The 127728-nt window shown below is 37.3% G+C and overlaps 11 protein-coding genes across 19 annotated transcripts; 6 read left to right on the plus strand and 5 right to left on the minus strand.

Annotated features, from left to right (window-relative positions):
- Positions 1-1287: 1287 nt before the first annotated feature.
- On the minus strand, positions 1288-20023 carry LOC133841214 (protein sprouty). The gene is made up of 2 exons (XM_062273565.1): positions 18340-20023; positions 1288-5123 (listed from the first exon to the last, which is right to left on the minus strand). Exon 2 carries the CDS (start codon positions 4866-4868, stop codon positions 2910-2912), a length of 1959 nt encoding a protein of 652 aa, XP_062129549.1. The 5' UTR covers positions 4869-5123; positions 18340-20023; the 3' UTR covers positions 1288-2909.
- Positions 20024-38317: 18294 nt separating this feature from the next.
- LOC133843088 (eukaryotic translation initiation factor 5B) lies at positions 38318-76688 on the minus strand. Its single transcript, XM_062276471.1, has 9 exons — positions 76285-76688; positions 74964-76186; positions 73469-74900; positions 73263-73395; positions 61084-61160; positions 57956-58151; positions 56616-56723; positions 43478-43639; positions 38318-38759 (listed from the first exon to the last, which is right to left on the minus strand). The coding sequence occupies exons 1-9, from the start codon at positions 76353-76355 to the stop codon at positions 38652-38654; spliced, it is 3510 nt and encodes a 1169-aa protein (XP_062132455.1). The 5' UTR covers positions 76356-76688; the 3' UTR covers positions 38318-38651.
- Positions 76689-77023: 335 nt separating this feature from the next.
- On the plus strand, positions 77024-77596 carry LOC133843095 (uncharacterized). The gene is made up of 3 exons (XM_062276487.1): positions 77024-77174; positions 77242-77340; positions 77417-77596. Exons 2-3 carry the CDS (start codon positions 77248-77250, stop codon positions 77594-77596), a joined length of 273 nt encoding a protein of 90 aa, XP_062132471.1. The 5' UTR covers positions 77024-77174; positions 77242-77247.
- An 18-nt stretch (positions 77597-77614) lies between these two features.
- LOC133843089 (probable RNA helicase armi) lies at positions 77615-82189 on the plus strand. 2 transcript variants are annotated; one of them, XR_009894471.1, is made up of 6 exons: positions 77615-78022; positions 78085-78513; positions 78614-80170; positions 80237-81034; positions 81096-81887; positions 81976-82189. XR_009894471.1 is itself a non-coding variant. In XM_062276473.1 (5 exons), exons 1-5 carry the CDS (start codon positions 77615-77617, stop codon positions 81411-81413), a joined length of 3510 nt encoding a protein of 1169 aa, XP_062132457.1. In that variant the 3' UTR covers positions 81414-82189. The 2 variants fall into 2 exon arrangements, 1 of the variants encoding a protein (XP_062132457.1); XM_062276473.1 differs by having other exon boundaries at positions 81096-82189.
- Positions 82190-82234: 45 nt separating this feature from the next.
- LOC133843093 (cyclin-J) lies at positions 82235-84046 on the plus strand. The gene is made up of 3 exons (XM_062276484.1): positions 82235-82439; positions 82674-83090; positions 83147-84046. The coding sequence occupies exons 1-3, from the start codon at positions 82322-82324 to the stop codon at positions 83563-83565; spliced, it is 954 nt and encodes a 317-aa protein (XP_062132468.1). The 5' UTR covers positions 82235-82321; the 3' UTR covers positions 83566-84046.
- A 169-nt stretch (positions 84047-84215) lies between these two features.
- On the minus strand, positions 84216-88840 carry LOC133843092 (enhancer of mRNA-decapping protein 3). The gene is made up of 5 exons (XM_062276483.1): positions 87882-88840; positions 86715-87683; positions 86154-86311; positions 86003-86087; positions 84216-85942 (listed from the first exon to the last, which is right to left on the minus strand). Exons 1-5 carry the CDS (start codon positions 88430-88432, stop codon positions 85678-85680), a joined length of 2028 nt encoding a protein of 675 aa, XP_062132467.1. The 5' UTR covers positions 88433-88840; the 3' UTR covers positions 84216-85677.
- Positions 88841-89182: 342 nt separating this feature from the next.
- On the plus strand, positions 89183-103778 carry LOC133843090 (E3 ubiquitin-protein ligase Nedd-4). 8 transcript variants are annotated; one of them, XM_062276475.1, is made up of 19 exons: positions 89183-89395; positions 90735-90967; positions 97413-97495; positions 97563-97644; positions 97845-97883; positions 97943-98103; positions 98664-98811; positions 98873-98997; positions 99052-99151; positions 99890-100059; positions 100294-100507; positions 101255-101359; positions 101542-101779; positions 101838-101962; positions 102028-102169; positions 102227-102383; positions 102450-102743; positions 102804-103202; positions 103264-103778. In XM_062276475.1, the coding sequence occupies exons 2-19, from the start codon at positions 90791-90793 to the stop codon at positions 103364-103366; spliced, it is 2862 nt and encodes a 953-aa protein (XP_062132459.1). In that variant the 5' UTR covers positions 89183-89395; positions 90735-90790; the 3' UTR covers positions 103367-103778. The 8 variants fall into 8 exon arrangements, with proteins under 8 accessions (XP_062132459.1, XP_062132462.1, XP_062132458.1 ...); XM_062276474.1 differs by having other exon boundaries at positions 89184-89395; positions 97943-98112; XM_062276477.1 differs by lacking the exons at positions 89183-89395; positions 90735-90967 and adding exons at positions 92648-92789; positions 93623-93805 and having other exon boundaries at positions 97943-98112.
- An 835-nt stretch (positions 103779-104613) lies between these two features.
- LOC133843094 (serine protease 1-like) lies at positions 104614-105569 on the minus strand. The gene is made up of 2 exons (XM_062276485.1): positions 105281-105569; positions 104614-105215 (listed from the first exon to the last, which is right to left on the minus strand). Exons 1-2 carry the CDS (start codon positions 105538-105540, stop codon positions 104657-104659), a joined length of 819 nt encoding a protein of 272 aa, XP_062132469.1. The 5' UTR covers positions 105541-105569; the 3' UTR covers positions 104614-104656.
- A 1897-nt stretch (positions 105570-107466) lies between these two features.
- On the plus strand, positions 107467-108352 carry LOC133844005 (serine protease 1-like). Its single transcript, XM_062277786.1, has one exon. It carries the CDS (start codon positions 107502-107504, stop codon positions 108291-108293), a length of 792 nt encoding a protein of 263 aa, XP_062133770.1. The 5' UTR covers positions 107467-107501; the 3' UTR covers positions 108294-108352.
- Positions 108353-109180: 828 nt separating this feature from the next.
- Positions 109181-110027, plus strand: LOC133842961 (serine protease 3-like). The gene has a single exon (XM_062276275.1). The coding sequence runs from the start codon at positions 109201-109203 to the stop codon at positions 110002-110004; it is 804 nt and encodes a 267-aa protein (XP_062132259.1). The 5' UTR covers positions 109181-109200; the 3' UTR covers positions 110005-110027.
- Positions 110028-111807: 1780 nt separating this feature from the next.
- On the minus strand, positions 111808-118458 carry LOC133840191 (cyclin-T). Its single transcript, XM_062271884.1, has 4 exons — positions 116853-118458; positions 116732-116777; positions 115060-115640; positions 111808-114992 (listed from the first exon to the last, which is right to left on the minus strand). Exons 1-4 carry the CDS (start codon positions 117478-117480, stop codon positions 112660-112662), a joined length of 3588 nt encoding a protein of 1195 aa, XP_062127868.1. The 5' UTR covers positions 117481-118458; the 3' UTR covers positions 111808-112659.
- Positions 118459-127728: the final 9270 nt, after the last annotated feature.

Consider the following 127728-nt stretch of genomic DNA (forward strand, 5'->3'; position numbering starts at 1 on the left):
GAATTATGATTGAATAATGTGCCCACAAGCGAGGGTCGTAGTCGCTTGGCAGTCAATTATGCAAAACGGTTACTGCACTTTGCATTAATTAACAACAAACAGCAGCAGCAGCAGCAGTAACTACAACAACTACAGCGACTACAAGCATTTGCAAAGTGAACGAAGCAAAACTCTTCGTTGTGCTGTCACACAATTTGCACGTGTCATGCTTAGGCCCTAAGCTTAGCTTGCAGAGTGAACAGCTGTTCGTAGAGAGTGAGAGAATGAAAGAGAGAGAGCCTTCGTTGTTGGTTTTGCTTTTGTGCTTGCCTTTGCTTTTAACTTTGCCTTTTGCTTTGGCTTTGCTGCCTCCCTTCCAGTTTGAGTGAAATATTTCGCAGTTAAATTTAAATTGAATGTGTGTGTATTTGTTTTGCTTGTCTGCATGTGTGTGTTTGTGTGTGTTGTATGCTTGCAACATTTTCAGTAATTTAAAAATAAGTGCGCCGACGACCGGCGGCCCCAAATAGCATCCGCGAAATGCAGTAGCAGCGCAGTCGTTGCTGCTGTTGTTGTTGTTGTTGCTGGATAGGCCCAAGCAAGCCATGTGATGCGTATGCAGCATAAGCATAAGCGAGAGCAAACGAGAAAGAAGAAAAGACAGAGGGGTTGGGGCTGGAAAGCAGAGCAGAGCAGAAGAGAGCAGAGCAGTGGAAAGAGAGCAGGCGGGTCTCCGGTCGGTCGGTCGCTTAGTTTGGTCGCTTGGTTGGTCCGTGTGCGCGAGATAAACAAACTGCCAGTTCACTATCAATCAAATACCGGAAACAGCTGCTTTAGTTTTATTTTGCCATAGCCATTTGGCACAGCAACACACACACACACATAGAAAGAAAGAGAGGAGAAGAGAGCAGACAGACAGCAGTGACTTAGGCGACGGCTGCTGCATCGTTGTTGTCCACGTCATCGTTCGCTTCAACGTGGCAGAGAATACTAATAATAATAATAATAAGAGTTTCGTTATTTAGTATTATATGATTTTTTTATTTTGTAGTTTTTAACGGAACATACATTCTAAAAACATTACATAAAGTTCTTCATTCAATCCAATCTCCAATCTTGGATCTCTTCCATCTTCATCTTCATCTCGATCATCATCCATCGACTACTCAGTTTTATTTAATTATATTAAAATGTACAAATAAAATAAATATTCTTTATGTATAGCTTGTTTGTATGTACTTGTATGTATAGTGCCTTAAATACTAATCGTTTTTTACTTAATATTCCATTTTTTTATTGTTTGCAATTTTTCTTTTTCTCTGCTATAGTTAAGGAGTTTTTTTCTTTTAGTTGGTTTTTCATGTATGTATGTGTGTGTGTGTGTTTTTTGTTTAATAGTTAGGATTTAAGCATACGTACATTTTTGTTTTGTTTATTATTATTACTAAGCTATTAGCTTACATATTACATATACATTTATAACATATGGTAAAATGTTTCTGTTTTCCTTTCAACATCATTTATTTTTTATTTTTATTTATTTTTTTTTTTAGAAATTGGTTTCGCTTTTTGCTAATCGGGTTTTCTTTTTTGCTTTTCTCATAGATATTCTTTAGTTCTGTACTTATATAAAATTGTTTTTGCTGCATATTTTTTTTGTTTAGTTAAGTTTTGTAAGATGTAGTTTGGCTTTTCTTTATTTATAGATAGTATATGTTTGTTTTCCTTTATTTATTTTTCATGTATATTTGGAATTTTTCTTGCATTTTGTATTGGTGTTTCATTTCTTTTTAGTGTAATTTATTTACAATCCATGCTTGGGGGGAATTTATTTTTACAATAGAAAAAAAAAACGATAACAATTTGTCTCATATAAAATACATTTATAAGAAATTAATTTTCATTCTTTTACATTTTATTTGTTTTTTTAGTATTTATGTATAATAAAAGTATGTTATCAGTTGTTGTCGCTTAATTTCCTGTAGTAAAGTAAACTTTTTTTATGGCCAACTGACTTTAGATTCCCATATATATGTAAGCATATTTATTTATAAGCACATTTAGACTCATCTACTTTTGTAATTTTTGCTGTAATTTGTAGTTTCTCAAACATAATATTTACCCATTTAAATTCGTACAATAAATTGTGCAAAAATTTGTCTAATTACTTGTTCTACAACATCGAAAATGGACTGGTTTAGTTAGTTTTACTCTTTTATTTTATTTATTTTTTGTTTTGTGACTTGCAATAAGTTTTTATCGCACAAATATTTATCGAAAAATTTTGCTAGAGAAAATAAAAGTTTACTTTACGCAACAAAAATCAAAACTATTTCAAATGGAATCGTATTTATTTGCAATAAAATAAAAAAAAAAAAAACAGAAATAAATTACATGAAAAAAAAACATAAAAAAGGAAGGAAACAATACAAAAATAATGGAAAAAATCGTTCGAAAAGAAATGTTTGTTGTTCCTCTTGTTCTTGTTGTTGTTTTTGTTGTTGTTGGTGTCGCTCATTTCAGTTGCTCATTCATTAATTAGTTATGTTTTTTTTTTTGTTTTATTTAAATTAAGCGAAAATTATTATTTAAATAACATTTCTAATAATTAATAATTATCTGTTTGCAGTCTTTGGTTATTTATTTTTTCTTTTTTCAGTTTTATGTTTTTTTTTTGTTTGTTTGTTTTGTTTCTCATACATTAAACATGTGTTTTTTTTTTGTGTGTGTTGTATATTAAATCATATATTAAATATTTTGTTGTGTTTTTCTTCATATTTTGTCGGCATATACGTATCTTTAAGTCATACATTTAATATTTCTTTTCGCATATATGTTGTATGTATGTATGTTGTTATATAGACATTTTCGCTTGTGAAGCGTTTTCTTCGAGACGAAAACGCGCACAAAACGCAAACGCAAACGGAGTTTTAGTAATCCGGACTGGAGTCGAGCAAACGCTTCTCTGGCGTCAGATCTCCCTTGCGGAGAATGCGACTGGCTGCACTGCAGCCATGCTCGAAGCCCTTGCCCACCGAGAGTGGCATGCCACCGTTCTGTGCCCCATTTGCCACACCGCCAGTTAAGCTGTTGGGATTGCCACCCAGTGGGACAATGGGCAACATGCTGTTGCCACCGATCCCGTTGCCAGCAATCCCGGTGCCAACGCCTCCGCCCAGCTGACAGCGACAGCCACGCCCAGCGAACCGTGCATAGCACTTCTCGCAGAGCTTGATGCAACCCCGCATCGGCCAATAGCACCAGAGGCAGGGCAGCACAATGGACAATGCTCCCAGCCAGCCCCAGCGTTGAGTCCGTTTATAAGGGCCACAGGAGCAGGGATTGTCGACACACGGCGTCCCAGTGCCATCGTCGCAATCCATGTCGTTGTCGCGGGCACAGTGATAGAACAACGCCTTGGCGCAGCACAGACACGACGCATAGTCGATGATCGACTCGGCGCTGCACAGACACGTCTTGTTGCACACCCACGTCTGGGGCAACGGACGCGGACTCTGGCATTGCTCGCAGCGACAATGGCCGCAACGGGGACATACGATCGGATTGAGCAGCGATGGATCACCGCCGAGCACAATTGAGGCGCCCAATTGGCCGCCGCTGCCTGGGAGTTGTTGATGTTGCTGCTGGTGTTGTTGCTGTTGCTGTTGCAGCAACTCTTCGAGTGCATGCATGTGCTCCTTGCTGCTGTTGCTGTTGCTGTTGTTGCTTGGTTGCTTGGTGATCGCTTGCGTGATGGGCTGTGTGGTTGCCGTTGCCGTTGCTGCTGCTGCTGCTGTGGTTGCAGCGGCAGCAAAGCTCAGTCCGTTGCGAGGCGGCGCTGGCGGCGCTTGTGACGCAAACTTATTGGAGGCGGGTGCTTTGGTCTGACCATTTAAAAGATGTGTATGCAGATGATGATGATGTTGCTGATGTTGCTGATGATGTGGATGATGTTGCTGCTGCGCGGGAGGAATTGTGTGCAAATGCGTAGAATGTAATAAGCCATCGGTGCCATCGACCGTCGTTGTGGTTGCTGCTGCAGCCGAGCCAGCAGCTGCTGCTGTTGCCGCCAAACGATTGTTGCCTATCGAATGTGCTGTTGCTGTTGCCGTCTGCTGTTGATGCTGTTGTCGCTGCGGCAGCAACAGCAAATGATGCGTCGTCGTTTGGCCATTGTCCTGCTGGCCAGCCGGATGTTGGGCGCGTGTTGCATGCTGCAGCGGCGTATCCACATACTCATTCGTCAGCCTTTCGCATTCGGGTCGCGGTTGCGCCAGCGTGACGGGGGAGGCGGGCGGCTGACCCGTTAACGTTAACGCTAACGCCGGCTCAGCGCTTTGGAAATGACTAAGGAAGTTGCTGTTGTTGCTGATGTTCGAGTTGTAACTCGAGTTGTTGCTGTTGCTGTTGCTCGTTGCTATTGTTGTTCCGCTGGTTGCTGCCGTGCTTATGTTGAGCAACGTGGGCGTTGGCGCCGGCGGACGACGTCGCGTGAAACTCGATGTGCTGCCGTTGCTGCTGTTCGCCGTCGCTGTCGATGACGATGCGTTGCTGCTGTTGCGACTGAGGCTGCTTGGTCGCTGGGGCAGAAATGTCAGATGATGTATCTGATAGTCGTCGATGTCGGCCGTAGCGGGTATTATCGATATAATGTTGTTGTTGTTTAGGTTGTTGTTCAGGTTGTTTAGGTTGTTCAGGTTGTTGCTAGTTGTTGCACTTGCTGCTGTAATACTAGGATGTTGCTGATTGATGTTGCTGTTGCTACTGCTGCTGTTGTTGTTGTCGCTACTTAACGCTGTTGGCTCCGGCGCCCTTGGTCGATGCACACGCGGTAGTAGCTTTGGGGGCCGGGGTGGCGCCAAGGGATCGCCGCCATTTCTGCGATCCATGTATCGTTGTAACCAATCAACTTAAAACTCAACTCCGCACTCACAGGCAGCGCCTCAATAATAATAATAATAATTCTTGATCTCTTGGCTCTGACTCTGGCTGCTGCTGTTGCTGCTCTGTTGTTGTTGTTGTTGCCCTCGGTAATTGCTGTGCCCGAATTCAGCTCGATTTGCCTTCATCCTAGCACGTTCTGACAATTGCCTTGAATTCCTTTCTTAATGTTGTTGGTGTCCCAGCGCAGCTTCGATTGCTTTCTGCAAAGAAAAAATAAATACATATTTAATATTTAGTTTAATTTTTGCATTTATCTGCAGCTGCCTTCAAATGGCACGTACAATGTTTCTCCTCTTCTTCTTCTTCTTCCCTCGCTCCCCTTAAAATTATCTTGTTATTTGTTATTATTGTTATTACTCTAGTTTAAATATAAAACTTTTGCTTCATATGCGATGCAAAGCGATGCGATGCGAGTACATTTCATTGTTTGTAATTAATTTCGCGCGCTGCCATAAAAAGCAGGCAACAAAACAACAACAACGCTAAACAGCAACAGCAACAACAACAACAATTCTAAACAACAACAACATCGAGAAGAACATTAAGTTTGGTCAGCTCAACGCCCAAGAAGAAGGTCGAAATCTTTGGCGTGACTTTTGTGTAAACATAATGCAAAGCTTTTTTCATACCACGCAATCGAAAGACACTGCAAATGGGGTATATAAGTTTGCTCAACTGTATTTTTATTTAATATGGCTATTTTATTATCAATTTAATATTTTTGTTATTTTCTAATGCTTTTCTATTGTAATTATTATTTATTTATATATTATTATGTATTTGTATATTATGTATATTTATTTATTTTTAAATTTAGTTCAATCCTTGACATTTTTAAAACTTTGCTTGATAAGTTATTTTGTTTTTAAGTTTAAGAAAATTTTTTTTTTAAATTGCATATGCTATTAACTCGATTTTCAATGAAAACTCTATTGAACGGACAATCACAGTACGTGGTACTTGTTCGTCCAAGGGAGGTGTCAGCTTAAAGGGGACAAAATAGTTGAGAGAGCATCTAAGCCTCATAGAAAGTATGCTTTTATTTTATTTTGTATTTAATATATTATTTATTTTATATAGAAGTTTGAATTCTTTTGTATTTTTTTTTTAGAATTTTCAATTTCTTACTGTTTTTTTTTACTTTTTTCCATTTTGAATTGTTTTATTTCAATTTAATTTTATTATTTTAACTGTGTAGTATTATCTATTAAATAATTTTAGTTTTATTAAGAAGTTTGTCATTATTTTTTAATAATAAAATTATTTACAATTACTTAATTCTTCGTATTTACGAGGTATTTCTCTTAACGTCAGCATTCCTCATTATTTTTTCGCTTTTTTTAGTTTTATTTCAAGTTCGTTTTAATGACGCTTTCAAATGTCTCTAAACATTTGAAATTCACTCGAATTCGTGGCCCTGCGCACTTGATATGCTCCAGATTATGTCTCTAATGCGTTGCCTAATTGTAAGTTTACCAAAAGAAAAAAAGAGAGCTAAAAAACTCAACTGGGTTATGTTTATGTTAAGGGCTACGAGTATCATGTTCTCAGGGCTATGTGTCGAGTTCTCTCGAATTTAAGCTAGAAATGTGTACAAAAGTCTCGCCAAGATGAAACTACAATAAACTTCAGCGTAATACTAAACTAGCTAAGCACTTTTTCAACTAAAATAATAACTATTATTTTGATGGGCGAAATTTCTGAATAAATATTAGATTATGCTTTTGTAATTCTTTACTTTTGAAACCATTTTTCCATTCTAAATTCTAAATAAATATTAGATTATTCTTTTTATGTTGTTCTTCTTTATTTTTGAAACTATTTTTCCATTACTAAATATATCTCTTTAATGCTTAACTAGACCATTAAGCACTTCTCTATAAATTACAACAGAAATAAATGAACAAATTTATTATTATTCTTATATTATTATTTTAAAACAGTTTTTCCTTTCTAAATTTCTTTTATTATAAACTAATGAACAAAATCTCGGAAAAAATAATTATTTATTATTCTTCTGATATTATTCTATTTTCTCAATCTCAAATTGTGTCCTCAATTTCACAATAAATATTTTAGAATTTACTTTTATTTATTAAATATTTATTTTTTACTTACAACTCTTATACGAAACTAAGTTCTAAAACATTATTCTACAAAACATTGCTAGAATTTAATAATCAGAATTCCTAAATGCATTCCTAAATACGCATTCTCCTAATAATTTTGCATTTCTAAATACATTTTCCATTGCTAAATGATTAACTTTTGCTTGATTTTCTTTTAAATTACAAATTTAATGAACATCGCTAATTAGCTATTATTATTTATAATTCCTACAACTATAGTTTTATTTCTTTTTCTTCTATGCACATAATTACTGACCAGCTATTATTATTTATAATTCTTACAACTTTTACACACATTATCGCTGAATAACTATATTTTAGTTATTAGCACGTTTTCTATTATTTAATAATTTTCTTTTGCTACATTATTTGACGCTCACTTTATTCGCATTGCTTCTGGAAAACTACTGCGGATGATGTGTATGTGAATGCCTATATATCTGTGTGTGTGTGTGTGTGTAGATAAATTGAGATATGATTGTATATGTTTACACATAATTAAACCCGTGGCACGAGTCACAAATAAGGAAATACAGGAAATTAATAAGCCTCAATAAAAGAGCGAGAAACAAAATGCGATGTGCGATCGCCTCGCTTGCTCGATTATATCTACACAATATATATATATTCTACTATATCTATGTTTATATTGTCGATAAAAAAGAAAGAGAAGAAGCACAATTATTAGTATTATTATTATTACTGCTATTATTCATAAATTTGCAGCTTACAAAACAACAAAATGAGCACAACAACTGTTCTAAATGGATCTTTATAGATTCACCTTTACATAAGTAGCGTATAGCTAAATTGTATATAGATACAGATACATATATATATGTGTATATATATGTGTGTGTGTGTGTGTGTTGCGATGGTATAAAAATTAACACAAACGCCCACTTATTGACGTCATGTCCGGTACTCAAAAACAATTTTCGAGAATGACCACAATTGAGAAAAACAAAATCGAAATAAACAGCCAACAGATGAGGAATGGCTATTCAGAGAGAGGTGAGGAAGGAGGGGAGGGGAAAGGCGAGGGGCAGCTGTGGCAGATCTTTGCTGATTGCCAATAAGAAGAAAAGCAACCAAAAAAAAAAGAGAAATACATTTTTCTGTGTGTTTTTGGTGTAAACGTGATTTGAGGCTTTTCGTTTGATTTTTGCGTTTTTCTTTCATTTTGAAATTTATAATTTTACGAGCATGTTATTGTCAGGGAATTATCAAATTATTTAGTAATTTATTAACAATTTGTTTGCTCGTTCGTAATAAAAATAAACAACGCTCAGAATGCCCCCAAAAAATACACAATGAATAATTATTCAAAACGAAATTAAATATGTTAATTCTAATAGAGTTATTAAACAAATTAATTGCATTAACAAATTAGCCAAAAACAAAAAAAGGAAAGAAAAAAGGCAATAGTATAGTTTATTTATTTAATGTATTTTGATGATGCATAAACATAAACATTAAAAACGAAGCATACAAAAAATAAAACACGCAATGCCAAGATTTTCGATTTCATTCTTAAATTAATTGGCACAGCGGAACAACAACAACAACAATAGCATCACGTAATTTAAAAAGATTTTTCTTATTTTTAATTGCTGCGAGAACTCAAGTGTTGTTGTTGTTGTTTGTTGTTTCTGTTGCTTCATTTTGATTTGGCATTTTTATTTTTTCTTTTTTTCATTTTTTTAACGCTGGCAAACTTTGACCTTGGAGCAGAGTGTAGTGAAAAAGTGCTGCCAATTTTTTAAGTACATAGCGCATTTTATTTTTAACATTGTTGCTGTTGCTGTTCATTCAAAGCGTATTCGAATTTGAAACGTTTTCATTAATAAGTGAACTTGGCGTTGCGGGCGCCACAAAACAAGTCACAAGTCGCAGTCGCAGTCGCAGTCGACGTCGCTGCCTCAGTCGCAGTCGCAGTCGACGTCTGTGACGTTGGTGTCAACGTTTTGTTGTCTTCATTGAAACCGATTCAAAAAACGGATTCGACGGATTTTGCTGCCTGAATTTGTATTTGTATTTTATTTTTCTTTGTTGTTGTTGCTTGTTTGCCGTTTGTTAGCACAAACAAGTGTTTCAATTCAACAACAATAACAACAACAACAAGAAAATACAAAAATTATTTAAGGCAAACCAACAAGAACAAGAACAGAGCATTGCGCTTTAAAACTTGTAAAAATAAACGCAGGCGAAAAAAGAACAAAAAAAAAATCAAATGCAAACAGGTTTTTCTTTTTTTTTTGTTCAGTTCTCTCTTGACTCGTTTGTTGGCTAATAAGCCGGTGACTTTGAGGGCCCAGAATGTGGCTTAAAGAGGGGAGGTAGGGGGGGGAGGGAAGGCTGCTTAAGAGGGCGCGCCCCGTTGCCATTTATATATATTTAATTAATTGCCGCAAAAGAAATGTCAGCATGACCCAATTATCATAAAAACAAAACATAAAAAAAAGCGAACACGAACGAACGAATTTAATGCTCATATTTATAAGCAATAATTAATGGAACATTATGAACATTTAGCTTAATAAAACGACAAGTGGGAAGCTGCATTAACAAATATAAAAAGAGACTGTAATAAATTTGTATAAATACAAAAAGGAAATGCGTCTAGTTAACGCCATTTGCACTTGCAATCAAAAATATGTGCTGATCAATCAATAAAATAGTCAGAGAGAAAGAGATAGAGAGAGAGAGAGAGAGAGAGAGAGACTATATATAAAGCGTGCTTACTATATAAGTAAATTAATGCATTTAAATCAGAGTTGGCATATTTTTGAGTACAGTGGGGGAAAACGCAGTTGGAAGTGGCTAAAAATACAGCTGGAGCAGCGACAAATGAAAAACCTACACAGGAAACACTAATGACTGCAAAGAAGTGGCGAAAAAAAGGAGAAAAGAGAGAAAGAGAGAGAGTGAAGTGAATGAAGTGGAAGGGAAATCAATGAAAGACAACTAAGAGAGAGAGAGAGAGAGAAGCAGAGCATCATCATTGCCACAGCCGCAGCACAGATCATTAAACTATTTAAATGCTCGACAGTGACAGACGGACGGACAGACAGACGGACAGCAACTGGAAACTGAAAACTGAACTGAACTGAAAAGCAGACACAAGTAGTCTAAAAGGCCATATGTTGTGGATTTGCAGCAAAGGGCAGCTAATAGTTTTCAAAGCAAATGAGCAGCACATGTGGCAAACAAGAAGAAGACGAAGAAGAAGCAGAAGACGCAAGAAACAGAAAGAGATAAAAAGAGACGGCTAGAGAGTGAGACACACGCATGCGCAGCTGTAGGGTCTGTCTTCCAGTCTTCCAGCCTTCCACTGATAATGATGCTGCTGATGATCATGATCATGATCATGTTTGCTGCTTCTTTGTTCATTTTGTTTTGTATTCTTTACTTTTTTTTATAGTAATCATTGAAGCTAACTTGGCTTGGAGACGAAAAGAGAGAGAGAGAGAGAGAGAAAAAGATCAAATCACCATCAAATGAGGCTGAGTTGGGCAACAAAACTTGTTGTTGTTGTTTGTGTTGTTGTTTGTTGCTGCCTGAATGAGACTGCGAAGACGAAGGAAGCCCATAAACTACAGATGATCGACCTCAAGATTTTCTTGCACTGATTGTCGTCTTCGTCGTCGTCGTCTTACAATTTTCTAGCCAGATGTATCTGTATCTCTACCTTATGTAGCTGCAACTGCATTTGTATGTGTATTTATGTTTGTATCTGTGTATCTTTTAGAGTGTGTGCGTCAGCTGGTGCATTCAACACTCGACAGTAGGTAGCTAGATTTCAGGTAGAATCCCTCTCTCTCTCTCTCTCTCTCTCTCTCTCTCTATCTGTATAATGACTAAAGTGAGTTACAGTTAAGTGGCAGCCAAAAAGGAAGCTGCAACATCAGCTTGTGCGTAAGTGCTGTTTCATTGTTGTTGCTGCACACCTTTTCCCAACAACAACAACAAAACAAACCTTTTAAGTAGTTACCCTCGCTATGCAACAGATGTTTTTACAAATTTTCATTCAAAATGTTCATGTTGTCAGTCTGTTGCTCTCTGTTGCTCTGTTGTCTATGAAAAAAGGGGGAAATTTCGAAGCCAAGCAAAACAGCAGGAAACAAAATAACCAGATATATATTTATCTTTTGTAAAAAGACTAGTTTAGAGCACAGCAGATACAAAATTTAAGGTAGATTGACTTGAGTTATCATTGAGAAATTTACTAATTATGCAGGCAAGGTTTCAGAAAGATTTAACGATCTTTTTATGATCAATATAAATATACCTTATTTAAAATTTCTTTAAATGACTATCTTTGTTCTCAAATATTCATATTTATTACTATAAATAATATTTTCCTTTCTGAAATTCATTTAAATTATAATCTATGATCTTAAAGATTTATAATTGAAAAATGAAAATAACAAATTTTGTTAGAAAGAAAGGAACTTCATTCTTTTGACTGTTTATGTGGACTTTGAGATAGTAATATTTATTTAGTATAATGCTTACTATCAATTCGAAAGTGAATGAAAGATAACCAATATAAGGAAATTGTATTTTTGCTTGGAGTATTCATTAATAATACCAAGATTATACCTCTACCTCTAATATCTTCTATATTTTCTGATTTTCATTTATTTAATTTCACCTACTTCAAACAATATCCAGAAATTATATTTATCGGTTATCTAAAAATCTAAGTAATTTTAAATGGTTTATACATTTTACTATAATATAATTCTTTTCAGTATTATATTATTTACGATTTCATTCATGACTTCAAATTTTGACTGTTAATAAATAGAAATATTGTTAAGCATTTGGGATTTCTGGAGTATAATATTTCACGACATTCTTTAAATCGTATTCACAGCTTCATTCATTATCCATCTAGCTGTTAAAACTGAAATGCAAAATCTTTGTCCTTTTTGTTCCTCGAACCCTTTTTCGTAGTTGTTGTTGCTGGGCAGCTCTATTCATATTATATTCCGTACACGTTAATTCCATATTTATTTTAAACCTTCTTCTTTTCTCCGTCTTCTTCTTGCCAGCTACGCCCACAATTTGCCAGCTGCCTCCAAAACAAAAAAAAAAGAACAGATCTGAACACTAATAGAGCCATAGACAAACAGTGCGTGCAAAAGAGAGAGCGACAGAGGGAGAGAGAGAGAGAGAGAGGTAAAGGGGGCATACACATAATTTTCTATATCTAATTTTCGTGTGCTGCTCAAAAATTCCGGTCACATCCTTACACGCGCAACGCCCACGCAGCGCTGCCAGCGTCGCAGTCGACTGCGCTGGCGACAGCTGGCTGGGAAAGAGGAGAAGGGGGGGCAAAGACATCAGCATAGACAACAATGTTCATTGGCTTGCCCAAAAAAAAAAAGCGAGCGAAGAAGAAGAAGCAGAAATACGCCAGCCAAAATGAAATAAGCGAAATTCATGACATGCTGATGATGACGTCAATGACTCACACACACATACATACATACACACACGTAGACACTTACTCACACATACACGCATACACGTGCGAAAGGAAAAAGGCAAAACGCCAGCACGTCTGTCGTCTCTACATACATTAATTTTGCCCACTTTTATAGAACGCCAAATGATACCAAAATAGCAACAGCAACAACAACAAGAGGGACAACAACAACGGCTAACGTGACAATAACAACAAACAGCGGCGTGAGAGAGCGAGACAACAACAGCAACAACAGCAGGCAGACAATGACAGGATTGTGTGGGGCTCAAAGAGCGACAGCAACCACCCGAAAAATGTATAAATGTATGTGTGTATGTGTGTACATCAACCTGACCCGCCTTAACTTGCCCTCAAGTACACACACACACAAGCACACTCCTACACACGCACACACTCATGTGCAGACGCAAACAGCTGAGCGGGCAAAAGTTTATCAAAGCATAGAAACAGGCGCGTGACTTGAGGACGCACTCACACTAACACACACTCACACGCACGCTAAGTGAGAGAGAGAGAGAGCGCGAGGCCGTGTGTGTAGAGTATGGAGAGTGGAGACTCTTTGGGGGGAGATTGAAGCGAGTCAGAAAACACTTGACTGTCTGTGCTTTGCTATTTTTAGCCACACTTTTTTGGCAAGCACAACAACAACAACGTTGCCTACAACAGCAGCCACCACGCCCAGCACTTGCCCAGCGCCCACAAGCACGCCCACTCAAACTTACACTCTGCTCTCTTCCTCTCCTATTTCTATATGCTGCCTGTGTAGAGCTAAGTGTCGCTTAAAGTGTCTGCTTTGAGGCTTTGCTCAGCGTGGGCTCGTCTCAAGTCCTACTTTAAGGATCTGCTGCTTCTTCTTCTACAACTACAGCTGACCAGGATCGGGCTTTACTTAGCTCGACTACCATCAAAGCTTGCCATTCAGTCATTCAGCTTTGACAGCTTTGAGCGTCATCCATACGAATACTCACTCTCTCTCTATCTCTGTCTCCCTTTCACTCACACTCACTCGCATTCATATTTATTTCTATCCATTTCATTGACGACATTTGTTTATATACGACTCGATTATGTATATATATGTACAAATACATATACATATACATATATCTCTGCTGTGTCGTCTATATATATTATAGATTCAATGGCGCTCGATTAATGAGCATTTTGTATGCGCTTCTCGACGACAACCATTTGGGTGGTCAGCAATTGGGGAACTGCTTACGAGAACTGCTGCGAGGCATGCGAAAACTAACAAGCGGAAGGAGCAATTCCCCCCTCTCCCCTTCGCCACTATTCGTCGCTTGGGCAATGGAAATGAATTACATTTTAAAAGGCATTCCAATGGTTGGGGTCCAGAATGTGCTCAGCATAATATATTAAGTTTTGCTTTTTTTTTTTTTTGGTTTTCAAGTTTCGACTCGGGATTAGTATTCGAAATTTATTTGATTTTCGAATAGTTTATTTAGTATTTGCGTATCTATAAAAATGATTTATGATCTACATGCATATGTAATGTAATTTCTAGCTATAAAATTGAATTTAAAGGAATATAAAATATAAAATATTTGACGGATTATGTTGAAAATTAAATAAAAAGTGGTTTCATTCCGAATTTTTGAAAATAATAATATAATAACAAATTTAGTATATCAAAAACTTCAATAAAGAAAGTTAGTATAGAATACTGTTTGAAAAGATCATAATAATAAACATATCCTATCTATAAAATTGAATTCTAAGCAATATACTATAGACTTATGTCTTTAAAAAGAATATAAGAATATAAAAGATTAATTGCATTAAAAAAGATTTCCAAATTGAAACCTTTTATAATATATTCTTAAAGTATAATCAAAGACAAATAATGAAAACAAAGTTTTTCCTCAAAAAATACTTTAATAAGAAAACAGAATAGAATATATAACAAGAACTGATATTATTCTAGAAGTTATCAGCATTGTAAACAAAGTAAATGCTGACTTGACACCAACTTTATTTACAATCTCTGAGCACAATTTGTTGAAGTCAACTAAACTGAAGCGAAATGAACTTAACTAAACTGAACTGAATAGCAAAATAGTCTTTAAGCAAAGAGTGTCATTCATTTCATTTCATCATCATCCATTGCATTGCCCTACAGTAGTTGTTCTTGTTGTTCTTCTTGTTGTTGCGGTTATTTTTAAAAATTATAATTTTCAAAAATAACAATTTTGCGACGACAAAAATAATTAAAATCACATGTTTGCTTGCGGCATAAAATGTTTTCAGACTTTTTCGGTTTTTTTTTTGTGCTGCCTGCTTCTCTTTTTCTTTTTCTTTTTCGTTTTTCGTTTTTAATATGTATTTATTATTTTGTTTCTCTCTCTCAATGTGTGTGTGTGCTTTTCATTTGTTTTTGTTTTTTCTGCTCTTTCCTTGGCTTTTCACTTTGGCGTTTCGCTTTGCTGGCAGCGCAAAAAGCCGCAGAAATTCAGCGTTTTCGTCAAAGCAAATTATTCGTCTACTTACATATTGATATGTGCATATAAATAGGGGAAATATATATCTATGTATAGATCGGTATTTCAGCAAAGAGTTTAAGATTTACTATTAAGAGATTCTTTGCTTTAAAGTGGAGTCAATGAACATCTTTAGATATAGAAAATGTTTAATATGAGTTCCATTTAATTCTTCAGTTTCATTCTGAAAACTAAATTGAATATTAAGTTTTGATATTTCTGATCTTGAAGATATGATCAGTTATCATTGAATAACCAGTAAATAAGAAACATTCCTTACAAAGAATGTTTTGAAGAATTCGAATATACTTAAAGATACAAATGTATCTCAACCATTAAGTTTCTCAATTCACAGTCTTGATATTCTAATTAGTTAAAGTTACATGTATAATTGTTATTGTTATTTATCTAGATTTGTGTATTTTGCTCATATCTATTCCACTTCTACTAGTAATACATGTGTGTAATTTAATTTTGGCTTTGCCTTTGCTTTGGTTTGCTTTGCTTCTGAATTTGCGTATGTTCGCTGCCTGAGTTTGCCCCGTTGTTGCCCCCAATTGCCACGAGATGCCGCAGATGTGGCAGCAAGCAGCAAGTAGCAAGCAGCTAGCTTTGAGGCAAATCATGTATGTAGTAGCTCATTGGCTATGTTTTCGTATATTCTGCGTCATCAACGAGATTGTTAGATTTCAGAGAATGTTTGGCTAATACTTAGAATGCCAACTTGTTGTTGTTGTTGTTGTTGTTCTCTTCGTTGTTCATATTTATTTGGCTAATCAAAAAATAAATATATAATTTATTTATATTTATGTGTGTGTGTGTGTGTGCTCGACACGCTCATGAATGAATTTTTTGTGTACAAGTATTTTTGGCTATGACATAAATAAATGTATTTGCTGTATGTCAAATAAATTTCAATACAATTTAATGCCAAAGTGATAAAAAACAAAACTAATGCAAAATACTATTTTTTTTAATGTGGTCACTCGATGGAGGGAGGGAATAAAGGGTAAAGGGAGTGGAAACTGATTATCAGAAGTGTAGAGGAAAGCAAAAGCAAACAAAAAATATATCAAACATATCAGATCGAAATCAAAATTCATTTCCAAAAAAAAAAAAGCGAAGAAGAGAAAAATGCAGTCACGAGCCAAAAAGAACGCTCGACAAGTAATCGTAATCGTATGTGGAACGCAGAGGCCATCGATCAAATAAAAAATACAACAACAACGAGAGAGAAAGAAAAACAAAATAAACCAAACGAAGAAGCAACAACAAAATGTTAACATTCCCACAAACAAAACTTATCGGTTGAACAAAAAAAAAAAAGTTTTACGCCTCTTCATTTATTTTCGGACTCTCGAACTCTCGCGATACGTTTCCGTTGGCACCCCCCGCCTACCCTCCCTGCCTCCCTCTCTCCAGCTCTTCCCCACCCTCCTCCAAAGTGTGTGGTGTCGCATGTTGGCACCTCGGGCTACGTTCTTAGAGCTCCTTCTGATATTATTATAAGCGTGTGTCAGTGACAAATATAGTAGAAAGTAAAAGCCATTCGAAAGTGTAACGCTTATCGAGCGGATGCAACGAAAAAAGTACAACAACAATACATAAAGTATCGATGACGAAATCGGGCCATAAATAGAACCTCTTTAGCCTAGCCCAAAGGTGTCCACAACATGTTTGTGGAGCATGCAGCCCCGACCCCGAATACCGCACGTGATATTCTATAGTTTTTTTTTCTTTCTCTTTCTGTTTCTGTTGTTTTTTTTAGATTATTGTAGAGGCGAAACTTGCTTTGAAACACTTTACGTGTGCTCAGGTGCTCGATTGAGGTGCTGAGGTGCTGTTCAGAGTGTTCTGTTATTTCGTTGGGAAATGACAACAATGAGTGAAAACTGATTAGACAACTGGCAGTGGCAAAATTTACTGAATGGAAGTTCCATAATCGTTTCATATTCTTATCAACCGCAATATGGGCAACAATGAAACGAAACGAATGATCGAATTGCAATCGACTCTCAAATCCCATCTGATGTCTTTCTATATAGACAATAGTTTTTTTTTTTTTTGTCTTGTTCAGTTCAAACTATCAGTCTGTTCAATCAGGGCGAGACAGGCAACAAACAACAGTTAAACATTTTACAAGTTCTATAAATATTCGAGATTTCGAAATTACGTAATTATAGAACATGCGTTTATGGATTGCATTCGAACAGTAAGTATTGTATAAATTAAAATCTATTTTAGAACCCAATGAATATTATAAAATCCAAATATTTCCTTAAGCAAACTTTCACATTTATTATCTTTACAGGAAGCATTTTAAATAGGAATAAATATTCATCAAAAAATCCCAAAATATTTAAGAACATAAATAAATCAAAGCTCCCGAAACTTTCAAGAATATAGGAGACTTCCACATACAGGAAGTAATTTAAATAGGAATAAATATTCCTCAAAAAATCCTAAAATATTTAAGACCATATTTTATGAAAAATTTGGACAATATTTAAGAAGATAAATTAATCAAAGTTCCCGTAATTTTCAAGAATATTAATGAACATTCCCAAAATATTTAACATCATACATAGATTAATCATAATTCATGAAATATTTCAGAATATAAATTAACAAAAATTCTCGAATAATTAAGCACATTTCCTAAGAAATTCCATTCACAAATTTTATTATAAAATAAATCAAATTTCTACGAGTTCTAAGCTTTTTATTCAGTAAAACAATTTCAAGCGAACAAATTATGCATAAAACATAGAAATTATGGAGTTTCCGTAGTTTATTCTTCATTGGGGAAATTCCGATGTTAATGTTGAAAGCAAGCACAATTCAACATCTAAACATTTGTCTTATTGAATTAAATACAATCCTTTCCTTTTAGTGAATACTTCCTAGTAAATATGTATGCAATACTATGTGATAATTATAAACATGCATATAAACACGTAAATATGTATACTAATTAAGTGAGATTTGCATTTGTCACGACCCTGCGACAAATCGCCAAGAATGAATGTCTCAACGAGTACTCGACTCGTACTCAACGCGACTCAACGCGACTCGACTTGGCTTGGCTTGACTCGACTCGTATATGGAATACATATTGTGCATTTCCTGATAGACTCGACTTGACTTGCCCCGACTTGACTTGACTCGACTTGGCGTGAAGGTTACGCCAGCCACCCGCTTATGGGAAATGATTAAACTCAGAACATGGTATTTTGTTGGACATATATCTTTAATCTATAATACCATTCGAAGTTGTTGAGGGGAAACTTACATTGATTTTCAAAAGCAATCCGATAATGAAAAAGAAATATCCAATCCGTAAAAAGAATGTGATGATGATTTATCGAAAATCGTTTAATATATGATTATGGTATTCTATATATCCGATTAATGGCGTGTACTCGTAGAGTCGATTGGTCGTATACTCGTATAATCCAAATTGTTGCCGAGATGTGTTTTTTTCGGGGTTTTGTTGGGTGGCTTTGATTTGGTGGCTTTTAATTCTACTCGCGATCGCGACACACGCATATATATGTATGTTTATATGTGTGTGTGTATATAATGTATAATATACAAATAGACGGCCGCGTAGATTTTTGCTTCTCTCTCTTTTTTATTTTTGTGAGTGTGAGTGTGTTGTATTATTATTATTATACGACGGCTGCTGCTGCTGCTTTTCGTGTTATTTATTTAGCATTTATGTACATATTAAAAAATATTTTTTATTCGCTTTGCTGGTTTTTTTCGCATTTCATTCACAAAAGTAAATTTAATTAACACAAAACGCGACGTTGACAGCGCTGTTGGCGTTGACGTTGACGCTGGCAGAGCAGGCGACTGTTACAGGTTTGCGTGCCAAAAATATAATAATAATAATAATAATGAACGTTTGCGGCAGCGACGACGACGACGACGACGGCGATGATGGCGACGATGGCAACGATGGCAACGATGGCGATGGCAGCAACGACGACGACGACGACGACGGCGTCGTTTACGTTGACGGTGACGGTGACAGCGACTGCGGCTCACACAAACACACAAACACTAGCACAGGCGTGCACGCACACAAACAAACACACGCAGGCACATCAACGAGCACACGGACACGGACACACACACACACTGAGGCGAGGGCCACGTCGACGGCTGTAGATGTGAGTGTCGCTTTTGTACCTGTATTTGTGTGCGCTACGAGACAACACACTACAGTAAAAAAATATTTTTATGCAATTTTATATAGACAAATTTCGTGTGTCGTTGTTGTTGTTGTTGTTGCTGTTGCTGTTGTATTATTTTTTGCTTAACACGTTTTGTATTTGAATTGAATTTTTTTTGCTGTTTTTTTTTCGCTAGATATTTTTGCCGTGCTCGTTGTTTTCTTGTTGTTGTTGTTGTTGCTGCTGCTGTATTTGTTGTTGTTGCTGGTGTTGTTGATGTTGCTGTTGTTGTTGGTGTTGGTGTTGTTGCTATTGTTGTTGGACTTTTAAATAGACGTCGATTTTTCTTTGCGCAATTTACATTTTTAGGCACATGATTTCCATTGGAAGCAAATTTGTAATTCCAAAATAGATTCTCAATTGCAATTGCAATTTCTCATTTATTTTCAAAACAATCACACTTTTCTGTATTTATATATATATATTTATATATATTTAGCACAATTTCCTTTTTGTATATATATTTGTATTTGTGTTTAATTTGCGTTAAACCGAATTATTTTTGCGGTTGGTTCGTCGTTCGTGTTTTGAAAAATTGTTACAAAAATTTGTTGTTCAAATGTGAAATGTTTTTCGGTTATTGTGTGTGTTTTAATTTTTTTGTATTTTGTATTTTGAATAATAATAATGCCAGGCTAAAAAAAATTGTACTCTTCGCGGCAGCCGCTGCTGTGCTCAGCTCCGTTCCGTTCACGTTGCACTGTGTACACGCTCAAAGTTTTTGAAGCGAAATGAATGCCGAGTTCGATGCGACGTACTGGCAACCGTTTGCTTTGCTGTCCGCGGCGAATTCAATTCATTCTGAAATTGTGTGTGCGGCGAAAAGAGCACGCTGAACGCGTCGCTGTGTGAGTGCGTCGCCAACCCAGTGGGAATTGAGTGCTTGCCAACAGCGATGACCAGACGGTTCCCTTCGTTGAGTGAATTTGCTTAATACATTTCGCTTATGTTGGAGTTATAGCATATTAATTACGTTTTGTTTTATTTAAATATATGTATATTTAATTCTTAGCCGTTTTATATATATAAACTATTAAATTTGTCATTCTTTGCTACCTCTCAAAAACACGTTTCGCTTTGTCCCACTGGGTTTGTGTTGTATACTTATGTATTTGCTTGCCTGCTTGTGAGCAAGTGTGCGTGCACACCGATAGAGTTGATCATTTACGAGAGTCGAGCGAGAGAGAGAGAGTGGGAGAGCGAGAGCGCCAAGTGCTCTTTGACTCACTGAATTCGCTCGCTGCTTACGCTCTTTGAGTGAGAGTGTAGAAATGATTTTGGTGAACAACACAGCAAGCAAGCATTGTGAGGCGGCGGCGGCGACAACACATGGTCGGCCTTTCTTGGCCTCCTCCCTCCCGCCGCAATTCGCAGCGCCCTTGTTCCACATGCAACGCGACTACAAAACACACACAAACACTCACACACACACTCGCAGGCCTCAAAAGCGCACGAAGCCTATGCTAAGAGCGACAACAGCGACGACGACGACGAATTTTCGTACTAAAAAACCAACCGGACGTTGCCGCCACCGCCACCGTCACCACCCGTTGCCCGTTAGCCCCCTCGCCAGCTCAGGCCCCGGTCCCCGGCAAGCGACGCCAACATAAGCTTTGGGGCTGCGAAGCTTTGTCGGTGTGCGCTTCGCTCTCTGTATGTGTGTGTGTGTGTGCTCGCTGCTTGCTTGCGAGTGCGTTTGAGTGTGTGTGTGTGTGTGCTGTGTCTGTGTAGTGTTGGGGGCTTCGCTGCGACGTCGTCGTCGTCGTTGTTGTTGTTGCTGGTGTGTAAAAAACGGAAATTGAAAATATGCCAACTTGTAGGCGCGCTCGCTCGCCGCGGCCATGTTGTTGATGTTGCCGTTGTCGTTGTTTTTGTTGCTGTTGTTGTTGTTGTTGATGACGGCACGACGAACAGCCACTGAGGGGGGGAGATGGGACGTCACGGGACTGTGCTGGGGGGCACTTGCGACAAAATTCATGTCAGTTTTTTTCATTCATTTAAATTTAAAAGCAAACAGCAACAACCGCCCCCCTGCAGTGTCCCCCCAAAACAGCCTACGCTATCCAGCGAGTAAGTAAGAGGGAGACAGAGCATACCAACAGCAATTCCAATTCAAAATCTAAATCCCAAACATAAACTCACACACACAGAGGCATCGACGTGTTTTTCCTGCTCGATTTTTGTGTCGATCTTTTTCAATGAATCTCTTCGGTTGCATATTTTCACCAACGAATTTTTAGCGTTCGGCCATAAAAATGTATCAGCCTCAATGAGCGTTTGTTGCTCTGCCGCAGCGCTGCTTTGCTGCTTCTCTGCCGCTGCTGGCTTTGCTTTGCTCTGTCTGTTTCGCGTTGGCTGCCAATATGAATGAAAAATACGCACACAGTGAGGCGAAAGTAGCTACAAAACCACGGCGATGTTGTTGCTGTTGTTGTCGTTGTTGTTGTTGTTGTTGCCTATGCATGGATAGCTGCAGCTGCCAAGTGTGCATGTATGTGTGTTCGTAGCTATGTGTGTATCTCTGCTAGTGTGTGTGTGTGTGTGATTGTCAGTATCTGACTGAATGTGTGTGTGTGTAAGTATCTGTATCTGAATGTTGCATGAGGTAAGCATAAGTCGTTGTTGTTGTTGCTGCTGCTCTGCCAGTGTGGTGTGAGTAGAAAAGTTAACAACAGGCGAGAGCGCAGGTACAAATCATTCACCTGAGCAAACAATCACATGATGTCGATTGAGAGTTATGGGACTTTGATCAATATTTGATGGCACATTTTTAAAACAATGTAGTTTGTATAACAGCATTAAATATATAAGCAAACAAGTCGCATTATTATATTTTATAATGTTTATTTTAATACGAAAATAAATTATTCTTAGTATGATTGCAAAGTAAATAAAAAATAAATATATGAAAACATATTATTATAATATTTGTTTTAGAACGAAAATTAATTCTTTTTAAGGATTGCAAAGCAACTAAAATATATGTACATATGTACTTGACATAAGAGCATGAAATATAGCGAAAGTAAACAGGTTTTATATTTTTGAAAGAATTCTGGTTGAGTGTCTAATAATTTATCAAGGTCCAATAATACTACAATTCATGTGGAAAATTAAGATAATAAAAAAATAAATATAGAAAAAGAAAGTTTTACAAATAGGTTTATATTGATATTTCGTTTTTATTATTTAATATGGGTTCCTTTTAGATTCTGAAACTAAAAAAGTGGAATTATTTTAAGATGTGTTTCTCCATAACATTCGAAATCTTTTAAAGCATATATACTACATTTTCGCAATTTGAAAATGTTTATTTAGAAAGCTAAGTAAACATAAAACTTTAAAAATCATTAATTAAGATTAAGATTTTATAATTCATGAATTATTGAAAATGTTGTTGATTATATTTCCTTTGAAAAAGAAACAAAATAAAAAATTAAAATAAAATTGAAACCTTCTTTTTAGTCATATTTCGATTCTATTTTAAATCCGTACTTTTGCACCTTCTTGACCGAAGCGACTTTAGAATGTGAAACAAGTGAAGTGTCTGCAGTGTGAAAGATATTGAAAGGCAAACACATCAACGACTGGTTCAACGTTGTCTGGCTGGTCTCTGGTTGGGCTGCTGTTAATGTTGTTGCTGTTGCTGTTGTTGCTGTTGTTGGTGTTGTTGATGTTGATGTTCGGCAGAGTTGCCGAGTGCTCTGCGCAGTCCGTATGAAAAAGAAAAATACACGACTCTGCGGCGCGTTGGCAACTGTGCGCAACGACTTCAAACCAAAAATCTCAAAACCAGTAGCACTTTTCTTGGCTTCGACATAAAAAAAAGGCAGCGAAGTCGACGTCGACAGCGACGTGCGTTGAAAACAGCAACAACAACAACAAAAAGGAGACAACGACGAAAGAAAAAAAAAAGTTAAAGCGAGCGTGAAGTGTTGTTTGTTGTCTAATAAGCCAAGCCTCAAAAAAAAAAAGAGGAAAAAAAATACCGGGGGGAGATAGCAGAGGCAAATCGGATCGGTTGCAGATAACGACTAAACAACTGAGAAAAATAAAATCAAATCAAATATGAAAATGAAAAATAAAGTAAAATAATACATACAGACTTGTGACATAGACATAGACTCTTGGGTGCCATGCCACAGATTAGCATGAACTTTCCGAAGGAAGTCTAGTTGTAGTTATGGCATACTATCAAAATGGCTTATTAAACATACCCACTACATACATACACATAACTATATTTGTAACTATCACACACACACATACATACATATAATTGCATGTGTGTGTGTATATATAGTCGACACTCGAAACTTCCTCTCCACAATGCCACAACACTCAACTCGTTTCGTTTGAGCGAACGAAACGAAAATCACAGCGCAGCGAAGGCGAATTCGCATCCACTCGAGCGAATTGGCTTTGAGTCAAAGAGCGCGAGAGCGAGCGTGAGTGCGAGAGAGGCGCACGCGGCGAATTCGTTAGCGACATTCGCTCACTCACTTGCCAAGAGTCGTTTTTATGAATGAAACCGATTATAATGAATGGAGGCCTGCGCTGCCAGCGACGCTGCCCCGCTCTGCCGACGTCGCTGCCGCTGTCGTGTGGGCTGCTGGCAAAGACAAAATTTATTTTCTGCTTTTGTATTATTTAAAATTGTTGTTGTTGTTGTTGCTGTTGTGTTTTCCTTTGCTATTTTATTTAATGTATTAATATTTATTGTGTTTTATTTGCACGTTCATTTGTGTTGTTGTTGTATAAAAACGTTTGCGTTTAAATTGCATTTTTCATTTTATTTTTTTTTTTGCTCTTAGCATTGATATGTGAATAATGGTCGATTTTCGACAGACTTGCAGTCGCCCCCGATTCAGACAACGCGTCAACGATTAAAACTTAATTTTATGGAAATTCTTTTTTTTTGAATTACACTCACACATACGTTCACGCATTCGCTCAACAATCTTTTGGGCATAATGAAACTGCGACAGATTTTTTGTTGTGCTTTTTTTTTTTCTTTGAGTTTTTGGTAAATAAGTTGCCCACATCTTCTGATGAATGTGGGCGGAGCGGATGGCAGGCTGACAGCAGGCCGACAATCTGGTATCTGGTATCTGTTAGTTACGACACTTCCACATGCGAATCGACAGATGTACAAACATACCTACATAGATACACACTTACATACATTCATATGTTTGTACATATTTCGTATGTAAATCGACATTCGATTTAGCCGACGCGTCGGCTCATTTTAAGTTCCATTCTTACCCACTCAAAACTGTAGACAACAAGTTCTCTTATTTTTTTTTTGTTGCATATTTTGGGTTTTTCCAATTCGAGAATTCTTTTGCCAGCCTCCCCAAAAATGGTTACAAATTTCAAATTTGATGAATTGGGTCAGTCGACAACGAAATGCAAATTGTTTAACACGCAAACTTTTACTGTCAAACATTTTTCGTTTGTCGACTTCGCTTTACCAAAGAAACTAAATACTGAATTCTATACGATAATTTATTTTAAACAGTTTATCTAAATTGTGTTTTTTTATTACCAAAAAACCAACGCTACAAAATATAAAACGATAAAATATTATGTTTTAAATAGTCAACCTTAAAGCTCATTCTTTTGAAATTAAAAACCAAGGCTACAAAGTTGGTAGAAAGTTTCATTTATTAACTATACTTTATTTTGGTAATGTTTTGAATTTTTATTATAAATTAATCATTTTAAAAAGTTGGTGTAGTTTAAATAGTTTCTTTTATAATTCACAGTTCATGATTTTGGAATCTAAAAATATAATGATAAACATATCTTTAAAATATATTTCCTTATCAACTAGAATCAGATTATTGGTAATGTATTTTAAGCATGAAGCATAAGGAATATTCCTTTAAAACAAAGATAGCGAAGAAAAAAGTTATTTTTGTAATAAAACAGCAAATTTGTCATATTTATAAAAAATGCAAAAAACCCTAGTTATATGTTTTTATACTAGAAATTTTAAATAAATATTTTGCGTGCTTTTGTGATTGCCGTAAAAAGATATTTTATGTAGACTTTTCATATTTCTTTTTGAACACATTTTTGGGCTTAAATTTTGATGACCTTCTATTTGAAAATACTCTTATTTTAAGATCTGTAAAATGTTTCATATTTGTATGTATAATTAAATTTTTTAAAATATTTGATATGAAAAACTCATAATTTTAATGAATATAAGGAATTAAGCTATTGATACGAATAGATTAAAACCAAAATAAATAATATTGTAATTTTATAGATAAATCTTATTGGGTATTATATTTTTACTGTTCGTAGAGTTATGTAAATTGATGCCTCATATTTTTACTACCTGTTTCACATATCTAATTTACAATCTTCATAGTTTTTATATTAATAAACAAAAGTAATTTAAAATCCTATTAGATTCTCGATCTTATCTATGTAAAAATTCATAATTTCGATACACCAAATAAATATTGTGCATAACTTGTATTGGATTTATGTTATGCTGAAGCATAAAACTTCCAATTTAATGCGGTTTGGCCAACACAACAACAACAATAACAACAACAAGTAAGACAGACAGAGAGACCTATGGATAATAAATGCATATTTAAATTACAGACAAATTTGGACTCGTCGTAGGTTTTGTTTAAATCTTTGCCAAGTCAGCCAAAAATTGTTAAATGTGAAGCATTGGCTTTAGACTCGCCTTCGATGTGGGCTTTGTCTGATTTGCATACACACACACACACTTACACGTATGTAATCAACTTGGAAAGTGGCCGAAACGAACCGACGGCAACGTCGACTGCGACTGCGACGGCGACTGCGACGGCGACGGCGTTGGTGGCCCGCTCCACACGTCGAGCGACGCATGAAAAACTGTTTGAGTTTTCAATAATTTAGCTAAAACCATTTGCAACAATGACAGAAATGAAGTCGTTGTCAACCCACAATTAAAAAACCAAATTATTGCCTTTTCTGAATTATGATTTTTATGTATTTATATGCATTTTTTGCTTGGCATATATCATATAAATAAAAATACTTGACAGACTTTACAGCCCAAGCTATTTTTATATACAATTTATTAACCATACTTTACAATCAAAAAACGCTGTCTTTTAATGTTTTTATTACTAATTTTAAGTCCTAACACATTAAAACCTTTTAAAACCTTTAAAAATGTATTGCATATTTCTTAACTTTTGAAGCGAAAAATGTAACTAGAAATGGGCAAATTCATGGTGCAAATATAATCCTTTCTTATGAATCGATATCTTTATAATACATTATTATTGTCACACAACATTAAAAGCAGCACAAAAACTTAATATTTGTAGCAAATTTATAGTGAATAAACTATAATTTGTGAAGAATCTATAAGTCCCTCCAATTATAAATTCTTGTACGAAAGCCTTTAAAAAATAAATAGCCTAAACATATTTAACAGATTCTATTTTCATTTTGTGCTTGTATAAATTAACCTCCTCTATATTTAGTTGTTATATATATGTCTTTGATACTTACAAAATTTAAATGCTAATGTAATTTAAATAAAACTCCGCATGGTAACTAAAACATTATTTCCAATCGTTATGATACAATTGACTTTATTTCTCATAATTCGGAGAAAGAAGATTGAGGATAAATTTGACCATTGATTTTTTGGAAATGTCGAATACATTTTCTCTGAACATTTTGTGATATTTTTTAATGAAAAAATCAAGAATATTTTTAATACGAAAAGGGAGAGAAGAGAGATTGTAATTGCTCTAAAATTTATTCAAATTAAATTTAAAATATAGTCCAAGTTTACGATGTTGGTAAAAGCCGCGACCACAGTTCAACTGGAGGCAACACTGTAATTTATTGTCTCAATATTTAAAAAGACTACCTCAAAAGTCTTTATAATATAGATCGTTTTATAGACTCAATATTCCATATTGTCAACTAACAGTTAAGCTTGGAAGTCCCTGCTGATCGTGAGTCTTTACACATTTTGTAAACGAATGGAACTATTCTTCTGTTTATTGTTGTAACTAAGCAATTATTCGCTGGCACTTTTCAATAACTAAGTAAAAACTCGGACCTCTCAAACTTTGAAGCCCTGGACTTTATATTGTTAAAAAATTTGTTGGAATATAATGTTAATGAACTGCTTACCCGATCATTGATCATTTACTTCCCGTACGAAGTCTTTATTATGATCTACTCATTTGCAGTTACTAATTCAATTTGAAGAATAAGATATCCGTGATCTAAAATAACGCTTCCCCAATTTGGTAAAGTTTCCTTGTAATGATATAAATCTATTTGCACTTGCTCAAGATTTAATTTTTTATTATAAATGCTTTTCGAGCTCAGCTTTATAAGGCTATAAGTTGATCATGGAAAGATTAAGGTACCTTTGGAATCTAAAGTAGATAGAAGATTGCGCGGGTGTTGCCAGAAGTTGGTCGAGAATGAGGCATCAGGCTTCAGTCCTGTGGCATTCATTGAGGCTTATTCACGAGTATTTTGGCTGGCCATAAATGGCGCTCAGCGGGCAGCAGAAGCTGGCCAAAATAAAGACAGTTGACACACCCGCGGAATGCCGCAGATTGTTGCATGCCTCATGCCACAATGCTGAAGAAGGAGAAGCAACGATGCGAATGATCGCAAGAGGCCAAAAACTAAAGTCAGAGTTAAGACTGAAGTCGCAGATTCAGAATTGGAGTTGGAGTTGGAGTTGGAGAGTCTGGAATGCCATGCAACAGTAGCCACATCCGCTGTCAACTTGGGAAATTAACGCAGTTATTCACGCAGTTCTCCATCTCCATCTCTCTCTCTATCACTCTTTCTCTCTTTCCATATCGCTCCCTCTCGCTGTCCAGCCTTGTGGATGCTCGCAAAGAATTGAATTTGATGTGAGCTTATGGCAACGCCCAACGGCCAAAGGTCCACGAACAAAAAGCAAAACAGTGTCTGCCTGATCTTGATTTCGAGTCATTATGATACCAATTTCAGAAAAATAACTCCCTTGCCTTTCCTTCCCTTTCCTCTTCGTCTAAACAGACTCAGACTTCAACCAGTGATCTTCAGAGACCCAAAAAAAAACAAAATCATCAGGCAAATGGAACCAATTCAATTTGCTTCTCTTTATTTTTGTTGTTGTTATTCGGTATTCAGAGATTCGTTCAGCTGTTGGAATTTGTCGACTACTGTTTTGAATTTTTTCGCAATTGCCAAAAAAAAAGATAATAATATCTGGCATAAGACGAGTTCTCAATTAAGAGCCTTAATGCCAAGACCTTAGCTAATTCGCTGTCTTAAGTGTCTGGACAGCCGGGAATGTAGAAGCTTAGCTGTGATTTGAAGTCGACAACAACAACTCTGTTAATGAAGATTGAAACAAAATAATTATATTCATAATAATAATTTTCAAATTATTTATAGTAAAAACTTAAAAAAAAACCGGAAAAATTAGGAATTTACAAAAAAAATGTTTATGTTAGTCTAATTTCTACCACTGAAAATAGAAACCGTTTAGCCTCGAAGCGAAACAAATTTGGGAATCCTTGGATGGATTTTCGAAAGATCATTTGAATATTTTCTACATCCTGATACATCCAAGGAATATTCAGTTTTAATGGTTTTAAAAATATATACATAGCTTTAATAATTTTGTTTATATTTCAATAAATAGACAAGATTACTAAACTATTTTAATAGTATAAAATTTCAATTTATAGAAATAAAATTAGAAAAAACTTCTAAAACATTGAAGCATACATATTAGACAATAATTTTTAGGTCGATACTATTTAGTTTATAATTTGAAAACGTAGAATTAAACTGATATTACTTTCTTTTTGTTCTAAGCAATTCTAATTTCAATCTATTGTTTGGCTATTTGACAAGACAGTCCAGAAGATCATAAAAGATCAAATTTTTAAAACAATTGCAAATTCAAAAAAAAAATTTTTAAACTTTTTGTTGAGCTTACCAACTGTGCATGTTAAAATCGTTAAGTGTAAAAGAACTCTTAAGAACTTGGAAAAATCTTGGATTATAAATGTTTGTGTGTTATTTAAAAAGTGATAGTTTTTCTCAAAACTGAATGTTGGATTCGGAAACTCAAGATTACTAATTTGATAGTAAAAAATATTCAATAAAGAATCAGAAAACTTTTAAAGAAAAGTCATGTTGGTTCCTATCAATTAATTAAAAGAGTTGATTTGAATTCTCAACGAGTGTCTCTTATTAAGCATGGAATCTGGATACTTCAACTTAAATGATTCAATTTAAATTTGCTAAAAATAAAATCGCACTATTGCGCATTTAGTTGCATTTAATTTACAAATTATTTATTTAAGTAGATCTACAAGCTGGAGCTATTAAATTTTCATTCATTTAAAATACCATTGTGGAAGAAGAAGTTCTTAGAAAGTTGGAGATTGACTTGCTAGTAATGATTTAGAAGAAATACAGTTCAATTCGAAATTTCAATGATTTCTGAAATCAAGAATGATTCCAATAACAATTTTGAACAATGCTATTAAGAATATTGAAATGGGTTGTTAGAATTTGATTTACATATTCAAATTGAGCATTTAGCTGGAACTGGTTAAGTTGCGATCCACTTAATAACATTCCCTTGAAGTAAACAAGTGTTTTTAGAGCATAAGGATATGTAAGTAAAATTTCTTGGAATTTCTATGAATTGAATTCGATTAGAAGGTGTTTTTTTTTTTACTTATTTATTGCTTAAGAAGAAATTATTTTTTGTTTAGACTTTATGATCAGTATTAAGTAATTTATGAAGATATTAAAGATTTTTTAAATTTGTATATTTAATTTAGTATTTATTTAATAGTTAGTAATTTACGTAGAAGTTAAAGAGTTTTAGAGTATTTATATTGCTTTTAGTATTTGTTTACTATTTAGTAATTAAATAGAATATAGAGAGCTTAAGATATATTTATATCTGTATTTATTGTTGAATAAGAAGTTACTATATTTAATTTGGTATTTATTTAGTATTTAGAAATTCAAGTAGAAGCAAGAGCGATTAAAATTTGTTAATATTTCTTTATATTGTTGAATAATTAAAATTAGAATATAATTATTGATTGATTTCCGTAATTCAGGTAGAAGTAAGAAAGCTTCAAATTTGTTTATATTTTTATACAAAGTTCAAATGTTATTTACTTCACTTTGACTAGAAGTCAGAGAGAGGTTATTTATTTCATTTAGTATTTATTAAGTATTTAGTAATATACGTAGAAGTAAGAGGTCTTAAAATTTTGTTAATATTTTTTTTTATTGTTGAACAAGAAGTAACTATATTGTGCAGTTAATCATAGAATTAGAATATGATTATTTATCAAATGGTTTAATACCTTATTTTAATTTCAATCGAAACAATAATATAGTTAAATTGCCATTTTCTTGACTTCAAATAGAAGAAGAGCATATGTCATTTAGAATTTAGTAATTTGCATAGAAGTAAGAGAGCATACAATTTGTTTATATTTTTATTTTTTTGTGAATATAAAGTTACTATATTGCTTAGTTAATCTAGGAATTAGAATATGATTATTGATCAAATGGTTTAATACTCTACTCACTCTACTCAAATGAAATCGAAGCAATAACTTCAAGTTCAAGTCTAGATAGAGCTGCTTTATTTCATTTATTTTATTTTAGTAATTTACATAGAAGCTTCAAATTTGTTTATATTTTGATTAATTATTGGATTAGAAATTACTTTATTGCGCAGTTAAAACTCTATTTAATTGCAATTAATGCAATAACAAAGCTCAATTGGCATTTAGGAATTTCAAGTAGAAGTAAGAGAGAGCTTCAGGATCTAGGATTGTCATCTGGGATAATAACGACAATTAGGTGGAAGTGCCCCGAAGGATATACCGGGAATAAAGAGCAAACACTAGACGACTAATACTCACCAATTAGAGGATGCTTGAAGTTAACTCGTTAGTTGAGTTGATTCCAATAAAATGCAAAGAGTATTTCAATTGTGTGCGTCTCGAAATGTTTTGTCACAGATTCCAATGCGCAAATGTTTGTTAAGCTTACGCGTTAAATGTGTGTTTAATTAATTTGCAAATTGTCAAAATAGTTGAGATTTGTTTTTTATTATTGGCTAGTTAAATACTTGTGCGTAATAAGTACTATTTTAAGTTACACCGATTAATTGTTAATAAGTTTAAGTACACTAATAGTTATTGCACTTTAACAACTATTTCACTTAAGCACTATTAGTTTGTGTTTTATAAACAATTATTTTAAATGTTACGCATACGCAGCGTGCGACAAAGTTTAAGTGTGAAACTTCTATTTGTTGTTTGAATTGTTTTTCGTTTTTTTTTTTGAGTTCGCGTTCAAAATTCGTGTTGCTTTTAATTGCGTCTCACAAGTTTGCCCAAAAAATTTGTGCTGAAATGGATATTCAGATTGAGGCTGAGAGTGTGTGGAGAAATGTTTTTTGTATCCTGATTGAAGAGATTGCACGTTGAATGCAGTTCGACACTCGTCCAGAGACTGACACGACGCTGCATCGCCATTTGCATCCAAGCAGTCCAAGTTGCTTCCTTTGGCTGCATTCGGCCAACGGCCATCGGCTGGCAGCCGAAACGCAGCTCGGCGCAGAGCCGAAAGGATGAAAGGACACGATGTGGAGACGATGCGAAGACGATGACAACGCGACTCGCGGCACGAAGTCAGCCCGGATTGGGTTGGACGCACTGCGTGGGATTGAAGTCCAAGTCGATGTTATTGTTGATGTTGATATTGATATTGCTGTGCTGCTGTTCGTTGCGGTGGTCAAGCTGCCGATGCAGCTGCAACTTTGCTTTGAATTCGAAGGAAACTAAATTGCAATTGCAGTTTCTTCTTGGATTGCACTTCAATTGGGATTTGACCCTGAATCTGAAACTGCATCAAGTTGCAGCTTGGTTCACCCTAACCACAAAGCATTAACCCTTTCCCTTTCCCCTCTGTCTCTGCCCCTTTCCGCCCCTTCCTCCTCTTCATTCCCCCGTTGCCCCGCTACCTGCTGGCAGCCAATGAACGCGCTGCATTCAAGGTCAGCATTTTGACGGCCATTTTGAAATTATTTTGCCGTTCAATGGCCGCCGCCGAATGCAGACGAACGCTGCACGCTGCTTCCCAGCTGCACTTCCTGCCCAATGAGCTGGCCCTGAGACCGCTCCGAAGCACGCCCGCCCCCTCTCCAGCTGCTCCTCAACTGCTCTTCTCTGCGTTGCCTTGGCAACGTCCTTCGATAGGCGTAACCTCGACATTGGCTCTGAAACTGAATTCACGGCTCCGGCTCCATTGGCATTGGGGGTTGCTTCCGCAGCTGCAGCAGTGCTCAAGGTCATCCCATATGTGCATACACACACACATATATATATGCATATTCCAGCTGATTTTCAGAGTTGCCACTCGAGATGTTGTTTATCGAATTTAATACCAATTGGCGCGTCTCTTAAACTAATTAATGAATGAGCTCATCAATTAATTGGCTATAAATAAGTAGATAAATGTAGTGGCGAAATTTAATATAACATAAATTTAATTTCTACCTTTCTGATCATATAACTAATGGATTTTAAATTTAATATTCCAAAAACTAATTTTGTTTTTATGTATAATTCAGCTATATCTTAATGTAATAAAAGTTATATTGGGAAGAGAATCCATTTTTTTTTGTGAAATAGTTTTACCGAAAGAATTTTTGAGTTTTTAATTCCGTCAAGTCAACATAATGTTTCTTATGACACTTCACATCAAAACAACATTGTTTGCCTTTCATTGTTCATTGCCTAACACAATCTGTTTAAGTAGAACTGACATGTATATTCAATACTATTGTTTTATATATAACTGGGCAAATACAGTTGCGAAATAAAATAAAGCAGAAATTTCTTTCTCGTAATAAATATCTTAACAACTATTTTTATATCTACTCATTAACTTAACGTAATTTGAAAAGTTGTGTTAAACCATTTTTGTATTTTAATTTAAAAGCTATATAAAGTCTAATCAAGTTAATGATTTGTAATACAAATTTATATGGAGTAAGATTATGTTCCTCACTTTATTTCCTGTCATCGCTAAATGAATCCGTTTAAGTACAATCGGCGCGTATCTTAAATAGTATAGTTTAATTATTTCATAAGTACATAAAGTGCTTTGCGCAAAATATATGGAAGTGCTTTAAGCATTTATAAACAATATCCGGTCATATTAAGTCAATAATTCTTACAGCAACCCATATTAAGTACTGCGAAATAAAATCTTGAGATTGCCTCTATCGGTAGCTTTTCAATATACGAATATTATTTATATATTGATAAGGCATTATTAAATAATTTAATTGTATTATCAAGTTTGCAGTTTTTATTTACTTACTGCTTCATAACATTAATATATAGTCAGTATTAACTATTATTATTCAATTTCTTGCTGTTCTAAGTCTAAGGAAATTATGCAATGCAGTATAATTAAATGAATTCCAATTCATTTTACTTAGAACTTCATGCAATAAATAATGGCATTTTTATAAATATTAAAATTAAATTTTTGTTGTATTATGAATTTAATGAAACTTTGTTAAACCGTATAATTAAAATTACATTGTATTAAATTTTTTTGCTGCTTTAATAAATATTAATATATTATATTATATATTATACCGAGACTAACAGAATTTTTTAAGTAATATAATTAAATTAAATTTCATACATAAACTAATTGACGATAAATATATAATGAATAATATAAGCAAAAATGTGTTTTAATTTATATTATAATATAAGCAAAAATGTGTTTAAATTTATATTATAATAAGCTTAAATCTTTCCAACTCATACTACAAGTTCAATTGAATAATCCTGTAAAAAAACTCTTAGACAAATTAGAGATTTAGTGTAGAATTAGAGCATCTCTTGTTAATTGATATGCATGACACAATCAAAGCATTTATTTTAGGGAAGCCAAAAGCTAATGGCAAAGGACGACTTAATTAAAGGCACGTCTCTAAGCAACTTTTTGAAGAGTTCAATGAACTCGCAAAATAAATGATTTCTCTATTAGGCACTAAAGAACTTTTCAATTGTTTGGCATAGGCTAATTTCCTTAATCACTAGAGATTTTAAATATATTTTTAGTTGAAAATAAGTTTGAAAGGAAAATCTATTTATAAAAAGATAATAACATAAACAAAGGAATAATTTATTATAATATTAATTCTAATTGCTATTTCTGATAATTTAGTATTAATTGTACAGTTACTTATGGCTTAAACAGACAGATTGTAAATAAAAGAACAGAGAAAAATAATAATAATTTAATATTAAATAAACAATTAAAATCTAATATTTATAACTCAAAATCACAAATAATTCTTTTACTCAATAAACACAAATGAAGCATAAAATACATACAATTTCCTTTAGCAGAGAACGCGAAGCAGTTGAATCGATAGGAAAAGGTCAATAAGAGTGGAAAATACTTATAGTAAAATCCTTGAGTGCACATTTAAATATATCGATGTGGATGGTGGCTATAAATAAGTTTTGCGAGGGAGACGAAAATAAACGACAATTAATTGCGATGCGTACAGTTTTAAAATTCATTAAACAAAAAAAGTGCTCACTAGCTGCCTGTTAAACATTACGTATACGTAATGCGTATGTAAGCATTTATTGTACAAGTTGTATATATGTACATATAGTATACAGTATACAGTTGTAATAAAATTGGCTGAGTGGCTTTGACTTTGCTTTTTGGCGTACAAAATACGTACCATAATAAATTGTGTGTGTGCGCCGCAGTCGCCGCCTGACGTCACAAGTGTCCTAGATAATCAACAAGAACAACAAGAACATCGTCGAGGTGAAATGTATAAACATGAAATCATGGCAAACAAAATACAAATCCACAAAAGCACGTGCAATTCGACGTATTCTTTTTCTCAATTTTGGAAAAGCGGAAACTGAAGCTGAAATAGCAATGGAAACGGAAACACAAAACTGAAAAGCGATTGACGTTGATGCGATTTGATTCGTTTCGTTTGGTTTGGTTTCGTTTTATTTGCCATTTTGTTGTTTTTCCTATTTTTTTTTACAATCTTTCAATTTGACTTTTATTTCTCCTTTCATTCATTACACAAATACATGCAAACACATACACACATACACAGATTCACTCACGCACACAACGAAGCGAAGCGAAGCAGCCTAAGCATTTAAGCTGGCTCGCTTAAGTGGCCACGAATCCTTTGTAGCGGCCAAAGCTCGTTTTTCTCAATGAAAGTGCCTGCCACCCTCGCCTCGAGCCACTTGAAGCGATAGAGAGAAGGTTGCGGCATCAACGAGGCATCAACGAGGCACATTGCCGCCTGTTGCCCTAGTTCCACATTCCACACATGACGCAGCCAAACACCCAACAGCAACAGCAACAGCAACAACAACAAGAAAGCTGCAACAAAGAGCGACCTTTGTGGATGCCATTCAGCGTGCGCCTTGTGAATGAATTTCATTCTCTCTCTCTCACTGCGCTGCTTTCACCCGCTCTCTATCTCTTTCTTTCATGCTCTTTCTCTCTCTCTCTCTGTGCTTTGACTTTTTCAATGGACAGCTCTGTGCTGTGGCGTCATTCAATACGCCTTGAGTTTATCCTGTCTGGCTGGCTGACTCGCCACCCTTCCCTGCCCTATCCTACCCTACTTTGCTTTACCTTGCTCTGCTCTGCTTTGCTCTGCTCTGCTCTGCCTTGCCCTGCCCTGCCCCAACTGTCGCCACCCAACTCGAGTGGAGTGGAGTAAATTGTATTGTCATTCCTCTGACACACATCTGTATGTATGCGCATATCTTTATATGTTATGTGTCTGCATACGTGTCTCTACATGGCGTATGTGGAATATGTAAAATATTAAGTATACGTAAATATGTAATAGTTTCGATTGCAAATATTTTCTTTTAGTTTGTGGAATATTTAAAAAGAACAATTTATTTTGATCACATAGATAACAAAGTTTAATTGGAGCTATAAGCAATATATTGATAATAATATATTAAGTTAAAAAAAAACAATTTTTAATGTTTTTTTTTTAAATTTCAAGCGTTGATCAAATATGTGGCTTAGATAAGCCAAATGTATTTTACAGCGGCGAATAATTGAACTGTAGTAAAATGTAAATTTATTTGAGGGTTAAACAAGTAAGAAAGCTACAATCGAGTGTGCTCGACTGTGAGATACACGCTAACCATTTTGAATAAAAACAAAACAACAAAGCAAAACAATGCGCTATTATTATTGAAAGAATAATATACCACAAAAATCCTAAAATATACTAAACGTCATATTTAGTATATTGTTGAAGTCCTACATTTCCAATATACCACAGAGGTCGAAATATACCGAATTTTCAGCCAAAGCAGATAAAACCCGATTACAGAAGGCATAATTTGCCATTCAAAAGTATTTCTTAAATAAACTTATACAATTTATATTCGATCGCAATCAAATTGTAAGGAATTACAAAAGGCACAAAATTATAATACCCCTCAACCTTATGGGTGGCGGGTACAATTTTAACCACCTATGTATATTCTAATAGTTGTTCATAAGTAGTTTAGTAAACTAAATTAATTTAATAGTTTCGAATAATTTAAATATATTTAACATTGCAATTTCTTTTTCAAGTAAGAAAACCTAGTAAATAAATAAAAGTAAATAGTCACTAGTTAAATACAAATTTCACTTCGTATTTTTTAATCACAGTATTTACTCAAGTATATACGTTTGAGTTCGTAGTAAAATCTTTAATTTATATATTTCTACTCTTTTAAATCTAATAAATCAATATATCCAGAATTAAATGATGTTTGGTATTTCATAGCCTTAGCTAAAGAATGACATCTGTGACCACAAAATGTCAGACCAAAAAGTTATTTAATTTGCTTAAATATCTCTTAACATAGTTCATTTCCAATAAACCAAAGTTTAGATGGGTGTGTAATATTCTAAAAATGTTATAAAATCTCAGGTATATTTAAGTATTTATTTTCATAAATATATTTTAAGGTTGTTTAAGAACTGTTGCAAAACTTAATATTTAGTTGCATAGCATATTCAATTTCATCATCATAGAGTACTATCGTAGTTCATACTTTAATGGTTAAACTTTCTACTACAATAGATTTTCATTAACACATAATGCGGTCTTCCAGAAGTTTTTTCGAAAAGCGCACTGAACAATTGAACGAGCTGTAAATCGCTTAAGACGATTAAATCAACGACTACTCGTGCATATTGCTGACATATGTGAATGAGTTGAATTGCGCTCAGATTAATCCGCACAATTATAAAAGCTGTTGCGTAATCCGATGATGGCAGGACTCAGGGCAGAGCAAGTCCTGGGCCTGGGCCCGGGCAAGTCCTTCAACTATAATCGAATGTGCTGCATGTGCTGCATGTTCTGCGCTTCAAGAGCAACGTTGGCATTCATTAAATTGACGCACTTGCTGCACCGACACAAAAACCCTTCAGCAGATGCAGATGTGTGAGTGTGTGAATGTGTGTGTGTGTGGTAGCCACTTATAACCCTGCTAAACCGTTGTGTAGTTGTTGCTGCTGTTTTGTTGTGCGAAACAATCGTCCTTCCACATCGTCACCGTCAGGTTGAACGAACCCGCCTGTGTCTGTGGCTGACCCAGTTTCTGCAGCCGCAGCCGCAGCGCCATCTCTCTTCGCATAGTTGTTGCCAAGCTGTCGCCGCTCCCCATTCACAAGCATCCAGCAGAGCAGCATCCACATTCACATCCACACATTCACATCCTTGGCGCATTCAATGACGAGCCATGAATGAAAAGGAGCTGCACTGCGCATGCTACTGGGTCAATATCCTCAATGAAGGTTACACGCCCATCTCTGCTTCGTGTGACGTCATTCCTGACATAGTTATTCCCAACTACAACAAAAAAAACAAGTTGCTGCATTTTCTTCTCATTTCATTTATTTTTATTATTTCAGGCGTAACAAAAAAGCGCAGGCAAAAATTGTTGTAGTTATTGTTGTTGTTCTGGTTTCTGTTGTTGTTGTTCTTTGTGCAAAAAGCATTTACAAATTTGATTTAAAACCTTTTTAACACACACATTGTTGTAAGCTAGACAACGGCAACACAATAATAAAAAAAACACACACATTCACATCGCAAGCAGCACAATATCCATATAGTAATGCATATATTATGTAGTTAAGAGTTGAGTTGCAAGCACACAGAATTGCATTTCTTCTAGCTGTTGCAGTTACAATTGTTGTACGTGATGTTTTGGCAATTTGTTTAGAGAATCTCAAAGAGCTTCTTCAGCTCCACCATCAACGCCCAATCGTTCTTGATCAAGTCATCGCGGAAATAGTCCTTGCAAGCGTCAATGCTCTGGCGTGAAATCTGCAAAGGAAAATCAAAAAGAGTTGTATAAATTCGTTAAGAATTAAATATAATTGAATCTAATAATTTTCACTAATAGTTATAATTGAATATATATAAATTATAAAAATCAATAAAATGCCAGAGCAATATAATTTTAAATTTATATTCCAGAATCACGAATTTAGTCTAAGCATTACAGTAAATAAATTTATTAACTTAACTTAACCTACTTTAACTTGGTATTTTTTGCTTACTTTACATAACCATTAAATGCCATAACAATTATGCTAAATTTTCGAATATTCTAATCTAAACATCTAATCATTTATTGTTAGCAAATAACTCAAGAAGTCTCTTAGCTGTAATCTTATATTTTAAAACCCACTATATTTTTTTCGCCATTTAGCTAAGAATAAAATGTGAATTATTCTAAATTTCCAAATTTAGAATTTACAATAAATAATAGGTAAGGAATTCAACACATATTTTACTACAAACTTATATTTTGAAACCCACTTCAACTACTTCTTTTTTACACAATTGCAGTGTCTGCCTCCAAGTGACATCCGCTTGCTTTCCAATTCCATTTAATTATTATATTTGCCAGTTGCATATTAATTTTCATAGCAAACACTCGGACAACAATTCTTCCAGCGAATTGAGAACTGCATACATTGTGGTACGTGGTACTTCTACCTGACCATAGATGGGGCTTTAAATGGCATCGCCAACAATAACAATAACAATAACACTAACAATCACAATGTGTGTTGTGCACATTAAAATGCTGAGCATAAAGCCGCCTCGCGATATTGTTGGCCAACCAAGAGACGCGACTTTTTTGTTATGCAGCTGCAACAATGCGTATTTCTAGAAGGGGCAAAGCTCCACTTGGAGGGGAAATAGGTGGAAAACTTTTGTATGCAATTTTTTGTTTTGTTTTGTTAGTGGATCAAGTTGAAACTGATGCAGCTCAAATGATTTATGGCGAAAATGTCCAATGAAATTTGCGCACCATAAACATTAAAAACGTTATACAATAGTTTAATTATTGCTATCTAGCATAAAATCACAGTTTTTTGTTCTTTTATCAGTACCAAAATCGAATCATCATGCAACAAAAGAAACACGAGTTTGAAAGATCAACTTTTTAGTTAATAGAAAATCTATTCCAATCACTAGAGCATTCTATAATAACATAAACTCAGTTACTAAGAAAAATAAAATAAAATATAAGCATATAAATGTTGTAAGTCAACTAAATTTCTTTCAATCTCTTTGATTCTCGAAATTTCGAACAATGTTTTACATATTTCAGAGGTAGGTCTTTTCCAATGGGAAAAAACACTTGACATTAATATATCAATGGTATCCATCGCTCTCTAGTCTGCACAGATCTTTTACCTAACATACTACCACAAAATTGCACAAAATTTGTTAAATTTTTTTCAATAATAATAAGCAATGCTTATTAGAATCATATTACACTTATAATTATAGTAATTGATACAAGATGAAGTTGATATGCATGTTGATATGCTTATTATTAATATTGTTAACATAAGATTGCATTTTTAATTCCTACACTTCTTACTTCACCCATTCAATTTAATTTTCAATCAAGTTTTAGCTGCTTTGACTGACAATCTGATATATTTTGTTTGACCTGTATGTTGTATTTCGAATGTAGTACTTCAATGATATACCAATTGTGCCTTCCAGTATATTTTAATATTTTTGCGGTTTTATTCAGAGTAGCTTGCTTACTTGTTTTAATTTGGAATTTCCTGCAGCTTTAATTTATCTCTTTAAATTTCTCAATCTCTTCAACTCTTCTTTCATTTAATACCATTCAATATACGGTCAAAGCCGGCTTCCTTTGCACAGTTGCGACATTGATTGTTGTCGAAGTCGCAGGACCTTCGATTTGAACTTAATACTTAATGCTCGATGCTGCTATTTATAGAGAGTGCTGTGCAAAAAGGCTTATCTAATTCTGTAATGGCCAGCAAAAGTTAAAAGGGACGAGTGCGGTATTTGGGTTGCTGCCACTGAACCGGGTCGCCAAATGCGTCAGAATCTGTGAATAAAAGCAGTTGCTGGCTCGGCTTGCTCGGCTGGATGGCTGAATGGCACACACACACACACACACACACACAACACAATGTGCGGAAAGCTGAACCCGTTGCAGGCACGCAACTGGGTCAAGTGAGTACCCAAAACAACGCGACCAAAAACTGGGTTATTGCTGTGCAATGACGACGACGACGACGATGATGACGACTAGAAACGGCAAAAGTCAATGAACGAGGCTGCAAAGTGCATTGCCGTGGAAGGTGAAACGTGACGTCAGCGACGAGAGCAGGCCATGGAAAGGGGGCGTGAGGCGTAAGGAGGTTGGGGGAGTGGCTTTGGTTTCTTTCGGCGCGTTTTTGAGGGTGGTTTTGCTGCTTTTGCCGCGCCTCGATCTCAGGTCAGCCATGACATAATACCCTTTGATAGCATATGAAAAGACATTGAGCGCTATTTTTAGCTCGTCGGCTGTAAATAGATATGAGTTGTAGCACACACACACTAACACACACATACACTCTAGAACACACTCACACACACTCTTGGCTTCGTCCTTCGTTTGATGTTCGTCGTCTCGCTTTACAACATCATGTTGTGTGTGGACTACAAAATTTTATTAATCAACTCAGACCATTTTTATGGCAAATTAATTGAATCAAACTCGCGGCAAAGTGAAGCTCAATGAGCAATTACCCAACGAATCTCCCTCTCCCCTCCTCCACCTTCGCCTCTTCTCCTTTGCTTTGTCTTTTGTGCTGACGTCACCGTTTGATAAGCGACACACAAAAACTAAAATAGCACGAAAATTAAGTTATTATCGATTCGCTTTTTGAGTAGAGAAAACTTTAACCTTCGCTTGACGTCAGCGTTTTTGAAGTAATTATGATTGTTAATCAAATGATGGCGCATTGTTGTCAAGCTCCCATCCACCTCCGCCTCCCCCTCCTCTCCACCACCTGCCTGGAGCGGAAGTTGCCAAAGACCTTTTAACGCGTCACTTATATAAAATTTGTTCGACTGGCCCCCACACAACACTCACTTAACTTGGCCATGTAATTTGATAAGCCAAAACAGCAAATGCGGGGAATTCTACTACTACGACGACGATATGGAATGGGAATGGGAATTGAAATTGGAAATGGCGCATTGCCAAAGTTTAAGTGCTCTCGGGACGACAAAATCGACGTCGTCGTCGTTGTCGTCGTCGAGTTGTTGTTATTAATGTGAATGTTTACCTGCTGCAGGTGCCACTTGGCGCAAAGAACGGAAATCAATAGCAATAACAACAGATTTGATTGCCTTACTTCAAGTTAAAACACCCAGTGAACAGCCATCAGCCAACAGCCAGCCCCAACACCTTATCTACAGCTTGTCAATTTAAATTGGCCAATTAATGTGCGGGCCATAACCACAACACCGAACAACCAACCAGCAACAACAACAACATTAGGTAGGTGTCTCGACTTGCAAAACAATGGTGAAAAAAAGAGCGGAAACTAGAAAGCATGTGTTGCCAAATGCGGCAATTAAACCCTCTTTTAGATTATTTCCACACAACAGTTTTATATTCGATTTTTCAATGCATTCGATTCTATTGTTTGTCTTTAAATCGAAATTGGGTGAGAAGTTGAATGGGTTTTATATGTAGTCTGAAGTGTTTTCATTTAAATAAAATACGACTTGAAAGGAAATATGAGTTATAGTGCCAAAATTAATTGAATTTCAATCAAAAAAATTTAAATTAATTTATTGAAAGAATGGAAGAGCTATTTGAGATAATTTACGAATGCTAAGTTCTTTACTAATTGCCTGTCATATTTACGTTTTATATAATTTGAAGTCATTTAATTCAAATAAAATGCACAGAAAAACTGAGATGGACTACAATTTATAGTAATATTCGCCGAACTTCCTTCAAGGAAGTAGTTCCTCATAACACGTATTTTCTTTATGATATGCTATTTTTTGAAACAATAGTAATGTTATTTGAGCTGCCTAATAAAAATCTTCATAATTTAATATTTTGTAATATAATGTTGTTGCTTAAGAAATTTTAGTTATATATAATTTAAGTTACAGATATCTGCAAATCTAATACGATTTTAGCTAATATTTAGATGTTTTATGTTGTTATTTTTTTGTACACATAACTAAAATAAATATGGAAAAACTCACATAAAGCTCAACACTCTATTTAAGTAACTTTTAAGCTTCATCCTAATGTTGCCTAAATTAACCTAAGCAATTTCTATAGTGTCAATATAATATTAAACTTAGTATAATAAAACGTAATGAATTTTGAAATTAAATGCCTAATTTGCTTATTGACAGTTTATTATCCTAATACAGATAACACAATATTTAATACGTTCTGAATATTAGTTCCCATCCCATACCAAACACTATTTTTCAATGAGTTTTATTTTTTTAATCTTTTTCTGAATTATGACTTTATTATAATATTCAGTATAAATATACCGAATATACCAGTATTATTAAATATTCAGTATAATATATAATTGGCATTCACTATATTTAATAGTGAAACTATTTAATTTATATACTAAAGAACACAATTCGATAACATGATATTCTTGAAATGTAATTCGTAGTCAATACAGTATTCCATTGATTATAAAATAATAAAATGCATTCAAACTTACCTTGCTGACGAGCATATCGTCGGCCTCGAAGTGACGGCCAAACATTTTGGGCGATTCTCCGGGAATCGGTTCTATTTTGATGCAAATCTCTTGGCCTTTGCGGGCGAATTCAATTTGCTTGTGATTCGATTCAATGGAGGTGACTATGCCAATGTCCACAAACTGCAAAACAAGAAAAGAAATAACAAAAATATAGATATCGAAATAGAAATAGAGTGTGAATAAATAGGCACTAAAGACGGCTGGCTTTGAATGGGATCATTAAATTGTAGCATGTGCAACAGATAAGACAACAAATACAAAAGTAATTGCAACAAACATGAAAAAAATGCCGAAATAGTTGAAGTAGAAATAGGAAAAAAAAATAAACTCGGGTTGGGTTCGGTTTACTTTGTTGGGCTTTAGTCAGACTTTTTGTTGTTGTTATCAATACACACATATATACACACACACACAGAGAGCCATCTGGAACACTTCCTTAACATTTGCCACTGATAAACGAGAGAGCTTGTGGGTGTTTTGGCTAAATGGGTGTTTACAGCGGGGTTAGATAACGCCCCCAAAGCGAAAACTATGCGACAACAACTGCTTGCCACACACACACACACACACACTCCAAAAAATAACACAATACAGCTATCGCTGGGCAAAGTCATTGAACCAAATTGTAATATGTTTGTTGTCGTAACTCGTTTGCACTCAACAACAACAACAACAGCAGCAGAAACAACAACGACAACAACAAATTAAACACAGGAAACTGTCGCCAAGCCAACGCTGCCAGCGACTGCGCTGCCAGCGTCGACTGCAACGGCAACGTTTCCTGTGGGCGCCCCAATGGCGGCCACCTCGCCTCCCCTTGCCCCCCCTACTCGCCCCCTCCATTCCCCCCTTTGGTTCGCCATTGCGTTCGCTTCGTTCGTATTTCATTCAAACCAAATAAATTATTGAAATTTTTTTCTTCTCTTTTTTCTGTTTTTGGCTTGTTGCTATCGGTGCAAATAGCTACAACACATTTACATACATAGGGAGACACACACACACACATACACTCATAGACACACACACACACATAGAAAACTTGTGGAGACTTGCGAGGGGCGCATTTGTCACCATTTCCTGTCGTTGATTACTCATACGCTCCGTTTTCAGTTTTTCAGTTTTTTTTGTTTTTTTGGTCTGTTCGTCGCATTTTTCATTAAATGTGTTAATTTATTTCCATTTCCACACACATGCTAAGCTCTATAGCCCATCGAAGGGTTAATGATTATATCATAATCAGCTTTTTGCTGCACGAGCTACGAGAGCAATATAACTAAAACTAGCAGTTTTTTTTTGTTCTTTTTTGATTATTAGTTTTGCGCTGCTCAACCAACAGTTTGCAATGTGTGTGTGTGCGTGTGTGTGTGCGTGTGTGTTTATGTGTGTGCTTGTATCAACGTTTATCTAAAAATATGATTTATATATTTTCTACAGACCGGATGTCGTCTATTTTCATACAAGAACAACAACAACAACAGCGACACAAAAATACGAGCAACCGACGCTCGCTGCCACAGCTTGTTTTATGTTTGCACAAAATCACAATTTATTAAACAATTTATGAGACGCACTCCGAATTGTTTGATAGATCATATTGAAGATTGTTTCCATACCACAAAGAGTAACGGAATTATTAAACTCTTTGATTTATTTGCTAGGTTTAAAGTGCTGTCAGATTGATTACAACAATGTGTCACCAAATTTCTTTAACTGATTTTACATTTTATTTATGTTATTTTTCGTATTTATATATGTTTTTTATAGTTATATAATGTTATATTTATGACTTGTATTTTAATCGTTTATCGAATTATAATTTAATAATCGTAAAACATCAGCGGTAATTGATTTGAATATTTTCTTAATTTTTTTAACTAATGATTGCAAGAATGTGTGTCTATTTATCTTTATCTGTCTTTACGTTTATTACTCCTTATTTATGTTGTGTTCGGAAATGTATTTTGAAAGTTTAATGAATAGAAAAAGATAATTTTATAATTGTATTCTCATTATTATTTTAGCTCATTATCGATTCATCGTTCAACCTTTCTTTCTCTCTACGTTCTTTGGCTGACTTTTACTTACTAAATATAATATAATAATAATATAACATACAATCTATATTAGAGTATATACTATATGTTATGTATGGTACATATTATTCATAATATAATAATACTATACACACTACAATTTTTATATTCCATTACACACAATTAGTGTTCTTCTTTCTCTATCTACACACAATTAATTATCTACTATTACATCAAATATAAATCTTAGAAATTACTAACTATTCTGTTCTGCACTTTCTCATTTCATTTTCTCAAGTTTTCTCCGTAATTTGATTCTATCAAGCGTAAGTAGAAAATAATTGCTAGATCACCAAGTTTTCTCATATTAATGAGGTAAAAAACCATAATTTCATTTCTCTTTCTCTGTCTGTCTGCCTCGTTGTCTTTGTTTCATTCTTTATCATGGTTGTGCTTTGTCTTTGAAGCTTAAACTGCAGTTGTCAGCAGGAAACACTAAATTAGCTGCCGGCTGAGAGAATTACGGCATTTCAACAAAAAAAAACACACACACACACATACACTCAATCAAATGTATGTTTGTGGAAAGGCAAATCAGAGTGCCAAAATTTGCGACATCCGTTGAGAAACAACCAAAAAAAAAAAAAAAAATACATTCGTGAAACACGCTTAGTTTTAGCTTTAATCGCATCGCTCAAGAACTTTGTCAATGTCATCAAGAATGAAGACAGCCAGAAGATAGAAACTGTTGTGATGACTGCGCAGCTGCAAAGCGCCAAACAGTAGCCAGTAAAAATATAAAAGAACAACAAACTATTCAATGGAAGCACTGCTGTTTGCCTTGGCCAATGCATTTCAAATGAATTCGAGACATCAGCAAACATCAGAGAGGGAGAAGAAAGCTAAAGCTGCCTACGTCATACAAAGGTGAGTGTTGACTCTGCTTTGCTTTTGGGCGTTGATTCGAGTGTTTGCCTGAAGCCCACACTGCGAACAAACACAACACAAATTTATGCTGGTCAGCGAAGGTTTTCCAATCTAATTAAGCTATCTCCCCCCACCAAAAAAAGAAGAAGATACATTTGTATCTGCACACACAACAATTGTCATTTCATTAGATGTCCAGCGAGTTCGTGGGATTCTCTCGACAATTGAGAATAGTTGGATCTGAAGCTGGAGCAGCTGCAGCGCATCTGCAACGCCTCGGCACTTGGCTGCCAACCTCTCCGAGGGCTGTCAACAGCATTAACAATGGCAACACAACACCTATTGAAGTCAGGCCAAGCTATCAGCCATATGTCTAGTCATGCTCATTAGCATCCGCTGTGAATGCAGCCGACGCCCACATGGCAGAGTCTACTCTACCTATATAGATACCTAAATAGAGCTCGCATCGTAGGTGGGGACAAAAGGCACAAAGGTCTCTTAGCTTGTCTCTCGTTTTTTATACCAGCTACCCAAAGGGTAGAAGGGTATGACAGGTTTGTGGCTGCCGGCAGAAGTTATTTAAGAAACGTCTACTGCAATGGGGTCTTAATTACTTCTGGTATATTTTGGAGACTACGGTATGTTTTGTACTCTGTGGTATATTTTGTATTCTATGGTATATTTTAGTGCACTAGGGTCTTAGATACTTTGACTGACAATCTAGTATATTTTGTATTCTATGGTAGACTTTGTACTCTGTGGTATATTTTTACCGCAACACTGACTTAGTTTCTTTGGATCACAATGTGGTATATTTTGTACTCTATGGTATATTTTGCACACTAAGGTATATTTTTGAATGTACTACTTTGCCGACATACCTTGGAATATTTTATACTTTGTGGTATATTTTGTACTCTACGGTATATTTTAAATATAGTACCATACCGGTAATGCCTTCAGTATATTTTCATTTGTATATATTTAGTATTTTTGGGTATATTAATTTGGTATATTTTTAGTAAATGTTTTTATTGAATTTAGGTAGCAGGTATCTCACAGTCGAACACACTCGGCTGTAGCTTTCTTACTTGATTTTTCTTTACTCTTTCACTCACAGGAAGTCAGTGGGATTCAAATTGAAGTATCAACTCAGGTGGGTGCTGCAAAGTGCCAACGGTGGCAAACAACAACAACAACAACACCAACAACAATGACAGCAGCAACTTTTCATTGATAACAACTTGGTCTCGGTTCTCCTTTTGGCCTGTTACATGTCTCTCACTCATATTTTTTTATCAAATCGGAAACACTTATAGATACATTTATCAAGGCATCGAAATACGCAAGTGCAAAACAATAATGAATGAACGCAACGCAACGCAGAAAAGCACACACAAAGCAATCATAAAGTGAACCCCATTTAGGCCCAGTCGATCAATTGTGATAAGAATCTTCTAGCAACTGCAAATACCTCTGATAAGCGCAATAACTAACAATCAACCAACCAACAATTGCAATTTCCCCCGCCTTGATTGTGATTGACCATCTGTTGTCCCGACTGATTGACTGACTGACTGACTGTCTGTCTGTCGCAATGACTGATTGAGCACACTCTAGGAAGTGATTAGGCCAAAAATGAAATATTTCAAGGTGATCGAGCTCATTTATCGTTCGTTAGTTCAATGGCATTCCCCCGACAATTGTAGTTCAAGGTCTAACCAAGTCTGTCAGAACATATTCCGAAATAAAGTATATGGCTTGCTACCAAAAACAAAAAACAAAAAAACAATACGCAAACAATGAATGAATATGATATAGAGCGTAGATAATTTCATTTATTACTTTTATTCATTTTATATTTAATTCTGTATTTACGTATTTTTGCATTCATTTTGTCACTTCATTCATTATTATTGGGATTACAGGTGGCAAAAAAAAAATTGATGGATATTTTTGTTGATTCAAATTTATTTTCGCGTAAATCACCCGCGATTGACACTGAAGCCTCTATTGTTTTTTCATTTTATTTTAAGAAATAATTTGAGTATCAAGGTTAAACATTTAAAGTGTATTAAATCAGTGTTTTTTGTTTGTCATCGATAGATAAGATGAAAGTAGGACAAAAAAAGTAAAGTAAAAGTACGCCTCAACAGAGTGCTGATAAATTTTGGTAAAATGTTGATTTTCCAAAAAATCGTTAGAATATGTATTTTTTTTGCAATCGAGGTACAAACAAAGGTTTATTGGAATATTTCATTTATGTAATCAAAGTGAAAAAGTATTATAGTATATATTATATTTCTGTAAGCAAAATACACAAAAATAGCATCATTAGGAATATTTATTTCGATTCATATAGTCACAAGAAAGAATCGTTAATATTTATCGACAAATAAATGCATTGAAGTTATAGTCTAAATATTAAATTTTTGCTATACACAAATTTATCCAAATTTTGGAAATTTATGAAACACATGTTTAAAAATATTTCATTCTCTTTGAAATATTTACTTTTTTTTAATAAAAACTGTTTTGTTTACTACGGAATATATACAGTTCTTAATCAATATCCAAAAATATATCCCTTTAACACTTGAAATATCAAATATAGATCTGTTCATTATTAGTACAGATTGTAGTAATGACTTTAAGCGTAAAATTTTCCAATAATTGGAATAATTATTCAACTATGATTACTCATTACTTTTTTAGACTATACGTTTCGTTATTCTAATGTCTGTCTCTACAAGCTGAGATCTCGCAAATGTTAAACGTAATCGTAATCATTTTCAATCAAACTCCAACACTTGTGTATTTCGGTTTCTGCATGACGCGTGGAAGTCGATTAATTGGCCACATGACAACCAAAAAACCAAAACCAAGAGACAAAAAAAAAGGAAAAAAAAAACCGGCCGGCCATGCGAGCAGCCTCAGCAGACAAACTGTCAGCCCTTTTTGGTTTATTGTTCTACTTTGAGAAAGACTCGTGGGCGTCGGCGTCGTCGGTTTGTGTTTGTTGCTATAGTTGTTTTATATTTCAGTTTTATTTTGTATATATATATATATTTTTTTGCAAGTTCTACGGGCTGCAGAATGCCAGACACGTACGATGGCGATGGCGAAGGCGACCCGCCTCATCATCTCTCGTTGCGATTAACAAACGTCAATTAAGTATATTTATTTTGGGAGCGCGTGTAACCAAAAACACAGCGCAACAAAAAAGAATGAAACGAGAAAGAGACAGAGACAGAAGAGAAATGCTTTGCTCCAACCGAAAATGCGATTTTCCGCCTTTTGTGCACATTCAGCATATCCGGCCAAGAAAACTGAAATGCGACGACTGAAATGTCGAAGAAGGCGACCAACTGACCAAGCGACCCACCAAACAAAACGACAGACGACGACGACGACGTCAATTCCAAGCCACAAAATGAAACAGAAACAGAGAAAAAAAATTATATGGCGAGTAATTTGCTAATTACGCTAATTTCTTTTGTTGTTGCTATTCATTTTCATAGTAAAATATACACACACACACATATGTGTACTGTGAGTATGTGTGTGTGTGTGTGGATATAGCTGCAAATACAGAGCAAAAGCAGACGCAGCTACAGATACAGATACAGACACAGATACAGATACAAGAGGAGGAAGACAGAGCGCAAAAAAAAAGCGCGTATCTAAGCGGATTTTATTATCTTATCGCGAGCCTGAATGACTTTCAGTCTCTTCACATATGCCAGTGTGTGTGTGTGTGTGTTGAGTGTGTGCGTTTTTTTTTTATGACTGTGCAAACTACACTCGAAACATGAAGCGCTCTAGGCGGTCGCCTAGCCAAACAACAGGAAATAAGCATTTTTATGAATGAAACGAGCGAGATACAGATACAGATACAATTGCAGCTACAGATACAGATACGAGATACAGATACACAGCACAGCTGTAGCAATAGACGAACACACAGCTCCACTTACAGTTTTACGTGCAAAATGTTTAGCTTAAGTGCAAATCCCAAAAAATCATTTCGTTCGAATATTTGTTTATTGTTTTTTTTTTCGCTTTTTTTTTTTGGCCGCGCACTTTATGATACACATACACACACATGTTTACATATGTATCGCGCTATCTATGTGATATGTGTGAATCTATTTCAAAACTTGTTTTTATAGTTTTCTATTAGCGTAGATTTCATTCATGGGCTCTTTGCTGTTTGTTGCCTCGCTTGCTGTTGGTTTTATGGTCTGTTTGCTCCATTTTACATTATACGCTTTTATTATTATGTATGTATATACGTATCTCCATATATATATTTTTTTAGATATGCGCCGCCGTTTTGCTGTTGTTGTTGTTTTAGCTGTGCTGCGCCCACACAACAACAAAAATTTCACCATTAAAATTAAATGTATTCAGTGATAAGCAGTCGTGAATTGCTTCAGCACCATTCATAACTTGGCACACACATGAAATTTCCCTTTACTTCCGGCCGCTAAGGGCAGAAGAAGAAGCAGCCAACACCTGCCCAGCCCTAAGAAATTCCTCCAGCCCCTAAGGTTATTTGCTGTCTGCACTTTATTCACTTCCGACTTGGACGAAGTGACGAGTGTGCTCGACTTTGAAATTCTCGCTACAGATTTGCAATAAAAGGAAAACAGTGCGGTATTATTTTTGAAATATTCCAAATTAATATACCGAAAAACTCTAAATTATATGAAAGGTTGTATATTACAGTATATTTAATATACCAGTATAGCACTATACACAAAATATATCATGGAGAACAAAATATACCAACATATAATTTAGACTAGTAGTAGTAGTAGGTTAGTATACTTCATTCATATTCAAAATATACCACAATGTACAAAATATACCAAAATATAATGTAGCCTAAATTATATCTTGAACAACTTTCAAGATATTTTCTTCTGATTGTATTAGATTTTTCATTTTGCCTGTTTCATTTATTTACGCTTTGCCAATAAGTTATAATACCCTTCTACCCGTACAAATAGCGAGTATAATGAACGATAGAGAGAGACCTTCAAGTGTTTTACTTAAATTTGGAGCGGTTACCTCATTTTCCTATCTTTCATTCACAGACACACTCATTCATTCATTCATTTATTCATACTACACACATTCTTTCTTCGTCTACGTGCGGAAGCATTCACATCCGTTCTGCCGCCTGGCCTGCTTCCGTTCTAAGGCAGTTGTTGTTGTTGTTGTTGTTGCTGCCCCGCTGTTGCTGCCTCAAATTGCAGCCCGCATCTGCTGCTTGTGCTGCTAAAATCCGCTTCCGCAACGCCTCAGCTGCAACTTCTTTTCCATTTAATTACTTCTTCCGATTCTTAGCGATGTTTCTACCGCCTTTCAATTGTTGTTGTCACTTCCATTGTTCCCGCTTAACGCTCTACTCAAATTGCGCCTTTGTCGCACACGTCTCGTATTCATAACAATCCCCCTTAGCAAATGCAACGAAGCAAATTTAAGAACGTAGAAAATAAGAATGTTTTTCGGATTGAACTGATACGATTAGGGGAAGAAACCAAGAATACTACACAGAAAATATCTGTACTAAGCAGGAAAATCTTCATTTAAATATAATCTGTTGACAATGAAAAATATATTTGACTTTATTTTATAAATATTTAAAAAGTAATATTTTTTTTTTTATAATCTGTATTTATTTATTTTTATATAAGTCATTTTGAATTATTTTGTAATGTTTTAGCAAAAAAGAATTATGATTCATTTATCTATTAAAAATGTTTATTGAAAATGAGTTGCCTTTATAGTTTTCCTACAGTATTATTTTCTTTTTATATTTATTCAATAATTATTTTATTATTTTCAATAATTTTTAAGTAATTCACAAAGAAATATTTCCTCTTTGAATTACATAATATATTTATAATTACATTTCTGAATTTGTAATTGCTTTACAAGAAATTATAATCCTTCGATCAGTAAATAATGGTATTATTTTAATTTAATACTTTATTATTATTTTATGCAATTATCATTTATATTCTAAATTTTAAAATTTTGAGCCAAGCATTCTATACAAAATGAAATTTTTTCCTCTTTACTTAAGTTTTGTCACTCTTCTCCCTTTGTTCATTCTTCCCTGCATTATGACTTCAAAATAATCTCGACTTTAGTTCTACTTAAATGGCGTATGAATGTAGTTTATAAATAGCCGTTGGTTGGTTGCATTCGCTTACCACATTCCCAGGCCAAAAAAGTTACTAAGGCGGCGAACGGAAGTCAAACGCCCATGTGGTCTTCTTAGCAATGCAGAGAAGCGTATCAAAATCTTTGCTTGAAATGCGATGGCACAAAACGCGCATATAACTGAAGTACAAGAGATCCCCTATATATGTATATATAGTATATAGAGGGGAGACGCCCTTTCACAATGGGCCAAGCGCGAAAAGGGAAAAGTGCGAGGCAGTCAATGTAGTCAACGTACTCGCACTCGTAGGTAATCAAACCATGCCAGGCCCGGCGGCATTTAATTAACGAAACGAAAAGAAAAAAACCGGCAGCACATTGAAAACAACAAAAAAACAAAAAGCTTTCATTTCCGGTCGAACAGCACTTGTGCAGACAACAACAACGACAGCAACGAGTCGCTGGGTATCAGCAGAGAGCGCCAACAGCAATAACACAACTCGAGGCATGAATGAAATTATTAAAAGATATCGATCGCCTCGGTGCGATCTTGCCACAAGTGGCAAGCAAGAAACAAGTGGCCAGCAGCACAGGAGCTTGCTCAACGGGTAGCACATCAACCAACATAAAAAAAAAAAACAACCTACAAGATACAGATACTACATCTCAAGCAACGAGAAACTGCTTCACGTCTGAATTAACAAAACTTTGTTCGATTCGCTTTCTTTGAGGTTTGTTGTTTTTTTTCAGCCTTGCTTTTGGTTTTTGATTTCGTTGCTGTTACTTTTTCAGAGCTTGCTTCAGAAGTCAGAGCAGACTATTTAGCATTGACTACATAGCTAGGCATCCACTCAGTGTGGATATATAAATTACTTATAGTAGACACTCACTCGCACTCGCACTCGCACTCATTCATTCGCATTCATTCATTCGCACGCAGCCAGCATATGCCAAGTGATTGTCGGATTTGGCGCTGAGCAACGCCTCCAACTTCCGTTCGCTGTTTAGCTCGACTTTTAAATGCAGCCAGCGTAGAAAATGAAAGATACTCCCCACCGAAGCCGAAGCCCAAACCTAAGAGACGGTGTCGCCCCGTTTTAGATACCCTTGCCGATATATGGGCATATCAATTTCATTGCTGCCCTTGTTGGGCAACTGTGCTGTTTCCAAAAGGAAGTGTTCGGCCAAGTGTTGTAAACATTTTTACGACCGAGATATGCCATCTAAGCGAAGCATAGAATATCAATCGACAGAGCATTATGTGATCGTTAAAGAGTATACACATTTTTATAGTATTTAAAATGCAGTCTTGTAGATCGAAGCCAAGATCTTAAAAGCAGATGACTTCCTGTGATTCAAGTGCATAAAAGGAATTAGGCTGAAATTTATTTTATAGTTCTACCATTATAATAAAGTTGCAGAGCGTACTTAAATGAAAGATCCATACTATATATTATAATAATAATCAGAGAGTCCGTAAAGCCAAAAACATAACCCTAAAAATCTCTCATAATCAATGCTAAATAGCTTTCGCCATATCCGTCTAATATCTGCAAAAACGAATCTTAAGAAATTTGGAATAATTTCCCTAGTCAATGGCAATTTGTCATTGATAAAACAGAGCTACCAAAAAAATAATAGTTTTGTTTACTGAAACATCAATTAGAAGCACATAATTTCAGCATGCGCTTAAAAACTTTATTGACATCTTAATAGATTGCTAATTTATCAAGTTATCAAAAAAACTTCTTCAGCTCAAAACGTGATTGAGAAATCAATGAAATTATGAATGATCCAAGCGAAAAGTGATTGATAACTAAATCGAAAACTATAATAAAGTAGTGCCTAAAGCAATCACTTCTTTTAGGCATGTAATAAAAACCAAAACGAATCAATATCTTTACATACCCTAAACATATCGAAATTAAGCCCAAACATATTGACCCTTATTAGCCCCAAAGGCAACTGCTGTTGTCTCAAATTACATTACACACACTTTTGACACTTTGCAGTCTGGGCAAAGAGCAATTGACCTAGGGTTAAGGTTAAGGGTTGAAGCACGCGCAACGAGTGAGCCAAATTGTGACCAACGTCGGTCATCGATCGTGTAAGATCCACAAAAAAAAAAACGAAGGAAAAGGAAGTGGTTTTTAAAGCACTGGAGAACAGTTGGTCAAATTGCGTATGAGAACGGAAGTTTTGGCATACAACGAAACAATTACAGCGGCGCTGAAACAAAGGGCGAGGCTACAAATTTCAAGCTTCAAGCAACCAAGTGGTCAAGTCTCGCTCTCTCTCTCTCTGTCATTACAGATTTAATTATATAATTAATAAAGGCAATCAATGGCAATGGCAATGGCAGTGTAGTGTAGTGTAGCCTCGATCTGGCCCTATGCCTGACCATCTGGCCATCTGGCAAACAATCCAGAGAGACAGAGACACGCACACCACGCTTTGTATCTGTTGCTGTCTCTGGCTCCAAAGGAAGTTGGACCCCAAGTCAAAATCGACGGAAATCGCGAGGCAGAAAGGAACAGCAAAAACAACAACGATCAACATTGGCGACAAAGCAACAACAAGAACAACGACAGGCTTCGCAGAAATAAAGTAGAGTTGATTGGGGATAGACTGGGATGATGTCGACGTTTGCCAGCACAAAAGGGATGGCAGCTGTAAGTATCTAAGAGATGCGCAAAGGGAGGGCACAAAAATCTGTATTAATATACTTTAGAAGCAGCACAACAACAACAACAACAAAAAAAAGAGGAAAATGTTTTAAAAGAATGACGATGAATGACGGGAAGCGCACAGCTTAGCTGCGCTCTGCTGGATAATTGAGGAAGTTATAATTGCCAATGAAGCCAGGCCGACCAACGAAGAGTCGAGGAGACCAGTTCACAGTCGACAGTCCACAGTCGACAGTCCAGTTGAGTCCGGGGAATATCAACTCTTCGACTCTTTACGCTTCTTCCCAAAAGTCAAGCGCAGAGGCGCAAAGACGAAGACGAACCCTTTTTGCTAAAAGATTCTTGTTTGCTGTTGCAGTAGCAGTAACCATTCAAGTTGTCGTCGTTGTTTCTTTTCTTTCTTTCATTTTTTTCTGCCGCCAGAGGAAACAGTTATTGTTGTGCTGGGGGGGAGAAGAAGAGGCAGAAGACGGGAAACAGGACATGTCTGCGCATAAATTGCAATCCGAAACGGAAGGACAATAATTGTGCCTCCCCACAATCACATTCATTTCATTTGCAAGCAGGATGCGCAAAAGGAAATGCAACAACACGACACCGCCGACTGAGAACCGAGACTGAGAACTGAGAATGGGACTGAAATCAAAGACGAAGTATCTCAGGAATTTGTTGTGCAAAACGAGCGTCGATATTTGAAGTTTCTACATAAATATCTAAATTGATATACAGAATTCTTAAACGCAATTGCAGCACGAGAGCGCATTGGCAAATAAACAATAAGAGGCGAGTGTAGCGCTGCAGACACAACAACACAACAGCACAGCACAACACCAAACACAACACGCACCTGTGTCAACAATAAAAGCCTCGAGAAAGAAGTCGACTACACAAAACCAAACACTGAGAAACCAGCGCCAGAATGACGCAGTTTAAAAAGATGGGCCCTTCTACACAAACACACACTAGTACACTCACACACTCTCACACACACACACATTCTCACACTTTGTATCTAGATACTTGACACGCTTTTGAAGAGCTGCAGAGCAGCAGAGACAAGGATTTTCATTGTGCAGCGGCGTCGCAATAGTTAGAATGAAATACCAAATGAGAACCCTGTGGACAGTTGGACAAATGGATGGATGGATCGCTGGATGGATGGATTGTATCTACAATGCTTGGCCATTCAATGAATAACCTTTTGTGGCAAACTCGCGCAGAAAATAGTTAAATATTTGCCGCGACTGTGACAAACAGAAACTCAACACTTACCTCTTTGCTGGGCACACAGATTGGCGTTCCCACTTTGACTATGCCATTCTCGACCATAATGCCCATGACGATCGGATCGCGGCTGTTGAATATGAATTGTGGCAGTATCTGTGAATTGGATATAAACGGTAGATGTTTGATCAGTCTGTTATCGCGATAGCGAAAGGATTCTATAAATAATCGTCATTTCAACTCTAGATAACGAGCTGAAAGTCTGGGAAAATTTATTAAACTCAATAGTATTGGGAATAACACAGAATTTGCACATAAAAGAAGTTGGATTCTTCAGATGACACTATATAAAGTTTAATGACTTTTCGATAATTGGTAAAAAAGTTATCGCAATACTAGTTAAGCTATAACTGAGATTAGATTCAATGCAGTTTGATCGCAGTGGTTAAAAATTCAGTGTTAAAATAAGACGAAAATGTCTTAAGAGTAATATTATTTACTTCTAAATTGTATTAAATTCATATATGAAATTTCCAATTCACTCTTCCCGCTTGTTTGTAGTAAACGGAAAACTTCAATAAAAATGAGAATACTAAAAATATATAACTGCTGAAATTGTAAATGAATGATTTATTCATGCTAAGAACATCATCATCATAATTCAAAATAATATCTCAGGGATCATAACATTAATTACAATTTAGATTTATAGTCATTATATACATATTTTATTTCTAGACTTAATTCCATCTAACTATACCAAATTAACTCTATTTCTGCAGCGTTGACGGCTTAGGTTGAAATGTTGCTGCAGGCAGCAGATGAAGAAACGAGCTCAGCTAACTATATGAAAAAAGTGGCACGAATGCAACGGATGGGGCAGGTTAATAACTTAACTAAACAACGTCATTGTTAAGGCAACAGCATTTGCTAGCCAACTAGCCAGTGGAAGACTGACTGAAGCATAGAACTCGTGTGGCAAGAACAGCTGTGTGCTGTGTGTCCAATTAACAGCACAGTGGGAGACGAAGACGACGACGACGAAGTCGGAGACGATGGAGATAATGATGTTCCTAAGCTAGAGGTCTAGAGGGTCGACGATGCGACTATAACCTAATGATTAGCTATAAATCAAATACGGCTGCTTTAGCATTATTTGAGCAGGAAGTGTGGACGTGAGATGCAAGCGTCGCGGACAAGCTTTAATCGCTGAGTTTCTTGCGCAGACGCAGCACACGCATTATTAGACTTGCAACTCAGCTGGAGTTCAACCACAAATCGGGTTGATTGCATTTTACACCTGCAGCTTTTGGGGCTAATTACGTTTTGAATACTCTCGAAAGGGAATTGAAATTGTCTTTGCTTTGTTCTAGTTTCATTTCACTCACCTTTAGCTTGCAGGGGAATACGGCTATGGAACGGAACTCTTCTCGTTTCTTTGCCTTCAGCTCTTCACGGTAGGAGGTGAACTTGTCGAACAGATGATAGATAATGTCCGCTTGGAAGATTTTAACACCCAACGAATCGGCCATTTCCTGCGCCTCGCGCTCCACTTTCACATCGAATGCCAAGATTGTTGCATATCTGTCGGCGTCAAGAAAAGAAAGAGAGGGAGAAAGAAAGAAGAGAGAGAGATGTGTTGGTTAGTGAACACGCCACGGCAATTGTGTGCAATTAAAAGGAAAAACAAATTAAAGCATCTACTACCAATTATCATGATACATAATAATAATCATTATCAACATCAACATCCACATCATAGCAAAGTTTGTGTTGTTGTTGTTGGCCACTCGCCTAATGATCTTGCCACATGGTGGCGGCTGTTGCAACCAGGAAGTCAAGTAATAATTGTGATAAAGCCAACGTTCGTTCTTGCAGTTGCTTTAGCTAAGCTTCAGCTTTAGCTTCGAGCTATCTATCCACTTGCTTTCAGAGTGTGTGTGTGTGTGGCAGGAAACCGTTGGCATTAACCCAGTACGTGCAACTGCGGCGACGCGACGCACTGGCGACAGGAAGGGACAACACATTATAGCCATGGCTACTCGAGACTTTTGGCAACGCATTACAAGTACTTTTATACCCGACAGCAAAATAATAAAGAGTGTTATAAGCCGGCAAGTGCAATGAAGAAAGAACTTGGAAAAATCAAGTATATTCGGCTTGGATTAAGCATTCAATATTAAGTTGTTATTTTAATACTATTCTAGGATTTATGACAAAATATACCAAAAATACTAAACTTAGGCTATAAAGTTCTGGAAACAATCGAATCTTCTCTTACAATTCTAATCTAAATATCAGTGTTTTCTGTATGCTCGACTTAAAAAATATAAATCGTAAATAATATAATAAATACCACAATAATAATAATAATAATAAACGGCATAATTCGTATATTCAGTATAATACCAAATTTAGCTTCACAAAAAAAAAAACTTAGTTCCCATATTTAATACTATTAATTATAATCCCGAGCATAAAGTTTCAAAATTAAAAAAATCGGATATTCCTGGATAATTTAGATATTAACACCGCTCCGCACCTAATTCAGCGAATTTATTCCATATTTTTTCTGTGTCTAGACAAATATTCTTAATGGACATCAACACCCAAGCTCATATTCTTTTATTTACTAAAATGCCAATTTAAATTTTGAATATTCTTTACAAAAATATTTACAGCGGATCTCTAGTCGTAAAAAATGAAAACTTCTACAACTCTTGCAATTAGAAATGCCAATAAATGTTGCACATGGCCAACTTCTGATCAGACGATCATAATATATATAATTTATTTGGCGATACCGAAGCCACAACGCATTGGGTGGGTGCATTTTATATTAGTTGAGAGTGTTAAAAATGCACATAAAAGGCAGTTAAAGATTTTATTATGCTGCTTGCCAGAGAGATAAATGTGGACAGCGAAGAGGCTTGAACTTCCTCTTTAAAGGAGGCTCTTAAACAAATTTCATGATCACCTGCGGCGTAAAAAGCAAAATTTTATGGTTTAAAAATTCCGCGCGCATAAGAATCATCAATAAATAAACGGCAACACATAGTAAAAATGTAATATTGAGTTTATAGCCTGACAGCGCGACTTCGAGACGCATATCTGCAAGATACGCAGACTTCACTTCACGAAGGGGGGAAAAAGAGGCGAGAGGAGGCTTGGAGAGTGCTTTAAAAGCATGCATATATAACTCAAATGGCTGCGCATGCGCAAGGGCCGGAAATGTTCGGCAGCGGAAACGCCACGTCTATTACATGGGCGTAGTAGATACACGAGTATCTCTCGCACTCGCAGATACAAATGTATCTCGAAAGCCGCACATTTCTATTTTTCATTTTTCATGCATGTTTGTTGTAATTTGAGCGCAGCGCACTCGCAGAATTGTGTGTGTGGGTCGAACGAATTGTAAATGTATCTCATATCTGCATCTGCATCTACGTCGGCATCTGCATTTGTATCTGTGTGTGTTGCTTTTGTTGCTGCCAAGCAGAGCACAAAAATAGTTGCCGCTTGCCGTTTTGCAATTGGAAACTTGTCATTAGGAGATGCGGAGACTGCGAGGTGGCCATTTGGCATTTCATTTCCATCACTTAACGGCAAAAATATAATACAAGAAAAACAGAAAAAAACAAAGCACAGAGAGACTCTAATGAGATAAAGCCGCCGTCGCGGACAAGGCAAATATTTAAAGGGCCGGCACATATAACAATAAATCATGAGGATCGCTGAGCCTGGCTGGAAAGTGCATTTTCTGATTGCCGCTAAATGAATCACTTAACCCAACCACAGCAGCAGCAACAGCCACAGCAACAGCAGCTCGTGTCGGCTTTATCACACGCTCTTCAAAGAGCCGCTTCATACTCTTACAAGTCTTTTGTTCTCCACTGAGAGATCTCGAAATCTGGAAGAGGAGTGTGTGTGTGTGTGTGTATGCGAGAGGCGCAGTCGTCGTGTTAATAAAGTTAAGCTGCAATAAAATTGAATCGTTCGCTTCAGCAGCTCGGTCTTAAATGCTGCAAGAGACGAACAGAGCTACAATGTTGTTGATATAACACAATAATATGTGATCTGCCTGTAAATGGGAGTATATCAACGACGGCCAGCAGCAGCAGCAGATTGCTTATGAAAGTGCTGCTGTTGATAGCCTCGACTGGATAATGCATCATAAAAGGGTGACTCCATAAACTTTAAGCACATTTTCAGGCAGCTCTCGCATGGCATTTGAGATATCATAAAAGTTGCCACAGAAGGCAGCTCGCAGTTAAGCAGAGCTTTGCTTTTAAGATCAACAATAAGATGCAAGCACTGTTAAGTATAATAAGATCATAGAGCGTATCGTTGTATGACGACTTTTGGAAAATAAGTTCAAGCTTTAGAATGATCTTCAAAATATGTAATAGATAATCCTTATCTTAAGTACAGAAATCCAACCATCTACAACAACCCAACTAAGAAGTACTTTCTTGCTATAAAATTGTATTTATTTTAATTTATTTCTTGTACTTACTGTGCTTCATGCTCCAACATAGTCGATGCCTTCATCACATCACGCTTGACCACGGGACCAATACGAATGGCAGAATACTGCAAATAAGATAAAGTTGAAAATATAAAATTTGCCTTTCATTGGAATTTAGGATAAAAGATACTCAATCCATATTAAGAATTGTTACTTTAAATTCTAAACAGATTTCTTTAATTTTATAGCTACAGGTTAGTTCAAATTTAGAATGTAACGATAGATAACAAACATAAAGTACACCCCCCGCAATCAACTGAATTCAAAACTAGATAATAGAGATTAGGGCAAAAAAAAAGTATAAATAAAAAAGAGTTTTACACTAAACTGGCATAACAATAAATGAAATCGGAAGTTTATTGTTGGTGTGCAATTGTTCGGCAGTACAATAGAATAGAATACGATGCGATGCGATGTGCTATGCGTAAAATGGAACGATAATGAATGTAATTGTAGAGAGCGAGCGGACAAACAATCACGAGAACAAACAGAACGAGAACCAGAATCAGAATCAGAATGAGAACGCGAATGCGAACGAGAGTCAGGCACGATTGCATGCTAAAATGGCAAACGGAAGTGATAGCGAAATGCGACAAATTATCCACATGGCAACCGAGAGCAATAAAAAACAAAATCCACCTCTATATAATAATCGAATGGCTGGAAAGATGTGCTCCCAAAATTGGTGGTAGGCGTTGCAAGCAAAATGCAAAGCCAATTAAACAAAGCAAATGAAATGGCAACGAGGTCAAAAGGTAAAAGGTCGCACTTCGCCTGCTGCTTCTGCTGCTGACGTCAACGCATCATCAAGGTTCGCAAAAGCGTTTGGCCGAATAAGGAGGTCATTCTGCAACAAGGGCGTTGCCAGCAAACTCGTCTCGAATTTCCCTCCATCTCTCAGATATAGCTGCATATCTACACACTCGGTTCAGGTCAATCCGTTCAGTTGAGTTCAGTTCGTGTCAGTTATACTCGTAGCTACTTAATTTGTTCAGCTTTCAACTCAGCACGTTCCGCTCAACTTCCGTTCTACGATATATGTATATGCGATGTTTGTACCTAAGTATCTATTATCTTCTTTTTGGGCTAACTTCCTTTGGCTGCCTTCGCTGTTTGATTTCATTAAAAATGCGGTCGCAACGTGTTTATGAATGAAAATTAAGCAATAAGCTCTTCAAACTGCCATTTGTTTGTCTCTCTCTCTCTGTGTATGTGTGTGTGTGTGCAATGCAGGAAGAATTACTTCCGCTGTTTTCGTTTCTCGTTTTTTTTTTTTTTTTCTTCTGTTTTCATTTGTACGTATGAACATTTACTCATTCATTCATTTACTCATTCAGTCGCTGGCTGCCTGGTCCGTTCACTCATTCACTCTTTTTTTCGTTTCTATACTCTTGCCGTTGGATATAAGCAACTGGACATGAAATTTGACTGGCCAACCAAAAACACTAATTGAAAAGTATTGAATTTATTATAACCCATGAAATGATATTAGTCCACAAAGTAGTATATAATTTTAGAAAATGTATTTGATGAATTTTAAGCTAATGGAAATTGAATATGTGGAAAACGGTTTATAAAATATTATTACCCATATAAAATAATAATGATTATGTGGATAATCAATCTAAAAGCATATACATACGTCAAATAATTATATTTGTTATTAAAAAAAAAAATTATAACACAACAAATTAATCTTATTGTTTTGTGTAGCAAAACAAACTTAAATCTATTTTTGACTTTTAACGTTTTTCTACAAATTCTTTTAAAAGATCTTATTTTATGATGCTTCCATTGTTTTTTTTTTATGTTAATATATTTAAGAAGAAAAGATATATCGTTTCTTCTTTATAATACGAAAAATTTGCAAACTTTCGTTTGTAGTATTATTGAATGTAAATATTTTAAAAAGATAATTATTATAATAATATTTTTCGAATCTTTTAGAAAGATTTAAAATTTTTTTTGTTCTGTATTTGATTTACAAAGCGAGAAGAATGGAATGTATGTTTTCTTTTATATTTATATATTCCACTCAATTTTAATACATACAAATATGTATTTCTAAGGGTATTTCAGTTGTCGTCAATGCTTGGCAAATAGTGCTCGATTCATATGTCAGTTGTTGTTATTTTGTGTTCTTGGCAGCAAAACTGCGTCGCATTAATGAAAACGTTGGCATTGTCTGCTTCTTTGCGCACTTCCTTCCTTTCTTTCTTTTAATGCCGTTGTGGTTGTGAATGTGTAGTAGATATAGACGTATATATATGTATGCTGATCAATGTTGTAGTATGAATGTAGTGTTTTTGTACCGCAGAACGCAGAACATGAGAAAAAGCCGCGCACAAAATTAAATTCATTCATTAAATTCAGCAAAATACAAACAAGAGACCTTCCAAAGGCGTAAGAAAATCGTAGACCGAGACCACAATAGGAAGTGAAAGAGAAGGCGCGAAAGAGAGAGAGATAGAGAGTGAGAGGGTTGTTCCGTTTTCAGCTGCTTTTTGGTTCAATTTATGAATGAAACCTTAACTTGAAAGCTACACACGCTGCTTTTGCGTGTTGTCGTCATCCGTTTTTGGCGCCCTTTCCTGCCAGATGGAAGCAGGAGAAGGAACAGGGTCATTGCTGGTGGGGTAAGGTAAGTGGGGAACTGTTCTTGGCCTTGTCAACGCCACCTGTTTTATGTCTCTTTTTAGCCAAGAGGTTTTTGCTGCTTGTGACGTTGCCAATTGCGCACAACAAATTTGCAAAGGCCAATTATTATTTTGTTGCTTCATCTAGGCTGCGTCTTTCCGCCTTCCATCTCCATCTCCCTCTCTTTCTCACTCTCTCTGCCTCTGTCTCTCTTGGATTTTGCATTTGGGTCTTGTGGGCGTTGCGTGTTGGCATCGGATTGCATTGCATTCGCATATTTGCATGCAACTGCGTCTCGATTACAAATTGTTGCCAACGCTTTTGCACTAAGCATGAATGGGTGTTGAATTTATCTGTTTGTGTTTGGCTTGCAAAACCTCTCAGTGTTGTTGACTTTTAATTAAAATGCACAGGGGAATTAAATTACCTACACATCCATATCAATGCGAGTAGAGTGTGCCAACTACAACAAGTATGGGTACTCATACTCATACTCATACTCATACTCGTGTATTCACACTTGTACTCGTACTCGTACTTTGCCTAGTTGCTAGCAACACAGCTGACACTCAATGACGTCGTCGCTTGAGGCCCAGACCCAACACAATTATGGCAAAAGCAACTGCAACAACAATGCTTAGAAATGGGCGATTGCTGCATAATTACGCTTACAGACCAAATACCTGCATTAAAAACAAAACAAACTCAAAAGGCAGCAGCCACTCCAAGTCGCATGCATTTTTCCTATCCAATGCACTTTTCTGAAAAACATACTTCGACTATTTTAAGAGGTTTGATACAATTTAAAAGTAACTAAAACCACAGGCAAAGAGTGGTATTAACAGAAATAGAAGTTTAAAAGCAAAAACTATTTGTAAAAAAAAATACTAAAACAAAAAACAAAGCATTGCATCAATGGAAAAAAAAGGTTCAAGACTTTCAAAATAATTTAAAAAACCATATAACCACACACGCAATTAAATATTTATTTGTAAAAATACTGTGTATTTCACTTGTAAACAAAAAAAAATGAATTGAAATTTATTCATTCAAGAATGAAATAAATAAAGACAATACAGGTAAGTAAAGTAAAATTCCAGAAAATTTTCTAACTCTAACATTTGTTTAAAATATAATATTCTATATTTTTATTTTAGGTTTGTTTACAGTAAGTTTCTTTATATAGTTGCTAAATCTTCTACTAAATAGACAACTCAATTTCCTCTCAATTAAAAGAGCATCAACACTTCGACACATCCTAGACTAATTTCTTTCTCTTTCTCGAATTGCTGCTGGCATTTGCTGCACAATTTTTCATTCATGAAAGAAAAAACGTCACGGACGGACTGGCAGACTCAGTTCCAAGCTCAGCGAACGTTATGTTGTTGTTGTGTTGTTACGTATATTTTTTGTGCAATTTTTCATTCATAAAAGAAACACAGTTAAGAGACAGACAGAAAATGTTGGCATGAATGAAGGCAACAATAACAACAACAGCAGCAATTGTTGCGGGTGTTGCTTATGTGGGTACAAATACCTAGGCCAAAATAAGCTGTTCACAGGGTATAGAAAAAGGAAAAACGGCAGAAATAACAACGATTGTATAAGAAGCAACTGCGACGAGGTGGAAAAGCTTTTTTATGAATGGCCGTACTGTCAGTCAGGTTGGCAACAACAACAACAACAACGACTATGCTATATTTGGCCATTAACGACAACGGGCCGCAAATGTTAATGAAGCCGCTTGGAAGTCAGTTGGCAGTTGGCAACAGGCAAAACTGGCAAACGGAATTCAAGCAGAGATTGCAGCCCAAGCCAATTGCATAACAACAGCGAAGATGTGAGTGTGTGTGTGTGTACGTGTGTGCAACTGTGTCTATTCGAGTTGTCTTCAGTTTTCCGTCTCATAAAAATATGCAGGCAACGCAGCTCAAAACAAAACAGCGAACCACAACTCGATGCCAACTCGAGTGGCGTAATGGGAAATGCAACTGCCCAAATTTGATTGCTGCAACTTAAGGTTAATTGCAATACGGCTAAACCTACAAACCTCAAAGCTATTATTGTACCTATTGAATATGCATTTTCATACGAAAACGACATAACATTATAATAAGCATCTTCAAGGCAGAAGTTCAACTTAGCAACTATCTAATTCAGTATTTAACAATCAACAATCTGTTCAACAAAATATTGCATTTACATAAATAAAGTCGATATCTTTAACATTTAAAATTTTATGATCAATCACATAGATTCTACGCTAACTTATTAGTTCGAGCTGTTAGAAAATTATAACTTTTTATGATTTGATTTCTATAATTTTCAGCATACTTTTAAAGTACAAAGTCTCTAAAAGATTCACCAAAAGCTTTACTATTGCTACTTTATATTGTTTATATTTAATTTCAGGCATTCTTTATTAGCAACTATGTTTGCAGATCAAAGTAAACAAATGCTGTTTGAACTTGAAGCATTTTTTATATAAAAATTCTAGTGCAATTTTATGAGGCTGTGGGAATTTTAAACAAAGTCAAATTCTTCTTAAGAACTATTAAACAATAAAGTGAAGGTCTTCTTATTTAATTCTAAATACCATTTGAAATGAGATGAGCTCGATTTGAATAATACGCAAGAACTTATTTGAGAATGTAGACATTGGTCTTTTAAAGACACATCAACATAACTAAAGGTTTCACTATATATTTCTAAATAATTAAATTCTAAATCAACTTCAATCAGATTGAATACACTTCAGCAAGTGTATTTATGAAAAGATATAAACCATTAAAAAATATATAAATGTAACATTAATTGATTCTATTTGCAATTAGAATAAGATTCAAAAATTTGTTAGGAGATATAAATACTAGACTTGCTATTAGAATAAGATTTGAAAGCTTATTTGGGGAGGTGAATATCAGTTTAAAGACACATCAAAATACTTAAAAGTTTTATTATTTAATTCTACACAAATGCAAATTTGAAATGCAAAATAAATGCTTGTTTTTGGAAGCCAGTTAATGTTTAAGATCAGCAGTTGCAGCGCTATTAATTTCTTGCCATTTCCGGTCTGAGATTCCGGCAGAGAGTTGTGGGTGTGAAATTGTGTTGTGTTGTGTTGCGTTGTGTGTTGGGGTCGTTGCATTTTATTTTTTTGGGGCTGCTGCCAAGCCAATTTATACTGAGCGGCTGCTAATGAATTATGGTTATTTATACAAATATTATGGCTATTGCTTTTCTAAGTGAAAACTGTTAATCTTTAGAGTGTGTGACGCACGCGTCCCGCTAAACACATGGCGGACAAGAAAAGAGATAGCATAGGAAAGGGAAGAGAAGGGGGAGAGGGGAGGGGCAGGCAGACAGCAACAAGTGCAATTAATTTTTATGAATAGAAAGAGCAGCATTGATCCGCTTCTGCTTCTGCTTCAGCTTCAGCTGCTGTGGCTGCTGTCGATACGCCCTGCCGCGTCGTGTTTAATTTATCGAAATGTGTAGCAAATGTTTATTTGATCAATAAAATGAATTACTGTGCGAGAGCACAGTCTCTGTGTGTGCGTGAGTGTGTGTGTGTGTCTGTACAAACAAGCAACTTGTCTACCAAAATGAATGAAACAACAGAAATAATAACAAAGGCAACAACAAAAACAATAACTTTTAAACGCCGCTGAGTCGTCGTGGGTCGCAATTAAAAGCAGCGCAAGTGCCAAACACGCAGAAAGAGACAGAGCGAGAAAGAGAGACAGCGACAGTGAATGACAAGAGGGAGATCGGTAGTAATGTATGTATTTGTAATTGATTTGTTTTCTATACAATTTATTGTCTGGCTGCTGCTGCTCGTTTCTTTTTTTCCTTTTTCATTTTTGGAGACACTTAACTGAGCTTGTTCTTGTTATTGTTGTTGCAGCTTTGCTGTCGACTGTTTGCTGTTGTCGTATTGTGAATTCATTAAACGCGACGCGCGCTCAATGAAATGATGCATGAGGTGCAAGATTCCGAAAAGAAGATACTCTCATATTTAACACAATAAAAAATACATTTTATTCAATGAATATAAGCAGAGAAAATGTTGCTGCACAGCAAATACGCTCTGACTCAAAGATGATAATCCCTTAAGCTCAAAAGCAAAATATACTGCTTAAAAAAGTGAAAAATTCTCTTAGTGAGAGTTAAAACTTTTAGACTATAAGCAGAAAGTTCTCTTAACTGGTATTACACACTCTCAGATACTTTACGATTTACGTAAAGATACTAAAGATAGTTGGAAAGATGCCTTGAGGCTAATACAATAATCATAAACCTTTTCGAGAAAGATGGTACAATGAAAATTAGTTATATAGAAAACTCGTATAATAAAAGAATAAGTTATAAGAAGTTGTAAAGTTTTTCTCGAAGACTTTAGCAACTATTCTCATAGGGAAAAACACTATTCTTACACAGAAAATATTTTGAAAAATTCTTAAAAATTTGAAACAAGTTCCAATGGAAGTACACGAAACATTTAATCCAGTAAGAAAATAATAAAAAAAATGAAATGTAGATTAAAAGCAAAGCTACTTTAAGAAGAATTAAAACACATTTCTAGCTAGTTTAGATATTCTTTGCAATCAAATTATAGATTTATGTTGTATATTGTACATGGAAGCAGCTACTTAAAAAGTACTTCCTATCGAATAAATCAGATACAATGAATACAGTGATAGAGGGGGAAGAAGCGAAGAAGAACGCCCGATAGCAGCCTCAAGTGTCAATTTATTTGTAGTACACATAATTCACAGTTTTTATTCCCTTCACTTCCCCCTCCCCTCTCTGTGCTTCCATTAGCAGTCTAACATATATTGCACAGACACCTATCGCCTCGCATCCGCACAATATTTTATGGGTTAACGCGATTTGGCGACGTGTCTGAAATCAATTTTTTTGGCAGCCAACAACAGCGGCAGCCGAGCACAGCAAATAGCAACAGCAGGCGAACAACAGCAACAACAAGTGAGTTAAATGACAATTTCCGGTCAGTCTGATCAGAGCCAATATAAAAATTCGGAATCCCAGTTCGTATTTCTTTCATGGCGTGGGGGCTTCAAATAATTACGCGAACGCAACCAAAAACAGATACAAAATGTCTATACTATAAATGAAATAGTTACAGAGTTTTTCACTTTTTGTGTGTGATATATTCGACTTATTAATTTAAAAAGTTGAGCCAATGGTAGACCATTAAATACGCTGCATATTTCATAATAAATGAAGCATATAAAATATATTCGTATGGTTAGAAAACTCTCATCAAGTTGTACCTAATTTGTAGAGTATTTGATGGTTGGTTTAGTAGGTAATTGCTTTAGCTTTAGTTTTTTGTGTTGGCGCTAGTTATTTACTAAATTTGGCCTAAACGAGGGCGGAACTTGTTATGTAGCCGGCCGGTGGCTGCCCACATTTTCCACTCAACTCATGAATGAATGGCAATCAACTATAGAGGCTGTCAGCCTCACTCTATGGTCAGTCTGTCAGTTTGTCAGTCAGTCAGTCAGTCAGTTAGCCATAATCGATTTTTGAAACAAACGTAAAAACATGACGGCGACAAATTTAGCATCTAAAATGTGACTACTAAACGAGATACAAAAGACTGCACGACTTTGGGATACTCTCAAGCTAATGAAATACTTTTAATTAATGCTTTGAACTCTTTGAGTAAATTGATTAGCTCTTTTTATAGAATTCAGTTGATGCTGTTTGGCTATATTCCATTCAAAGCTGTCAACTTTTTTAAATTGCCTTTTTTTTTTAATCATTTGCATGTATCAAATTACATTTAGCTGTGATTCTATCAGTTTCATTTAAAAAGCGAACCCGATTTGCACTGAATAACATCGACTCCCATCAGCTGCCTTCATTCACGCACTCGTTCATTCATTCATTCAGTCAATCAGTTACTTAGCTATTCATTCGCCCCAAAGTTGACAACTACACACGACTCTAGAGTAGAATTATGTAAGTATATTAGCTAATTTGCATAGTTGTTGCGTTGGTGTTGGCTGATTTGGAACCTTTGGCATGGGAAAGTGTTGAGGCTGCCCGCCTTATACTACGAACATACAAGATGATGATGACACTGTGGGAAACCCTAGCAAAATGTAGGCGCTGCTCTGCTCTGCTTTGCTCTGCTCTGCGGCTAATGAGCTTGCAGTGTTACGAGCTCATCTCGGCTGCCAAATGAGAGCAAATGACTTTTGGAATTAAGCTAAGTTAATAGTGGCAGAATAATCAACTTGATGGCGGAGATATTTCCAAATAGATGTATTTGCTTAACAGCTATTCATGTTGTATATAGAAAAAGGCGTATTAACATTAACAAACATTAACATTAGCAAAGTGACAAAAGTTTCGCTCTCATTCATGTACAAATTGTAAAGTATTCAAAAGTATTTGTTCTCATATTAAATGAAATAATTACAATCTGAAAAAAAAAGATTTCAATATTTGAAATATTTTTACAATGAAGAGAAAAACTTTTACCATTTAAAAAAAAAATATGATAAAAGACATTATTAAAATGTGTGATTGTCTAAAAAGATTGCGATTATGCAAAATTTGGTTTCACATACAAAATTTTAAAATTAGTTCCATTTAGTTAAATGACACATTTTTAATGGATAGGCTTAAATTTGCATTCCCTAGATATAGCTTATTCAATTACAATATGATATGATCCTCAACAACTCCTGATTTTCATTTAAAATAAAAAGCGTATTAACAATAAAGTTTTGCTCTAAATTGTAGAAACAATTCATAGATTGAAATCTTTTTTCTCAGATCATAATAATTGTATTTAAATTGAATTTAATTTCCAAATTTATTCTAAGAATGCTAAATCGATTTTCATTGCATTAATTTGTTTTCGAAAATTAGCAAATTCGTTCAATTTCTATAAAATTGGAAAAGCTTTAATTTGCATTTAAGCCTAAGGAATTTGCAGCCAGAGCTTTAGAAATACGTTAGTTTTCATTTTAATTGTATTTAACCTTTTGAATAAAATAATTTTCATTTTAGTTTCAGCTTTTCATACTTAAAAATTTATATTTTAACAAAATTTAAAAGCTCGCTCTAAATCGAAGAATTGTTTCAAGTATTAAAGTATATTTTTCTAAAAGAAATTCCATTATTTAAATAGACTTCATAGTAAAACGTTAATTATCAGAATCTACCAAAATTAAATTTCATTTATAATGAGAACAAATTAAAATTAAAATTTCATTTTAAAATATAGATCCTCGCCAATTATAATCTGATTTATTGAGCTACACAAAAAATGCAATAATTTCAAATATAATTAGATTTGTAATGATACAAACTGTTTTGGTTAATACTATGTAAACGGAAAACGTAATATGTATTGCATAAAGTGCAAAAATTGCAGTGCACGTCTTATTGAATAATTCAGTTGAGATTGTTGTTACTTCCGCTGAACATTTCCCTAGCTTGCATTTAATTGAAAATTGAACTGTCGTTCCAATAACACGACGAACACGACGTCTGCATATGGCAGGAATGTTTATGTAAATATTGTTTGTATAGACACATACATGTATGTATATACATAAATAAAAAGGCAAATATATTATTAAGTGAAATTCCTGGCTTCAGGTTGCACTACAGCAAAATTCATTCATGAATACGTCGGCAAACATTCGAGTATGTCTAGTATGAGAGAGTGTTGTATATAATGAAGTGATTTGAAATTTGCAATGTGAGTCTCCATATCCGTTCAGGTACATGAATACATACATACATCATACGTATATGTATGTATTTACATACATGTATGTAAACATATATTTGGCTGGCATATATATAGAGCGCATGATATTTTTAGTTGCATGTTCAAAGTTGTCTTGATTGGGGGGCAGACGAAATGGATGGATGCGATGCTCAACGATGGGATGGGATTGGATGGGATGGAATGGGGTGGAGTGGAGTGGGATGGGTTGGGATGGGATGGAGTGGATGCTACAAGAGGGATGCCAGGAGATGGGATGGATGGGCAGTGCGTGTTGTTGGCGATGCGCCCGCCGCATGGCTGCTTGTGGCATGAATCATTCGATGTGGCCGGGATTGTACTCGTCGTCGTCGTCGTCGTCGTCGTCGACGTCGTTGCTGTTGTTGTCGCTGATGTTGTTGCAACTATTTGCACCGCATTTTTAAAAATACATTTTATGTTTACGCCGTTCGCGACGTAGTCGGAGATGTTGTTGTCTGCCGCACTGGCTGCTGCCGAGGACGCCAGAAGGAGACGGAAACGCAGGTGGCGACTGGGAACTGCCAAAGAGGGGAACCGCGGACTGTGGCAGCGGTTTAGGCAGACACGCCGAACGCAACGATGACGACGACATCAACATCAACAACAACAGCAACAGCAACAAATACAACGACGACGACGCCGACGCCGCCTCATGCACTCATAATTTTCCAAAAATACTTTTCGTCTGACAATTTACAACTTTTCGCCATATTTCACTATATTCAATTTGTGCAAAATCGAAATATCGAAGTTGTTACAAGAAGTTGATCGTACAATTGGTAAGCTCAATATATTTAAGGTAAATAGCTAATAACTGAACAAAATGGCATTGTATTAATTAGAAAGTAATTCACTAAAGCAATGCTTAACTCCACTTTTCAAAATTCTGCAATTTTTTGGATAACAAATTTATGTTTACTAAAATTATACAATTAAAATTGTGTACATAATTGATATAAATTTCATTTGCGATAAGTCAGAAGATATGGCTATAATTAAGTGATAGCCCTGTTCTTAAAAACAGACGGATGAACGGTAGCATTGTACAAGATCAAGACAATTTAAAACAGATTCACATTCTTGTGCATAGTATAGAAAAACTAAAACTTTCCAGGAGTAACCTTCGAACTGCAGTGCTTTATGAATATACTAAATATAGCGCTTGGTAAATTTTAGTATGTTTCCTAAATATTGATTTGGTATATTTTAACAATAATACACCACTATTTTGCTTTTATTTGAAATAGCGTAATATATATAGCAATGAAAATCTTTCATTCTTAATATTGTCCTTTCTCATTCAAATAAGTTAGTTAATTAGATTTATATAAGCTTTAGCTTTTTCTTTATAAATCTCAAAGAGCCGAAAGGAATAATTTATCTTCATGTTCCTTTGTAAAAAGAAGCGCTTTATTTCTAAGTGCATCTGTCTGCTCGTTTGCTTTAAATACGAACAAACTAAAATAAAAAATATTCTTCAATATCGATATGTAACTTTCGAAAACCTTTCGAAGCTTACTTTGTGAACATAAATATACAAGATTATTAACACTTTAAGAGGTATCCAGTCAGCAATCGAAAAACGCTTAATTTTCCTTCTTAGCTTATAGTTTACTCTTTGTACAACCTCCGAAAAACTTTAATACACCCATTGCTTGACGAAATTCATTTTATAAACCATAATTATGGAAATTTGTAATTTATTCGAATATGATCTTAAATGCTCACTCACCGGAATCTTTGAAGTACGCAGAAACTCGAGCAAAGCTTCCAGGGAGCCCAGAGTTGAGGCCTGCACATAGACACCAGTCTGAGCCAACTTGATGTGGCTCAGGGCGCTCTTCAGTTCGCGAGCAACTTCCTCTCTGCAAATGACAAACAAAATTAATGCGAGTTCAAGCAAAATAATAAATGAAAAATACAAATCATTTAACGCACTTGCATATTTCGACTTCATCGGGTTTGTGCGCAATGAGCAGATTGATGCCAGCAATGGCCTTTTCCAGATCCTTGGCAGCAATCTTCACACCTTGAGCTGCCTTCACCTCCTTGTACTCCACATAGGCGTTCTTCACGCGCAACTCCTTCATGGGCTGGGGCATCAAAAGCGAACGAATCTGTGTGGTAATCGGACCATCTGTGCCAGCCACAATCATCGTTTGTCCCTCACGCAACTTGCCGTTGATGAGAATGGCATCGATGGTGGTGCCCAGACCGGGAATGGCTTTCACCTCCAGCACCGTGGCCTGCAGTTCCTCGGAGTACATCAGACGCTTGGTCAGCATATTCTGACAGAAGTCGGTGATCATGAAGAGCAAGTTGCCCATGCCCTCGCCAGTGATGGCGCTAGTTGGCACCAGCGAGATATAAGTCTTGGGATCGGTGTTCTTATGGAAGAGCGCAGCGTTCAGTCCCTGTTCGGCAAACTGCAGAATGACATCTTTAGTGCGTTGCTCGAACTCCAGCTGTGTGTTGCTCTGCTGCCCCTCGATCACATCGCGGACATCACGACGTTCCAGCTTCTTCCAATCATACAGACGATCGATCTTGTTCAGGGCCACAATGAAGGGGCATTTCTTCTTCTTCAGCAACTGTATGGATTCAATGGTTTGTGGCTCGAGGCCGTGCATAATGTCCACAACCAGAATGGCAATATCACAGAGAGAAGAGCCGCGATTGCGCAGATTGCTGAACGACTCGTGGCCGGGTGTATCGATGATGAGCAGTCCGGGCAGACGATGCTCGAAGCTGGCCACATTTTTCACATATTTCGTTTGCTCCTTAATGGCTTCGATGGGCACATTGGTGGCACCAATCTGCTGTGTAATGCCGCCAGCCTCCGAGTCCTGCACGTGGGTGCGACGCAGCTTATCTAGGATCTTTGTTTTCCCTGTGTCCACATGGCCGAGCACACAAACAACGCCAGCGCGCAACTCATCTGTGGTGCGTTTCTTTTCGGCCTCCGCTTGACGCTTGATGATGCGCGCTTCGGCACGCAAGCGACGCGATTCGGGATCATTTGCAGTGGTGTCTTCTTTTTCAGACTCTTCGCTCTCCTCATCCGAATCATCGCTGTCGTCGCTGCCATCACTGTCATCATCATCTTCATCGGTTTCGGCCTCATCAGCTGCTTCGTTTTTGCCATTGTTTGTGGTAGTATTCGTCGTGGCCTGTGATGATTCCTCCTCAGGCTCTGGCTCCGGCTCACTGTCGCTGGCATCCCAACTCTCCTTGACCACCTCCTCCTTGGCGGCTTCAGCTGCTGCCGCAGCAGCTGCTGCTGCTTCCGCTGCTTCCTGTGCTGCCTTGGCTTCCTCCTCGGTGGGCTCTTCCTTGGGACCCTTCTTCTTGTTGTTCCTAATGCGTGTGCCTTAATAAAACAAGAATTGTTATTATTTTGGAAATACATCAGCTACTTCTTTGCTACTTTTACCTGGTCTGGGTGCCCGCCTCTCGTTGGGATCGGGTATTTCGAGACCCTGCGCCTTCAGCGAATCGAGCAGCGCCTGAGCACGAGCACGATCCTCCTTCTGCTTTTTGGTAAGCAACTTGCCTTCGGCCTTGAGGCGCGCCTTGCGTTCTGCCTCCTTTTGTTTCTTTTTCTCTTTGCGCTCGGCTTCTAGGCGCACTGCTTCAAGACGCGCTTCCTCACGCTCGTCCTCCAGGCGCAGACGCTCCTCCTCGAGCTTTTGCAGACGCTCCTCCTCCTCCTTGCGCTTCTTGAGCTGCTCCTGCATAGCTGCCACCATAGCGGCCGACATGCCCTTCTTTTTCGTCTCTTTTTTCTCCTCCTCGGCCTCTGCTTTCTTGTCCTTTTTGCCCTTCTTCTTATTCTTTCCGGCCTTGCCGCCATCATCGGCATCATCTGCATCCGCTTCGGGCTTAGCAGTCTCCTCGGGAGCCGGCTCTGGCTCTGGTTCAGGCTCGGGTTCGGGTTTAGGCTTCTGCTTGGGCTCTAGCGCCGCCTTCTGCTTGGCCAGCGCTGCTTCACGTTTCTGCCGCTCCTTCTTTTCCTTCTTCTTCTGGGCTGCCGTCTTCATGCCACCAGCTTCTTCATTGTCATTATCATTGTCATCGGCGTCTTCAGTAGCGGCCTCTTCAACCGCCGCCGCAGGTTGCTGTTGCTTCTTGTTTTTCTTGGACTTCTTGGAGAACTCATCGGCCAGCTCCTCGGGCGACACAACGCTAGCTGCTGGAGGTGCCTCGCCTGCATATTCCGCCTGCAGTTCAGCCAGCATCTTGTCCAAATCCTCGTCGTCATCGTCTTTGCCTTTGCGCTTGTTCTTTTTGCCCTTCTTCTCGTTCTTCTTCTGAGGCTTCACCACCTCCGCCTCCTCTTCCGACGAGCTTTGACGTGCTGGCACATCATCATCATCGTCGTCGTCATCAACCAAAAGATTGAATGCCGACTTCTTGGCAGGCTTCGCTTGAGCCGGCTCCTCATCGGATCCATCATCAGCAGCCTTTGCTTTACCTTTAGCCTTGCCTTTGACATTCAGCTTCTTAACTCCCTTTGTTATGGTCTCAATTGGCGCCTCATCATCGCTACCCGCATCGGAATCAGCTTCCTTCTTGTTCTTCTTCTTGCCCTTTGGCTGATTCTTCTTGTTGTTGGCGCTCAGTTTTTCGTCCGCCTCATTGACAGCATTGGTTTCACTGGCAATAAAATGCAATGTTTAATAGAAAGTTGCCAACACGCCGTCGTGGCAACAAAGCAACAACAATAACAACAACAAAGCTGTTGGTTAACTTACATTTCGTCAGCCGATGAACCACCCTCAGCAGCGGTCAGTATCTCTTTCTTGCCCTTTTTAGCTTTAACCATCTTTCCTGGCGCAGTCTCAACACGCTTCTTCTTGGAACACCCACCAAACTCTGAAAGTAATTCACTGCTGAATTTGTACACGCGACGGACACGAAACGAGAAGAGACTTTTTGCTGCCTTGCTCCAACTGCTGCTGCTGAGTACGCTAAAAACGCTGCTGCTGCTACTCGCCGATTCTTGATTGGCGCCTGGACTATCCTGTTGCGTTTTAACAACTTGGATGCTTTATTATCAACAACTGGTCTGGCCAAATTATATATAAATTTTCGCACGTTTCGCCGACTCGGTTAGCGAATACGATGCACCTGTGATAGCGGTGTGATAAACGCGATAGCACTATCGATAGTAGACAACGTGCTGCTCTTGCTTGCGATGGTTTTTAGATCATTATTTATAAATAGTTCGTTAATGATAATACGACATATACATTCAATTTTAATATAACTCTAATGGTTTTGACTATTTTCTAATTAAAGTGGCTCAATGTTTTCAACATTTTTATTCATTTCGCTAAAAATTCTTATTGAGCTACACGTAAACATTAAGCAGCTGATTTGTTGTCGATAAGTTCAATCGTGTTTCACAGCACTACAACTGCTGCAAAGTGACCAATTTTTGAAAAGTAACGGAAAAAATACTGTATTTGTATGTCGCCTATTTTTGGTGTATTTGTCAACAAAAAACAGTCATATTGTGTTAATCAATTTGCGGTCACATTGTTGATCTGTGCCTTGGGTTCAGAATTGGAATTTTGCGGTATTTACGTTTCGTTGTCTTCTTCGCAACACAAAAACGTGACTTCATTTTCTTTTGTTTGAAGTGAGTATTAAGCTTAAGAATTTATAGGGTTTTAGAAGTATACATAGCTAATTGCTATACCTCTTAGAAAACAATGTCTATGACTGGCGAAGCAAGCGGCATCAGCGAAACAAACACAAGCAACAGCATTCCAGATACCAGCAGCATCAGCACAAATAACGTCGAGGTTTGCATGAAACTTGATTCCAATAAAATGTTTACGTTATATGTATGTATGTATGTTTGAAACCCTTTACTTAAAGAAACTTGATTATCGGATATGCAAGAAAGAAGTCGTTAAACAAATAAACAGCGAGAGCAATTCTAAGAACGACACCAGCGACAGCCACTTAAATCGTCTACACAGTCTGCGCAACGAATTGAACTATATCAACGATACAGATTGGATGTACGAGAGTTTGGAGAAGAAGCCGCAGCTATAAAAACGACACCACTTCAAAATGTACGCGTATTTGCGCAGTGTTCTTGAATCGGTGAAGCAGAAGAGCAACACCGAAGAACTTTTAGCTATGGAGCATAACATACTGGACGAAGAGGAGCAAAAGGAGAGTGATGAAGCAGATGGATTGATAGACAAGGGCAACACTAGTGATGAGGACGATGACAATGAGGCTTCCTCGTCACGATGCTCTAAGCGGAAAGGCGTCATTACGCAAGTAATTGCCAAAGGCGGTTTTATTAACAACACTATTCCATTTGAAAAGAAGGCAGCACTTGAATTATTTAACGATCTGCACGCTGGTTGTGTGGTCGAATATTTATCCTACAAGACCCTGCACGGTGATGAGAGAGTCGTTAAGATCGAAAACATTCTCGAGTACAATTGGGAAGACCAAGAATTGAACAAGGTATGCTTAAATATATTTCTGCTACTATACTCGTCTGTTCTTACCCAAAAATGTGTTTATAGATGCAACAGGCACTGGATGCACTGAAATTGGACAAACCGAAGTTCTTCAACACACAGACAAGCAAAATTCTGGGCGTCATCAAGCGGCGTTTGCCGTCTAGCATCGAAGTAGAGACTGACTATGGAGACCACAGCGTTGAGTTGGACAACATTGAGGTGTCATTCATACCGAGGAAAGGTGATGCTGTCAATCTCGAGTGCAACGTGCAGCTGGATGAGGGTTATGTGGATAAACAGGGCGAAATATTGGAAGTATTAAAAGTGTGTCCAGCCCGCATAGAAACCAATGAAAAGTGCATTGTGGAACGAGTATTCGAGGAGTTTTGTGTGCTCGATTTGAATGGTTATGTGCTCAAGGAAGACTTACCAAACGATTGCGAATTGCATCTGGGCGATATTCTGAAGGCCGATTTAATCGAGTGCAGCTATGTAAGCTTATCAAATATTTTCTACATTTAACTAAAGTACATTTTGGTTTGCAAACCGAGGAAAGAGTTTTAATTGTTTTCGCCACAAACCATTTTTACAGGGCAAATACTCACGTCGTGCCATCAAAATCTCATTGCTGGAAAAGAACTTTGGTCAAGTGAAGAAGACACTTGAGAATCATAGCGCTAGCAAGCATGCAATCAACATAGATGGCAAGGATCGCTACGTTTTCTCGGAACTGTGGAAGAAGGAGAAGGTCACATTGAAAGTGCGTTCGAATTGCAATCGAGGCTTTACCTTGAATAGCATCGAGATCAAGAACAGCGATGCTGCACAGATTAGTGTGGTAGAACCGCTTAGTCCCAGGAATTTGACCATAGGTGAAGATATCTCCATCGTACTCGAAGTACACACGAAATTTATTGGCGAATCGAAAGAAAGATTCGTCTTGCACTTTGACAATTTCAAAGTTGCGCGTCATCTTACCGTTATCGTGTGTAATTCGGACATTGAGGCCAAGGAATCGGAACTACGTCTAATTGCCGCCGAGCACATGCGGGTCTTTGGGCGCACTGAGGCGCAACGATCGCGATATTATGCCAATCAAGTGTGGTCCACCAAGAATGTGCTTGTGCAGGGTCAACCCACAATAGCCAAATGCCGCTTCCAAAAGCACCGCATTGGATCATTCGAAGTGCCGGTGGCACTGCGTCAAATTGTTCTCGGCATTGAGCGTCGTCTCGATATGGATCATGAGTTGACCACTCAATATCCATACCTTGAGGGTCCACTCACCATTGAGAACTATGTGCAGCGGTTTGGCGTGCTGCTGCACCTCGAGGAGATTAATCTAACGGTTAGTATGCGCAACTATGATCGAGAGCGTGCCCATTTTTGCCGCGACGGCGAATTTCTTTCGCTGCACATTGAGAATCTAGCAGAGCGCCGTCCGTCGCTGGTGCTGGGCGATACAGTGCACGCCATCAATCCCTGGGCGGATGTCAACAGCAAGGATACGAAGATCTATGAGGGTTTTGTCCATAAGGTGCTCCACAATCGCATTCTCTTGAAATTTAACGCTGGCTTCCAGGATCCCTACAATGGCGAAGATTATCGCTTGACCTTCCACTTCTCACGGATGCCGTTCCGTAAACAGCATTTCGCCATCAGGCAAGCTCTTACCCAAATTGGCGAAGAAACCTTGTTTCCCACAACTATCATCAAGCACGAGAATCCACAATTGGACATTCAATTCAAGGATAACACAATGCATCTGTATAGCGATCAATTGCGGTGGTTTAACAAATCACTGAATTCCATTCAAAAACGTGCTGTTGCGAATATTCTGCGTGGCGAAGCGAAGAACACGCCGTATGTCATCTTTGGTCCGCCAGGCACGGGCAAAACTGTCACGCTAGTCGAGACTGTGCTGCAGTTGGTTCACAATTTGCCCTCATCTCGTTTGCTGGTCTGCGCTCCTTCGAACAGCGCTGCGGATCTCATCACCAAGCACATCATTGACAGCAAAGTTTTACCGCATGGCGAATTCATACGTCTCGTTGGACAGAATCAGATTGAGAGGGGTTTAATACCCGATGAGCTGATCAGACACTGTGGCACAGCAGAGGTCGGCATCGCAGATAATCGCACCGAAAGCGTAAGTAACTCTTATTATTTTGACATGACTGAGTAAATAACATTTACAAATCCTCTCTTATTATAGATGGTTGTGACTGAAGCGGGTCTCAAGCTGCGTTGCCAGTCGAAATTCATCGCTTTGCGCCGCATTATCATTAGCACCTGCACCACAATGGGCAACTTTCTGCAAATGGACTTTCCAAGCAATCACTTTACACACTTACTCATCGATGAGGCAGCCCAATGCACCGAACCAGAAACTATGGTGCCAATTATGGTGCTCAAGCACGGCCAATTAATTCTCGCTGGCGACCCTCAGCAGCTGCAGGCAGTTGTGCTTGACCCAAAGGCCAGGCAGTACGGCATGAATATCTCGTTCTTGGAACGTCTTCTGCAGCTTGAACCTTATCGCAAGGATAAGCAACGTTTTCCTGACTTCTCTGGGTACAATCCTTGCCTGCTAACGAAATTGTTGAACAATTATCGTGCGCTGCCCACTATAATGGATGTCTATAGTAAACTATTTTATGACGATGAGCTCATCTCTATGGTCTCTGAGAAGGATTCGCGCGAGTTGCATTTGTTGACGGACTTGCATGAGATTTTTAAGCCCATCAGGGATATTCCATATAATCACGGAACCTTCTTTCGTGGCATCATTGGTGAAAATTTACAGGAAATTGACTCCCCATCGTGGTTTAATCCCGCTGAGGCCCGAGAGGTCTTTCTAACGACCATTCACTTGTATCGCCGCAATGTGAAGCCAGATCAGATTGGCATAGTGACTCCGTACGCTAAGCAGGTCAAGTCCATCAGGGACATGTTCATTGTGGCTGACGTGGTCATGCCAAAGATTGGCACTGCCGAGGAATTCCAAGGACAGGTAAATCCGAAAACTGATTAATTATTAAGTGTGTAAAATTAATTTGTATATGTTATTTTAGGAACGTGACATTATTCTCATTTCAACCGTGCGGTCCTCAGAAACCATAATCACAAATGATCTCAAGTTCAATTTGGGATTTGTCCAGTGCAGGAGACGCATGAATGTTGGCATCTCTCGTGCTCGTGCTTTGCTCATAGTCTTTGGCAACCCCAGCCTGCTTTCTCTCGATGACAATTGGCGTAAATTGATTCTTTATTGTGCCCACAATAATGCATATTTTGGCTGTGAATTGCCACGATCCGTACTTAAGAACGGAAATGATGAAGATGATAATGATGATGATGACACTGACTCGGGCAGTCAGTCAGACGGTTAATATTTTGTTCCTTAATACCATTACTAATCATTGCTAGATTTATCCAAAGTCTCGAATATAGACAATTCCAACGAATGAATTTCGGCAATCGCCTTTATAAGTTAAACTTTATTTTTGTTTACAATAAATCAGGGCATTATTAATCATGGCCAGATTTATCCAAAGTCTCGAATATAGACAATCGCTATTATAAGTTAAACTTTAATTTTTTTTACAGTCACATATGTATCCTAGACATATAAGAAAGTATTATGACAATAAATGAATATGAATTTCCAAACACAGTTCAGTTGTTTATCATATGTCAACAAATCATACATTACACCTTATTTTAATAAACAACCTAAGTAAATCTTTAATATATGCTACCAAAGAAGCTTCTGTTTAAAAATAAAATTTCGAATTAAATAACAGAGTAACGGCAGACTGTTAAGTAACAACTGTTCGAAGCTCGGAAAATACTAAAGCAATCTGGTATTTATTACGCCATCTACGGCCTCACGTTCTGTTAAGTAACATCATTTTTCATCTTAAAAAATTATTACTTCTGCTTTGTTTACAGTGCCGTGTGAGTTTCTACCGTTAATGTCAGACCTATTTTCCCGCTCCTTGTTTTGACTGTTTATTTGTTCGCAATGCGTTTTCGCAGAATTAATCTTTTCATAAATTAATTAATGCAATTTGTAATTGTGTGGATATCAAGAACAAAATGACTAAGCCAGCGCTAGTGGGAAATATCCATATGCTCAATGAAACAAATGAGCACCATGTAGATAGCAAGGTTCGATTGGTTTTGCTCGTGAGTGAGAATTCAAATATTACATTTACATGCTTTGTAGTGCCTTGGGAATTTCCATTGGGTAAGCGACTACGCTCATGACATCTTCCAAACACTGAAGGAGTCCGAGATGCGAAGGCGACGTATCCGTTTCCTTTCCAGGCAAATTGATTATAGGCCACAGCTCATTCAACTCTGTCAGTTGATCATACGCACATACAAACTCAGCCGTTGTGCACTGCATCTGTGTAAGTAAACAACAAACTTGCAGTCGGATGGGATTGATTGTTAGATACCCATTATTGAGTAAACAAGACCAGCGGAGATTAATCTGGTATTGAAACTTTGTTTTTCAGAATACTTTACATACACTCAAGATCATTATCCGGTTGAATTTAACTTATTATTCAATGCAGCGTTAACTAATATCTTCGATAAATTTCAAAATACTATTTTATCTAATACTTTCTACATACTCTTAGCCATATACTATCTGGATCGCTTTATGGATGTCTACACGATCAGAGCGGACAAGTTGCAGCTGGTGGCTCTCACCTGTCTGCACATTGCAGCACAGATCGAGAATCGGGATGCTTTTGTGCCACGCTACAGTGATATGAATCGCATTGTGATGAACTCTTACACACTCTTCGAGTACAAGGCTGTGGAACGCAAGGTGCTCACATTTTTCGACTTTCAACTGATGCGACCCACCACAGCAAGCTTTATAGAGATGCTGTCGTGCAAGTATGTGACCCGAGACGATTATGTAGACTACATGAAGAGCTTGGATGAATCTCCGGTACTAGCCGAGAGTTTGCCGCGTTTTGAGAGCGTGGAACAAATGATGACGTCATTGGCATCGGTCCTATTATTAATGGCCGACTATACCCTTAACTGTAAGTCGAAAATACTATTAAACTGTGAGCATCAGTTGAAAAACTTTCTATTGCAGTTTATAAATTAAGCAACGATCTGCCTTCATTGCTGGCAGCCGCCTGCATTGCTGCAGTGCGTCAAGTGAGCGGATTGCCAAAGGTCTGGACACCTTTTCTCACCAAGCTAACGTCCTACACCGAGAATATGGTTGAGCCATATATCAAAATCATAACCCTTTATCATTTCTATCATAGTCCGGGCCACGTCGTGAGAAGCCACAAATCGGAGACTTTGTGGCAAAGTCCCGATTCCGGTTTCGAGGAGCAATTGTTGCCACCACGCGTCAAAGTTGTTGCAGCGTCAAAAATCGAGACCTTAAATTTTATAAGCTTGAAGTTGGAAGCGACTGATAAAGAAAACACGACACGCAAGCTCAGTCGCGATTATCAATACGAAGTGCAGGATTCGAAGCGTTCGAAGTTGGATCAGACCTAACACAATGATTTAATTAGCTTTCGAAAAGCAACTATATAGTAGATAATATATTTAGAGGGATTCTTGAACAATGAATGTTCAAGTTGAAGCTAAGTTTTTGAGTTTATTAAAAAATTTATTCTTAATAAGTTTATTTACAAGATGTACATATTGATTTTTAAAATATGTACATACTTATATACAATACGGACGGCTGTGGCAAATTTTGTGACAAATCCATCTGAAAGAAAAGAGCATAAAAATAAAACACATTTCTTTTTGTTTTCCATGAGAAGGCTTTCGGTGTTTTCTTTTTTAATATTGTTTGTATATATTAGCTGTTTTGTTTTTTTTCTCTTAGTTAACTTGTGTTTTTATGTTTTTGATTTGTCGGCATAATTTTGTTTTTGGTTTGTTTTTCCATTGTTTTTTTTTTTCTCATTTAAAATTATGTTTTTATACAATTGGACCGAAAATAGATTTTCATTTACAATTTTTAAAGCATTTACCAAAATCTGTGGTTCTTGTTTTGTGTGTGTTGTAATTGTTGTTGGAAATAACCTTCTCAACCTCCTAACTTTTCCTTACTCGACTATTAACATCAGTTCAACGTCCTGTCATCTCATCTAACTCCTCCTAACTCAAAACAGTCAGCTCCTTCTCTATTAAACCGTCAGTTTTTTTATTTTGTTTTTTTTTTCTGCTTGTTTCTGGGGTCTTTGCTTTGTTTTCTTCTTCGTTTCTTCAAAACAAACAGTGAAACAATTAATATGCAAATTAATATTTGCAGATTGATCATCAACAATTGGAATTTAGAATCTACATAATAATATTTTTACAACAATTAGTTAAGGTTTTTTGGTTTGCGATATTGAGTTTTGCAAAGGCTAACATTTTCACTATTAGATCGGATTATGATATAGTAGTACTTAATCAATTGATGTTTATAAAACTCATCTCGCGATACATTTGATTTTGAATATTTTGTGTGCTTTTTGTCACTTTACAGTATTCGATGGGAGTACAAAATAAGGTTTTGTTTCTTCGACTTTACATCTTACATATAGAATGCTTATAGACTATATCTAAATACAAATAAGTTTCTTTTCTATGTGTTTGATGTTTCCGTTGTTTTTGTTGTTGTTGATGATGTTATTTGTGTTGGTGATAAACACGTTTGAAGCTTACGAAACTAACTTAAGAATCTGATTTGTAATTTGTAATTGTATTGTTATCAATTTATCATAATAGTCGCTAGTGGTTTTTTGTTTTCATTACGCTTAAAAAATAGACATTTAATTTGGCATGTATTGCGCATACTTGGCTCAATTTAACTAAAATAATTCAATTGAGTTCATTTCATACACAAACAATTATGCAATTATACAATTACATACAATCATTTTGATTTGTTTTTCAAATATGAAAGTTTTTCTTGTTTTTCTTGAGGGGTTTGTGTGGTATGTTTTGTCCAGTTCAAAATAAAAGATTAAAACTATAGACTTTTGATTATTTTGTTTTGCTTTGATAATGGTTGTGAATGGGAGCATCGAGAATGGAAGAAATTGGTTCTATTAAAAATTAAGAAATGCAGGAAAATTGGCAAATTAAGCGAGCTCCCAAACAAAATGTTAGTTAATGCTGGACTTGCCTTTGGGGCTCATGGGGTTCATGTTGATTATACAAGAATAAAGGGATTTCGAATAAATAGTATACAGTTTTTAAATGTAGTTCGGCACTAAACTAGGGCAGCTCTTGATTGACAATTAAAGGAAAGTGTGTATGAGTAAACTATAGGCTTAAACTTAATAAATATGTATATGTATATGTTATGTAAGTATGTAGTTTGTAATGCATTGAATGTATATGCGCCGTAGATAAAAACTAAATTGAGTTATATGAGAGTCTTCTAACTGCTAGGCTAGATTCACAGGAAACAGGACTTTGATGATAATCACATGTGTGTTTGGGTGTTTTTTCATTTTTCTGTTATACTTTTACTGATAATTATTGTATTGTGTGTTTTATTGGATTATTGGTGCTTAATGTTTATGCTGTTGATTGTTTTTGTTGTTTGTTGTTGTGTATTATTATTGTTTGTCTGTGCTTGTGTTGTGTTGTGTTGTCGTTGTTTCAGTCCTTTGAGTGAATCGGTATCACATATTTATGTCCATACGGACTTTTGTACTTAATGCCACAATCACGATAAAATTTATCTGGTATACCTAAATTACATAAATACAGTTTGCCACAATTATTCGTTGATGCTTTCTCCGTTGCCACTGCGGCAGCCGAAGTGCTTGAATCTTGGGTTAATGGTAATATTGGTAATATTGAGTACTTGATAGCAACATCCTCAATGCCACACGGTGGCGGATCAATGGCAAGCACCGAAGCACTGAAAAAGACAATTCCATTTAATATATTCACTTATATTTGAACTATATCAAATACGTACCGATTAACGCTGAGCCATTTCTTGATTGCATCCGAAAGTTTGGCGGTATTTGTCGATAGTATCACAAGATCCGGTGTTGGCATTGCTGTATTTATTAAAAAATTTGTTAATTATTTAAATCACTAGATAGATAAGATTTGGCTAGACATACCATCAACTGAATGTACTACAGTGTTGTCAGTAGCCTTGAACAAGGATATTTCCAGGCTACTGTTTTGTTCAATGAGCTGCGCCTGCTCCACATAGAGAAGAACAGTTAGTCCATGGGACGCTAAGAGACGTCCTGTAGCAGCTCCAATGTTGATGGTTCTACAAATCATAAATTTTATTTGATTAGATAACTCAGCGCACTTAACGTTAGTCACAATTTGTAAAAGACAATTAGAATTAAATGATTTAATTGCCAAATTGGATAAACTTATACGAATTTCTAGATATTTAATTGTTATGTTACTTATCTTGTAATTAGTCTTGAAATTAGCGAAAAGATAAATAAAATTCATGAAGAATAGGTTAACTTATCTCAGTCGAATTTTCAAGTAGAAATGATTTCTTAGAAATGGTTTATTGGACACAGGGGCAATGAATTGATTATAATTAGTCCAATTGGAGAAAACAAAACTCTTATTGTGTGATTGATAAACAGAGACATGGAATGCGCATGCAATAAACAAATAAATAAATTCAGATTTCATGCGAAAGCTTCACCAACCTCATCGTGTTGACGCCGTCACAAATGATGGCAATCTTTGGCCACTGATGATTGTTTGCCGGTGTCAAACGGCGAGCGCCTCCAAGCAATGTGATGGCCAAATCGCTGGCGCCACGTGCCAAGATATCAATTTGACGTTGAAGCGATAGACCCGCCTTCTCGGCGCTCATCTCGATGCGGTTGCGCACATAGGCCGGAATGGTAGGTATGATGAGGCCATCATCGGTGACGAAATCCTTGCTGCCATCAAAAATGCTCTCGATCTGGCGCAGCTGCAACGGCTCGCTAGCTAAAATGTTCTCGTCGTGTCGATACTTCTTCTCCTGCTGCTGCTGATGATGATGATGGGGTTGCTTCTGTACGTGGACAGCATGACGCACAACATCCGGTTTTTGGAAAGTCGACTCAATATCATCCCAAATGGCCTGCTTATCGAAGAGAGCCAGATTGCCCTCAAAGTCAAAGTCTTCGTGCAAAAGTGGATCATCGGCTTCGCTGCCAAAAGTCTGCTGCTGTTGCTGCCGCATGCTGCTCTCTCGACGCACACGATTACGCTGCTTATTCTTGCCATTTCCATTGCCATTGCCATTACCATTCGCATTACCATTTCCATTGGCAGTAAAGGAATTCGAGTTGAAACTGCCGTTGCCATTTCCATTTCCATTACCATTTCCATTCCGTTTACCATTGCTCTGGCTAGCGCCTTGATGATAATAGCTGCCATTGGTGTTGCCATTGCTATTGCTTATTATATCAATGGGACGACTGCTGCCAGCTGCTGCTTCTCCACTGTCAACACTGCTGCTGCAGTAGCTCTCCAAGTTACCACTGCTGGGTTGATAAGCCGAGCTGCCCAGCTTCACCTCCACCTTTGCCGGTATCATGTTGCCAAAAAAGGCAGCCACGCTATTCGGGGTCGTCGCCAACTGCTGCTGCTGTGCGCTCGGTGCACGTGAGCTCTGCGGTGTCCTGCGAGGCAATAAGAATTTAGTGAATGGTATTAATACTTTGAGACCGACAACGCATTGGTCACTTAATAAATAAATAAAATATAATTGTTACAAGCTAGTTCACATTAAAATAACTCTAACAGCTCCTCTCTCAGACCAATGTGTGGATTTGGTCAAATCAAAGAATAAACATATAAAGTATATCCCTATTCCTTACCTTCGCATGCCATTAGCTCCATTGGCATTCGTAGTCAGCATAAGCTGTTGCATTTTATCACTCAGCGCGGAATTCGCTGTTCCGCCGCCATTTCTGTTGGCGTAACCGTGCCCATTGCTCTTGGTTCTGGGCGTCGCTTGTTGCTCCTGCTCCCGCTCCTGTTGCTTCTGCTGTTGTTGTTGTTGAAGTTGCTGCTGCTGCTGTTGTAGTTGTTGCTGCTGCTGTTGTTGTTGCTGTTGCAACAGCTGCTGCTGTTTGCCAAGAATGTTGGAGAAATGCGGCAATTTAACTGGCGTCGGCTTGTTAATCACCGTTGGTGTCGTCGTCTCAATATCCTTGACCGGCTCAATAAGATTAATGCTCTTGATGTCGGTGCAACGCAGCACAACTTCGGCGTTCTGTTTGCGCAATGGAACACCGTTGCGAAATGCGCGCACAATCGTTATCTCTTCGGCGGAGATCTTCTTAATCAATCCCTGAAACACGCCCAGCTCTTCGTCGCAGGTCAAGCTGACCGCACTGCCAATCCAATCTTGATCTGTTAAACCCATGTAATAAAAGTTATTTCCTTCTTTTTGTGGCTGTTGCTGCTGTCTCTGGCTGCAATTGCTCTTTTTTCTTGTGCCTTTTTCACTTTCGGTTTCAGTTTCTCAATTTTTGCCAGCGTTTGCAGTTTGTTTGCGCGCTGTTTTTGTTGCTGTTGTTGTTGTTGCTATTGTTGTTTTTAATACGCAATTACCACGCACTAAAGCACTTTTCATAAATTGGCGACGCAATTTCAATATACTTTAACTCTCTTTAAATGCGTTGTGGGATTGCTTATTGTTTTTCTTAACTTGTAATGAATTTCTGATTTGAATTTCCCATCTAATTTGCAATTTTTTCGTGTTTCGTTTTAAATTTTTTTCTTCCACTGCCTTTCGCATTTACGTTTTCGCTGGAGACGAGCAAAATTTGCGTGCAAATAATATCGTGGTACTTGTTCGCATCGCTGTCACTGTGACTGAGCACAGTCACTGCTACTCGCGCGGTATCGGCGCTATAACCATTAGTGATATTTAAATACTGCCAAACGAAATATTCTGCTTGCTATTTATATTTTCACTTTGTTTTAAAATAGGTCAATTTTTCAAAATATGTTTAATTTTAGAAAAACCATTAAAAAAAATGAGTTTAATAAATCGCCTTGCAAATTTTTTCATACAAAGACGTAATGGAAGCGGTATATTTGGTATATTTCTTTTTGCGACTTCGTGAGGAATATTTGGAAATCGCAGCTGCGGTCACGCTGGTTATCGGTTTTAGTTAGTTGTCGGATTTCGTCGGGCGTGTTTTGTGCGGTGCTTTTGAGCAATTTTGTGCAAGTGTTTTTTTACGTTTCATTCTACGAAAGTGATTAATATACCCGTATGTAATAAGTAATAAGTGGAAAGATGTAAGCGGAATTCAAAGTTGACACGTGAATAAATCGAAACGCGAATCATCATTGTAGTTGGGAGTGTGTGGTGAAAAACGTACGTGAGTGACGGCGACTTTTCCGCAAGTCTCATTACATACATACATGCATACATACTTATATGTGTAGTATATGTCCCCACACACACATGCACACACAAGCATGCATACATGAATTGGCACATACACATACACATATTTTATAGTAGAACAATTTAGTTAAAAATACAACATAAATCAAAATAAATTATAGTGTCAGTGTGATTGTGTGTGCGTGTGTGTGTCTGTCTGTGTATGAAGAGTTAAGACACTAACATTAAATTGTTTAAGTTGGAAAAGTGACGAAACGAAACGAAAGCCGGCCAAGTCGACACGCCGTTGAACCTTTCGCGCTTGGTTAATTACTTCGTTTAGTTTGCTTAGTTGCTCAACAAAGTATTCTATGCTCTCTTGCCTCCTACACAAAGGCACACAGACATGCACATGCACTTGCACACATACTGATGCATAATTACCTATGTAGAGTCGTTGTTGTTGTCGTATGCGAACTTTACACTTACAAGAAAGAGAGCAAAGCAAGTATCGTTCGCTTGTTCGTTCGTTCTCTACTCTACGCCTTTGTTGTCTGTCCGTCATCATGTCATGTGGCCTTGCTTTGCTTTTGCTGCCTTTCTTCACTTGCAGCTTCCAGTTATATTGTCACCTCTTGTTTGTTATACCCGTCACACAAAAGCTTCATAGCAAGGTAGCATATACATACATATTAGTGTTAAACAAAAATTCCAAAAATGTATATATGGTAAAAATGTTACAGTGTAAAAACCCGCATGTAAATTGATTTTTAATTATTTATTTCATGGTTTCCAATTGTTTTACGAATCATATTTGTAGTTACACTCTTTATAATAACATTTATTATTTCTATATTTATGCGTTTTAAAATAGCAATTTATATTATAAAACCATTCTTCTATAGTCGGGACTATCAAATCAAACATAATAATATTATTAATAATTTCAGTGAATTGCATAATTTTCATTTGATAAAGCCATGTTTATATAGTAATTGTTTTGATCATCTTTTTGCTGAGTAATATTGTAAATGGGTTCTAAAAATTGCGTTACAGGCGGTTGATAAACTGAAGAATATAAGTGAAAAGTGTTTGGACTAATTATGTATATTGTTAGGAGTTCTGACGATAACATTATGTTGCAAAAAAATCACTTAATAATTTCCACAAATTGAAAGCCGGGTGTCTCGTAGTCGAGCATACTCCACTGTAGCTTACTAGTTTGTCACAACTGAAGCACTTTCGTTCTTGCGTGTCTTTTATAGTTAAATTTGCGTTTCCGTTGCTTTCATGATGCGTTCCCATTTCTATTTCGCATATTTTACAGCTTGCAACGGTTCAGAGAGGAGGCGCCACAAAAGAGGCAGAGGGACAGCGAGCACAATGTCAACACGAACAAGCAGCAGCAGCGCTGTTGTGGCCGCATCCTCGTCGGGAGGCGATGTGCCACGCCCACCGCCGAGAAGACGCGCCGCATCAGTTGCCGGACAACAGCAGCAGCCGCAGCAGCGTCTGGATTACAGCAACGGACACGCGCCACGTAGATCGTTGGCCGCCGTGGTGAGTCGACAACGGATGATCTAAGGGGTAGATAAGGGGGTGCCAAGGGGGGTTTCACCTTGCTTATCTAGATGTTTTCTTTTTGCGTACTTTTTATGGTATTTTTACAGTCGAATCTAATCGTAGGAATAAGCCCAAAAAAAAAAAAAACAGCTGTGGGGCTGCCTTAAAAGTTCTTTAGAGGGGGGCAATGAAGAGAGAAAAGAATATAATGAAGAGAACATAGAGAGCAGAGTTGGTTCATCTGTTTTTTCTATTTTTTTTTTTTTTTTTTCTTTTGTTCTCAAGCCATTGTTAAACATGCTAGCGACATTCAAAGTTGAATTTAATTGTGTTCATTTTTTACCTGCAGTATTTTTCTTAAATGTCAACAATTGTGTTTTTTTTATGTGCATAGCATATAGTATAAAAACTTTATACGAATTGGAAGGCAGCTGCATTACTTTTTTATGTGACTGCTTCCAGGGCTGCAGATAACGAATTTCGCCTGATAAGCATTTAAAAATGCGATGCTTATCGTATTCCAGATCTTTGCGAGGAAAGCACGTTTCTTCTATGTACTCAACTTCGTACATACATATATGCATTAAAGCCAGCCCGTCTGGAAACGCTTTGATCATTCGTTTAGCTTAATAAACAAACCAAGAATAATGACATAAACATAGACAGTACACTTGAAACAGTTCGTTTGCCAATTAACATATAGTACAACATTTATTTAATTCTTAATTTATCTGTGGAAAGTGAATTATTTAGCTGGCAATTGAATTTATCAACAAACACTTGAATGTGCGTAATTTGAGCCCTCAATGAATTGAGTGATTTCAAGTTATTTGCCTAACTTATTTAACAGACAGTTGTCGGCAAGACAGAGATGGGGGAGCAGCAGCTGCCTTTTATCTTCATTAGTGCGCTTGTGTTAACCAATGTCGCTGTCACCGTCGCTGTTGGCGTCGTCTACTCTCTGATGAGGGAGGGACAGGGATAGGGCTAGATTGAGAATGATAGGGTACGAGCTTTTTAACCGCACTATATACTGTTATTTTTTTTTGCTTAACCCATTAGGCAGCTTGTGTGTGTGTGTGTGTGCTCATTTGCGGCTAGTTTACTTTACGACAAATTGGTTTATTAAAGCCGCCAGCAGTCGAGTGCTAATTATTTTTAGTTGACACATTTCATGCATTGATTGTGTTTTACTTTACTTCCAAAATTCGTTTCACTCACATTGCAATAACAAATCACAAATATACACACATACATACGAACAAGTAAATACTTGAAAACATATGTTTTTGTTTTGGTTGCTTTGGCCACTTGTTCGTTTAGCAGCAGCTACCAGCGTTGCCAGATATTGAGGTGCCTGTTTGTAAAGCTCTCTCTCAACAAAATACTGCAAAATAGATTTTTGTTAGTTACGGCCACACTGGAAACATCTGCCTACAATTTATGTATATTTTTGTTGACATATACACGCTTAATTAGGCTCAACGCACTCGTAAAATGCTATTGTTGTTGATTTAGTAGCGTAGGCAATAGCATTTCGAGTTGACTAATGCAAATGAATACATCTCAAGAGCAACACCCACAAAAAAAGCTTTGGGGCTCAATTCTCCGAATTTATGCCCTTTGAATGCCTTGGCAATTTGGTCACACTACCTTGGAGCAGATATTTTAGTTTAGCTTAGAACGCGAGAGCTCCCGCTACATGCAACGGCACGCCGTCGTGTTGTTGTGCTCTTTGTTGTTTTTGTTGTAGTACAAATACAAGCAGAAAAAGTGGCAAAGACGTGACGTAGTAGAACATGTTTCTGCAATAGTGTTGGTCTGTGCGTGTGTGTGTGTGTGTTGATGGTCGTTGCTGGCGATGTTGTTGTTGTTATTGTTTCTATCGCTGCTTTTGCGCTTTTGCCTGTTAATGAGAGATAAATAAATGAATAATTGAATTATGTACACATATAATAAAATATAAATGCCGCGTGCGTTTCAAACTGTAGAGCAACACAATAATATGTGTGTATGTGTGAAGATGTGTTAATTATATAAAAAATACTCGCTTGTATTGTGCATACATATTAATACACCAACAACAGCAACAAAAACTAAAAAGCAACAGTCAAACTGGCAACTTGGCAGCAGGCAGGGCACACAGCCTTTTTTGTTGTTGCTGCTGCGTTCAGTTGTCGTTGTGGTTTTGCCGCAGTAGTTGTTGTTGTTTTTGTTGCTGTTGTCGTTGTCGTGAGCTAAGAATCAACGTCGCAATGTGAAAACAAGATTTGCCATCGCGCATTATTTACTGTGGCTCTCAACGTTCTGCCCGCATTTCGATTTGGATTCAGTTTTGCTCTTTTTTTTGGATTTCATTAGTCATGCATGGCAGAAGAAACTTTTAGATTTGAATTTAAGCAGAAATTCCTTCGTATATCATCACAACGATGTTTAAAAGCAACACATGAATAAACAAAAATTTCGAAATTAAATGAGAATCTGTTTTCTCTTAATAGCGGAAAAACACTGAGTATAGGCAAATAAAAAGCAGTGAAGAGTGTTTTTGCGCCAAAAATAAAATACGTAATACGTTTTGCTCTCGATCAATGCAGTTAAAACCGATCGACAAAACGCTCAATATTTATTGCTTATTTATTGCCTATTTTTTAGTTGAAAAGGCGTGCATTAAATTAACACAGAATACCGGGCAGTAATACGTAAACAACATAAACAAAATACTACGCGTCCAACTAAACTAACTATATCTATTGATCAAAAGAAAAAATGGCTGAATCGGCAACAACAACAACCACTCCCGAAGATGGCCAAATTCATGGCTACAACAATAGTGATGTAAGTTATCGCCAACAGTTGCTCTCTCCCTCGCTGTCCCTCTCTCTCACTATGTTTCTCTTGTTGTCTTTCCTTCGCTCATTTGCACTATTCACACCTACTTACGCCTTAACCGCTAATTGTGGTTCCGCAAACCTCTCTTGCTCTCTCTCTCTCTCTCTTTGTGTTGCTTTCCAGTGCTTGGATTTCGTCATGAACTATAGAACATTATGATGGAGGCAATTGCCTCAATGAGTGCTTCTGTTGTTTCAACAGTTCAGAGATCGCTTGTAGTTTATTTTTAATATAATACTTCAGTTGACAGATTGTTGTGGATTATATGCTTTCAGTTTGACAGATATTTTTTTTTATTTATTTCTTATTAGTGAGGATAATTTGCTTTTAAATAATGCTACTTAATCGTAGAGTATAAGTTTGATTTGTCATCAGTTCACGGAACTCCCCTTATTGAGAGTGTAATCGCATTGGAATCTAGTAAACCTGTTTAAAACTCGTCTTATCTGATAATTATTTATATTGATTCTGGTTTTGAAATTGTTTTGGCCTGCATACCAAAATTTATCAGACAACGAACTGCTCCAAAGCTATACTTAAAGCAAATGGCAATGGGTGAAATATCACAAAATATATTAATAATAGTAATATTTATTTTAAGCTAATAAATGGCCTAGAAAATTTACTAAACGCCTAATCAAATCGTATGTCAATACTTTTTATGGCTTAGTCTATTTATTTTTTGCCCCATCTCGCACATTGCCGGCAAGTTTTATTTATAGACTTTTACTCAACTGGAAATTGTTATTTATTTTCAATTTCACAACGTTTTAAATCCCCATTGAGGGCGTATGAAACAGGCTATAGATAATGCAAAAGTGTTTCTCATGTTAATACACGTGCAGTTTAACTTTCCATTTTTATGCACTTCACTTTTGCGTGGTTGTTATCAATTGAAAGCCACTGGGAGAAGAGTTGAGGACTTTAATGAACTGTTCTTGTGATGTTCGGTGCATTGGGCAATCCATCAAAGAGAGCGACAACTCAATTTGTGTAATGCATTTGCAGTGACATTTGGATGAGCGTGGAAAATCAATTAAATCAATTTGGTTAATGGTGTTTAACTTGGGGTCATTGGGTTTATTAGTAGTGTACATATATGCTTATCATAGAGCAAATGTCACGTTTCCTTTGTTGGTCTGGGCGTATTCATAATTTCAATGTGGAGTGCCATCAGTTACAAAATGCTTGTAGTATTTGCTCTCTGATCTACAATATAGATAAAAGCACACACACTTCCGTCCGGCACGTCTGATTCTCAATTTGAATCGTCACTTATCAGCAGTACAAGAAATGATTATTCATACGTATATTTCGAATGTTTATTGTTCATTCAATAAGACTGCAGCTCGTATGTCACATGTTAAAAGTCATAATGGAAAACTAAAGTATTTTGATAACAATGCGATAATCACATTTGGCAAAAAGGTGGTTAACCGCTAAGTAAATCAACTGTTCGAAAATAATTTATTATATTATCAATATATATAGTATAGAAAAATTGTTTAGTAACCAATGACTTTGTTCACATTTTTTAAAGCAAATCATTAAATTTAGATTTTTTCTTATGTTATCTTAGGACTACAGCAAATGACCGCTAGTTAAAAATAAATGGTATATATTATTGCTAACGAACCATTGCGTTTTATTTAATTAATATACTTTATATATACTTTCTTCTAAAATGTGTTATGTTATACATTTATAAAAATAAATTCTTTATATTACAGTCATAAAGCAGTCTTAAAACAAAAAGTACATTAAGTCAACTTAAAAGTATCATTAAGAGCAATGTTTTTCTCCAAATGTTTTAAAGTAATCCTGTGCATTTAAGCGCAACATGAAATATATTAATTTATATTGAAAGCCATTTTTTAAGCTACGGTCTTCAGGCTCTAAGTAAATTAGGAGCTAATCCAAACAGCTAGTTACAAATCAACTTAATATAGAAATCTATTTAATGTTTAAAGCAATGCCTGTCTTCAAATACTTTTGGAATAATTCACAAGATTGAAAGCCTACATTAAATGTATTAATTAATATAGAAAGCCATTCTTTATGCTACAGTCTTAAGACCCTAAGTAAATCCAGCAGATTTAAGGGCTAAAAATCAATTTAATGTCGGGCTTAGTGTCGCAGGTCTTGGGCATGTTCTTGGCCCGAAACAAGACCGCAACAACTACAGCTGTTGTTGATTGATTGACCGTTTGACTTGTTTAAGCGGGTTTTATGTTTTTTGTTTTTTTTTAGGGTAATAAACAGCTGATGCAAAATGTGAGTGTTTTTCGCCACAACTGCGACGTCATTTTGTGTGACACGTTAATTGACGAGACCGTAATTAAATGAAATGTAATGTGTATTTTGATTCAGCTGTTGTACATATTTAAATAGACTCGTGAGACGCGTTTATTGCACAAGCTGTTAGCTGTTGGCTGACAGCAGTAGGAAAGATGGAAAACCGCTGAAAATCAATACGAGAAACAAGTTCATGGAAAATCCACCATAGAATTGGTTAAAAATGCACAAATGTACAAAACGTGTACATGCCACTCGACTGACTATCCGTCTGTCTGTCTGTCCGTCCGTCTTTCTGTTCGCTAGCAACACTTTGTAAGGTTTGGGGTCAGAATTGTGCCGGCTAATCGTTTCCCTTGAAACGAACTGTCGTTGTATATATGCGGGAAACGAATCAAATGAGCTCAATCAAAAGCTGAAAGCTAATTAAACGGCGGATTTATTACAACATTACAACATTATTCGCGCAGAGAAAGGTTTATTATGCACATAGATCAATTGCAAAGAGATGAAGTCCTAAGGTCTATTATTATTATGCGATTAGTTGCTGGCGTGGACAACGAATAAATGTACTTGGGGTCTCATAATTAGCATTGAGCGAATTGACAAGACTCCTTAAGTTTTTCTTTTGCACTCGGGTCAAGGTCAACACACAATTGTGAGTCGTTGTGACCCACAAAAACATCTTATATACGTGTAGTATTTCAGCATTAAAATGCATAAATTAGCCACAGTCAGCAGCAGCAGCTTCAGTTACAGCCTGTGCTGCGTATGCGTAATCGCTGACATTAAGCATACGCAGCTTATGCCCAAATTGTGTGACGCTGTGGCTTATGTACAACAATGCGTATGTGTGTGTGTGTTTATATATAGAAATGTCTGTATACGCTGTTTTGTTTTTGTGATATTTGTGAAAGTTATTGTACACTCTATCCACGAAAATCGTTAAATGGGATGTCGCTAAGATGAGAGCGGGCAAAGGGGAAAGGGTGTGGAAGAATATACATTTGTATACATTTATGCTTCTACGCACTGTTGATGCCTATATGATCTCATCTGCTGTTTACAAGAGGCAGCAGCAGGAGAAGTAGAAATTTCTCTTAGGGTATTCAAGAGCAGAAAGCTCTGAAGTGACTCATTTGTGGTCGCTGTCGCAGCTGCTGTTTGAGGCGCCTCTTAGCTTGGATTATAACAACTATAACTTGGACTAGCTAGCTACTTTGTGTGTATATTTATTCACGTATTTGTTTCTTTGCAGAACGACACTGGCGATTCGTGTCATTTGCGCATTGTTGTGCTTAGCGGCAAATCCTTGGCCAAGAAGGACATCTTTGGTGCCAGGTGAGTGTGAACTTGAAATGTTCTGTGGCTTTGTCTTGCAATTAATTGAGTTGGAACTTCTTTACAGTGATCCATATGTGCGCATCGATTTGAATACAATTAATGGTGATATAAATATTGACTCGGTTTTAACTAAAACTAAAAAGAAGGTAACTATATAGTAAATAAATTGCGAGTGCAGTTAGTGGCAGGTTTTTATCTTATCTGCCGATGTTTGTGAGGGAGGCAATGACTAACGAAACGTGTCTTGAGGCGCTGCTTTAGTCATGCCACAGCAATGTTATCTCAAGGCGCTAATTAAATGCCGCAAACATAGCATAACTAATACTCTCTTGACCTTTCTTTGCAGACATTGAATCCATCCTGGAATGAGGAGTTCATATTCAGAGTAAGCTCAACACATGTTCATTTTATTAATTAGAGACTAAATTGTATTTGTTTTCGCAGGTTAAACCGTCTGAACATAAGCTTGTGTTTCAAGTATTTGACGAGAATCGCTTGACACGCGATGACTTTTTGGGCATGGTGGAGCTGACCCTGGTCAATCTGCCCACCGAGCAGGAGGGACGCACGATCGGCTCCCAGAGCTACACGCTGCGTCCGCGCAGGTCAGTAGGGTATGTTTATTTCAGTTGCCGTTTGATTTCCTTTATTTAATTTCAGTTGAGTTTTCAATAAAACAGAAAAAAATTTGTAACAAACTACAAAAGAAAACCATAAGAAATGTATAGTACAAAACAAAAAAAAAAGAAGAAAAATACAATTGTAAACTAGTTGATTAGTTAGCAAAGCAATCACAAACAGTTTATGCTTTACACACATTTGTATTTATATGTACATAACTATTCATATAGAGTATACTACGAGTATTATTTGTTGTGTACCAGTAAATGCTTCTTTTTGTATCAAAACGCATCTCGAATTCGACACTAGATTTGTTGCTTTTTAGTTGAGGCTTTGTTGTGTAATTGTTTATAGTTTATTGTTTTTGTTTTTGGTATTTATACTATTTTCATTTGGATTCGTATTGTTGTGTGTGTGTCGGTGTGTCGGTGTGTGGTGCTTGGTGCTGTGTGTAATATTGTCGTGCATTTTCGTTGACAACTTGGCCTTCAGCAGTTAACATTGAACAACTCCCCCGTTTATTTGTATTTACACACAAATATAGCGCTAAATCACGCATCAAGGGTACACTGGAGATATACCATGCGTTCATACGCGAGACACGCGAACAGAGCGAACCGTCGGGCAACAACAGCGACGGCGATTGGGAGCACGTTGAGGCTACAAATTCGGGCGAGGTTTCATCACAACCGGTAAGTGTCATTTCATCACCTCGCTTATGATGCATACTAAAGTGGGTTTTTGTTTTTTTAGCATCCCTTTCCTAGTGGCGGTAATGACAGCTTGCCTGCTGGCTGGGAGGAACGACAGGACGCAAATGGACGCACATATTATGTGAATCATACGGCGCGCACCACGCAATGGGAGAGGCCGACCATGTAAGCTAATCAGATAACATATATTTACATATATTATAATCACATTAATTGCAGCTTGACAAGCAACAACAGCCAAAACGTTGATCAGCTGGCCTCAGATTTCCAACGACGTTTTCACATCAGTGTGGATGAAACGGAACCGGGACGCGGCGCGGTAAGTGCGATGCCACAATTCCAATTGCTTCATCTGTCATCGTTGACTTGCCATAGTTGTTATTAACAAATTCACAAGACAAACACAACAAAAACAACAATAACCAAGAAAATGATCTTCTAAAAACGTTTTACTACTATTTTGATTTTACTATTTTGATTATGGTGCATGTCTCTGGTTCTCTTTTAACAATTGCAATTGACTCAATTGTTGTGCATGAACTTTACTCGTTAACTGTCAAACACACACCGCACCTCAAAACCACACACACACACACACATCACAATCACACACACGCAGCGAACAAAGACTGAGCCAAGAGAGCTAGAGCTCTTGGCAAGCGATGAAAGTAGCGAGGAAGATGATGATGATGAAGACGATGAGGATGATGAAAAGTGTCTGCATTGTGGCACAGTGCACGAAGAGCAGGAACAGCAACAGGAAGTGGAGCAGGAACAGCAGCAGGATGAGCAACAAACTGTTGCAGACAATGCCCAAAGCTGTGATATGCTCGACAGCAATCTGAATCTGTACCTGCGTCGCATGTTTGTAATGCCCAAAAACGTTACGATTTCACTCTTGATAACGCTAGACTTACAATCTCGATAACTCGCTCGTTCATTGCTCACCTTAGCTTAAGGAACTCTCTGCATTTAGCTCGCGCCCACATTTCTCTGTAGTAGTTGTAAGGCTAGTTTAGCAACTGTTGAGTTCATCACTTTTATTTGACCACTGTAGGACAATGACAATGCCACAACAGCAGAATCCACACCAACAATCTCACGCACTCAGTCACAGACCTCAGTGAACAGCAACAACAACAACAACGAAATCAACAACTTCCACCACGATGATAATGATGAGAACAACGATGCAGCTGCGAACCCAACTCAAATGGACCATGCCAGGTTAATATCCAAACGCCAAACACACACACACACTTCATGTTGTTAGCAGCCACCACAAACCGAAATGAATTCCTTCCTCAATCAAATGCTCTTCTCTTGTTTGTGTGTGCGTTGTTAAACATTTGTCGAGTTCAATCCCCCAAAATGACTGTGGACTCGTTACTGTGTGTGGGATTGTCTCCTCCTAACTCCTCTCTAGCATTATTCAAATTCTTTTTTATCGTGAAACTGCAGTTTTGTTTACAATTCTCTGCGACATCCCGGTCGTGATGGAGTCCAAGTCTCCGCCACCAGTTTGCAAAACGATTTGCGACCGGTGCGTGTGGAATCCGCAGTCTCAAATCGTAACGTTCGTCGCGGCAACGATCCCAGTTTGGCCCGCCCACAGTTGGAGAACAACAACAACAGCAACAGGCAGCAGAGCCGACGACAGCTGCGTAGACAATTGGTTAGCATACATACACACAGTCTACACACTCTTCTCTCTCTACTAAAGACACACATTAGCTACATCTTTTCACTTCACATTGACACTGTAACACTTCATGTTCATTTCTCTTGTGATTGTCAAATTTGCACTTGTTGTCAACTTAAATTCTTTGTGATATTTGCTGCCAATTACAACACACATATTTAGCCCATGCCAAAAAAGGGAAAACATCCTCTGCAATATGATCAAATGTCATTTATTTAGTTTCAAATTTTGATGTAAAGACGCTGCACAAAGTTTTCTAGTTTTGGATGGGCTCAATATGGTCTCGTCAAGCGGAAAGGGTAAGCTCGACACTTGGAGCGCAAATAGAGAAAATTATGTAGATTTGTATAGTAAACACTTCCATCTCATCCACTTAACACATTCTGTAACAATTGTAGACTTATATCGAACTAACTTTTCACTTATACCACACATTCACTTTTCAGTTATTAATGTACTTTAATTTGTATTCTGTGCTTGAGGCTGCAATGTAAACTAAACTGCTTTGGGTTCTGCTTTTCATTTAAGTTTTGTAAAGCTTTTCGTATTTTGCAAAATTGATTATAATTTTTGTGATCCATTTCTGTTCTGTTTCTTCCGACTGCAATAAAAACCAATTGATAAACTACAACCAAAACAACAACAACAAACATAAAACATAAACGCAAAATTCGTAAAATGCATCCATAAAATAAATAAATATATATGCAAATAAATTAGAGCGAAGACACCGATCACACAGACAGCCACAATCCCTCAGAGATCTCAGCTCCGTCCACACGACGCAATTCCGAGGAAGACAACGCGGCTGTACCCACCGATCAAGTAATGTTTCATATTCCATATACCAAAAAAAAAATTAAAAATGCACTTAAATAATTGCATATTTACTATGTATTTGTGCATGTGCTTTTATAGACGAAAACTATCTACACTTTCAATTTCAGCTGATCAGAATGTTTTTGTATTAAGATGTCTAATTATTTCGATTGATTTCCCTTTTGCAGGCCGCAGTCAATGAGGAGGAAGCATTACCACCGCGCTGGTCCATGCAGGTGGCGCCCAATGGACGTACATTCTTTATCGATCACGAGGCACGTCGCACCACTTGGATTGATCCACGCAATGGTCGCGCCAGTCCAATGCCAAATCAAACACGTCGCGTCGAGGACGATCTGGGTCCCTTGCCCGATTCGTGGGAGGAACGCGTGCACATCGATGGACGCGTCTTCTACATTGATCACGGTAAGCAACGTTTTTATATGCTACGGAAATGTTATTAATACCTAATTTGCATCCTTAGATACGCGCACCACACAGTGGGAGGATCCACGCCTGTCAAATCCAAACATTGCCGGACAGGCGGTGCCGTATTCGCGAGATTACAAACAGAAATACGAGTATTTCAAGAGTCATATAAGAAAACCTGTAAGCAGTCAATTAAACTCATTCAACTCATTCACTACTAAGCTACTCTTTTATGCCTATTGCAGACAAATGTACCAAATAAATTTGAGATACGTATTCGCCGTACATCCATATTGGAGGACTCGTATCGAATCATTAGTTCGGTGACGAAAACCGATTTACTGAAGACTAAATTATGGGTAGAATTTGAAGGCGAAACGGGTTTAGGTGAGTTTTAGTTACAATATTTATATATTTCAATTCTTATAACCACTTAATTTACAGATTATGGCGGCCTTGCTAGGGAATGGTTCTACTTGCTATCCAAAGAAATGTTTAATCCATACTACGGACTCTTCGAGTACTCGGCTATGGATAACTACACCTTGCAAATTAACAATGGCAGCGGCTTGTGCAATGAGGAACATTTAAGTTACTTTAAGTATGTACAAAGACTTTCATTTTAGAGAGTAAACTTTTAAAATGTTTTTTGGTTTTTCGTCAACAGATTCATTGGACGCATTGCGGGCATGGCTGTGTATCATGGCAAACTGTTGGATGCGTTCTTTATTCGTCCCTTCTATAAGATGATGCTGCAAAAGTCCATTGACTTGAAGGACATGGAATCTGTGGACACCGAGTACTACAATTCATTGATGTGGATCAAGGAGAACGATCCACGCATACTGGAGTTGACATTCGCTCTCGACGAAGATGTGTTTGGTCAAAAGAGTCAGCATGAACTCAAACCGGGCGGCGCCAACATTGAAGTGACCAACGAAAACAAAGATGAATACATCAAGTAAGTCAATCTAAAGTAGAACATCTTGGCATAATTTAATATATTTTATTTACTTTGCAGACTTGTCATCGAGTGGCGCTTTGTGGCACGCGTTAAGGATCAAATGTCTGCCTTTTTGGATGGCTTTGGTTCGATCATTCCCTTGAATTTGATCAAGATCTTTGACGAACATGAATTGGAGCTGCTCATGTGCGGCATACAGAACATCGACGTCAAGGATTGGCGTGAGAATACGTTGTACAAGGGCGATTACCACATGAATCACATCATTATTCAATGGTTCTGGCGTGCCGTACTGTCCTTCTCCAATGAGATGCGTTCGCGTCTGTTGCAATTCGTTACGGGCACATCGCGTGTGCCAATGAATGGTTTCAAAGAGCTCTACGGCTCGAATGGCCCGCAAATGTTTACGATCGAGAAATGGGGATCACCCAACAATTTTCCACGTGCACATACCTGGTATAAGCGAAAGAAATTATTCAAAAAATCAGCATTTTAATAAGAGTTCTTTTAATTGTAGCTTTAATCGCTTGGACCTGCCACCCTATGAGGGTTATCTGCAGCTGAAGGACAAGCTGATCAAGGCCATTGAGGGCAGTCAAGGATTTGCTGGCGTGGATTAATAACACTGGTCTTGTGTGCGACGGCGTTGGCAATGTGGGTGACGACAACAGCACTTGGCTGTGGCAAACCGTTCAGCAGTTATATGAGGAGCAACAGCAACAACAGGAACAACAACGACAGCAACGACGACACACAATCACATCACAGCGACAACGAGAGAGAGACCAACAACTACTAATACAACTGCTGCAGCAGCGCAATCGCATTGCAACCACTTGGAACACCACCGCCACCCACTCGTGTACTTATTTGTTTGTTTGCTTTTGTATTATAATCATTTTTGCTAGTTTCGTACTGTTTCGTATGTATTTTTAAAACTTTGGCGGCGGCAGCACAAAAACAACAACAGCAGCAGCAATAACGCGCAGCAGCAGCAGAGTGCAGATATATATATATAGAGTACATTTTGAATGCTCCCTGTGTATTAATTAGTGTTTTGTGTTTATGCATGTTACCATTTGCCAACAATTGTAAAAAGTAGAGAGAGACTCCCCCCTTTATATAACAAACTACAACTAAAACTAAAACTTAAAATGAATTTGCATTGCAAACAAAAGAAGAAAACAGCAACAAATATGCGAAATGGATAAAGATAAACAAAAATATATATGAAGTTTTTTATAATTGTTATTTTTATGCGATATTTGTCTATATGCCTAAAACAAACAAACAAAAACACACACCACACAGACACACACACATAAAACTGACATTTGATGCAGACGATTGTGAAACGTAACTTTTTTATTCTGTATAACTACGCATGTGTATTTAAAATTGAAAGAAACAAATGATTAATGTTAAATGTGCATAAGTATCTCCAATTTTAAATGATAAAGTTAATAAATAACTAAACAATAAAACAAAATCAGAATACTACTGAATCGCAAAATCAAATTTATGTATATTGTTAAACTTAAATTATATAATGCATTCCAAATGTTTATGAAAGAAACAAAAAAAAAAGAGAGAACACAAAACAAGAATAAATATGATAACTGTAACTGATGATATATCTAAAGAAAGCCGATTAAAGCCTATATAAAAACTGAACTTTAAAGTCAAATTATGATAATGAAAAAAAAATAAGCTATAACTGTTTCAAAATGAGGCAAATGCAAAGAACAAAACACAAAAAAAAAACGACAAACAATAAAAAATACAAAACAAAAAAAGATGATAAAATTTGATGAGTATTTTGATATGGTAAAGTGATTCCCCCAATTGAAAAAAGAAGCGTAGAAAGTGCTATTTATAAATTGATTTATTGGGTAAGAAACAACAACCGCTTAGTGGATGCCGGTGTGGTCCTTGATCCAGTCGAGGTAGCTGGTGACACGGGTGAAAGCAGCTGGGTAGTTCTTCTCGCAACCGGCAGAGGAACCGAAGGAAGTCAGACCGATCTGGACCTTGCTGGACTCGAGCACCAATGGGCCGCCAGAGTCGCCGTTGCAGGTGGACACAGCCGATGGGGTGGACACACAGATGTTGGAGGAACGGATGGTGGTGCCATAGGTACGCTGGCAAGCGCTGTTGGTGATGATGGTGAGGTGAGCGTACTGCAGGTGGGCGGCAACAGAGCTGGAGGAGTCGGAGGTACGGCCCCAGCCGGAAGCGATAGCCTCATCACCAGAGTAGGTAGAGTAGTGGGAATCGATCTTGGGCAGCTCAACGGCACGGATGGCGCTGCTGTACTCGACGGATGGGATGCGGATGAGCGAGATGTCGTTCAACAGAGTTCTGCTGTTCCAGTCGGAGTGGATGATGATCTTGTCCTTGCTGACGGTGTGCTTAACCTTGGGGCTGGAGCGCACAGTGCTGCCCAAGTGGACGGTGACGGCATCGACACTGCAGAAGAGAGAGAGAAAGAATTAGTTGAAGAACAAGATTTGCAAAGAGTCCTTTCGACTTACCCATCAGTGCAGTGAGCGGCAGTCAGAACCCATTCGTGGCCAATCAAAGAGCCACCGCACCAGGCAGAGCTGGAGCCAATCTGCAGAGAAAGTCCAACCTGGTAGGGGAACTGATCGGCGGAGGCATCCTTGCCGTTGGTGATGCGACCCTCGGGACCATCGAGCACGGGCATGTAGACGTTACGTGGCTCAATTTCGCCACGCAGAGCCGATGCCGAGGCGTAGGCCAAGGCCAAAGCGAATACAACGAGCACCTTCATTTTCGAATCTTCTGAAGACTATGAACATTACCTGACCAACGAGTACCTTTTATAGGTGCTCGATCTAGGGAGAATGACGTCTGCAGATTTTCTGTATTGTCACTTGCTCGAGTGGCAAGGGTTGTTGTTTATGGTCTTGTAACTCTCACGTCCTTATCATTTTAATTAAAAATTAATCTGGTTTTTTTTTCTTATTTTTTTAAAGATACGGCACATGTTATGAATGAGAGCTGATTGAAGATATCCTATCTTAATTCACATTGATTATCTATTGCTATATATACACAAAACATAAGGTGAATATGCGAATATTTATTCGGTAAGTTTCCAAAAAGTTATGCAGACACCCCGTCGTGGTGTTTATATGGAAAAATACGTATACGCCTACGTGTGCGTATACTTAATCCTTATCTCTGTCGATGCTTCAGCACAAAAGTGTGCAATAGTAATAGCCTTTACCTTGAATGAATTCTTATCAAAGAAAGGGGTCCATCTTCAGTTCGATGTGGTAAATCACACACGCCTGTTGAGTTTTTTCAGCTGCAATTTTAGTTTCCGAGAACACTTGAACCTATTATGTCTTGAGTGCAGTCTCGTGGACTGGCAATTAGGAACTATTATACTCAATTTAGTAATCGTAATGAATAATTTAAATGTGCGCATATAATTTGCTTTCTTTTGTGGTTTCACAATTCTAAAAATAACATTTGATTTCTAAATCATTCGCATTTTAATAAGTTCGTAATAGTTTTAATCATTGAATAACTACAATCATTGAATTAATAAAATATCTACAATAAATACTTGAACTTCGAAATCTAAAGTGATATTATGCAAAGTTCCTACCTTCCGTCTGTACTCGCATTCAATCGACAATATCTCGAAAGCAATTGCGACAAGAACTATCAAACTCGCTATCTGAGTTTCCTTGGTGCATACGTAATTCTGGTTTTTTGTATACTTTAGACAGGCCCCTTTCACCCTCTTTATTATTTAAATACAATCAGTATCACTATGAAACTACGTATTTTATAATGAATATTTTTAAGAATCATTAATCTTAACTAGCAGATGTGAAGGATCGTAAATCTTTTTAGTAATCAGTAAAATATCAATGATTAGTGAGATAAATTTGCATTTTTATTTAGTTAATTTCTTATTATATTTCCTTCTTACTTGAAAATAGAACAAATCTGTTTATTTATTTTACAAAATAAATACAAAATTATTTGAAACAAAATTTTCATAATTATGATATTAAATTTATTTCCGATGTGCAAAATTTATTGCACCGTGTGTCTCACATTCGAATACACACTGTTTTTAACTTGTATGATAAAATCGCGATTTTTAATCAATTGTTTATTATACTTTGAACGTCTGTTTGTTTATTTTATTATTATTTATTATTTCACAAATTACTTGTCAAAATGCCAGATTATGAGTTTTAGTTATTTTAAGTTTTTTTATAAAATTTGTTTTCGTTTTAAAAAACTTCTACCGTGGTCTCACATTTAGCTTTCCTTTTTATACTTTGTGCGTCTGTATATTTAGTTGATGATCTTTTGTACTGGCAAAATGACTTGAAAGTAGAATATATTTGCTGAATTATGAATTTTCATAAAATTTCTTTTCGCTATACAAAATAACATATATTGTACCGTGTGTCTCACATTCGAATACGCTCAGTCTTTAACTTTCATTGTTTTCTGATGAAATCGTGATTTTTAATCTATTGCTTATTATACTTTGTACGTCGAATATGCAGCTACTTTGTACAGTTTTTTGTGGGCGCACACGCCAATTATCAGTTCATTGAGAGTGTCCGTCTCAAGAGATACTCTGATAAGATACACTCCACTGTTTTCTATCGAACTTGTGACGTTCGTCAATCATTGGGCCGGGTATAAAAGTGATTGGTTCGTGTTGTTTCAATTCACAAGTTCGCTTTGATACGCATCATGAAGTTGTTTATTGCATTGGCTGCCATTTTGGCCACAGCTGTCGCTGCTCCCATGGAGGGACGCATCACCCACGGCGAGAAGGCCCATGAGGGTCAGTTCCCCTACCAGGTGGGACTCAGTCTGGCCATCGGCTCATCGGGTGCCTGGTGCGGTGGCACCTTGATCTCCGATCGTTGGGTGCTTACTGCTGCCCATTGCACAGATGGTGCTGATTCCGCTACAGTCTATGTTGGTGCTATTAACATCAAGGAGGAGGAGCATGGCCAGAAGCGCATCAAGGTCGACAAGGCTGACATCAAGGTGCACGAGGATTGGGATGCCAGCCGTGTGGTCAACGACATCTCGCTGATCAAGCTGCCCGAAGCCATTGAATTCAACGATCGCGTCAGAGCCGCCACTCTGCCCAAGAAGGATGGACGCTACTCCACTTATGCTGGCGAGCAGGCCTTCGCCTCCGGCTGGGGTCGTGACAGCGATGATGCCACCTCTGTTTCCTCTGTGCTGCGTTACGTTGAGATGCCCATCATGAAGTCGAGCACCTGCAACATCTACTGGGCTGGTATGATCACCGACAAGGTCATCTGCATGAGCACCAAGGACGGCAAGTCCACCTGCAACGGTGACTCTGGCGGTCCATTGGTCCACAAGCAGGGCGATGTCAACTATCTGATTGGTGCCACCTCTTTCGGTCTGGCTTTGGGTTGCGAGAAGGGTTACCCAGCTGTCTTCACCCGTGTGACTGCCTATCTGGATTGGATCGAGGAGAACAGCGGTGTTGTCAACAAATAAGTTGATGCCCAGCACTGACAGTGATAAATGATTACAATAAACATTGAAAGTATTTTAAATCTAGTTTTTATAAATTTAATTTTTGCCATTAAGGATTCTACACATAATTGACAAGTGATTGAAAATTGTGAAGAAATTATACACAAACTAAATTTACTTATTCTAGTACAATATTCACCTCGCAGAAGTTAAAAGTAAAGTGATCGTAAGGCGACAACTGATCTTAAACAAAAAATTCACAAAGGCAGCAGTGAGTTTAATTTAACATTGATTTGATAAAAAAAAAGTAGTGCTTTTATCATTAATTTAAGTCAAATGATCATAATACACATTTCATTAAAATAATTTAATCTATTTCAGGATCGTTAAATTTAAATATCTTTAATAAGTGCAATACCGATATTCCATCCTAAAAATATTCTATGTATTTGTGAACTAAAATGTGTATGTGCTAAATAGAGTATGTGACAAGGTTTTCATAAAGAAATATGTTGACTTTTCTAATAATAGGTTCCTCAAAAATAAATAAATAAATAAATTTGGCCCAAATTCTTTTTGTGGGCAGCAGGTCTGATAATTTCGTACATTTGTACAATCCTATTATCAAAGCTGTGCTTTATTTAGTTCAACATTCATATATAATATTAAAAAAAAGAGTTCCTAAGATTCCTAATATATTAAAATTTTAAAAGTATTTGGCGTACTTCAAGTTCTTATAAAACTGTGTCAAATTATCGAAATGCAATGCAATTCAATTGTGAGTCTTAACTCTAAAGGGTTTTAGTCTGTGCAGCAGTGATAAGATACAAAATCATAACATAACGTATTGCGACGTATATTTTAACTGTTAGGTTCACCTATAACCAACATCAGAATCAATTATTATTTTATTAATAGAGCTGCCAACATGAGGTTGTTATTAGCTGTGCTTGGAATTGTTTCCTACTTTCTAGTCAAAGTTCAGCTTGTAGTTTCTGATAATCGCATAACGAACGGAGAGCTAGCGAAAAGGGGACAATTTCCCTACCAAGTCGGACTGAATATATCTCTGACCAACAGCAGCACCTGGTGTGGTGGTACTTTGATATCCCATCGATGGATTGCAACGGCTGCGCACTGTGTGGATAAAGCAGAGCAAGCAACGATCTATCTGGGTGCCTTGAATATAACTGATAGATTTGAACTGGGTCAGATACGTTACACAGTGGACAAATCGCTCTTTGTAGTGCATCCAAATTGGACAGTCAGCACTGTGGCTAACGATATAGCGCTGATCAAGCTGCCCATCTATATACCCTACAATTCCAGAGTGAGAGCAGCTCAGTTGCCTAAGGATCTAAATGGAACTTATGCCACCTATGATCAGCAGACGGCCTACGCTTCGGGTTGGGGACGTGAGAGCGACAGTTCCTTGGAGGTGTCTCCCACTTTGAGGTACGTGGCCATGCCTGTGATGCAACACGCTCGTTGCAAGATGTACTGGGGAGGCTCACTCAGCGAGAAGATGCTCTGCATGAGCACGCAGAGCGGCAAATCCACTTGCCACGGCGACTCTGGTGGTCCGCTTGTCTACAAGGAGAATGATACCAATTACTTGATTGGTATTACTTCGTTTGGCCTCTCGGCGGGTTGTGAGATTGGCTTTCCTTCCATATTTACGCGATTAACGAGCTATTTGGATTGGATCAGGAAGCATGCTCCGGAGATTTAGGAGCCTTTAAAAATATATTAAGATAATATATCCCAAAAAGAAAATATCGATAAACGAATTTCATAAATTACTAATATTTATGAATATTAAAAAAAAAGTGAATTTCGTTAAATGAATGTTATAAAAATTAATTAATTAATAAAATGAAAATGTACCTTTTGTATATTTTATTTTCAAGTTTTAGGTATTGTGTTGTTACCAAAATATAAATTATACCATCAAATATTTGTAATATTTAAAGTTATCACCAAAAAAGTTAATTAGTTACTGAAAATTAGTCAGAAATTCATTAAAAATTAACTGAATTTTTGATTTAAATAATATATATATTTTAAGATGTGCTGTTTTACTTAGCATCAAAAAAGTGAATTTAAATAAATAAATTACGTTAATAACTGACTAAAAAAGAATCGTAAAATGAACTTATTATTACATTTATTAGAAAGATGTGCTACTACCAAAATATCAATTTTAGCACCTGAAAAGCTCACGATAAAGCTGAGCCTTAAAATACATCTGATTCCCATTTTCCCCTACAAATTAAAAATCACTTCTGTATTTTATGTTTTTTCCAATTTTTTTTTATTGTTCTTTTTGTTTTGGGCTTTGAAATTTTTATTCGGTTTATCGAATAACGCACAAACAATTGCCGATGGAGTATTCACTTTCGGCATTAAGTTTTTTAAGCCCGGTGAAACTGCTCGACAAAAAGAGATTTGCGCACTCCTCGACTGCCATTTTTGCTTTTTGTTCTATGTACAAAACTTAAAAATTAAGAGGGGGACAAATAAGATAAGTTTAATATAATAATATATTACTGTTGCTGTTGTGATCGTTGTCGTTGTTGGTGTTGTTGGATGTGACACAGCAGCAATAGCATAATGGAGGGTTGCAGGATTGGGGGATTAGGGTGAAGGATAAAGGATAAAGGGAAAAGTGTTTTGTTTTTTGTTTTGGAAATTTGTTGCAACTTAAATAAGATGTTGTTTTCCAAATATGAATATGTATGTATGTAATTGTTGTATGTCTGTAGATAGTATATAGCTTTTACTTTTTTGCTAGCTTAATGCAATTATCTGAAATCGAATAGTGTTTTTTTTATCCTTTTTTGTTTTTGTTTAAAACGCGCAACGTTTGATTAAATTTGTGTTCTTTTTGTTTTGTTTTTTTTTGAGCTAGTCGAAAAATTACATAAGTCCATTTGATATAAGTATTAATTTTTCGCTTAATTTCATATATTTTTCATAGTTTTTGTTATTCTTTTTGTTTCGGTATTGTTTTTATTTGTTTTCTTGTTTAGTAAATACGTTTTTTTGTGGGCGTTCAATTTAGGAAACGTCGCTGTTCGTACTTCTCTTGTTGCACAACAATTTTTTAATATTATTCATTATTCACTTTAATGCCTATTTAAATATACTTAAATTAAAATTAAAAACAACTGAAAGCTACGTCAAGTGATTGACTGATCTGCACTTTCTCTCTTTCTCTTCTCTTCGATTCGTTTCTTTTCTTGTAACACAATAATTAGTTGTTTTCGCTTGTTTGTTTTACTTATTTGCTCTTGTTTTTCATTCATAAAAACTAAAATGATTACGAATTCATTAATAATAATGATAATTGTAATATAAAAAATACAACTAATGCGAACTGTGTGTGATAATTAAATGAAAAAACTTTGCTAACTAAAAATATAATTAATATTTTTCATACATATTTTAACGGCGTTCCATTTTCCACTATTATTTTTAGTTCAAATAATTTATGTGTAGTTTTATTTTAGGGGAGGATAATTGTATGTGTGTGTGTGTGTATTTGTATTGGTTTTACTAAATTTGTCAGCATGCGACTTTAATTTAGAATTAAAGTACGCCAACTATTCTCGATCTCTTCGTTTTGCATCGCGGATTTTCTTTCTATATACGCTATATTGAATATTTTGTTTCAAAATTTCGATTTGCATTTAGTTAGGGCCGTATTTGTAGCTAAGCGGAAGTTGTTTCTCTTGTGGCTATATACAACAGTTCAGTGTATGTGTGTGTGTGTTTATGTGAATGTGTGTGCATAGGTGTGTAGTTGGGTAATTGATTTACTAACTTATATTCTAGACGGCCGTGCTGCGCATTTATTTTACCCTTTCGATCATTGCAAACTCTCTCTCGTGAGAGTTTTGCTTTCTCTCTGTTTCGATTACAATTATTCCGTGTATTTGTATGGATTATGTGTATGTGTGTGTGTATGTTATAATTACAAATTAATTAATGCTGTACAGAAGTTTATGTATTGTTTGTTTTCTTTTTCTTATAAGTTTTCATGATTTCATATCGAACTGGAAACACTCGGATCTCAAGTGTTGTCCGCATTGCAATTTGACGGGTGTTCTTACGATTTTTGTTTGTTTGTGTTTTGCTTTGTGCTTAACTAAGGTAAATCGATAATAACTTAGAGAACTAATGCATCTCACCAACAATCAATTACAACTAGCATAGGTTTTTCTCATTTTTTGTTTTTTGTTTATACATACGAGCTATATCATCAAGTATAAAGGTTGTTTTTGTGTTTTGAAAGAATATCTTTTAGTTGTTTGTGGTTGTTTTTGTTGTTATTGAACAAGGGTTCTATTTGTTATGGACTACGGGGACTACGTGGCTACTACGACTATTTCTTGTTGTAGATGGGCAGCGCCGAGGGCGGAATGCCGGCAGCTAAATCTGCGGGCGTCATCACCATCGAGTTGGGCATGGTCATGGGCAGGCCGAGCAGACTGGAGACCTGTGAGGCGGATTGGGCTAACGACGCGGCGCCTGCACCGCCGCCAAGAGGAGCATAGACAGCACCGACGCCGACGCCGCCACCGCCGATGCCAACGCCAGAGACTCCGCCATTGTATTTGGCATAGTCTTGAGATTTGCTCTTCTTACTGCTGCTGCTGCTGCTGCTGCCTCCGCTGCTCTCCTTGTCGCGATCCCGATCGCTGTGCTTCTTTTTGCTGCTACTGCTGCCGCTACTCGTTGAATTGCTCGTCGAATTGTAACCGCCATACGTTGGTATCACCAACGCTTGCTGCTGTTGCTGCTGTCCGGGCATTCCCATTGGCGCTGCTGCTGAGAGTGTGGGTGGCATGCCGAAGCCAGTTGTGGGCGCTGTGGGCATGGCTGCATGTGGCATGCCACCACCAAGTCCGGTTGCACCGCCAGCCGCTGAATAGTTATTCGGCTCGACCTTGTTCTTGCTGATCTTCAGTTTGAGTGGCGCTGCAGCCTGCAGACTGCCATTGGGATTCGCTGTCGCTGTGTTCGTTGTGATTACCAGCTTCAGGGAGTCCATGGATGTGTCCTTGCTGCTGCGCTCCTTTTGCTTGTCCTTCTTGTGTTTCTTACGCTCCTCCTTATCGGGTTTATCCTTCGACTTGTCCTTCTCCTTGTGTTTATGCTTATCCTTCTTCTTTTTCTTCTCCGACTTACCACTACCGTCCAGATCCTTGCTCTCGCCCAGCTTGGTCAACGCATCCAGCTGCTCCATGCCCAGCAGACTTGTTGGTGCAGCACCACCAGCACCTCCAATCGGTTCCTTTTTGATGTGCACTGGCGCTGCCGTTGGCATCGGTTCCAGCAACTCTGCAGGCGGCTTCAGGCCGGGCATAGTCAGTGCATCAGGTTTAAGCAGCGAGGCATTCGGGGTGCACAGACTCTCCTTGAGCAGGCTGCGCACCAGATCCGGTGTGGTTTCGATGCCTCCGTTCGATATCGAGAGCGGTGCATGCTTATCCTCACTGCCATAGCTACCATAGCCGGGCAATCCGACGCTGTTCTCCAGCTTGCGCACCTTGTCTCGGGGCAAGCTGCCATCGTGCTCGTCCAGCTTGTTGAGGCCATACTGGCTGCCCGAGATTTCGTTGGCACGCTTCAGACTGCTGCTGCCATCGCGACTTGGGCCAGCCAATTCGTTGGCCACCAGATCGCCATGTGGTTTCTTGTGTGGCGGCAGCATCGCCTTAGCTGTTGAGCTCGATCCGCTGCTACTGCTACTGCTGCCATGTGGCAACGTGCTGCGATGCTTATCCTTTTTGGTAGGCGTCAGGCGCTCCTTCTTGGGACTGTCACGATCACGCGTATGATTGTTGAGCTTGTAGCCCAGACTCTCGTGTGCCGGACCTGGCGGTGGTGGCGGCAGCAAACCGTTGAAATGCGGCTCAGGACTGAAGAGTGAATTGGAGGAGTTCTTACTCAGTTGCTGTGGCTGCTGTTGTTGTTGTTGGGGTTGTGTTGTCATTGTCGGTGGCGGGGCCTCAAGCGTTGGCAGCTGCTGCTGCTGTTGCTGCTGCATGTGATTGTAGCTGGGCACGCCCTGACCTTGGCCATAGGGCAGTTGTTGCTCATAAGGCGGCATGCTGTGGACGGATGACGATGAGCTGGATGATGCGACGGATTTATTGCGATGCGAGGAGCTGTGACTGCCATAGCCAGCATTCGGTAGCGGTGCACCATTGTTGACACCAACACCACTGCTGTTGCTGCTGCTGCCTTGGTAGCCACCACGCGACATCAGCGGATTGGGTGGTCCGCTGTTGTTGTAGGGCGGCGGTGCATTAGGATACATTTTGTTGCTGCTGCTGCTGCCCGAGCTTGATTTGCTGAGGTCTTTGGATGACACACCCGACGACGATGTTGATGCGGATGACGATGATGAATTCGTTGCGGATGAATTGCTGCTGCGTCCGTCGAGCAATGGCATCGGCGGCGGCTTGGAACTTGTGGACATCTTGTGCGCCCCATGCGGAGGCATTCCCACGCCGGGTGGCATGCCACGCGACGATTTGTGATAGTCCATGCCCATGGGCGGCCTTCCGGACGCTTGGCTCGACGATGAGCTGCGTTGACTGCTGCTAGCGGAGGAGGAGTTGCCACTGCTGCTGCGCTGCGAGGATGACGAGCTCGATGGATGGCTGGATGGTGCACGACTGCCATAGCCGGGCTGCTTCGATTTGTGATCTACAATATAACGAAGTTGTAAATGAGAATGATCGGGAATATGTTTAGCAGCCAGCAATGTATTTACCTCCATGTGCCTCGGGCGGCAAGGAGCCCGGATAGTTTGGCAACTTGTGATTGGACGAGGAGGAGGTAGTGGACGATGAATTTCCGGGCGCACCCGCCGACGACGAACGCTGATGGCTGCCATCGCTGCGCTGTCGTTGCTGTGGCGGCACCATCGCTGGCGGTGGCAACAGCGGCACCTGTGACGGCGGATCTCGACTGTCGCCACTGCCATTCATGAGCTCTGGTGGCGCCGTAATGTTTGAATGATAGCCCTTCATCATTTCACTCATTTTCCAGTCTTCTTTCGGCTTGTTGTCCTTGCTGTTGGTCGCTGTGCGATTGCTGGCTCCTTGGGCGATCGCCTTGATGGAGTTCAGCTTGGATTTGAGGCGTGCGGGACTCTTCTCGTAGATGGCAATGAATTCGTCCGTCAGCTGCTTGAGCAGCTCCAATGAGACGCTCTTGTCCACATAATAGAACCAGTGTTTACCCTCCGTGGACTGAGGGATCTCCCAGCGCGACCATTTGCAGGCCAAATAAATGCAGAAGCAGGCAACCACCGTGGGTCGATATTGCAGGCACATCGAGGTAAGATGTAAGCTACAAATGCCAGGCGAAGCAATGACAAGGATATGCATTTAATAAAAGTAATATATTTTCATCGCGCATCGCATAGTCAAGAGCATTCATGTGATGTGTGTGGTAACTTTAGGGAAAAGTTTAAGTTACGATTTGATCTATGACTACGTCATGTTACTTTCAGGAAATATTCACAGCTAAGCTACAACCTCCTAGCTGCTACCGTTTGAGCGTTGATCAGGTAAGATTTAAATGTTACTAAAATAGCATTAAAGGTAATTAGCGCTGTGTTCTTTATAAATTACAGCCTCCCAACTACTACCGTTCAACCATGCTGTGCAATAATTAGCCTCCTAGCTACTACCTTTTAGACTGTGCGCTGATAAAGTGCTTTAGTATGTCAGGATAAAGAATTTAAAATTCTAACTGCAACTAACATATCATATAAGATCTTTAATGCTATGTTCTATACAAATTTCAGCCTTCTAACTCATACCATTTGAGCTCTACATTAATAAATCTGGTGATTTAAAGTGCAGCTCACTTAAAACTGCACATAAGCCAATTTTCAACAAAAAGTTTGTTTCATTTACATACATTTTAGCTATGCATTAATAATTAATAAATAAATCGTGTTAAAACCCCCATCAAACAGACATTTGGTCATTTATTTTCTATTAGCGTTTTGCATTTATTTGAGGACAGTCTTTGTAAAGAGCTGACAACTTCTTCAACATAATTACAATTCCAGGAGATTTTACAACGGATTACTTTTCGCGGAATTCGGTAGAAACGCGACGTAAATTACGCTGGGTGTCATAAAAGGCTCAACGTCGTTTTCGCAGAAAGCGAAAACAGGGATCAATAGTAAACCGATGAGCAGGTAAGCAGTCGCGAAGGGAAACTGTCAGCTGACCTGCTGCGAAGGTCATTTGCAAGGTATGAAATGTAGGTGCTGTACCATTGTCTTGATTATATTAACTGACATCTGGTCGACGTAATTCCCTCTTCAACCCACACACACACACATACGCATGTAAACCACAAGCATTACTTTTGGGGGAATTTGCAAATACAACTACAGCATTGATAATGTGTGTGTTTAGCCATACCTGTTTGAGGCCAAAAAGTACGATGTTTGCGCCAGATCCTTGCATGCTAAAATACACATCACAATAATCAGTTTCGGCATATTCGCTTTTGGGGAGCAATTTGGGTAGGGATCAATAATACCTTTGACCAGCTGACAAGTGCGCACCACATGCGTGTGCGGATGATCGATGGCTACATCGAAGCCCAGCGTCTGCAACAGCACATTCTCATTGAACACCAGCTCCTGGGCGAGATCCGCATAGCTCTGTTCCGTCGTCTGTGGCAGACACTTGTTCGCCGCCCTTATCACATGCTCCAGCTTGCGTGGCTGCTCCTCCACCTTGGCTGCAAGGAACAAACTCGCCGATGCCATGGAATTGCGATGGAAATGTGTGAACGAGTGGAACGCATAGAAGCGATGCATATAGACGATGGCTGTGTTGATGCACAACTGTGACACTTGCAGTCGTTGGCCCATCTCTTGAATTAAGTAGGCGGTCATCTGGCGATAGTGGAGCTCATCGTCGCATTTGATGCCACAGCGGCGACTGGGCGAGTTGCCCAGTTGCTCATTGCTAAAGTACCAGATTTTATCCTTTTCAAACGGCAGGTTGTTGTTGCTATTGCTTCCACTTGGAGTGGCATTGGAGTTGTTGTTGCTACTGCTGCCAGCATTGACGGCGAGGCTTGTGGAGCTGGATGACGAGGATGAGGCGATCGACGACGACGAGACTGGAACGCCGCCCGCAGGCGTGCCCAAGAGACTCATTGTTGCTGCACACAGTCACCAAATGCGCCAAAACAACACCAATATAAGACACACTCACTCAGAACGCGCGCACACGTATAATTTCCTTTATATTTTTTGTTGTTGTTAATTTTCACATGCAAGCCTCTTTTATTTAATTTAAATTTGTTGTGAATAGGCAGAGAGCGCGCGGAGAGAACGCTCAACACACACTCGCACACTCAGGTCGAATAATTAACAATATTCTAGTTGATTTCTCTTTATGTGTTGTTTTGACTTGGCAGCTGAGTCAAAGGCTGTTGCTGCCTGCTGCGCTGCTGACGTCGACGCAGACGCTGACGTCGACGTCGTAGGGACTGTACGAAGAAGAAGAGTGTCTTTTTCTTTGTCGGCTGCTGCGCTGCACTGCAGCGTTGCGTTTGTATTGGTATATTGGTATTTTGGATTTTGGTTTTTGAATCTGGGACTGTGGCGTGTGGCGACGACGACGGGCAGGGTGGAAACAGGGGGGGAAAGGTGGCTGACGCGCTGACTGTGCTGCTTAAATGCTGCGCGTCTGTCGCGGCTGCCACAACACATTTGCTACGCACAATGTAACACGCACATTTGATTTCGTTTTTGCGATTTGCTTGCTTGCTTTTTCTCTTGTTTCGTATGTGGTATTAAACTTCAACACTGTTTTTTATTAGCGCCACTCAAGAAATCTGCGTTTTTTTCTTTTGCTGCTGTTTTGATGGCGTAGAGTAGTGTGAGCTAGTGTGCGTGCTGTGTGTACGTGTATGTGTGTGTGTGTGGTTTTCTGGAAATTGCGACTGCTGCTGCTGAACAACGACGTACATACACAGAGACGAGCCCGACGACGTTTGTTATGCAACTTTTACATCAATTCATTGTTATCATTGCTCTTTTTCTCGTTTCTCCGCACACAAACATAACATTTTTCATCTATAATTTGCAATGCAAATGCATCGCAAAAAATGTGATTTTGGTTTTGGAACGCACAATGACACAAAAAGAAAAAATGTATGTATGTATGTATGTGTATGTATATTTACAGTATGGCCGTCGTAGTAAGGAGTGTGAACGCGCACAGCAGTATAAAATCTACTATTTATTGCCGAAAAATATACCCCAAATTTAAACAACTTTCACATATTATGATTTGATTATAGTTTCAAAGGTATGGGGCATCTTCAAAAAAATAAGTTTGAATAAGCACAATTGTATATAGAGCTTTTTGGGTCATAGTTTTTGCAAAAAACCATAAATGATGTGCTTAAAAATACCAGAATGACATAATTACCATTTATGGTCTCACTGAATGTATGTATGTGCATATATACTTTAATAGTATGACCATCGCAGACGTGTTCGACTAGCGATATAACAGCTTGGCGTGTCAATTCATCGGCATTACCACATTTCTCGGTCGAACTTTAGTATATTCGCTACAATAGTACTCGAAGAAGAAGCACATTCCAGTACAAGCAATCGATTATTAAATACTCAGATATGTTAACTTTAAAAAGCATGTGTTAATAAATTTTTGGTTAACTACTTCAAAATTAAATTTTTTGTAATTTCTTTTTAAATAATGAGGCTTTTCTAAGGTTGTAGTAACGCATCGTTATTAAGATATCAAAATACACAAGGTCGTTTACATTCAAGTTGACATTCGATTGCAAAATAATACTACTTTATTCCGAAGACCAAGTAATGCTATTTAGAATGTCTATAAAGCCAAATGCTTGGGAAATTAAAATATTTTTGACTACAAATGAAAGCAAAACAATAATTTTGTTATCGAAGACAACCAGCAAACATAATGAACTGCTTGATGGCACAAGCAGTGTGAGTACAAGCAGTGCTTGTATTGCGTGGTAAGTGTTTTCGTTGTCCAACAGATGGCGTATATAACACAATTTGAATTGCAACTCTATCGCCATCTACTGTAATTCGCTTCCATCATAAGTTCAGTTTACTATAACCCGGGTTGTTATACATACGTCAAACAAAATGAGGGAAAACCCATGAATAAGCAAACTACGACACAAAACAATCTTGTTTTAGTCTCATTTATTTATGTGTTATTTATAAAACAGATAATATATAAGTATGTATATATACATAAATATTTATGCATGTATATATATACCTTTTGTTGTTGGTTTTTGTTTTAGCAATCTGTAGATTAAAATATACAAAATTTAGCTAAAAATCTTAAAACTCTAACGTTGTCATAACAGTAAATAATTATGCTAGATCTTTGTTTATAGATTATCATCTCATCTCGTTTCGTTTCATTTAATTTCATTTTAAAATTAAACCGTTAGTTCTCGTCCATGCTCTCAATCCAAATAATCACCTACACATTTCATTGCCATCAGATCCATCTTTGTTTTCCAGATATTCTAAATACTAATTTGTGGCTCGCATTTGCTGATTTCAATGCAGACGTCTCGTGGTCCGTCTGTCTGAATAAGAAGTATACATAAATGAAACATAAACTTAAACTAAATACGCTCATAGATACCGTTACACATACATATATAAGGTATATTATATATAATATATATCGTATATAAACTACACATAATCTGTTCAACATATTCGCTAAAACCCTTCGCCAACCCAAAACCCATTTCAACTAGCTATTTGGAGTTCCATTCCTACAAAACCAAAAAATGAATTGCATTCAATATCAAACTTCAATCTCAATATCAATCTCAATCTTAAAAATTAAGCACATAATATAAATATTTAATTTTCGTTTTTAGTACCAATAAAGTAAAGTGGTTGCCTTAGTTATTCTAGATATCTTGCTGCTGCGCATAGATCATATCCATAATATAATTAATTTAGTTGGTCTTATCCAGCATGTGTGTGTGTGTGTTTGTGTCTCTTGTTTCGAATCCAATTAACAAATTTTGCACACAATTAAATGGTGTATACATAGAGTTATACGAAATCACTTAGATGCTACGTAAAACTACGACTAATAAGTGAAACATGAGGTCCAGAAGTTGATTATCTATATATATATATATATATATATGTATATATACATGTACAGTGCATTATAGCTTGGCGGTTCCAAAAATTTGTTCATCTTCTGATTGCGTACGTTTTTTGTAAATATATATTTTATTTTTGTTATGTTTTTGGGAAAGTAATGTGTTTTTTAGTTGTTGTAATTCGATGTCGTTCTATTTGTTGCATATTGAAATCAGGTGTAAAGCTGTAGGTGTTAAGAGGGGGGAACTATGTGTTCAGATTATTTTCCGATTTTCGTTGTACTTCTATAGATTTCTCATTTGCATATTGTTCGTTTGCTCTTTGTTCAGATTTATGCTTATAGCATATTTGCATATATTAAAATATGAATAAGATTTATGTTATGTTATGTAGTCGTTTAATATGCTTAAATGCTACAATAAGTATATTTAGATAGACATATAAACGCACTTGCTGCTCCCGTTCCATTCCCCGTTTCTTCCCCGATCTTCTCAATGCACGTTCCCGATTTCGAAACCTCAAAAACTGAGTCCTCATCTAGTTCATGAGAGTATTCTGCTGCCTTAAGCTACAAAATGCATCATCTAAATTTATCTAAAATATGTATTTAATCTGTATATAAGTTAATTATTTATTTAAAAATAATAACAAAAATATATTTGATTAAGATTCCGATTGGAACCGTTCTTTATTGAAATCAAATTAGAGACTAAAGACTAATTCTAAAGCTAGCCCTATATAAAGCTGCGAGTTTCAGCAGCGGCGTTGACAGCGCTGCTTTGGTTGGTGAATTGGGTGCAATGCTTCTTATTCTTGGAATTGCTTGCACCGGCATGTGGCGGATGTATTGGGCAACTTGGCTTGGGTCTTCTTGGAATGTTTGCAGGTGCACTCGGCGCGTGCAGGAAGTTGGTCAGACGCTGAGTCTGCATTTTGGACTTGTGGGATTTGTTGTTTGGGTTTCGAAATGTTTTGTCTGTTAACTCTTCCCCCCTCTAATTCGTGCTTGTCCTCAAGCAATTTTTATTTCTCAAAAGTATGGGATGTTGTTGAATTGAGGCAGTGGATTTTTCTGTAAATCTTCTTGCTTGCGGAGTGGTGGCTTCAATGTTTCTGATGGAGCTGGTGTTGGTCCAAGTTGAAGGGTAATGGTGTTCTTCTTCCGACTGCAAGCGTGAAGTCCTAACGCTGTTATCAGGATGACACCGAAGAGCGTTAACATTGTAATGCTGTTGACCATGGAATGCGTCTGTATGTATTGCAGCTTGTTGGTGTTATTGAGATGAAGCGCCTCCAGTGCTTCTAGGGATAAAATCCTTAAACGTTCAGTTTCTTCGGCTGTTATTTGTGAGATTGGCACTTTTGGTTGCATAATGACTGGCTCCATATTGTTGAATAGCCGCTCTTTGATTTGCATGGAATCGTTGATTAGGTGAATTAGAAATGACCCTTCCAGATGATTTCCGGTTCCATTCCAGACCAAATTGCCGTTGAAGTTGTTGAGGAGAATTAGACCATTGTCGATTTCCTCTATCTCCGGGATGTGATCCGCGTTGCTGAAACTGCACAGTGCTCTCTCTCCCTTAACTAGTTTCGGAATACAATGTGTTTGGCTTACATCAATAACATTCTTTTTGTCGCAAACTTTTATGTTTAAGTAGGTTTTACAATTTTTTGGTATGCCATATACTATATCATTATACAAAAATAGTTGACTTATTTCTAAGTGTACAATTGCGTTATTTTTTACTATTGGTTTTAATAAAATATTTTGATATTCAATTTCTTCTAGGTTAGGAATTTTGACAATATACAAAAGTGTAGTTTTATTATGAAGCATTGATATATCGGAAAATTCCATTATCTCTTCGATTGACAATGGTGGCATATTGCCTTTTCTAAATATTTCTCCAATTTCTGTTAGTTCATTTTCATTTAGTAAAAGAGTATTTGCTATATTTAATTTGGCCCACTGAGTGGCATATTTGATATTTACTATTTCATCTTTTAATAATCGGATTTCATTATGAAGGCTAATGGCTACCTCGTTACTAAGAAAACTACTTTTTTGTATTGAATTAGTTAGGAGTTCGATAAGGACGTAAGTTTGTTAATTCTTTGCTCCAGTTGTGTATTAACTATAACCTGTTGATTATTATTACTGATGAGATTATTGATATTTTCCTTTAACATGACGAGATCGTCATGATCTGGGTTACCTGCTATGTACTTCCAACCTGTACCTAACCAATTTAGTGACCTAGATTTTCGTTTATTTGGGGAATCTGTTATTGTTTTGAGTGCGTTAGTGGTAGCGATTAACTCATGATGTATTGTTGAATATAGCGGACTACGCTTTAGGCCCTCTTCAGTGTGACTGTTAAGTAGGTCTAGTGCTTCCTGGATTTGATTAAGGTCTATTACATGTACTAATTTTGTTGAGGATGTCTGTAACTTTCCCAGTCCCTATGAATGGTCACTGTCTGAACGTTCGTGTAGTTTGTAATGTCCATTGTAGCTTCCGTTATTGTCCATAGTAATACCCTGCGAATATTATGATTTGATGTTACTTTTATGTACGATTCTTCCAGATTCTGTTAAAATGTTTGTATTTTTATCTTCTTTAACTAATTCTTTCTTAAATCTTGGGGAAAGTTTTGAACCTAAACGAGTGTTTACTTTTACATATATTTCTTGTCCTGGCTCATAAGTTATTATTTCGTTTCTGCTTTTGTTGTGGAATTGTAAATTTTTATTTTGTGCGATCTTAAGTTTGTCAATATTGTCTTGTCTGGCCTGTTCGTACTGGTCTGGGTTTGTCGTGACTCTCCTTCCAAAGAATACCTCTAATGGTCGCTTTTTGGTTGTGGAGTGGAAAGAGTAGTTATATTCGTATATAGCTCTATCCAGGAGCTCTTCGAAAGTTCTATGGTGGTTTTCTTTCTGTAAGCATCTCATTACTTCGGAAAGTGTCGAATGGAACCTTTCTACTTGTCCATTAACTGTACTCTTATATGGTGGCGCAGTGTAAATTGTAATATTTAACTGATCCTCAAGCATGAATTTTATGGACCTTGAGTTGAGAGATTTCTCATTATCTATTACAACGAACTTAGGAACTCCATAATAGAAAATAATGTCCCTAAGTGGTGTTCGAATGTCTTCTATTGCTTTTGAATTGATTATGCGTGCCTGTGCTAGTTTTGAGAATTTATCTATTGCTGTAAGAACTAAATGGCCTTTGGTTGAGTAAATGTCGATGTGAATGATGTGACCGGGATATTCTGGTATTGGAGTTTTTTTTATTTCTGGATTAGGGGGATGTCGGTCATATTTAGATTCCTTACAAATTTTGCATTGCCTTACTATGTTGCTTATTTTTTGTTTCATTTTAGGGAAGTAGAATTTTTCTGCTAATTGAATTTTATTTTCTTCGGCACTGCGGTGTGCTCTATTGTGGATTTTGAGGATTTCCTCCTCTTGTCTAGATTCGTTGGTGAGGTCTACAGTCATGGATTGAGAGAATCGGGTTTTGACGTTTTTGAAATATTTAGGATATAATAGTTGTATTTTCCCCATTATATCCTCAGTTGTTTGGATGCCATTTATAACCGAAGGGTTGAGGTATTTTTTAAGTGTTTCTACTAATTCTTTATCGTTAAATTCCTTTTTGTATATTTCGTGTCGATGGAACGTGGGGAATGGTATAGAGAATATGTAGTCGGATTTATCTGATTTGTTAAGAAATATTTGGTTCTTGAAAACATTAATGGGGACTTCCATACTGGGTATTAGTTCGTGACTTGAGCTTTCTGCACTATGCTGAGTTGAGGCTATGGAATTGATTTGATCAGTTGATATTCTCGAGAGTGCGTCAGCTACGACGTTCTCCTTTCCTGGTTTGTAGAATATTTCGTAGTCATATTCTTCTAAGTAGGATTTCCATCTTTTAATTCTAGCATTTCCGTTCCAACTGCTCAAGGAATGTGTAAGGGGTTGATGGTCGGTGAATATTTTGACTTTTGCTTTCCCATATAAATAATTTTTGAGAGCTTTAAGTGACCAGATGATGGCCAGCATTTCTTTTCGTTAGCTGCATAGTTTTCTTCTGCTTTTGCTAGTGTTCTCGATAGGAATGAAATTGGTTGGTTGTCTTGCGATAGGACTGCTCCTATTGCGTAATTAGACGCGTCCGTTGTCAAGTGAAATTCTTTAGTAAAATCTGGATAGCGAAGAATTATTTCCTTTGAAATAAGACAACTTCGTAGTTTTTGAAAAGCCTTCAATGCTTCGGAGTCAAGAGTAATTGGTTTTTTTGATGACCTGTTTTTGGACACGTGTCCATCTTCCCCTCTTAAAAGAGACGTAAGGGGTTTTGCTAACTTAGCATAACTTTGTATGAATCTTCGGTAGTAGCCGGAGAGTCCAAGAAAAGATCTCAGCTCTTTTAGTGTTTTAGGGCAGGGATAGTTGGCTATCGCTGCGACTTTATTTGGATTTGTTTCGATGCCTTTATCGGAAATTACAAAACCTAGAAATTCGACTTTATTCTTCATGAACTCGCATTTATCTAACTGACATTTCATGTTGGCATCTTGTAAAGTTCGAAAAATTAACTCCAAGTTCTTGTAATGGGATTCATCATCTTTACTAAATATGATGATATCGTCTATGTAAATGAAACATATCTTACCGATATGTTCATGAAGTATGTCATCCAAAGCTCGCTGAAATATAGCGGGCGCGTTTTTGAGACCAAATGGGAGTCGTGTAAACTCATACTTTCCGTTATTGACGGAGAATGCGGTCTTTTCTATATCGGAAGGTTTCAAAGGGATTTGATGAAAACCACTTTTAAGGTCTAAAACCGAAAATACTCTATTATTGCCTAGCTGTGCAAGTACTTCACCTATCTCAGGAATAGGGTATTTGTCTGCAATGGTTACTCTGTTTATTTTGCGATAGTCTATTACGACGCGATATTTCTTTTTCCTGAAGCGTCAGCTTTTTGGGTACGATCCATACGGGAGAATTGTATGGGGACCGAGACGGTCGAATTATTCCATCTTCTAAAAGTTCTTTTATCTGTTTATTCACTTCATCTTTCAGTGACATTGGATACTGATAGAACTTGGAATATACAGGGTGTCGGTTGATGTTCTTATTGTTGCTTGTACCTTGGTTGTGTAGGTCAGTTTTTGATTTGGATTGGCGAAGAGGTTTGGAAATTTTTTAAGAGTTGGTTTAGATTTGTTTTCTGTGTTTCTGACAGGTGGCTTGTTCTTGGTACTATTGTATTTACTGCTTCGAAGATTTGTTCTTTTAAAGGGATTTTTATCTTGTTTCTGATTACCATTAGGTTTTACTTGGATTTATTTCTGCTCTTAATTCCTTTAAGGTGTCGTTTCCTAAAATAGCATCAAAAGTTTCTAGATCTTTTAATAAGAAAAATTTCACCTCAACATCTGTTATATTGAACAAGTTGGCATTTTTGTGGTGTGTTACCAGTGTATTACCTCCTATCGAGACGGCGTGAAAAGGGTTTTTATTTGGAGTGGGGTTTTCTACAAATTTCGGCTTGATGTAATTTCTATTGGATCCAGTGTCAATGAGAATTCTAATTATTTGGCCGTTCCTCAATCTACAAGTAAAGTATGGGAGAGAGGAACTCTTTACTCTAAAAATTTAGTGCAGAGTAGTCATAAAATTCGCAAGTGTCATCTTCATAGTTGTTGTCATATTGGTCTACTTGTTCTACGTATTCTTCTATTGTTTGTTCTACGTCTGCGTGAGTCTCGTATTCAGCGACTGCTTGTTCATAGTTAGTTGTGGTATCGTAAGTTTCTGTCGAAGGTTCTGTTATTTCGTCGTTGTTTGTCTGTATGTTAAAGTTTCTCTGTCGTTTCTGTCCGTCTGGTATAGGACCGGGGGTCTTTTCCCAGCTTCGAATCGTGGTCTGTTCATGTAGTTGACAAATTTCGTTTGAACGCTGGAATCCACATCCATTGGTTCTGGACGCGGTAGCGGTTTCGGGGCCATTGGCCTAGGTGGGGCAACCTGTTGAGAGGTTGTGGCAACAGTGTATTGCCGTGGGTTGGCAATTGGTTGATACCCAGAATTTGGGAAATATTGTCTTGGTAGTGGAGTTGGTGGTAGTTGTCCGTAGTGTAAGTATTGTCGTGGCTGTTGTTGTCTGAAAGGGATTGGTGGTGGTTGTCTGTTTGAGAAGATGACATTCCGTGGGGCTGGTATGGGTTTACCATTACTGTTTCTAAAATGTGTCGGATGTCCTTTAAAAGTGGCATGTTTCGACCTAAAGGTTTGATTTTCCATTTTAAGCAGAGATGTAGTGCGGTAGGTAAGTCTGCTGGTTCTTTCATGCCTAATAACCGAGGCAAGTCACCTTGTAGCCCTCGAATGAAAGTGTCTAGCGCTTTGTCTCTGTATAATTTTGTCAACATTGCTTCCCCGTTTCTGTCAATATCCATGCTACTCGTTTTATTTAAAATTAGAGACAAGTGTCTGTATACGTCTTTGTGGAAATCTTCCACTGATTGATTCGGACCTTGTACTAATGTAGTCATTTCATATTCTAGGGTTGCTATGTCTCGTTTATCTGCATAATGTAGTGAAAGACATCTGCACATGGCATCCCAGTTAAGCGGTACCTTATATGCTTCTAAAGCTTGGTCTGCACTTTTCGTTATCTTGTCTCGGATGGTGTGCAAGATATTATGATATTTGGGCGTACCTTGGTATGAGTTATATGCTTGTAAAACACGCTCTACACTTTTTTCCATGAGCTAAATTCTTCTGGGTTTCCACTAAACTCACGCAAACCTTTTGCTATGTCGGGTACTCTGTCAAGATCTGTCAAATTTCTTTGATGTTCTGGCGCAATAACATGATCTGGGAGACTTAGAAAATCTTCTACAGGATTGGTATGTTGTCTTATTAATATTGGCAATTGTTCGGCTAATATTTCGCTTATAGCGGCTGTTAGAGCGGCTCTGTTATCTTCGTTCATTGTGGGTCTGTTTTGTTGATGTTCTAAATGCCTATTGTTTTGTCTCTCAATTGAACGTTGTCTTTGTGCTTCGTTCACTTGTTCTATTTCTTCTGGATTTAGTATGGGGGGTCGAATTAAGTTATGACGATTGGCCATAAGCGATAAGATGAAATTTAAAAGCTATTTTTTTTTTTTTTTTTTTTTTTGTTTTATATTAAAGTTTATAACCAGTGGATGGTTTTTCC

This window comes from Drosophila sulfurigaster, chromosome 3 (assembly GCF_023558435.1).
Source record: "Drosophila sulfurigaster albostrigata strain 15112-1811.04 chromosome 3, ASM2355843v2, whole genome shotgun sequence".
NCBI lineage: Eukaryota > Metazoa > Arthropoda > Insecta > Diptera > Drosophilidae > Drosophila > Drosophila sulfurigaster.

What these genes read in the sequence shown, in the direction of transcription:
- LOC133841214 (XM_062273565.1), bottom strand. Translation starts at nt 4,868, where the DNA reads ATGGATCGCAGAAATGGCGGCGATCCCTTGGCGCCACCCCGGCCCCCA.
- LOC133843088 (XM_062276471.1), bottom strand. Translation starts at nt 76,355, where the DNA reads ATGGTTAAAGCTAAAAAGGGCAAGAAAGAGATACTGACCGCTGCTGAG. An exon ending in GATGAAGTCGAAATATGCAA is followed by an intron (nt 73,396 to 73,468) that starts GTGCGTTAAATG and finishes TGTCATTTGCAG; the next exon opens with AGAGGAAGTTGCTCGCGAAC. An exon ending in ACGATATGCTCGTCAGCAAG is followed by an intron (nt 38,760 to 43,477) that starts GTAAGTTTGAAT and finishes TTTCCTTTGCAG; the next exon opens with ATTTCACGCCAGAGCATTGA.
- LOC133843095 (XM_062276487.1), top strand. Translation starts at nt 77,248, where the DNA reads ATGTCTATGACTGGCGAAGCAAGCGGCATCAGCGAAACAAACACAAGC. An exon ending in TCAGCACAAATAACGTCGAG is followed by an intron (nt 77,341 to 77,416) that starts GTTTGCATGAAA and finishes CTTTACTTAAAG; the next exon opens with AAACTTGATTATCGGATATG.
- LOC133843089 (XM_062276473.1), top strand. Translation starts at nt 77,615, where the DNA reads ATGTACGCGTATTTGCGCAGTGTTCTTGAATCGGTGAAGCAGAAGAGC. An exon ending in AAGACCAAGAATTGAACAAG is followed by an intron (nt 78,023 to 78,084) that starts GTATGCTTAAAT and finishes ATGTGTTTATAG; the next exon opens with ATGCAACAGGCACTGGATGC. An exon ending in ATTTAATCGAGTGCAGCTAT is followed by an intron (nt 78,514 to 78,613) that starts GTAAGCTTATCA and finishes CCATTTTTACAG; the next exon opens with GGCAAATACTCACGTCGTGC.
- LOC133843093 (XM_062276484.1), top strand. Translation starts at nt 82,322, where the DNA reads ATGCGAAGGCGACGTATCCGTTTCCTTTCCAGGCAAATTGATTATAGG. An exon ending in CCGTTGTGCACTGCATCTGT is followed by an intron (nt 82,440 to 82,673) that starts GTAAGTAAACAA and finishes ACATACTCTTAG; the next exon opens with CCATATACTATCTGGATCGC. An exon ending in GGCCGACTATACCCTTAACT is followed by an intron (nt 83,091 to 83,146) that starts GTAAGTCGAAAA and finishes TTTCTATTGCAG; the next exon opens with TTTATAAATTAAGCAACGAT.
- LOC133843092 (XM_062276483.1), bottom strand. Translation starts at nt 88,432, where the DNA reads ATGGGTTTAACAGATCAAGATTGGATTGGCAGTGCGGTCAGCTTGACC. An exon ending in GGAGCTAATGGCATGCGAAG is followed by an intron (nt 87,684 to 87,881) that starts GTAAGGAATAGG and finishes ATTGCCTCGCAG; the next exon opens with GACACCGCAGAGCTCACGTG. An exon ending in TGTAGTACATTCAGTTGATG is followed by an intron (nt 86,088 to 86,153) that starts GTATGTCTAGCC and finishes TAATAAATACAG; the next exon opens with CAATGCCAACACCGGATCTT.
- LOC133843090 (XM_062276474.1), top strand. Translation starts at nt 90,791, where the DNA reads ATGTCAACACGAACAAGCAGCAGCAGCGCTGTTGTGGCCGCATCCTCG. An exon ending in TAACTAAAACTAAAAAGAAG is followed by an intron (nt 97,645 to 97,844) that starts GTAACTATATAG and finishes CTTTCTTTGCAG; the next exon opens with ACATTGAATCCATCCTGGAA. An exon ending in CGTCTTCTACATTGATCACG is followed by an intron (nt 101,780 to 101,837) that starts GTAAGCAACGTT and finishes TTGCATCCTTAG; the next exon opens with ATACGCGCACCACACAGTGG.
- LOC133843094 (XM_062276485.1), bottom strand. Translation starts at nt 105,540, where the DNA reads ATGAAGGTGCTCGTTGTATTCGCTTTGGCCTTGGCCTACGCCTCGGCA. An exon ending in GCCGCTCACTGCACTGATGG is followed by an intron (nt 105,216 to 105,280) that starts GTAAGTCGAAAG and finishes TCTCTTCTGCAG; the next exon opens with TGTCGATGCCGTCACCGTCC.
- LOC133844005 (XM_062277786.1), top strand. Translation starts at nt 107,502, where the DNA reads ATGAAGTTGTTTATTGCATTGGCTGCCATTTTGGCCACAGCTGTCGCT.
- LOC133842961 (XM_062276275.1), top strand. Translation starts at nt 109,201, where the DNA reads ATGAGGTTGTTATTAGCTGTGCTTGGAATTGTTTCCTACTTTCTAGTC.
- LOC133840191 (XM_062271884.1), bottom strand. Translation starts at nt 117,480, where the DNA reads ATGAGTCTCTTGGGCACGCCTGCGGGCGGCGTTCCAGTCTCGTCGTCG. An exon ending in CACTTGTCAGCTGGTCAAAG is followed by an intron (nt 116,778 to 116,852) that starts GTATTATTGATC and finishes TGTGTATTTTAG; the next exon opens with CATGCAAGGATCTGGCGCAA. An exon ending in TACTTTTTGGCCTCAAACAG is followed by an intron (nt 115,641 to 116,731) that starts GTATGGCTAAAC and finishes TGGCATTTGTAG; the next exon opens with CTTACATCTTACCTCGATGT.